This window comes from Sarcophilus harrisii, chromosome 1, assembly GCF_902635505.1.
Source record: "Sarcophilus harrisii chromosome 1, mSarHar1.11, whole genome shotgun sequence".
Classification (NCBI taxonomy): domain Eukaryota; kingdom Metazoa; phylum Chordata; class Mammalia; order Dasyuromorphia; family Dasyuridae; genus Sarcophilus; species Sarcophilus harrisii.
Genome location: NC_045426.1, coordinates 549734914 through 549879092, shown reverse-complemented (window position 1 = coordinate 549879092; position 144179 = coordinate 549734914). Strand labels below are relative to the sequence as shown.

Here is a 144179-nt window from a genome sequence, read left to right as displayed (position 1 = left end):
TTCTCTTCAGGCCCAGTACTCTATCAACCATACCATCTAAATGCCCATATAAACAAAGCAAGAACTTTCTTGCAAATTTTCCCATCTTCAAAAGCAATGAATAATTTGTCATTTGTAGATCAAAGGAACAAAACTGACAAAGGAAAAATCAGAAATAATGGAACTGATTTGTCAATAAATTCTGAAACATAAATTATTTTGAAAAGAATCTTCTATTTGATAGAAACTGCTGGGAAAATTGCAAAGCAATTCAGTTTAGATCTGTACCTTATTTTAGAACAACATTAAATTCTACAATAATTTTTAAAAATACAGGACCTTAATATAGAAGGTTATACCATAAAACGATTAGAAGAGAAATACATTCCCTGAAATACAAGGGACTATTCCAGCTTTACCAGCCAAAGGATAGAATCAATCATAAAAATAAAATCATTAATTTTCATTAGATAAAATTGAAAAGTTCCTACATAAACAAAATTAATGTACTTCTAATGTCTTCTTCTTTTGCTTTTTCAGAAGTGTTGGGAAGTAGGGAGGGAAAATATAAAATATGGTGGTCATTAGAATACTTCTATCAGCCACCAAACCATTACTGTACCAAGCCTTGGGATAGAAAACAATCCAGAACGGATAAATGAAAATACTGTGGGAATATTGACATGACTACAAGTTTTATTTCTAGACATGAAAATCCATAAGCATTATTATCATTAACCTTCTGGGTACTGACTACTGTGACTGATATGCTTTCTTTTCTTATATACTTTTTTTTTTATCCCCTACTTGCTACTCTCTGATATCTGGCTTTGTGATTGAATAGAGGTATTTCTCTCTTCCATTTCATTTTCCATTTAAAGTGCTCTAGTGTGATCTTGTGACAACTATAACTTCTTCCTAACCTTCATTAGATCATACAATTTTTGGGTAAGTTCTTGTTATTTTCATGTCTTTATTTAAGGCCAAGAAAATTAAATCCTATGAAGTCATCTTAATCATATTTTTTTACTCCATATAGTTTCTTTTCTAATTTGAAACTTTCAGTATGCTACAGTGATGAAAACAACATCTGTGTCCCTAACGTTGTCAGTTTCTTGTTTTGGACTTCAGAATCCCTTGAGATTATTTCTAGCTTCCTTTTGGAGGTATCACTTGATTCCACAAAATTCTCAATTATTGTTATCTAGATTTGAAAAGTTTGAGAGGTTTTTTGTCAGATAGTCCCTGATGTATTTTCCATGAAAATAGTTTCTCTCTCAATTGTTTATGTCTCTGAAGACATAACTATTTTAAAACTTCTTGTCAGATGTACCAACCACCATAACTTTCCAAACCAGGATATTGTACTTTACCAATTCTATGCTTTATCTTCTCTGTTAAAATGTGAACTCCCTGAAAGCAAGAACTACAGCTTTTAGCACTGTATTTGGTGCATAATAAGTATTTGATTCTTTTTTCATTCTTTCACTTATTATTTAATTCCTAGGGCTCCCTAGGTGATACCCCCTTTTTCTTTAATGAATTTAGTTCCCAGACTACAGTCATTCTGTTCAACCCAAAAAAATCATTGCCTTTTTTTTTTTTTTTTTTTTTTTTGCTGAGAGATTTCATATAGATATTGATGTTCCCTAAAATACCCAAAAACTCATTTCTTTTACTTATTCAGTTTTCATAATCGACTCCTCCATGCCAACTTTGTTACTTACAGAGATGGTCAAACTCATAATCTTGCTATACTCCCAAATGACTCAATTTCCTTTATTTGATCATAATCTTTTATCATTCTATCTTTCTCTATACCTTATGACCACTAGTATTAGTCTTATTTCTCATTGTGCTCTTCAAACTTTCTACCACTCAATGTTTCCTGGGGAAATATTTCCCTAGGAAACCAACTCTGATTACATTCTTGTCCCTTCCCAATTGAGTCCTTGATGGACCGATTCAACTCTACCCTTGAATCCTTTAATCTCTCATCATATTTGGCCAAATCTTAAGCCTGATTTATTATCATCAATTGTAGCCTGTGCTCTTATATACATGCTGAGAAAAAGAACTGCAGGAAGTCAGAAAACTCTACTGATTAGGTTCTTTACAAATATATATTTTCTAATTTTAGTTTGACTCTTACTGTAGCAATTCTTACACTTCCTAATCAATTCTCTATCCTATTTACCACACTAGTAGCTCCAAACCTACTCATATTTTCTTAAGTCTTCTATACATTCTCCTATTTCCACTCTTTTCAATAAAGACCACACATTATATACCTCACAGAAAAAAATGAAGGCATTTAATGAGTTGTCTTTTTTATCCCCATCTCACATTTCCCCAACCTCATACACTACAACAGTTCTTATGGTAAGGTGCCTCTTGTCCTTGCCAAGGCCAGCCCTTCTATGTATACCTTTGTTCCAATCATTTTTTATATTCCATCCAAAAATTGTTCCCACAATCATTCCTCTGTCCTAATCTTCAATTCCTCTCTTTCCTTTCCTACTGTCCACAAAAATGCCTGTTATCTTTATCCTTAAAAATTATAATTAATCTTATCTTCCTCATTATCATCGTGTATCTTTCCTCAGTTAAACCCATTGGGAAAAAATACTCACTGCCTCCATTTCCTCTTCTTTAGCCCTCTTCAAAACCCCCTATAATATATTTTCTGACCTTAACATTCAAATGACCTTCTAAACTTACCAATGTTTTCTTAATGTCAGATCTAATGTCTTTTCTCAGTCCTTAACCTTCTTGAAAGTGTCACTATTGAATATCTTCTAAAAATCCTCTTTTCTGTTTTTTTTGGTAATATTATTCTATCATATTTCTCCTCATTTCCATGTGATTGTTTATTTGTTTTTAGAGTCCTTTGCCTGTTACATCCATTTTACTGTTGGTGTATCTTTCATAGTTCTGTCATGAGCCCTCATTTCTTTATTTTCCATACTATCTCTTCCTAAACTCATGAATTTAGTTATCATCTCTATACTGATGATTTCTCCATTTATATATTCAGCACTAGTCTGTCTCCTGATCTTTAGTCCTGAATCACAGCTTCATGCCTGACATCTCAAATCGCATATTTCCTAGGCATCTCAAAGTCAGTAGACCCAAATCAGTATTCATATTCTGTCTTCAATCCATCCCTATCCAGATCAAATCTTTCTCTCCTGAAATTTCCTATTACTGTCAGGAGCATTATTATTAGCCTTCTAGTAACCCAAATTCACAACTTTAGTGTCAATTTCAATTTCTCATTGTTTCCTCATATAACCAATCAGTTGCTAATCCTTATCATTGCTATCTTCCCAACATTTGTCATATCTCTTTCCTTCCTCTGTTCACATAGCTACTACCCTAACACAAGTCCTTATCTTCTCTTATTTGGAATATTGCATTATATTTCTTAGTGGTTATATCCACTCCAATTCATCTTCCACATAGTTGCAAAATATCAAATCACCACCTATCAATAAACTCCAGTGGCTCCATTTTACTTCCAAGATCTAATATGAAGTCCAGTGTTTGGCTTCTAAAGCTCTTCACAGTATTGAACCTTCTGACTTTTTTTTTTTTAACTCTTTTCTTTTTATACTTTTCTCTACTTCTTGTACTTTATAATTTAGCTATTGGCTCTTCTTCTCTCTTCTTTGTGACATTCCACTGACTCTCCCCCATGTCTGGAAACCTTGCTTCTCAGAATCTCTGGCTTCCTTTTAAACTCAGCTTAAGTATCACTTCATGCTCAGTGCTTTTCACAGCCCCTGCCTGTCAGTGTCTTGATTTCTAAGATTACTTTTTAATATTCTCTATGTATCTTAGACATACCTATTTATTTACCCTAACAGAATATAAACACTTTGAGGACAGTAATTGTTTTTGCTTTTCTTCACTATATTCAGTACTTAGCATAAGGTATGGCACATTGTAAGCACTTATTATATTCTGATTGGCAGTAAATTCTTAGAATCCTAGTAGTCTCTATGGACTCTTTTCATTCTTTCACAGAATTTAGATTTATAGTTCTTTTCAAAGGATCTAACTCTACTCTCCAGGAAAGAAGCTAGAACCTATTATATATCCTGGACTAACATGACAGTTTTTAATGTGCCTTCTATTTCCCTTTTTCTTTTCTGTCACATTATTACATCTTCCAGTCTCTACAAGGATTTGGATTCTTTCTGGCTCTGAATCTTTATCCTGTTTATTTTTCTCTTAGAGCACTTCTTCCTTTCTTTATGTGTACACCTCATTTGTTCTGATAGAGTGGTCTTTAGCCCTTTCTCTTCTCCTCCAATGAACATAACTTGCATTTTATGACCCTGTGTTTGTCTGTGGCTGCACAGACATAATGCATTTTTGGTAAAATCCTTGACTGCCTCACTTATACTTCATACTCTCTAGAACAGAGACCCTCAAATCTGTTACTCTGCTGCTAAGGCTTACTGCTAATTGACATAGTAAAATGACTCTCTTCCTGAGAACTCCTAAATCAGTCTTTTTTATAGTTTGCCTCTCTTTTACCCCTCAGAATTTCTTCTGTTTTATCTCTTATTCTGGCACTATTTGTCAATATATGTAATTAGTAGATCCCTGTAATCAGTAATGCCATAATGCAATTGATCTTCTGCTGTTATCTGTGAGAATATCTTCAATAAAAGTTCTGGCTTTTTTCTCTTCTCACTGCTGGTAAGATATCAGATGTTAATAACTTGTGTCTTTCAATCTAGTTATAAAATCTTTATTTAGTTAAGCCTTTAATAAACATTTTCTTCATAAGTTGTAGGTAATTGATGCTATCTTCTTCTGTTTGTTTAACAGAGATCTTTATCATCCATTCATTCAGTGGGTGTTTATTGAGAGCATATTTCTAGGCAAGGAGTTTTTGCAGACATTCATAAAGAATCATTGATTCTGAGTTTTTTTTAACAAGGAATTATGTGTGGAGAATGAGGTGTTCAGTGCTGGATAGTTACTAGAGGATCATTAGTATGAAATAAAGGTAAAAGTCTTGACCTGAGGGGATAGTCTTGGAGCAATATGAGAGCTAGACTGAGGCTTGAGGTAGAGTATTATGAAATAGGTTACACCTGGAGTCCAGGACTCTGAAGCCACTAATTAGAGAGGTATCTGAAAGTGAAAAACAAAAACAAAGTAGAAGAGCCAAACTTGGAGTAAAAGACAGACACTAGATTTATCTCACTTTTATCAGAAAAACATGAGCCATGACTCTTCAGAGGAAATTGTTGAGTGGTGGGTAACACTTCAGTTCTTCTTTAGGGATATGTTTTGATATCTATAAATATTCAAAGTGATGACAAGAGTGCAAATTATCACAATCCTCAAGTTATCACAGATGATATCCTTATATGTTTATATGTTATATGCCCCAGTAAATTGTAGATGTTTCATCCATTCTTCCTTGTCTCTCACCTTCAATTTTCTGAACTATTGAATCCTTGACCACTATCTGAAAACATATTTCAATCTCTCATTATGTTAAATATCTTTACCTTGGTCATGTTTTAGCCTCAAGTTATTATTCTGTAACTCCCCTCTAACTAGTAAACTCTAAGAAAGAGTAATTTTTACACTCATTGCCTCTAACTCCTTTCAACTATTCACTTCTTAACCTTTTAAAATATTGTTTCCAAGCCTGCCACTGGACTAAATATACTTTTTCAAGGACCTTTGATGACATTTTAATTGCTAAATACAATTTTTTCCTCCCCTTAATCCTTATCCTAGGCAGTACAGTAAATGGCATTAAATATGTTGTCATGGTTTTCCCTAAATATATTCCTGTCCCAAATTAAACATTGGTATTGACTCTAAAAAGTTTATATACCATTCTCAAATCTCATTATGAGATCTGTAGCATGTTCTAGTAAGCAGACTGCTAGACTTGGAGAGAATCAAGAGAGCTGGGTGATAGTCCCAACATTGATACTGATGAGCTATGTGTGATGTTGTATAACTCACAATATTTCTGCTTCTCTGTTTCCTCATCTCAAAAATGAGGGTGTCAGGGTATATGTCTTTTGAGGTACTTTTCATGTCTAGCATTCTATGAATCCTCAGGCTAAAATGGTAGAAATAAGAAAGAAGTTAAGAAATATTAAAGGAAGAGAAGTTAAAGTAGGGGGATTTTTTTTCTTCTTCCCTAGGATTACTAATTGTTCTGATCTAGGTGGAGTAAATTGCTCCAAAGTATTCATGTATTATTTGATGCAGGAAGTATCAGAATCTCTATTTTAAGAGAATTTGGACTTGTGGTATAACATTCTGATAATATGTAAAGTCTGCAGGAAGAGACAGGTTGATCTTACCATCTTTGCCCTCTGGTAGAAAGAGGTAAGCAGAATTAAATGGGAGGAGAGAAAACATAGGGCCTAGATAACTAACCCTCCAATAAATGAATACTTTTAATTTTTAAATAGTTATTTCCTTTCTTTTGTCTGCATCTTTCATATGATTAAGGAATAGCTCTCAATATACTTTATTAAAGGCTATTAAATATGTAATAGACATAATCGATGTAATACTTTTTTTTGATCAATTGATCATTTATGTCTTTGAAGACTTCAAATGAAGGGAAACTTACAACTTCCAGAACTATAAATAAGTTTTGTTGTTGTTGTTGTTATTATTGCTCTTCCTTTGATAATGAGTCTAAATTTGCTTCTTGGTAATGTCTGCCCATGGATCTTAGTTCTGTCTTTTTACCAACCACAGAGGTTAATGAAGAGCTTTTGAATAACTTGTACTTTTTCATTTTCAGGAGCCTAAAGCAATAATAGTGAGTTCCTATGAGAATCTTACAACTTATCTAAGAGTTTGAAAGCACAGAATATTTGAGATCTTTGTGAAATTTATTTAATCTTAAAGATGGGAAGAATGAGCCAATAAAACCCAAGTAGGTAAGAGATACAGGATACAGTTGTGAATGAGGGAGAAAAAGAATGAGGTCAAGAAAATGAAAGCAAAAGGATGTGCTCTGGGTTTCTATGGGTAACTGGAGTTGACTGACCATAAGTTAACTTTTAAAAGTTCCTTCTCAGAAAGAAAGTTAACAGAACAGAACACAAGAAACTGGGTTTGTTGTCAAATGACTGAGCTGAGTCCTCCAGCATTTACTGGATATGGTATGATATTGGGCAAAAACTTCAGTTAATCAAATCAGTATTGATTTAATAATTATCTTGCCTTAAAGACTTAGCTGTGTGACTCTGTTCACTTAACCTGTTTACTTCAGTTTCCACCTTTGTAAAATGAACTGAAGGAAATGGGTCACAAAGAGTCAGAACTGAAACTACTAAATAACAATAATAAAGAATCGTCATGGGCAAGCCAGTATATTAAGTGCAGATTCAAAGAAATAAATATCATAGTCTCTACTTTAAGCAGCATGTTGTCTGGTAATACATACAGGATACAAACACACATATGGATTCAGTACTTCAATGCAAGGAATTCAAAAAGGAAGAAAACTAAGGAAGGAAGGTTTGACAGAGGGGATGACGCTTTGGATCACCATTTTGATTTCTATTTCTTGACAGTGATCCAACTGTCTGAATTTGTTCACCACTATCATTTCTATGTCTCAGTCTCAAGATAGCATAATGAAAAAAAAAAGAGCGTAATGATCATAACTTCTATCAAATAATAAATATAATTTATTATAATATTACATGATGTAATATGTATTGTAATATATGTATTAATATATTATATAAAATATTAAGTACCTAGTATTGTCAGAAATTGAGCTAAATTCTGCAAATATAAGAAGTAGCAAAAGATAGCCTCTGCCTTCAAAGAACATATAATCTGATAGGGTCCTAAGGCATTTCCTTTCTCTTCCAATTAGTTCTTTCCCTCTGAGCATCTCTTGCCACTGTATTCTGATGATTTTGGAGGAAGGAGTGAAGCTGATGACTTTATGCAGCTCTGCTTCACTTATATCCAATTCACATACAAATCAAGAAATTCTAATATCATTGGTCCTCTTCCAGAACACAGGATGAATAACAAACAACAATAACAGTTAATTGTCCCTTATCAAGCATGTAAGCTCCATTACTTTAGAGAATACTTGATGATATGATAATTATGGTCAAGCAATGAAAAAATACTTTAAAGAACCTAGATGGAGAAAACAGGGAAAATGAAGAAGAGTCAAATGACCAACATTACAAAGAAAATTAACTTTAGATCTTTAATGGATGATCAGATTAATGTGAATAGTCCCTTCATTGGTACAAATTGCATCCCACACATGGTTTTTCAACCTGCACATTTCTGGCTGCCATCATACTGTGAGTTCCTTGAGAGTATGAACTACTTACTTTTGCTGTTTTATATCTCCAGCACTTAACATAGTGCCTGGCACATGTTAGGTTCCTAATAAATACTAATTGTCTGATTGTCCATGACTTTCTACAAAGCTTCCAAAGAAGATGCATCCAAATTGCTGTAGAACTTCTTCTAGTTCTGGAATCCAGAAAGATACTAAGGTAAAATTCTGTGGTCCATGTAAAAAGTTATTTTGTATTTTGTGGATACTTTTGAAGAATTTATTCTCTAATGTCCAACATCCTTTAATCTATCTCAGTGATGTCAAATTTAAATAGAAATGGATTCCTGCAGGATGAATATTGCCTTGGAAAAACACAAATTAACATTATGTTATATTTTTATTTATTTTGTGAAATATTTGTCAAATACATTTTAATCTAGCTACACCACATGTGATTCAAAAAGCACAATGTCATCCAAAAACAGGAACATCTATAGAACCTTGTCATCTTTAAGGTATCTTTCTTCTACTAGGACTTAGAATAATAGATCCTTTATGATAATGGGAAACACATTTGTTGAGCATAAATTTCCCATTTATGGTCTCATTTGAGAACAATAATCAAAGGGATATTGAGCAATTGTTTCTGCCCCTTATATTTACCAAGTAATTTTGTATTGTCTTTAATTTTTTGCTTCTTCCTCAATTATTGATATGTAAGGATCTAATTAGTTTACAAGTGATTTTTTATTTTTCTAAATCACTTTAGAAATAGCCTTTACTGTTTTTTCACCTAGGTTTAAGCCAGGGAGCTGAGGAGTGTGAAGATATTTATTTGGGTAAATGTATGTAAGAGATATTTTCACCTCTTAATACTGACCTTCTGACATAGAACTGAAATTCCCTGGGGATAGGAACCAATTTTTAAAAGTTTAACTTTGAATTCCTGATATTTAATAGAGTATTTGGCAGGTGGGAGACACAACTAATATTTGTGAAATAACATTTCATTTTCCTTGTCTGGTTCTCATTTTAACCCAAAATTATAAGTTATAATTTAAAGTAAGTACAAAGAGGGGATTACAAAGATTTCCCTTTGAGAAGCCAATATAAACCTGGTCTCTAACTTCCATGTGATACAATTTGACATATACCAATCAACATGCATTTTCTACTTTATTTCTGCCTATCACAATTTCCTTTATCCTTTAAATGGATTATTCCCTTCTGTTTAAAAAGGGGTTGAGCACTTCTGAGTTGAGCAAAGTAAAACCTCCTCTGTAGTTACAGAGATTATGTGGATGAGGCAGACCATTGCTTAGAGTACTTTGAAATCCTATGTGATCAAAATTTAAAATGAACATGTTCCATGAAAATGGTAAGGTTTGGAGATGAATCTGATTTTTGAATTCAAGCTCTGCTATTTAGGATCCATGTAACTCTGGGTCAATTAACTTCTCTCAATTCCAGGTTCCTCATCTGGAAAATAAAGAGTTTGAAATAGTACTGGATAATATTAAAGGTTATTTCTAGCCCTAAACTTATGATCTTATAATTTTGTGAAAAGCATATGAATTCAAGCATATGCATTTGTACTTCATCACCTTGTTCCACTTTTGGAAAGAACTTGTTTATAACTCTGTGTTTATATATGCATACACAATACACATATACATATATTACATGCACATAAATATTTCATTGCTTTTTAGTCATTAGGTCTGACTCTTTATGATCCCTTTTGGGGTTTCTTGGTAAAGATACTGGAATAGTTTGCTATTTCCTTCTCCAGTTAATTTTACAGTGGAGGAACTGAAGTAAACAGTATTAAATGACTTGCATGGGGTCACACAACTAGTAAGAGTCTCATAAAGATGAGTCTTCTTTATTCCAAGTCTAGCTATATATATATACACACATATATATGTATATATACATATATATATAGTGCATGTGTATGTGTACATACAAAAATAGGCACATATACACATATATAATACATATATTCAGTTAATTTACATGTACAAAACACATTTATATATTATAAATATATAAAATTCAGTATTAAAATTTAAAATAAATATAGCAATACACATAAACAGTTCACAGATAATTATTTATACCCAAATGCTTCCTAACATTTCCATCATACCTAGTACTGTATGTGCCCAGTATCTGTCAAGTGGAAAATATTTAATAAATGCTTAATTTCTATCTTTCAGGTATTTTCTAAGCAGCAGAATGCAATCCAGAGTATAAGACATCAGGGTGTGAATGTTAGGATATATTTGGGCATAAATAATGAACCGTGAACTGTTTTTGTTCTTAAATCCCACTAATTATTGTTCTTGGAACACTTTATTTAAATACTTGATGGAGGAGAGACTGAGGTAACCCAACAGTAATTACTACTGTGGCAATTCTATGAGGCCCCACAAAGGTCTGAAATATGTAGAAAAACAAAGTGAAATTTGGTTCTGTTGGAATACTATCTACATTAGAACTCAATCATGTTATATGCTGTCAGGTATAATCAAAAAGAAAAAGAAAAAAAAAAAACGAAGGACAGAAGAAATCAAAAAAGATTACCTAGACAATAGATGTGATAAATGGGAACTTATCTAATTCATAATTTGTTGCTATCTTCTTTTTAATTTTAAAATTTAAATATTTGTTGACATCTTTTGTTTTTTCTTACCTTTATTTGAATGTACCTACACATCTCTCTTTTTCTCTCTTTTTCCTTCCCTTCCCTTCCTTCCTCTCTCTCTCTCTTTCTCTCCCTCCCCCCACATTATATGTATGTGTGTGTTTATTATCTCTCCTCCATTTAGAGATACATCCCTCATAACAGATAATAAAAGAGAAAGGGAAAATTTTTTCAGAAAAAAGCAACATTTCAACCAAGGTCAACATTTTGTATAATAATCTACTTCATAGCCCCTGACTTCTGCAAAGAAGAGATAGAAACACATTCTCATATGTCTTTTTGGAACCAGGCATAGTGATTTAATATTTTTATTTTAGTCCTGTGGAATACTTTGCTTTTTTACCAGCTGATGGGTTTTTTCTTTGTTTCCAGTTCTTTTCCTCTACAAAAATGCTGCTATAAATATTTTGCTACATATGGGATCTTTTTATCTTTGACCTTCTTGAGGGATATTCCCAGCAATGATATCTCTGGGTCAAATGGAGTGAAAATCTTAGTGACATTCTTGGCAGGATTCCAAATTGCTTTCTACAATATTTGGACCAATTCATAGGCTCATAGTTCTAATGTTTCCTCCATTCCTTAAATACTAACAATTCCATCTTTTGAAATCTTTATTAGTTTGCTGTGAGTTGTGAGATAAAACCTCAGAATTGTTTTGATCTGTATTTCTCCATTGTATTTTGGAGACTTCTTTCAGGTGGTTTTTAAGAGTCTACAAATCTTTTGTAACTCTTCATAACCTTTGTTTTCATATCCATTAGAAAATGGGTTTAATCTTAATTCATTTTATTAGGTTCCTTTATATCTTGAATAGCAAAATCTGTTGCTATTTTCACTAGAAAAAGAAAAAGGTAATTTTCTATCCCCTCTTGAATATTGCATAAATACCTCAATTTCAATTTATCTAAAACATAACTGATAGTTTTCCCCCTCTCCTTCCCCATTTATATCATCTGACAAATTCTCTACTTTTTGGCAATGCCATCACCCCTATAAATCAGGTCAATATAGTCTTGGAATCATCCTTGACTATTTTTTTCCTCCTTTTAATTCCCTACCACGTTAAATCATTATTCAAGTCTTATTGATTTTACTGCCACAGAATCTTTTACATCCAACCTCTTCTATCACTCAAATGACATCTATTCATTATAAGGACTTTGCAAAAAACAAACATAAAAAACCCAATTCAAATATTATGGAGCTACAATTAGAACTGTACAGGAGTTATCAGCAGGCACAATAAAAGACCACAAGTCCTAGAATAATATATTCTAGCAATCAAAAGAACTAGGACTGTAACCAAATATATCATATCCAGCAAAATCATTCATAATATTGAATGAAAAAACATGGACATTCAACAGACTTGCAGATTTTCAGGAATTTGTCTCAACCAAATGCAAACTTAATAGAAAATTTAACATATAAGAGCCAATATCAAAGACTAATTTCAAGGAACTCAATATGGACAGATTGTTTATGTGTGGTACATAGTAATGTATGCCATATGTTTAATTTTGACATCAGTAATTGGTTAGCTCAAAAGAAAGATTGGAGCAGAGTTGAGTATAATTTGATTAAAAAAGCAATATTGTGCAGAAAAAGGTAAAAATAGTAATTATATCATACAAATGAATTGCAGAAAAAGAAGCACCAATATAGAGGCATTAGAGGGGGGAGGAGAGCTTATAGTTCTGAAAACCTATGTACATTGTGAATGTGCGTGTGTGTCACGAAGGGTATAGTACCTTCTAAAATCTATAAAGAAAAGGGGGGAGGAAATAGGATAAGTGGGGTATAGAAGGATATGTAGAGTAATGGTAGTGTAGGATAAGGTATATAGATTAATGGGAATGGAATAAGAGGGAAGGGAAGGATGGAGGGAGAAAAGGAGGAAAGTACATATGCATGGGGGGAGGTTAAGAATTAGCAAGACAAATTAAGGAGCAGAATTAAAGTAGAAGAGAGACTGAGAGAAACGTGTTGCTCTCTGTGGAGAGGGTGGTTTAAAAGGAAAGATAATGAGTTCTGCTTTGGACATGTTGAGTTTAAGATATCTTTGTGCCACTCATTATTATGCAGCTCAGCAAAGAATCCTTGAACAAAATATGAAGTATATTTTGTAATGTGATAAAACTGGAAAAGTCTCTGGACAGATGCTGCCTTCATTCCCTATTTTTTTTTTTATTTTAATCAAGATATTTCACTTCTGTGGTCATCAGTTTTCTCCATTTCAAGAAAAGGCGGTTTTCAGTACACCCCTGTCAGATTGGCTAAAATGACAGAAAAGATAATAATAAATGTTGGAGGGGATGTGGGGAAACTGGGACATGGATATATTGTTGGTGGAGTTGTGAACGGATCCAACCATTCTGGAGAGCAATTTGGAACTATGCTCAAAAAGTTACCAAACTGTGCATACCCTTTGATCCAGCAGTGTTTCTACTGGGCCTATATTCCAAAGAGATCTTAATGGAGGGGGAAAGGGACCCACATGGGCATAAATGTTTGTGGCAGCCCTTTTCATAGTGGCAAGAAATTGGAAACTGAGTGGATGCCTATCAATTGGAGAATGGCTGAGTAAATTACTCATGGTATATAAATGCTATGGAATATTATTGTTCTATTAGAAATGATCAGCAGTATGATTTCAGAGAGACCTGGAGAGACTTACATGAGTTGATGCTGAGTGAAATGAGCAGAACCAGGAGATCATTATACATGGCAACAACAAGAAGATTATATAGTGGTCAGTTCTGATGGATGTGGCTCTCTTCAACAGTGAGATGATTCAAACCAATTCCAGTTGTTCAGTGATGAAGAGAGATGCCTGTAGGAACTGAGTGTGGACCACAACATAGCATTTCCACTCTTTCTGTTGTTGTTTGCTTGCATTTTGTTTTCTTTCTCAGTTTTTTTTTTCCTTCTTGATGTGATTTTTCTTGTGCAACAAGATAACTTGTAATGGGCTGAAGCTCTGGGTGCTAAATGCGGTCATCATAATAACTGTATAAATATATATGCATATATTGGATTTAACATATATTTTAACATATTTAACATGTATTGAACTACCTGTCATCTAGAGGAAGGGATGCAGGGAAAGAGGAGATAATTTTTTTTTCTTTTTTTCTTTTTTCTTTAATAGCCTTTTATTTACAGGATATATGCATGGGTATCTTTACAGCATTAACAATTGCCAAACCTCTTGTTCCAATTTTTCACCTCTTACCCCCCCACCCCCTCCCCCCTGATGGCAGGATGACCAGTAGATGTTAAGTACATTAAAATATAAATTAGATACACAATAAGTATACATGACCAAAACATTATTTTGCTGTACAAAAAGAATCAGACTCTGAAATATTGTACAATTAGCTTCTGAAGGAAATCAGAAATGCAGGTGGGCATAAATATAGGGATTGGGAGTTCAATGTAATGGTTTTTAGTCGTCTCCCAGAGTTCTTTCTCTGGGCATAGCTGGTTCAGTTCATTACTGCTCCATTGGAAATGATTTGGTTGATCTCGTTGCTGAGGATGGCCAGGTCCATCAGAACTGGCCATCATATAGTATTGTTGTTGAAGTATATAATGATCTCCTGGTCCTGCTCATTTCACTCAGCATCAGTTTGTGTAAGTCTCTCCAGACCTTTCTGAAATCATCCTGTTGGTCATTTCTTACAGAACAGTAATATTCCATAATATTCATATACCACAATTTATTCAGCCATTCTCCAACTGATGGACATCCATTCAGTTTCCGGTTTCTAGCCACTACAAAAAGGGCTGCCACAAACATTCGTGCACATACAGGTCCCTTTCCCTTCTTTATGATCTCTTTGGGATATAAGCCCAGTAGTAACACTGCTGGATCAAAGGGTATGCACAGTTTGATAACTTTTTGAGCATAGTTACAAACTACTCTCCAGAATGGTTGGATTCGTTCACAACTCCACCAACAATGCATCAATGTCCCAGTTTTCCCGCATCCAAGAGGGGATAATTTGGAACAGAAGGCATTGCAAGGGTCAATGTTGAAAAATTACTCATGCATAAGTTTTGTAAATAAAAAGCTTTAATTTAAAAAAAGAAAAAAATAAAGAAAATACCTATTAAAAAAAAAGAAAAGGCAGTTTTACTAAATGAGCTACCAGTTCTCTTCCTGACTCTATATTCCAGGAATCTCTGATGGCATGTACAGCTAATTATCATGAAAAGTCCTTCTTCTCTTCCTTTCCCTTCCCAAATTCCCAGAATATCCTCTTCTGAAAACACTTAACTTGGCTTAACTCACTGACATTGAGCACATATGTCTTCCCCCTAAGAAATGCTGAAGATAGACATTAAAGAGGTGACTGATTTGTGGGCTTTACAATGAGATCTAAGCAATGTGGAACAGAGTAAATCTAATTTGGCGCAGATATCTATTCATTTTGATCCAGGTGACTTACATATGGCATGACAACAAGGAAGGTAAATTCGTCGGCAGAGATTTTCAACTTGGAAAATGAAACTCCCACTTTGCTGAGAGTAAGGTCCGTGAGATCTAGGGCCAGGATTGAATCACTGAATGGCATGCCACCAGATAAGAATGCTTAACTTGGATGGCAGAGCAGAGCATCAGATATAAAGGCTTTTGGATGGCAGTAAGTGGAGCAAGTATTCTAGAACTTGGAACAACTGCAGACATCATTCAGCTCACACAATTGCCTAATGACTAACAATGTTAAGTACTGACAAAATTGGCTGGTAAAACTTTAATTCAGGCCAAGATCTTTTATAGGCTGAAAGTCAACTTCTGCTCAACTCTGAATGATGCTTGTAGGTTTTGAATGGTAGCAAGGAGAGTTTCTAGTTCTAACTCCAGCAGTTTCACCTACTAGTCCATTTATGATGTCATATAAAAATACATTTTGGATAAGGTCAGTATGTTCAAGCCATGTCATTACTCTGGTTTTCAGGTATTCGTGAAGAATAGCACTCCCGGTAGGAGGACTTGGCTAACCTTTTCGGGGCTGTTCATTCACCTTCAGTGTCCACCTGTGGCTCCAAGAAGCCATAGCTTTGCAGTGGCCACATACCAATAAACTGGCAAATAGGCTAGACCAGTTGAGGGTAGCCAACAGCCCTTGCATCTATTAGTGAGTCAGGGAGATGTCTGTCCCAAGCACACAGACTTTCCCTGGTGGGATGGATGGATGAGAACAATATTTTCAATAACCACAAAGGTGTCTGAAGCAGGTACTGTGAAGCACTTAGAGTTTGGATAGACATCAAAGATGCTTCCACCACATCCTGGGCCATCACCAGACAGCCTGACTTTTGTCTTTCCAGTGGCCTTCAATGATTTTGAAAGAGAGAATGAGACTGATAGTTTTGTGCAATTCTGCCTTACTTAATTCCAGTTCACATGCAAGTTAAGACATCTCTGTGCTGTCATTGGAGCTGAAGGACAAACAACAACAATCTAATGACTTTTACATTCCAAGCTAATAAAACGTCTTGAAGAGAAGTCATGAACTCCCTTAAGTGACTTTGTGACCTTTGAGCAAGTCTCTGGAATTCTCTGAGCCTGGAGGAGAAATTTTTACTTATCTCTGTCAGGTGAATATTGTAAGAATTATAAAGCACTGCCAGCTCCTCAAAATAAAGATGGTGAAATAATTATTACTACTAATGATAGTTATTAACTTCTGTCTCAGGTGAGTCACTTATACTTTACTGAGTGGATGACACTTCTTTATAAATGTTATTCCTTACTTACTTGGTCTCAGCCATTTAAGACAGCTAAATGCATGTTAATGGAGATTTCTTTAATATGCTAGTCCAGAACAAGATAAAAAAATTTTCCTGTTTTGTCTTTAAAAAACTTGAAAAATTAATGCCTTTAAGTTTTATTCCTGAGTTAGTACTTTGGTAAACAAATGATATTTTTTAAAAAATCTTTTGTGTTGCTGTTGCTGCAAAAGTAACATAGGCAATTGAATTAGTATTACTAGTTATGCCATTAAAACCCTTCAATATTCAAGGTAGCCACTAAACTTTCTGCTAGATCTTTGATATCATTGGTTTGAATACTCATTCTACCAACTTAATGTCAAGTCTTTCAGACTTTTGTCTCATGCAGTTCTTGTCTATATTTCCTCATAAATCTTTTATAGAAAATCCAGCCAATACAATAAAGGCTTTAATTTGGTTCTTTTAATACCAATGAAGAGTGGGGTTGAGCTATACATCTAAACACTCTTGCTATTTGCCCATTTCCTTTTCTGGTCATTTATTGTTATTGTTGAATCGTTTTTCCTGTGTCTGACTCTTTATGATCTCATTCAGGGTTTTCTTGACAAAGATATTGGAGTGGTTTGCCATTTCCCTCTTTAGCTCATTTTACAGAAGAAGAAACTGAGGCAAACAGAATTAAGTGATTTGGTCAGGCTCCCACAGCCAATAAGCATCTGAGGCCAGATTTGAACTCCAAAAGAGGAGTCTTTCTGAGTCTAGATCTGGAGCTGTATCTACTAAGCCCTCTAATTACCCTTTTCTAGTCATACATATCCTTAATAATATTTTCTATCATTTCAATATTAAATAGCAATGTTGGTAATATATTTACACTCACCATTTGTCTTTCCATTCCTTTTCCCCTATCTCTACTAGATCCTCACTGCTATGTATCAAATTCCCTGATTGACTTTATTTCACTATTCTTGGGATCTCCTTTAAACCTTTCCAGGAGCCACCTATATCATTCTGCACCCTAATCTCCTCAGCAAAGAGCCCTGACTCATTCTTTGCTGAAAATATTGAGAATGTCAATAAAAACTCTCTTTTCCATAAGCATCATTCTTTCCTCAGAAAAGTGATTCTACTCTCAGAATTTTAGGTAACCCTTATACTAACTATAAACAACTCCCCTACTTGTATTCTTGTTCCCATGTGCTTCTATCATTCCAGGAACTTGCTTCCTAGATAAGTCCCTCTGGTTGTTTTTTTGTTTTTTTTTAATATTTCAATCTTATCTCATTCAGATTCCCTCAATGCCTCCTACAAATACATCCAATCTGAAAAACATCTTCAATTGACTCTACAATTTCATAGATTCAGCTTATCTTTGTATATCTTTTCTTTTTTTCATAGCCATGTTTCTAGAAAAATAAAGTTGTCTATACTCTTTGCTTTCTTTTGTTCACTTCCAACTCACTTCATAATTCCTTACATACAATATGACTTTCTTCTCATTAATTGACTGAAAATGTTCTCTTGAGGTTATTAATGATCTCTCTCTTGTGGAGTTTTGTTTTTTTTCTTCCTATTTTTTTTATTGATCTGCTTTATTGATTATTCATATTTGAGGTGGGGGAGTCTTCTTAAATCACAAGGTATTTGCTCCCATCCCCTTATTTTCATCCTGTGGATTTCTATACATTTTAAATGCAATATTTATAGGGGTATGATTTTTTTCTCTGCTCAGATTAATCCTTTAGAAGGCCCAGAGTTATTTTGTATCCCTCTTTCAACTTTTAGCCTTGATATCTGTTCTCTAAACTAGTTCTTTGGGTAAGGTCTGTTGCCCATCAGAAATGGTCATTTGGGTTTTGCTGTGAGGAGGCTCATTGGCCACTTCATTTTTATTAGCCTCACTCTTCTGGATCCCATTACCCTTTCTGAAGTCTTTCTTCAAGCTCCTAAGCTAGCTTCATGGACATGAAGGATATAGAATGTTCTTCTTAACTCTGTTAAGGAAGCCATATCTTTACTTGTTTCTTTCCTAATTCTGGCCACTTGTTTCCTCATATACTATATCAATCATTACTTCATTTCTCATCTCCCTTTTCTACTTCATTGCCTCTAGGATCCATACTCCCTCACAGACTTTCTTTTTTTTTACTTCTTTGAACCTTACATTGTTATAATTGTTAGTCTCTCCTACCTTTTTACATTGAGTTTCCCTTGAAATACTGGCTCAGAATTTACTCCAAAAGTCTTGTGCTTAAAATTGTAGCAACCTGATAGATTGTGGGATTGCCCCTGACATTGCATGAATTGTGGGAACAGGTGAGAGAGGCTGAAAGCCACGGGAACACCTAGTGATAATAAGGTTCCTCTTGCCTTTAGTGTGGGCTCTCCCATCTCAAACTACAAAAGGATTAATGACAAAAGTCAAGTGCCCCAAATTGCAATAATCCTAAAATCTGTAGGCAGGGATGTGCTGGTATATGTTTAACACCTGGCTGTCCAAAAAAAGTACTTAGGACAAATTTTTAAGTTTAATATCCAATATTAACATTTTCCATATCATTCTCTTCAGTCTTACAATACAATAACAATGATACAATAACAAATACAATAACAATATGATAAACCAAACCCTGATTTGTAGCATTTGCAGATCTTCACAGGGTAACTGCTCACAATGAAGCTTTAGCAATTAGATCTTAGGCCTTTTCAATCTGATTCCAGCATATCCTTCATTGTATGGCTAATATGACATTTGGGATATGTGACTTGAGTCCTGAAGAAGAGAAAATGCCCAGAAATGATGGGGTTGGCAACTCAATTTTTCAGTATTTTTTTCCTGCAAAAAACTTTTGATATATTCTTATATTTATCTTCTTTCATTAATGATTGTTCTGTGTTTGGGAATTCTTATATTATTTGATTTATATTTGGAGGAGGTAAAAAGGAAAGTTGCCTCTGGGAAAATTCTCTTTCTACCAGTACTCCCAGGACCTGTCCAACTTCCAACCTGGTTACACACTTCTCCTCCATGTATATCCTATTTGCCCATTTTCTGTTCCTCATATAAAACATCCAATCATTTGCCTTTATATTTTGTACAAGCCACCTCTCATTCCTAGATTGATTGTCTTCCTCACTGCTGCTTCTTGGAACCTCCTTCTCCCTTTAAGACTTAACTCAATTGCCACTTCTGGATTCCTCCAGTTATTAGTGTACATATTCTATATTTACTTATAGGAAAAATATTCTATCAATGTAGCAGACTGTGATCTTCTCAAAAATGGGGAATGTGCTACTTTTTATATTTCCTTTCCCTAGCACAGTACTTGACATATAAGGAGCACTTAATACATCAATCAGTCAACAAGTGTTTATTAACTTTTTTTTTGTCCATGACAATACAAGTGGAAACTAATTCCTCACAAATACTTCCTTCTTTCCTTTCTAAATAATTAAAAAAGTCTAAAGATGAGAAGTTTGGGATACTTCCCTGATACAGTTCCATGGATATGCTGAAATTTTTATGCTGATGATGGTTCAGCTTTTCAAGATTATAAGTGTAATTGCTATAAGAAAGATTGAGGATTGAATGTGTTTTAAATGTGTATACACTTCAAATTTTACCTTGAAAGTATTTCCAAGTTGAAGATTCTGTGGTTTTCCATAGGAAAGTTCAAATGTGTTTCTGCCCAAAGTACCTCACAAAATCTTTTTATTAACCACAGCAGCTTTCTAGGTCTATTTCCTCCAGGAACTGATTGTGCAATTGCTTCACATTCCTCTAAGGAAAAATAACCACAACCAAACAGGTCAGTCACTGATATATTTAAAAATCAGAGGTTTTTTCCACTTAAGGAGATAGAAAAAGCAATATATGATGAAGAATAATATTTTTTATACTACAAGAAAGAAAGAAAAAAAGAAAGAAGGAAAAAAGGAAGGAAGGAAGGAAGGAAGGAAGGAAGGAAAGAAAGAAAGAAAGAAAGAAAGAAAGAAAGAAAGAAAGAAAGAAAGAAAGAAAGAAAGAAAGAAAGAAAGAAAGAAAGGAAGGAAGGAAGGAAGGAAGGAAGGAAGGAAGGAAGGAAGGAAGGAAGGAAGGAAGGAAGGAAGGAAGGAAGGAAAGAAGGAAAGAACAGGGGAAGAGGGAAGGAGAGATGGAGAGAGGGAGGAAGCAAAGAAAAATCTGGGTGGCACAATGTGTAGATTGTTAGACCTAGATTCAGGAAGCTTCATCTTTCTGAGTTTAAATCTGGCTTCAGACAGTTATGAGCTTTGTGACCCATGACTAGTAAATTAATCCTGCTTGCCTCAGTTTGTAAAATGAGTTGCCTCTGTAAAATAAGTTAGAAAATGAAATAGCAGACCACTACAATATATTTACCAAGGAAACCCCAAAGTCACAAAGAGTTGCATATGACTGAAAGCAACTCAACAACCAAACAACTTCTGGATTCCAGGATCAGTATTCTATCCACTATCCCACTAATAGACTTAAATAAAATCCAATTCTTCCAAGTTAGGAAAAAGTTCATTTTCTCACATACATAGCAAGAAAAATTCATAACTATACTCCATTTATTCATTTAATAAGAAGAGCCCTGGGTTGACAGGGTGAACTACTTATGTTACCCTTTAGTATGTCATTTTGTTTATCTCACTTTAATTTTGTCATCTATAAAACATAGATGGTAACATTGTGCATTCTCCTCCACAGAGTTGTTTTAAGGATAGATTTGTTACTGGATATAAAGGACTTTGTGATTTTTAAAAGATATATTCATGTAAATTATTATCAATTACAAATGATGACACCCAAAACTCTCTTCTCATCAATTTCGATTATGAACGAAGTTCTTCTGATATGAACGAAGTTCTAATCAATGAATATACAATAGAAATTAACTTTTCTTAAAACAAGATAAATTTACATATTATGGTAAATTTGTTCAGCAAAATTGAATCAGGTCCACTACTCCTGTCTTTTTAATCTTGTAATAAAGAGCAACATTAATATAATTTTCCTACCCATTGGGGATATTTGAATAAAAATGAGTATGTTAATTATATAAATTATATGCATGTAGGAGAATGAATGTCTTATTTTGTGACGACAAAAATCAGTTAATACACTAACATTTAAATTTCTCATATATCAATCAGTAGTCTATGGCTGGAAATACAAAGACAAAGATAAATGCAGCCCCTGCCCTTAGCAAGCTTACATTTTTTTGGAGGAAATAACAGATACATAAGTACTTATGTAAGGATATACAAAGTAAATGCAGAGTAATTTAGGAGAAAAAGATTTACAGAGTAATGGATAAGAAATGGCCTTACAGTCAAGAAATCCTGGGTCCAAGTACTGCCTGAGTTCAAATCTGGCCCCAGAAAAAGCACTTCCTGGCGATGTGACCCTGGGCAAGTCATTTAACTCCAACTGCCTTACCAAAAAGAAATAATAATAGGTGAGAGATAAGAGTTTGAGCTAGGGTGGTAGGGTAGGGTAGGAGATAGAATTTTTAAAATAGATTAGGCAATTGATTATGGAAGGGAGAATATGAATGACTCTAAGGTAGCAAGCATGGGCTACTAGGATAATGGGTCCTTTGAGCAAAATGGTAGAAGTTTGGAAGAAAGGTGGGTTTGGAGAAAAACAATGAGTTCTGTTTTGAAAATATTCCTATCAGACTCTAGTCCAATATCCAATAAGGTAATGAAGGCCTAGAGATAAAAGAGAGAGCAATAGATAGATAGATAGATAGATAGATGATAGATAGATAGATAGATAAATATGGGAATCATCAACTTACAAAAAATAATGCAACACATGTAAGTTGATGTTTGTCAATCAACCAATCAAAAAACATTTATTAAGTGTCTACTATGTGCCAGAAGTACACTAAGTACTTCAGAGTAAATTAATATATGTTTAAAAATTGTCACACCTTTTTACAATAATTAGCTCTTTTAAAGCTAGAGAGCAAGATAAAGATTTCTTATATAGTGATTCCCTCCTCTATAGTTTTTGGAAGTTTATTTTAGATAATTTTTATAGTGTAGAACACTGTAGTGTTCTCATTTTCTAAAATATGATTGTTCTCTGGGAGCAGATTTCTTGCAGGGCTTCTGGAGGCAGCCTTAGTTTCAGTTCAGAGTAATAACCACCGCAAATGCAGCCAGCTGTTAAAAGTTCAATCCTTTATTGTCTCCTTTCAAAATAACCAGGTTAGCTTTCTTAGAGGTCTATCTTCCTCCTTGGTTCCAAGAGCTCTTGCAGCTTGTCCTTTGCCTCTGCCAGCTTCTGCCTCCAGCTCTCTCTGAATCTCCAGTTCTCCTCAAGTGACTCCTTGCTACTCGTCCTTTTATATGCTCTTTTAGATGTGTGAACTCAAAGGTTGATTCCTCCTCCGAGAGTGGGATGAATCTCCCAGAGTTGTGAACTCTAATATGTGAGCTAGTGTGTGAACTCTCAAAGGTGTAAACTTAAGTACATAAGCATTGTTTCTATCGATTCCAGTGCGTTAACACTTTGTAAGGATTCTAACAAGTTCCATCACAAATAATTCTGGAATTCAGATCATCAATGTAGTTCTACCTTTACAATGGAATTTGCAGAAAGAATGGATCAGAAAAAAGACCCCATATACTCCTAAATATTTATAGTAGCACTTTTTCATAACAAAGAATTGGAAACAAAATAAATGCCCATTGATTGAGGAATGGCTAAATAAATTATAGTATGTGGGTGTACGATATGTAGATTGTACAGTTATGTAATGGAATCTATGTACATATGGAATGGAATACTATTGTGCTGTCAGAAATGATGACTGTGATGAAAACAAAGAAACATGAAGAAATCTATATGAGTGGAAGGTGAGGGAAGCAAGCAGATTCAGGAAAACAAGAAACACAATGATGACAACCACATAAATTAAAAAAGCACAATGACATACTAAAACATCAAAAGTAAGTGTAACAAAATTATAACGATAAAATGAAATTCACATGAAGAGATATGAGCAATGCCTCCAATGTACCTTTTCATGGAGACAGGAAGATGACAATTGTTAGAAAAAATATATGTTTATGGATTTTTTCAATGTGAAGAAAAGTTGAGCAGACTTTTTTCCCCTCCAAAAAACATTATTTTGTCATGAGATGGTAGAAAGAGAGGAATTTGTGAGTTACTATGGAGATGTAAAAATTGTGAAAAGGTATCAATAAAAAAATATAAAAAAAGAAAAGAAGGTAAGAATGGATGAGGTTGATACTAGGAGGTTCTAAGATACTAAGATTGAATATATAAGCCTTGGTCTATTTTTTGTTTTTGTTTTTTGGATTTTTTTTTTTTTTTTTTGCTGAGGTAATTGGGGTTAAGTTACTTGCCCAGGGTCACACAGCTAGGAAGTGTTAAGTGTCTGAGGCCAAATTTGAATTCAGGTCCTCCTGACTTCAGGGCTGGTGCTCTATCCACTGTGCCATCTAGCTACCCCTTGTTTTATTTGTTTTTGTTTTCTTGTTTTAAGATTTGATCTATTTCTTAAATTGCTTTAGTAATCATTTCTTAAAATGCTATTCTTAAAAGCCATTTTTTTTATTACTTCTTCAGTTTCTTATTTGTGCTCTTCTTCAAACTTTTTCCTCTTTGTTTTTGGAGTATTTGACTAAATAATAATGATGAGGGTGTTAGATTATTGTGGGTACTTTATCATTTTTGTTAATTATTATTTATGTAATTATGTTTATTATTAGTTTTGATTTTTTTTCTTTATAATGTAAGCATCTTGTGAGCATGTTTTGTTTCATTAGTTGTCATTACATTCCTGATGTCTAGCACAGTACCTGTGGGTACTTAATAGGTGATTAATAAATATTTGTGAATTGATCCTTCAATCAAAAATCAGCTTTTAGAGGGACATTGATTCAGAACCTTCTTAGGGCCACTGCTGATATTACTGTCCAAGTAAATATTCTCCTTTTAATGAAAAAAACTCAATTCACTTTTTCTAGATTCTCCTCTCATTTTCTATACATAAATCTTTTCATTTCCACAAACCTGAAAATAATGGTACAACATTAAACAGTTGGTTTCTTCTGAGCATAACCTTCTTTTCTCTTCTCTTCTATGCATGATCTGGAGCACAAACAATAACTGAGGAGTTAACTTGGGTGGGGATAAATTCTACTGCCATGGAGACTATTCTTACTGAGGCAGAAAAGGCCAAGAAAGGTTCACTAATAGAGCTTTCACTCAGACACTAACAATATGTTTTCCAGCCCTCTGCTCATACCCCCCACCAATTCCTCCTTTACTCTGTCATCCACACATGGGACTCTGGAGATCTCCTCCCTGTTTACTGAAAGGAGACAATTCCCAGTGAGGGAAGAGCTTGGGCTGTTCCAACATTCAATTCCATTGGAACAGAGCTCTCTCTCACATGATGGCTTCTCAGCCTTCTAAGGGAGATCTAAAATGAGCTGGCCAGGCACATTCCAGGGCTGGATTTGGCTTGGGTACATTTATTTCAGAGTGAGGAGAGAAGTCCGCTGTCAGTGCTTAACAAATAATAAATAATTCTAGAAATGAAAAAAAAACTTAATTCCACTCCAGATCTTTGTCATATGTTTGTATACTGCCAGATTTCTAACATGCTCCATGAGGTATATAGAGGCCCCTCAGAGCGTGTTCTGAAGTTAAAATAAATACTAGTACTTCTGGACACTGCCAGGAGAGTCCTTCTGCCTTCCTTCACTCTGACCCATAGTCTATACCTCCTGATAGAATGGTATTAAGGCAATAGGTGGGTCTATGAAGGACAGAAAGAAAAAGGAGGCTCACTCCTTCAGCTATGGGGAATATTTAAAGATTCTAGCAAAATTTTCTGAACAACTCATTTACTAGATTTCAGACTCAGTTTACTCATGTGAAAAATGGGAATGATAGTTGCATTTACCTCATAGGGTAATGAGGATCAAAACAGGTATGATCAATACGGCACTGACTCCAGCTCATAAATTCTGTGATATAATAAATATTGCATGCCTAGCCTGGACCACAAGGTGTCTACAGCTTCTAGCCTTAAGGACATCCAACACCCATAAAGATTGTGTCTGCTTCATGGTCACAATGTTAGTAAGGGTCAGAGGTAGGGTTTGAGCCTAAATCTTCCTTGCTCTAAATTCAATCAATCAATCAATATTTATTAAATCTTTACAATATATCAAGCACTGTGGTAAATGCTAAGGATATAAAAAGAGGCAAAAGACAGTTCCTATCCTCAGGGGAGTCGCGATCTAATGGGCAAGGCAATTATGTACAAACAAACTTTATATGAGATAATAAGGAAATAAGAAAAGGAAGATACTAGAATTAAGAGGGGTTGGGGAGACTTCCAGCAAAAAAAAAAAAAAAAAAAAAAACGGGATTTTATTTATAACTTGAAGGCAATAGAGAGGTCAGTAATCAAAGCTGAGGAAGGAGAACATTCCTGGCATGTGAGACAACCAGAGAGAATAAGAAGAGCCAAAAAGGGGAACGTCTTTTTGGTAAACATCCAGAAGGCCAGTATCACTGGATTGAAGAGTACATATTGGGAGAAAGGTATAAGGAGACTGGAAAGATGGTAAGTTGTGAAGGGCTTTGAAGGTCAAAGAAAGAATTTAAATTTGATTTTAGAGGTAGTAGAGAGCCACTGGAGTTTATTGAATAGGGAGGTGATATGATAGGTTTGTGGTTTAGGAAAATCCCTTTAGTGGCTTAATGGAAGGCAGCTTGCAGGAGGAAGAAAATTTCTGTAAGAGTCCAGATGTGAAAGTATGAGATGATGGGGGCTTGTACAGAGTTTCACTGTGTAGAAATAAACTTTTGGGTGAAACTTTAATTTCAGGGAGAAATGCTCAAAGGAACAACAGTGAGCTACGTTCGAGGAACAACCTTCTAAAAAAGCTTTAAGAGAAAGACAGGATAAGAGAATGAAATAGAAAAAATACAGTTAAAGGAAATAGAGTCACTCAAATTAAGATACTGGGAAAAAAAAGTCTACTCAGAGATTTAAAAGGATTTAGCTAAGTAGCACCCTCAATTCTCCACATCATCACTCTAATAGTTTGAACTAGAATACAGAAATCAAGGGCAGGGAAAAAAAGAGAGGGGGGGGAGGGGGAGAGAGAGAGAGAAAGAGAGAGAGAGTTGGGGAGGGAGAGAGAAGAGGGGAAGGGGAGAGGAAAGGAGAGAGGAAGATGGAGGGGGAGGAGGAGGGAGAGAGGAAGGGGAGGGGGGAAGGGGAGGGAGAGATGAAGGGGGAAGAGGAGGGAGAGAAGAAGAGGGAGAGGGGGAGAGGGAGAGGAATGGAGAAGGGGAAGGAAAGAGGGAGAAAAGAGGGAAGGGGAGAGGAGGAGAGGGAGAGAGAGAACACTCACACTACGTCTGGGTGGCAGAAGGGAGGGGTGACAAAAAAAAACAAACAAAACAGGAAAGTAGGTTCTACAGACTCCAGCTCTTTAAACTGTGGCTTAAGACCCCGTATAGGTTCTTATAAGTAAATGAGGAGATCACATAATTGTGAATTATTAGCAGTAAATTTTGATTTGTATATTTTTTTATATACCTATATACCCAGAATTCCATAAAAATTTCTCTGGCACAAAGGGATGACAAGTGGAAAAAATATTTAAGAAACCCTACTTATGTATTATAAAGGGCAATGGCAAGAGGAAGCACCTAGAAACCATCATAGGCTTAAAAGAGTTAGCCAAAGATCAGAGAATTTTAGTGAGCAGGAACCTTACTGTTAATCTAATATAGCTCAATCCTTATAAGAAAAAAACTCAAGGTAACAAACTTAGTTGCTTGAAAACCTCCACTGATGGATAAGGCTCTACCTCTCAAGGCAGTTCATTCTATTTTAGATCACTTTTAATTGTTAGGAAAATTTTTCTTGGGTCAGATCTAAATCTTCTTCTTCTTCACACCTTATACACATCACTCCTAATTCCACCTTCTGTTATCAGACTAAGTCTAACCTCTCTCTTAATGAACATATAAAAATACATGACAGTAGCTTTCATATCCCCTCTAAGGCATCAGTTCAGTGGCCTAAGTATCCCCAATACTACAAATGGCATGGATTCAAGGTTCTTCACCTATCTGGTCATCCTCCTCGATCACTATCTGGTTTATGAAAGTGTGTTCTAAATTGTGGTTCTCAAAATACTAAAACATATCCCTCTAACTAAAAACCATTACATTGAATTCCCAATCCCTATATTTATGCCCACCTGCATTTTTGATTTCCTTCACAAGCTAATTGTACAATATTTCAGAGTCTGATTCTTTTTATACAGCAAAATAATGTTTTGGTCATGTATACTTATTGTGTACCTAATTTATATTTTAATGTATTTAACATCTACTGGTCATCCTGCCATCTAGGGGAGGGGGTGGGGGGTAAGAGGTGAAAAATTGGAACAAGAGGTTTGGCAATTGTTAACGCTGTAAAGTTATCCATGCATATAACCTGTAAATAAAAGGCTATTAAATAAAAAAAAATAAAATAAAATAAATAAATAAAAAAATATATCTCTTTGCCTCATGGCACAGAAGCAGTATCTACTAGGGCAGAATATTATAAAAATAGTCACATGAGGTCACTGTATCAGATAGTTTGGGTTGCTTTTTTTTTTTTTTCTTCTTCACTTGGGAATGTTCCATTAACTCATCTATGTGATTTCAGATCTGACCTAAAACACTAGCTGTGTACATTAACACAGAGTTTAGATAGTCAGGCAGGCAATAAACATTTATTAAGTACTACCATGTAGGGATAGTGGAAATACAAATACCACCAAAAAGAGAGATAGATAGTTCCTGCTCTTGAGGAATTTACATTTTGATGGGGAAGCAACATATAATGAGGATATGCAAAATTGGGGGCATAAGTCTCCATTGGGCCATAATAATAAAGTTCAGAGAGTCAGAAGCACAGTCAAGATGGGAATGAAGTCCCTGGAAGAAACTCACAATGAGAAAAGGGGCCAGGATAAAAAGAATGCTGAATAATGGTAGCAAAGTCTGATAGGTCAAAAGTGTTGCATTGTTTAACACAGCATTTGGTATGTATTGGTTGATTAATAAATGATTGTTGACTTGATCAATCATCAAGCAGGCTGTTGTAATTGTAATATAAAGTGTAATCAATATATATAATACATATTATATGTTATGTATGTACATATAATGTATAATATAATTATATATAATGGAATAAATAATATAAATGTGGTGCTATATCCCCAAAATCACTACATAGTTCATGCTTTTTGACCTTGTGATACCACTAGACATATGCTTCAAAGGGATCAAAAATAGGGGAAAGGACTAATATGTACATATATTTATATATACATATGTTTTATAACATTACATATATTAGCAAAAATTGATAGAGTGCTTATTAATTGTAGTACAACTAAACACATTAATATAATATAATGGAATGGAATATTATTGTGCCATAACAAATAACAAAATGAAGTATCAGAGGAAACTGGGGAGACCAGTATGAACAGAAAAAGAGTGAAGTGAACAGAACTAGGAGAAAAATTTATACACTGATGACATTTTTTTTTTAAATGTGAAAGACTTTAGAACTCTGATCCATATAATGGCAAACCATCATTCCGAAGGACTGAAGGAAGTATGCTACCCACCGGAATGTTGAAGAAATAATAAATTTAATATGTAAAGTAATGTATTCTAGCACTTAGCCTATTGACAAACATATAGTCCAGGTGTCCTCAAACTTTTTAAATAGGGGGCCAGTTCACTGTCTCTCAGATTGTTGGAGAGCGGACTATAGTAAAAACAAAAACTTTGTTTTGTGGGTCTTTAAATAAAGAAACTTCATAGCCCTGGGTGAGGAGGATAATCATCCTCAGCTGCCGAGTCTAGCTAGAGGGCCATAGTTTGCAGACCCCTTAATAAGGCATTTAATAAATGTTGATTGATTTAGAATGAGATATGTATTTGGGGATGTGGCAAATATGCTAATTTTTGGTGACTGAATATTTGTTATGCGATTTCTATTTTTTCCTTCACTTTTTTTCTTTTCTGTTTTATTTCTATGTTTATTTCATTTCTATTTGTTTGTTTTGGCTGACTATGCATACTTAGAGCAGCTAGGTGGCAAAGTGAATAAAGGGCTGGGCCAGGAGTCAAGAGGACTAATCTTTATTAGTTCAGATGTGCCCTCACACATTTACTAGCTGTGTACATGTCCCTGTTTATGTATGTATATATGTATACATATATATTAGATAGTGCAGTGGATCGAGCATTGGACTTGGATAAGGAAAACTCATCTTTCTGAATCTGAATGTAGCCTTATTCACTTACTAACAGTGTGACTCTAGGCTACTTAAGTCAGTTTGCTTCAGTTTCTTCATCTGTCAAATGGGATAGAGAAGAAAATGGCAAACCACTTCAGAAAACCCCAAATGAAGTCATGAAGAGTGGGACTCAATTGAGCAACAAAATGCATATTTGTTTTGAGACATCTATTTTTATGCCTTTTGTTCTTGTTCCATTAGAGTGGAAAAAAACATAAAATGAATTCTCACTAAGTGGAAAAAGAATAAAAATGAAATTACTCTGCTGTAAAGACAATGACAAAAGATCAATAAAACAAAATGGCACTTAGATCTGAATACAATACTCAAGATATGGTCTGACTAGAACATAGTATTTCTGACTATTTCTGGAAATTATAAGCTTCTAGTTTGACTTCTCATCTTATAAATAAGGAATCTAAGGCTTAAAGAGGTGATATAGTTGGTCAAGGTTACTCTGGCAAAAGTAATAAGGTAGAAGTAGTGGTTTTAGTATTTTAACCAGATTTCTGACACCTAATCCTTCCATTGTACTGCTGTGAATTGACCAAAGCTTCTGTTAAGTCAAGAGAGTAATGTAAGTAAGTAATGAAATGTAAGTAAAATAAAGTGATTTACCTCACTTGTATATAGTGTGTATTTCCAAGGTCATTAGATAAGGCTGAGGAAAGTATGCCTCTGGAGAAAAAAGGAGAGACACATTTCAACTCAAGGACATTGAAATTGAAGGAACTCCCTTCATCCCCACTTCTCTATCCATTGTGCCCTAGTAATGATAACATCCTCTACATAAGTTCTTTCTTTTTGACCTCATTATGGGATAGAGGTAACTTTGCCTTCTCCAAAATGGGCAGGTTTGGTTCAGACCTGCCAGCAGTTAATTAGTCAATCTGTCAGTGAATAAGTCTTTGTTAAGCACTTACTTTGCACTAAGAATTATGCTAAGTACTGAGTATATAAAAAGAAAAATTGCTCTAAAAGAGCACACCTTCTAATGGGAAAGACAACATGAAAATTACTAGGTACCTGTCAACTATATACATTGTACTTTAAAGGTAATCTCAGAAGGAAGGCATTAACAGTTGGGGGGACAGGGTGGACCAAAAAAGTATTTCTGTCATTTGTATACTTGTTTAGCAAAATATTTAAGAGTTAAAAGTTTAGAACCAGAGCTGACTTCAGAAACCTTCTAGTCCAACCCTCTCCTTTTGCAAAAGAGGAGTAAAGTGATGTTGAAGGATTTAAGTGACTTTCTCAAGTTCTCACAAATGATCAGCAGCAAGGACAGGATTTTTATTCATTGTGGAGCCAATAATCTTTCTTATATACCATGATGATGTTGTGGTTCAGTTGCTTCTGTTGTGTCAGAATCTTTTAATCCCATTGAGGTTTTCTTGGCAAATACACTAACATGGTTTTGACATTTCCTTCCCCCATTCATTTCACAGATGAGGAAACTGAGGCAAATAATTAAGTGATTTGTCCAGGGTCACAAAGGTAAGCATCGGAGGTCAGATATGAACTCACATAGATGACCCTTCCTGACTCTTGGCCCAACACTTTATCCCAGTTGCCATTGTACCTTAGATTGATTATAGGGTAATTAATCTTTTAGCCCCAGCAATTTGGACCACTTCATTTTTTTGCCTTTTGTATCTAGCATATTTTGTATCAGCATCTAGGGAAGTAGAGAAGAAAGTCATTGTAAAAGTTAAGCAAGAAAAATCTCAGTAGCAACACACTTGAGAATAATCATCTGATTGGGGAATCTTCTTCAGGTGGAACTCTGTTTCTTCTGCCTTCCCTCCCCAGCCTTCTCTCCTACCACATAATCTCAGAGAAGGAAATCATAGGATGCCATAGTGGCAGGTTTGCTGGGTTTGACTATACTTTCCAAATCTATCAACTCAGATGAAATGTTGTTCAAGGTGGTTGACAAAAACTATCTTTCTTTCTTTATTCCTCTTCCTTGCTCCATTTTATGTCTACTTTATTTTCCCTGTCTGAAAAAGACAATGGTGTGTGTGTGTGTGTGTGTGTGTGTGTGTGTGCTTTTTGTTGCAAAGTAGTATCTTGGAATAAAACTGCTTCTGCGTTTGGGAAATATTCAGTGAAAATCTTTGATTGAAATAAACTAAATATTTCTATGACATTTACAATTAAACTTTCGTATCTGTTAAGACAAAAACAATACTCATGGCCCCGGCATTACTGGAAACCTGTGAAATGAACCCTCTTTTTGGGTCAGTGTTTACTACAACCCTGATTGTTTCAGAACGAAAACCTTAGGAAAGGAAATAAAAAGCATTTCACCATCCCCACCAACACTGCAATAACAGGAAACAAAAGTCCTATTTCTGTAGTTTGCCAGATAAGAAATGAATGGTAGATTATTTTTGAAAGCATGCTGCAAATACTATACTGTTTAAGGAATATCAGTTGTTCTTCAATTCATGGTCATAGATGGTTGGCTGAAAAATGTAGCTTCTATTTCTAGTAGGGAGAGCCATATACATTTGTCATTGTTCTAGAAAATGGGAAGTAATGACAGGTTGGAAAGGTGATGTTAACTCAGTATCTATTCCATCTTTGGCTCTTTGGTGTAGTCTTTCAGTCCCACCATGAGAGGAGTTCTGTAGGGAACTCTGACATTAAATGGTTGCTGAGGTTTTGACTTAGACTCAGAAGATGTGATTCTAGTAAATGGATGGTGAGGAATCTTTCTTTAGAAGGATACTCTCACAAAATGCTGCTTATGTACTCAGTATCCAACCCATGTGTTATAATAGGCTTGGGATGAGAAAACATCCCTTCTGCCATACTTTCCTGTGCATTTTTCCTTTTGTGTAGGAATTTTGATTATGATGCATGCTAATTGAGCATTAATTTTTTTCCTGAGGATCCCAGAATATTGCACAGGCACAATAGGCCCTCAGTTTATGCTGCTGGTGCAAAACAGACATTCATATCCACATGGAAATGAAATCAGCCAATAAACAGCTGATATTGTTCCAATAGCCTCAAAAGCCCATCCCTAAACACATATATTTTTGTTGTAGTGCTTGAGTTGTTTCAGTCATGTACAAATCTTTGTTGAACTCATTCAGGGTTTTCTTGGCAAAGGCAAGGTCAAAGGCAAAGTCAAATCCAGGATCATACAGCTAATAAGTGTCTAAAGCCAGATTTGAACTCACAAAGATGAGATGACTCCAGGCCCAGTGCCCTATCCACTGAGGCACCTGCATATACTCCTGAAATGTGTACCTCATAGATTAAATGGGAGCCTCTTTCAAAACTGCCAGAAGGCTATTGACGTAGTATGTTCCAGGAAATATTTGCTTAGCACATATTTTATAAGTCCTGTACTTACTTGTTGCATACTTTATAATATCCAAATGACCTATTACAAAGAACTTCCTAGAACTTTTCACGTCATTTGTAATGGCAAATATTATCTGCTAAGGCGTGTGCATGATTTATTGTAAAAAAAAACAAAAAAACCTTCAATAGCTTTGACAAAAGATTTGAAATCAGACACTAGAAAGTCAAGTGGTCCCTCAGTTGACAATTATATATTTAAACTCAGATACTCTAAAACTATCTATAAGTATACTTTGACAAAAATGGGGTCTATATATGAACGTTTTTTGACTGAATGCATCCTTAGTGCCTAAGTTTGGGGTTTCTAGGGTGATATAAGTCAAAAGGACAATTAACTTTGGACTTCTTTACTGACACACAATTGATGCCATCAATTATTTAATTTTTTTTCTGAGATTTATTAACATGTATTTTTTTCTAGGTAGAAAATGTCCTTGAAAATTTTTAATGACGAGTATGGGATTAACATTTATTGTTAACATTTATTGTATATAAAGTCTTTAGAAGTGAGTTAGAGTCATTAAAGTGAGAATAGCAAAGCCCTGTTGAAACTCCCGCTTTCGATAGTTTGCTTTCTCAAAATAGTAGTGTTTTTATTATTTATACATTGTTTAGAAACTAACTCTATGATATGTTTGCATTTGATTTTATGTGTATATATTATAATTAGATTTCATCTAAACCTGTGAATTAATCTGGGTAGGGAAATCCATTGGTTTATACTAGAAACTCTCCTGTAATTTGTTGTTTAGACATTTGATGGGGGCACTGAGAGGTTCAATGACATTTTTGTGGTCATATGGACAATGTGTACCAGAGGCAGTGCTTGAACCCATAGCTGCCTAATTCCAAGGCCAGCCCTCTAATCTCCTCTCTGACAAACTTCCTTTTCCTAGAAATTTTATAATGTGTAAATACAAGGTAATTGGAGTCTCTATGTTATATGGGATCTACATTTGAAGCCCAGAGCTATTATTTATTAGAAAATTGTCAATAGATCAGTTGTTTAATCTTTCAGCCTCAGTTCCTCAATGTGTAAAATGGAGAAGTAAAATTTGTACTACATAACTCCTGGGTCTGTTGTAGAGCTAAGTGATTTGTCACCTGGAAAGTGATATGTCATTGTGATTATTGGTATTAAATAGCAAACAAAAAGAAGATGGAGTTCTTCAGGGGCTATCTGCTCGAATGTATTCTTGAAGCACAAACATCTTAAAACATCTCTGAGGAGCCCAAGGAACTTCCAAAATCAGTGTTTTCCTTCATAGTCATCAGAACTGGTCCTATGTTAATGCCAAGGATAATTCCATTTGCCCCATGCCATCCAATATTTATAACTCATACTTTTGGGAACATTCTAAATGCATTTTAGAACCTATACACAAACATTATATGAAAACCAGTCCCTTTCTTAAAAATCACGAGCTTACTTCACCTCATTTTTAGTTCAGATCTACTTTAGATTATTTTCAAAAATCAAATCCATGATCCAATGACAAAGATTTATCAACCATTGAAGATATTCAAAAGAAAAAGATACATTTTCCATTTTTTTTGTTAAAACTTTTTAATTTCAAAACATATGTATAGATAATTTTCAACATTCATCTTTGCAAAACCCCAATTTTTCTCCTCCCTCCTCCCCCACTCCCTCCCCTAGATGGCAAGTAACCCAATATATGTGAAACATGTGCAATTCTTCTCTTTGTATTTTTACAATTATCATGCTGCACAAGAAAAAAACTGATCAAAAAGAAAAAAAAACAAGAAAGAAAAAAGAAAACAAAATGCAAGCAAACTACAACAAAAAAGTGAAAATACTATGTTGTGGTCCATACTCAGTCCCCATAGTCCTTTCTCGGAGTACAGATGGCTCTCTCCATCACATGATCATTGGAACTGTCTTGCTGTTGAAAAGAACCACATCCATCAGAATTGATTATCTTATAATCTTGCTTTTCCTGTGTACAATGTTCTTCTGATTTTATTTTTCAGAATCAGTTCATGCAGGTCTCTCCAGGCGTCTCTGAAATCATCCTGCTGATTGTTTCTTATAGAACAGCAATATTCCATAACATTCATATCTTGTAAATTAAAATAAATCCTGTAAGTTATCCTTCCATTGATTCCTTTCCACTACAAAAGGATTGCCACAAACATTTTTGCACAGATGAGTCCTTTTTCCCTTTTTTATGATCTCTTTGGGATACAGGCCCAGGAGAGACACTGCTGGATCAAAGGTTTAATAGTCCTTTGGGCATAGTTCCAAATTGCTCTCCAGAATGCCTGGACCAGTTCAGAACTGGTAACAATGTATTAGTGTCCCAGTTTTCCCTCATCCCCTTTCATCATTATCATTTCTTGCCATCTTAGCCAATCTGATACATTAGAGTTTCCTTCATTTGCATTTCTCTGATCAATGGTGATTTAGAGCATTTTTTATCTGATTAGAAATGGTTTTAATTTCTTCATCTTATAATTGAAAAGATACATTTTTCTAAAAGCAATTACCAAAGAGTGGTCCCAAAAATATTTACAGTAAAGGAAATACTGTTAAAAATCAGTGAATAAACAGCCCCAATTTAAAACTGTTAAGATCCTAGCTGACTTGTCCCTGTGATATTATAGTTTGGTAACCAAGTTAAACTATAGAGTTATAACTAGTTTAGAACAAATGCAATTTTTTTCTCTCTCTGGGAACAAACATTAAGATTTGTCTGTTTCCTCACTATGGTAAGTACCATGTCATGGTCTTGATTCATATGGCAATCCTTTCTCTGGCCACAACATTACTTGATATTGTGGAAAGGGGCTATGGATTGGGCATGGACCCACCAAATTTATAATCTTATTGGGCATTGAGGTGATATAGTGTTTAGAAAGCTGGACTTGGCATCAGAAGGCTCAGAGTTTAAATTCTGACTAAGATAGTACTAAAGTAAAAGTAATCTAGAATCTGCCCAGAAATATGTGTTTGAAGTCTGATTTCAGCATAACATCTCCCCCAATATGAAGGATCAAGCCCCAGATATTTTGTCTTTGAATATCCTTTGGCTGAGCCATAGCAATAGAAATTCCTAAAGATTAAGCACCCAAAGTCCCTGTGTCTCAAGCCGAGACACACAAATAAATGGAGTTATTTTTTTCTTACATTCATTTAAAATTTCTTGCTTGAAGATCTTATAACTTGTAAACCAAGCTTTTCATGACTACATAAAGCTTGGAAATATGTTCATAATGTTTTTTAAACCAAGCTCTATAAAACTATATGGAATGATATAAGCTTGGAGGTATGTCTGTGTTCTGAAGCATACTTGGCATTTTTGTTGTTCTGGACTTGCCATTTTATCTCTATAAGGGACTCCAATTGAGGAAATTCCCTTTAAGAGTACTAATAATTAGCTTTTATGCAGCTTTTGTATTTTTAGAGGATTGCCTAAAGTCTTGAGAAAGTTAAGTGACTTGCTGAGGGTCACACAGTCCATATATATCAGAAGCTGACTTTGAACGTGAAATACCTGGATCTAAGGCAGGCACCCTATTTAACATATTGCATACTGCCTGTCCCACCACTTGAAATGTTAACAACAGTGATCTGAATGGAAATAAAATATCACCAAGTCTTTTTTTTTTCTTTCTTTCCCTTTTAATGTTATATGAGTAGAGATGGTAAAAGGTTGGTGTGGTTTTAGGAAAAAAAATATCAAGAGCCAGCCTGTTGGTGATAAACCTGTAGTTTGTGAATCTGATTCTTTGAAAACTGACTATCATTATGACTATATTCAAAGCCATTCCAGCATGATGGAACCTCCCAAAGCTCATGCCTTTGAGAATCCAGGGTAACTTCCATGCCACAATGAGGCATGGGATTAGGAAAGTCACAAAATGTTTTGTGATAGTGTGGAAACAGTGCTAAATCTTTTTTTTTTTTAAATTTTTTAATTTTTTAATTTTTTTTTTTTTTTAATAGCCTTTTATTTACAGGATATATACATGGGTAACTTTACAGCATTAACAATTGCCAAACCTCTTGTTCCAATTTTTCACCTCTTACCCTCCCACCCCCCCTAGATGGCAGGATGACCAGTAGATGTTAAATATATTAAAATATAAATTAGATACACAATAAGTATACATGACCAAAACGAAACAGTGCTAAATCTATATTGGAATCCTAATTTTAATTAAATTTAATACATTTTAATAAGTTAAATTGGAATACTAATTTTAACACTTATGAGTTTATTGTGTCCAGCATTTCTGTGATATGATTTGAATAGCATTAAGAAGTTGCCTCTTTCAATATAACAAATAACATGAAACATCGTGAGAATTTATACATAATCCATAAATCCTATAAATAGTCCAAAAGAAAGTCCAAAAAGTCCAAAAGTCCATTTGTTCATGTGCTAGGAATCCAATAATTCCTGCAAGCTTTGACGTCCTGCGATAGTCTTATCAACAATTTTCCATTTCAAGGAATCCAATGATTCCTGCTGGTTTTCAAGTCCTACAACAGTCTTTATCAATAATTTTCCATCTCAAAGAATCCAATGATTTCTTCTGGTTTTCAAGAACTGAATCGGTCTCATCTTGCATTAGGGAATCCAATGATTCCTGATGGTTTTCAAATCCTGAAACAGTCTCATCTCAAAACTAAACAATAATAGAAAGGATGGCTTCCCCAAAGCCTTCTCTTTAATTTAACCCACAGGAGGCCCAAACAAGTATAGATACTTCTGAGGTATGCTTCTGAATGGGGCAAATCCTGGCCTAGAGAAATAGTCACCTCAGGTAAATGTTATAATAGATGAAACGAAATTCAGTTTTTTGTGAGTTTTTTTTTTTAAGTGAGCTTTCACCACTTTCAGCTATCAGTCATTTCTGAAAGCTCAAATAGAAGGTCATCTTCATCCTTTCCAAGATCAATTTCTGCTTCTAAGTTTCCTCCTGAGATCTCCCAGATCAGTTTCTCAAAATCATCTTCCACAGAAAGGCAGGGCTTTCCTGAAGAGGCAGAGCTGAGTCGGTGGCTTTTTGTTGCCTCTTGGGATGAAGAAGGACTTGATACTTCGGGTGGTGATGGATCAGAATCGGCTTGGCTTGGAAGCACATCAAGACTGTTTGGGGTTTTTTCTCTCTCATACACAGTGACTGGCTTGTCCTCAAAGAGAATTGGAACAGCAGCCACGGCGGCTTTCTTGCTTGGGTTTTCCTGAAGAATGCTGCTGGAACTGAGTGGCTGGAACTGAGCTTCAACGACATCAGGGTGGACTTCAGCTGCCTTGCGTTTCCTGGCCAATTTAGGGCTTGAAATGACTTTAACCATGGATGGCTTGAGATTTACCTTGGGCTTGGCCCAAGGCCTTTTTCCTAAGGGCTTTACTGAACATTTCACTTTCAGCATTGAATCCCCAATTCCTGAAGTTTCCACCTCTACTTGTTGGGCTTTTACTGGCATGCCCTTTGTCAGGTGGCGGGTGATTTCTGGCACAGGATTCAGTTCTGATTTCTCTGCCACTTGTGTATTACCAGGTGCTGCTTCTTCCTGAAGGGGTGTCAAAACGGCTTTCTCCTTTTGTAGTGTTTCCACTTCTTGCTGTTTCTGCATGCGCTGAACTTTCACGATATCCTTCTTGACTTGAACTTTGGAACAGCCGTCTCCTGTGGTCTCATCTGAAGGCTGTGAGGAAACCTCAACAGTCTCTATTAGAGTAACACCGATACGAGATGCGATGTCGGCTGCTTCACTAACTTTCTTCTCTTCTGTACTGGTTCTTTTGGCGATGCGGATCAGTCGTCTCCTCACTGGAGTAGTCTCGGGCTGTGCCTGGGAGTCGGTGCTGTTCCCAGCACTCTGTTGTACCCTCAGTGCCGTTTCTTGCTCGATCTCCTCCAGGATTTTCATGTGAACTTCCTGCATGGGCTTGGTTTTACTCGCAGGCTCTTCTAATTGTCCTTTGCTGGAAGTGGCAGGAGGCAAGATGATTGCTTTCTTAGACTCACTCTCTATTCCGAGTTTAACAGAAGGATTTTCTTTCTCAGCTTTCTGTCTCTCTTCCTCTAGCTGCCGGTGTTTTTTTTCAGCTAGGACCTCAGAAAATGTTTTGATTCGAAAAGCAGAAGGAGCAGAAGAAGCAGAAGAGCTCCTTATCCCTAAACTGGAATCTTCAGTCTTATGGGTTCCTTCATTCTTGATTTTGGTTTGCAAGTCTCCTTGTTTTTGTCTGGCTCTCTCAAGACGTATTTCTTCTAGTGTCTTCACATGGATCTCTCCACCTTTTGCAGATCTTTCTGTTGTCTTCATACTATTTAGATGAGCTGGCTTTCCTAATCTTTTCTTCAGAGACTTTGAAATTTGTACTTTCTTTAGTCTTTTGTCAGTATTAATTTCTGGAGACTCAATTTTCTTCCCAAGCCTTTGAGCAAGGCTTGGCTTCAGTGGAGGGTCATTGTCAACATCTGAGAACTTCCGCTTCCCTAGCCTTTCTGTAAGACTCCGTCGCACCAACGGCTCTTCTCCTTGTTTATTGGACAGGATCACTGTCCTCACCACAGTTCTGACATTCTCTTTCTCAGGACCTGGAATGGGCTGTGGTTGAAGTAAGTGAGCAGATGCTCCTGAAGAACTGGGAACGTTTTCCGAACTTTCCGCTTTCATCACACCTCTAAGCTGGGGGAAGGGGTTAGAGTAGACTGATAGTTTGTTCTGCTGCATCGAGAGCGGATTAGCTTTCACCTCTTCATCTGGTGACTCAGGGACAATGCGTAAAATAGTTTTGCTTGGAGGTAGGAACCGGCCTTCAACATAGCGTCCCCTGTTGTGATGAAATGCACAATTTAATTTTTGACATCCCATTGGCTGGTTTTCCCAGTAGCATGGAATCTCACTCCGCTTTTTCTCAATTTCCATGTGTCGGAACTTGCAGACTTGTCGAAAACAGCGGCCTTTCTGCCACAATGTGCAGACAGTCTCATTTCCTAAGGCAGCTTCACAGTGCCGGAAGGGGCACCTATCTCCCTTAGTACATGTAGAATAGAAAAAAAAGTAGCAGTCTTTTTGATTAGACATGCTGGCCAGATCCTTAGATCAAACGATGGGGCTTGAAAATAAGCCACTACTCTAGATGAGAACCAGGTTCCAATTTTCTCAATCTTCCACAAGCTGGTTTCTTGGGGAACTTCTGGAGGCAGTCTTCCTTTCAGTTCCGAGTAAAAATGCAGCCAGCTGTTAAAAGTTCAGATCCTCTTCCAAATAGCCCCGGAAGTTTTCTTAGAAGCCTATCTCCCTCCTTGATTCCAAGAGCTCCAAGTCTCAGTCTGTCTCAGTCTGTCTCAGTCGTGTCTCAGTCTCTCTCAGTCTCTCTCCAAATTCTGGGTTCTCAATATACCCAAATGACTGACTCCTGGCTGAGGTTGTCCTTTTATATGATCTTTTAGAGGTGTGAACTCAAAGAGAGAGTGGGATTGTGGGTTTCTGACTTGTCAATCTCTGAAGGCTAATGTGTAAACTAACCTGTGAACTCTTAAATGTGTAAACTCAAGTATATAAGTACATAAGTACATTTCTATCAATTCCCGTGAGTTAACATCTTGTTAACACCTTTTTAAAGGTGTAAACTCAAATACATAAGTACATAATAAGTACATTTCTATCAATTCCAGTGAGTTAACACCTGGCCCATAACATGGTAAGGCCACTGTGATTGTAACTATCTCCTAAATTCGTAGTTTAGAAGTAATCCTTAGTTCTTCCTTTTCCTTACTTTACTCAAATCTAGTAATTTGCTAACTCTTGTAATTCTTTCTCCATAATATCTCTTGCATACATTCCCTTTTATGCACTCCCATGGTTTCTACTTTAGTTCAAGCCTATACTTAGTTTGCTGTAACAACCTATTAATTGGTCTTCCTGTCTCCAGACTAACTTTCTAATCTATATTCCACACTGCCACCAAAATAATTATCAAAATATGTGTGTCTGATCATGCTACCCTGCTACTTAGCACAATGCTTAGTGTAATCCATTGCACATAGTAGGCTTGTAAGCATTTTTAATTGATTATTTTATTGATTGATACATAAAAATCTTTGATGATTCCTTACTGTCATTAGAAGAAAATGCCTCAGGCTGCTTTTAATACCTCCAAATTACATTTACAAACTTATTTTATACTATTCCTCTTCCTGAATTCTACATTCAAGCAAGATGGAATTATTAGTTGTTCCCCAAACCTGGTCTACCTTTGCCTTCATACATGCCATATTCCATATCTGATTGGGTTCCTTCCTCATTTGTACCTCTCAGAATTCTTGTTTTCCTGCAATACGTCACAGGGTAATATATTTAGATCTTCAAGGGCAATGGGAAGTCACTTAGTACACAAGTACCCTCTCATTTTGCAGATGAAAAAAGTGATGTCCAGAGAGATTACATGATTTACCCAATTCACCTCAAATGCTTAGGCATCTTCCCCCTACCTCTTAGTTCCTTAGGATTTCTCAGTTGTTAGTGTACTCTTTTTCTCTCCTCAACTGTTCCAAGGACACTTGACATGATTTCTTCCTAGATTCCTTCATTTCTTGCATTTATTTATTTATATATAGGTTCATATGTCCCCATTGTAGAATATAAGCACTTTGAGGCTAGGGTATTCATTTTTACACCATTCTCAAGCAAAATGCTTTGCATAGTATAAGTATAGTATAATACTTCTATATATATAAAACACATACATATATTATATAATATAATGCAAAGTATAATAAGAATTTGTTCAATGGAATTGCCATGAACTGAATAATGGCCTCTTTTATGATAATAGAAATTTAGGGCACTGAAACACTTAGAGTTAGTGGGGAGGGAGAGGAGATGAGGAAAGCCATGCTGAAGAAAGTGGAATCTGACCAGAGTTACACAGAGTAAGCTCTTTATGAAAATAACCCAAATAATTTTGACAAATATATACATATATACATAATACTTTAATCTTACATAGTTTAAGTATAACTGCTATTGAAATCCAAAGGAAATTTTTTCAACCAAAAAGTTAAATAACATGTCAATAAAACATGATATATTTGCTAAATCAGTTAGAACCAAACATATACAATAGACTAAGCCCAAGGACAGAAAACATTAAAGAGTGCTATTCAGTAAAATAGCCTGATCACAAAATGGAATTCAAATCACATCTCACAGAATAATGTTAAGTATGAAAACAGATTTGTGATCTCATTGATTTGGAAGTCACCTCTAAAGAGGTAGAGTGTAACCCATCCATGCCAGCCCACCCTGTGGGACTCATGTTCATAGCCTTCCATAAGGTCCCCATAGAAGGTCCACTGTATATGTTGAAAGTATTTCTCACTTTCTTTTAACATTGTGAAAATAATCAATGAAATCCTCTAGCTCTCTACCTAACATTTCTCATTATCTCCACATGAGCGGGAAATAAATTTGTACTTATCAAACATTTCCTTAATGACATGTTTTATTCCTGTTTTTTTCAACATTCCTTATTGGTTTATGTGTTCTATATTGTTTAAACCTACAATGTGTCTCTGTATAGTCTTCTGTATAATATCCATATGGCTCTTTGCCATATAGCAACATACAATGAACTATAAAACTATTAAAATACTTTGACCCATTGTATCCCATCAATGCTAATTGAAAGGATTCAAAAGAAATTTTCACATTAAAATTTTCCTATTGACATTGACAACAGCAAAAAACTAGAAACACCTTTGTGTTCAACAATTTGAGGAGGAATGAACACATTATATTATAATAAAATAAAGTATAATTACTTTATCATGAGGAATGATTAACATGAAGAATATAAATGATGACTTATATGAAGAGATATAGAACAAAGATATCAGACTACAAATACACAAACTTTCCATAAATATGTTAATAGTAATAATAATATTAGTATAATGGTAGCATTAATAATAGTAATAATTGGTATTGCCTTTTCATTTCTTCTACCCAAATTTATTATATGCTCCAGGACCAAGAAAGATGCTTGTTTGGGAAAAATAACACTACTACAAGTATTTTACTATTACTACTACTACCACCATGATCTCTATACTAGCTAACCTCTATATTAGTACTTTAAGATTTATAAAGTGCTTCATACATATTATATTATCTGATCCTCACAAAACCTCACTGACATGGATGGTGTTATTATTTCCATTTTATGGATTAAGAAATTCAGTATGAAAGAAATTCATTGACTTGCCCAACAATATATTGCTATAGTAAGTGCCTGACTTACTTGGTCTTCCTGATTACAAGTCCAATTCTCTATTCACTAAGTCATGCTGCCTTTGACTGTAGTGATTGCCATATATTTTCTCTCTTCTTCGTCAGGGCTGACAAGCTGAACTCTCAGTGAATACAAGAAGATACAGAAAAGGAAAAAGCTGTGGTGCAGCTTCTATGTCACTATATTAATAGAATGCTTCTTATTTTCTGCCTTTTGCTCTTAAGAGGTGATTTTTTCTCTACATTTCCAGGTATGGAATTAGGATACTTAGTGGCTTCTGGAGAAAACCTATGGTGGCCAATTGCTATATAATCTAGGAACAAATGAATTCTGAGTTTGGAACTATTGGATCACAGACACTATTATAGTCATATGCTAAGAAAGACTATTTATCAACTGGTCTTATGAGCACAAGGAGCAGAAACAGAGATTGTTGAAAAACTGCAGAGTATGTATGTGACTCTTCTATGGTATCTATGACTCCCAAGAAACTGTCTACTTGAGACAGAAATTATTCTGATGTCAGTGTTGCAATGTAATAGTCATATTGAGCTCAAAACCAGAGACACATCATCTAACAGAACAAGAGTGAGGTAAGACTACTCATTGCTATGACTCCTGCCAGACAGGTAAGAAGGTAAAGAGAATAATATACCTTCTGGTATTTTTGTTGTTTCTTCCTTGCTTGCAAAACCAACTTCAGCTGAGCCTTGATATGCAAAATGACATGTTTTCCTTCCTCACCTCTGATTCTTAGTTTTTTCTGGATTTTTTCAAGACTCAGATCATACTCCACCTTGTACAGGATGCCTTTTCTAGTGTCCCTAGCTGCTAGAACCATCCTCTCTGTGATTACATTCTAGCTACTCTGTAATATCCCTCAGGTAAGGCTCCCTGAAAAGTATTGTATTTCTTTAAAAGTTTATCTAAAAGTATTATATTTCTATAAGTTTTCTGTTATATTTGGTATGTACCTTATTATTTTATATGTGATCTTCTTGAACTTTTGCCTTTTTTACACTCATACTATTATGGTATGACCCTGCTCAACCCATAATAAGCTCTTTTAAAATGCTTCTTGATTGACTAATTGACGATCCTTTCCATACCTAAATTAATGGAAAGGTGTAAAGCTCCAGCATTCTCCCTCTGATGTACCAGAAGGAAAACTCAGAGGAAGTTGTTGGGAGTAAAGTTGAGGACATGATTGTTATGGGCCAGAACTTGAAACAAGGTGTTAATTCACTGGAATTGATAGAAACAAGGCTTGAGTTTACACCTTTGATAGGTGACACATTAGCTTACACATTAGCGTTCACAAGTCCGGGAGATTCACAAGTCAGGAAGATTCACAAGTCAGGAACCCAGTCTCGAAGAGCATATACAAGGACAAGCCTTAGTCAGGAGAACTGGAGATTCAGAGGGAGCTGGAGGCAGAAGCTGGAAGAAACAAAGGACAAGCTGCAAGAGCTCTTGGAACCAAGGAGAGAGAGAGAGAGAGAGAGAGAGAGAGAGAGAGAGCTCTAAGAAAGCTAACCGGGCTATTTTGAAGGAGACAATAAAGGATTGAACTTTTAACAGCTGGATGCATTTGAGGTGATTATTGATTTGAACTAAAAACTAAGGCTGCTTCCAAAAGCCCCCTGAGAAACCAGCTCCCAGAGAAACATATTTTAGAAAAGAAGAACACTACACATGACTGTGCAAAGTGCTCTCTGAAGATAGAAAGAACAGTTTCCTTTGAAATTTTGCTATGTTTAATAAATTGTTGCACTATACAAAATTGACTGTCCCTGTCAAATATAAATACATATAAATGATGGCTAAGATCAAGCTAGGAAATTTTCCAGACAACAGTATTGATATTGGAGCCATAGATTTTTTCCCCCTACTTTGTCTATTTCAAACAATATTTTATATCTGCTTTTAGGCTGGAATTCATTACCCTCTAAACAGCAAGGATTTTTCTCTTGCTCAGTTGTGAGAATCCTTGCAGCTTAGTAGGGATGCATAGTATGCACATCTTTTGGACAGCTCTTTGTCACAGAGAATGTAATGGCACCATAGGCACTGTTCCTCATATCTAGCACCATCCGGTGGGAAAGTAATGCATTACACTTCCTCACTTAACTAAATGTAAAGCAACACCCTTTTCTGGGGACTTTAAGGAAAGGGTATACAGTTGGTGTGTGCTGCTGCTTCTAATAAAGATCCTCACATCTCACATGGCATCAAGTGTGTACCTAACCAGCCACACTGTTGCATGAGAATAAATAATAATATTAGAAAAATCTGAAAAAAATACATAGAAGAGTTCAGAAAAGGAGTCAGAAGCAAATAGGTCCCTTTTCATTATTTTGCCAAAGTCAAAACATACTTAAAAAATTGTAAATGAAAGTGTAAAATTTCATATTTTGATTTTATTCTTGTGGGTGTTTGAATGGTCAGTTTTTGCTTTTTATTTAAAAAATAATTCAATATGCATAAAATAAATTTATTTTAAAATCTTTTCTTTTAATTTTATTAAAACTTTTTATTTTCAAAACATATGCATGGATAATTTTTCAACATGGACTCTTACAAAACCTTGTGTTCCAAATTTCCCCCTTTCCCCTACCCCTTCCCCTAGATGACAAATAATCCAATATATGTTATATATGTGCGGTTCCTCTATACATATCTCTACAATTATTGTGCTGCACAAGAAAAATCAGAATAAAGAGGGAAAAAATGAGAAAGAAAACAAAAACAAGCAAACAATAACGAAAAAGTGAAAATACTATGTTATGATCCACACTCAGTTTCCACAGTCCTCTCCCTGGGTGCAGATGACTCTCTTCATCACAAGATCATTGAAACTGGCCTTAATCATCTCATTGTTGAAAAGAGCCCATCAGAATTGATCATATAATTGTTGCTGTGTACAAAAATCTGGTTCTGCTCATTTCACTTAGCATCAGTTCCTATAAGTCTCTCTAAGCTTCTCTGAAATCATCCTGCTGATTGTATAACTTTATCTTTTAACAAGGAAAGAAAACTGAGACTACAGAATTATGAATGAGGAAATTTTAAGTTAGGAAAAGAAAACATTTAAACTTCAAGGCAATTCATTGACAGGTGCATTTAATAACTTACAAGAATTGAATCTCATAGGTATAAATACAATCCAAATAGAGCTTGCACTACTCACAAATATAATAGACGATTTTCTGTTGGAGATTTTCTTATTTGGTAAAAAAATTTTTTAATGGCAAGTGGCCCAGAATTTCAATTTGTCACTATTGAACATATCTTTTTAACATATGAGACTAAAAAATTTAGAATTAAGAAAAAAAGACTAAAGTGATTGAGGATGTCTTAAACATAATCTACCTGCAAAATATTTTGATAGAGAAAAAATTAGAAATGTGTTAAGTGGATTTTCCTTGAAGTCATAGGAGAAAAGGATCATAGATTCAGTGCTGCAAAGGGATTCAGAATTCATCCAAATCAACTCCCTAATTGATATCTAAAAAGATGAGACTCAGAAATTTTAACTAGCCCAGTGTTACACAGGAAGAAGTGAAAGGGCTAGAATTGTAACTCAAGAACTGAAGTTCAAGATGTAAGTTCACTGTTCATTTCAATTGTACCATGTTACCTCCCATATTTTTAATGAAAACTTTTTTTTAAAAAGACATGACAATTAAGTAAATGATTTTTGTACTTCCACAAACCCATCCTCCTGTTTTCTACCCCCAGTACTTCTAAAGGGCAGTCACATTTTTCATCCTTATGTATTTCTAAGTAGGAATGATTTGTCCAATTTAGCATAAATAACAAAATAATCCAGAGGAGAAACCAAAGAGATGCTTGAGTCCCAAATTGAATTCCATGTCAAAACAAATCATCTGATCATTTAACATGTTAATGTTGAAGCTAGTTCATCTGCTTTTTAAAATTATAGCTAATAGCCTAATTAGACTAGTTGGGACTTCTTTAACTGTGGATCAACCACTTACCAAAACTGTGCTAATATCAAAATATCATTTTTCATGTCCTACAGCTTTCTTTTCACTCCCATCATGGTACGAGATTTGATAGCTATCTCTTAATAGACATTTATATTCAGTTAAATAATCAAAAGTGAGTTATCTATCCCAGCCCTAAGCAGATCCATACAGATTCCTCTGTAGAAATTCTGTCTTCACCCTACAATTTGCCTCTGGCTGTTAAGACAGCCTTCATGTTAGATCCAAACAGGGGTTTTTGGGCATACTTATTTGCAATGACACGGTGGCAAGATAATTCCAAGTTATTGTCAGAAGGAACACTGATTACTAGAAAGAACATGAAAATTTGCCCTATAATCACTATTTGTCAGATTCTCTCAGCCAAAGAAGACCTGTGCCCCCAGGTATTTAGATAGTGAATCATAGTTTTGTGTTAAGGAGAATCCTTATCCTCCAATCCCCTCCCCTGCCCCTGCCAAAAAATAATAATAAGCCCTGGAATCTTATTAGATTTTTAAAAATTTGTGTTTTTGAAAGTGCATCTTGTTCTTGTAGTGTTCCTTAGGGAGTAGCCCAATGCCTACCTTTGACATACAACTGTCTTAAAAATACACACACACACACACACACACACACACACACATCAGGGATTTTTGCCATATTAACTATGTACCTAGGCATTTGGATCATAGATTTAGACCTGGGAGGGACCTTAAAGTCCCTTCAAACTTGTCCAAACCCTTCAATGTCTAGGCCAAGCTTTCTTAAACTTTTCCCACTCATGACCCTTTTTGCCCAGGAAATTTTCACATGACTCCGGGTATAAAGGCATATAAAATGGGGTAAACTGTTAGGATTCTTACAAAGTGATGTCAGTTGTCTAATTTTAGTATCGTGCTTAGCAATTCTCTAGTTCAGAGTTCACACCTTTCATACCTTTAGGAGTTCACAATCAGCGTTGGAGATTCACAAGTCAGGATTCATTCAGGAGATTTACAAGTCCGGAACCCACAATCCCAATCTCTCAGAGGAGGAGTCAACCTTTGAGTTCACACCTTTAAGAGATCCTATATAAGAAGCTCCTCAGCCAGGAGTCAGTTGAGAAGATTGAGAAGCCAGAGATTGCAGTCAGGTAGAATGAAGGATTTGGGAGCAGAGAGGCTGAAGCTGGCAGAGGCAAAGGACTACCAACAAGAGCTCTTGGAACCAAGGAGGGAGATAGGCCTCTAAGAAAACTAACCGGGCTATTTTGGAAGAGACAATAAAGGATTTGAACTTTTAACAGCTGCCTGCATATAAGGTGATTATTACACTGAACTGAAATTAGTTTCTAGGCTGCCTCCAGAAGCCCCAAAAGAAATCTGCTCCCACAGATAATGATTATATTTAAGAGAAGAGAACATTACAGTAAACAAATCAAACATTTTTTGATAATAAATCATAATTTCCTAACATATAGTTATGATGACCCATGTAGGGTCATGACTAGCAGTTAAAAAGCTGGAGTCTAGATGAGATCTACAGAAGAGAAGTGACTCCCAGTTCTACCAGAGTTGTTATGTAATAGAGCTGGGGTTGAAACCCACATTTTTTGACACTAAATATAATTATTTTTTAGTCTACACCACAGTGAGGCAGGTGTTAGAGCCCAGAGCCAGGCAAGAGAGGATAGTAGCTAGTAGCCAACTTAAAAAAAAAATACATACATATACCTTTTTTCATTTGCTTACTGCTGTTCTTTTCAAATAAAAATGCCTCCTTTGGCCCTGTTATTATAAAAGTAGTTTATAATAAGATCTTTTGGGAATGATTGTGAATTTATAGATCAAGATGTTAAAAAAAATGGGACAAAACTGTACTTTTGACCGAAAGATATAGATGCTCTTCTCTTTGCTAGGAGGAAGGAGCAGTAATTCTATGGCATGTGGGGGCTTGTGTTACACAACTCTTTCAAAAAAACAGCTCTACATTTTTTTGGGGACATGTTAAGTCATCTCATTTGATATTATAAATCGTACTAGCAATGTTATAGTTTGGGTGGAGGAGACACATTCATTCTAAGCCCCTATTTTGAGGTATTTAACATTATGGAAAATAAAAAAAGAGCACTTCAGGCAAATATTCTACATGCTTTTTCTATGACTAGAAGAAACTTTTATTTGGTAACTCTAGTCAAAGCCTCATGGAATATTTTAGAAATATCCACCTGAGTGGCAAGAAAATAGGTATCAAAAGAAATTGTACATATTGTGTGTGTGTGTGTGTGTGTGTGTGTGTGTGTGTGTGTTTGTGTTTTGGTAGCAACCAGATTTGGTGGCCTTTCTTTTCTTAATGTTTCTCTTCATAATAATCTCTTATATGAATTCCTATCTCCTTTGTCACATGCTAATTTTCTGAGTTTAACCTGGTTATTTTTCTGCCTCAGGCAATTGGAAATGTGCCTCTGGCACCGGAGGTCAGGAAAACTAGTCACAGCCAATTTGGGGAAGAATTCGCTAGGGATGTGTTCACCTGGTAGCTTCTTATTTTAACTATTTATCCTTTCTAAACTTAGTTTCTCCTGAAGAACTCAAATGCTGTTACTTCCTATAAATTTCACCTGTCTGGGACAAAGTCCCAGTTAACTTGCCCTTGGTACAACTTTCTTAATTTTATGAGGCAAAGTGATACAGTACAAAGATCACCTACCTTGAAATAAGATGTGAATTTCAATTTTGACTCTGATATTTATTAATTTTGCTAAATTGGATAAATCATTTCAACTATCTGTATCTTAATTTCCTCATCTGTAAAATAGGAACAATAATAATCTCAAAAATGGGGAAAAGTGCTTTTTAAATTAAACTGGTATTTAAATGTAAGCAACTTTCATCACCTAGGAAAGTTTCTTTAGTTAATAATTTAGTCATTAATAATTGTGGATTACTTAACTCATCATGTTAGTATCAAAAAATCAAAGATGATTCTTAAAATAATTTGCAATGAAAAAATCTTTTTTTTTTATTAGGTCAGGGGTTTTCAAATATCTATCCCTTTACATTCTTAAAAATATTGAGGATCCCAAGAACATTTGTTTATGTGAGTTATAGCCATCTATATTTGCTCTATTTGAAATTCAAATATATTATTAATATTAATCGCTGATAATAATAGCTAACATTTGCATAATACTTATTATGTGCCAGATATTAAATTTAATTGTTTTACAATTGCTATCTTATTTCAGCCTCACAGTAACTCTAGAAATAGGTGTTATTGTGATTCCCATTTCACATTTGAGGAAACTGAGGTTAACAGAGGTTAAGTAATTTACCCAGTGTCTCATAGTTATTAAGTGTCTCAGTGTGAATTTTAATTCAAATCTTCCTGATTTCAAGTCTGGTGGATAGCCTCTTCACATATGTTTCTGGACCACACTTTGAAAGCACCCAAAACAAACAAATTACAAATAAACAAACAAACAAAAAACAAACAAAAAAAAACCCTCACCTGACAAGTTAAACTAAGGCCAGAAATTTGCTGACTATAGAATCAGGGAAAGTAGAGTACCAACAAAGAGTTAATTCAGAAAGATTTTTTTTCTGCCGAGGTATTAGAAATCTACTGTTACTTTTTATTTCTATAATTACACATCAACACCCCAATTCAAAGGTCCTTGAAATAGAGCCACAAAGGGGATAGCCTGGGTGTGTCAGTAATACCTAAGGCAATATCTATGATTTGCCCTTCCTTTTCTTCTCAGGACAAAGGCCAATAATAAAGTTTGCCCTAGAGTATAGGCAGCCCTAGGAGTGCACACCCTATACATGTCCATGGTTCCTGACCCTGTAGTAAATACAGATGCTTGGTAGGCTCTGGTTATCTCATCTCAAGGCAATTCTACCCCAACATAGAGAGATTAGCTAGACTTCAACTGTATATGTAAGCCTGCAGTAATCTATCCTAGAGAGTCATTTACTGAATATCTCCATGGTACAGAAACCCATGAAAATATATCCATCCTGGAACTATGCTCAAAAAGTTATCAAACTGTGCATACCCTTTGATCCAGCAGTGTTACTACTGGGCTTATATCCCAAAGAGATTATAAAGAAGGGAAAGGGACCTGTATGTGCACGAATGTTTGTGGCAGCCCTCTTTGTAGTGGCTAGAAACTGGAAACTGAATGGATGTCCATCAGTTGGAGAATGGCTGAATAAATTGTGGTATATGAAAATTATGGAATATTACTGTTCTGTAAGAAATGACCAACAGGATGATTTCAGAAAGGCCTGGAGAGACTTACACGAACTGATGCTAAGTGAAATGAGCAGGACCAGGAGATCATTATATACTTCAACAACAATACTAGATGATGACCAGTCCTGATGGATCAGGCCATCCTCAGCAACGAGATCAACCAAATCATTTCTAATGGAGCAGTAATGAACTGAACTAGCTATACCCAGAAAAAGAACTCTGGGAGATGACTAAAACCATTACATTGAATTCCCAGTCCCTATATTTATGCACACCTGCATCTTTGATTTCCTTCACAAGCTAATTGTACAATAATTCAGAGTCTGATTCTTTTTGTACAGCAAAATAATGTTTTGGTCATGTATACTTATTGTGTATCTAAGTTATATTTTAATATATTTAACATCTACTGGTCATCCTGCCATTTAGGGAGGGGTGGGGGAGTTAAGAGGTGAAAAATTGGAACAAGAGGTTTGGCAATTGTTAATGCTGTAAAGTTACCCATGTATATATCCTGTAAATTAAAGGCTATTAAATAAAAAAAAAAAAAGAGAAAAAAAAAAAGAAAAGAAAAGAAAATATATCCATCCAAAATAAAATATTCTAAAGGAACAATTATTTTCTCATCTTTTTTTTTTTTTTTTTTAACAAAACAATGACAAATTATTCTGATGGCTTGCAACCTTCCATGGTTAATTGAGGAAGGGGAAGGAATTCAATCCTATGAAAGTCTTATCTATATCTTTCCAGAAACCCTCCATGGTTGTTCTACCCAATATATTAGAGGTCTTCTAAGTCTTGTAAATCTTTGTGAGTAGCAGAGCAGCTGTAGGGTTCAATGATTTTGGGAAAAAAAAAAAAGGAAAAAAAACACTAAAATGAACCAAAGAAAATATCCACTTCATTCCTGGCCCAACTCCAACACACTCCAATAAAGTATATATTCCAACACACATATACACAACCAAGAAAAAAAATATGCAGATCTTTAGGAAATTTGAGTTCAGTGAAAATCTTATGGACTCATGTGCTAGAATAGCCCTGTGGCCCTTTATATTTAGATTGGAAAAGTAACTTTTGTTATATTTCACCTGCAGTGGTATTCAAAAGCAGCAGTCAAATTTACTGGCTTCTATAACAATGAGATAACAGCTAACAGATTTGGCCCTCATTAATAACAAATATCACCTCAGAATACACAGATTAAATTTGTCTGAAACTACAATCTTCTGTCTTGATATCCATCATTCTTAATAAATGTATGGCATAACATTAATGGATATGAGAAACAATAAATGCTTATCTTGAAAAGTAAAGATCTAGCTCTTTGACTTCATTTTATTTCCTAAAGCAGTTACTTCCATAGTCAGTCCTACAGATTGTTATCCTATGCCTGTGTCTGATGATAAACTGTATTTACATGTTTGTGAAAATATTAAACACAGGAAAATGTGTGGTTTTTAGCATCAGAATGATTACTTTTAAACATGAGACTGAATTAATTTACTCTTGGGCTGTCTGTCTTTGAAAATATATATTCCTTTCCCAAGAGAAGCTTGGCTCAGGTGGGTATAATTAGAGGAGTTGGAATCCCTAAATAAGTCATAAGGAGGAATGCATAGGAAACAGAGCACTAAATTGTACTAAATGTGAACTTAGTTCCTTTCATCCAAAGATGTAAAAGGAATGGGGAAAGCATATCATGAGATTAAGTTTTTATTCTTGCTCTACTTTTGCGCACTCTCTCTCTCTCTCTCTCTCTCTCTCTCTTTTCTTTGTCTCTCTCTGCCTCTGTCTCTGTCTCTGTCTGTCTCTCTCTCTCTTTCTCTGTCTGTCTCTCTCTCTTTCTCTGTCTCTCTCTCTCTCTGTCTCTATCTCTGCCTCTATCTCTCTTCATGTCTCTCTCTCTCTCTCTCTCTCTCTCTCTCTCTCTCTCTCTCTCTCTCTCTCTCTCTCTCTCTGTGTCTCTTTATCTCTTTCTCTGTTTGTGTGTGTGTTTTTTCTCTGTCTTATCTATTTCTCTTGGTATGTCTTTGCCTGTCTGTCCCTGTGTGTCTCTCTCTTTCTCCCTCTCTCATTTATTTTCTCTTCTCGATTTTCCCTCTTCCTCTTCTTTCTCTCTCTTCCTCTCTCTCTTCTCTCTGTCTCTCTCTTTCTCCCTTCCATTCTTTCCCTCTTCTTTACTTCCTCTTCTACAGAATAATAAATGTACATGCTATCTCCAACCTAGCTATTCTTGTATTCTAACATTTCAGGTACTTTAATTTCAGGTAATTTTACATTAATGTGGTATGGGTATGACTATCGCAGAGAGAAATTATTAAGACAAAGCCAAGAACTTACTAAAATTAAGGAAAAATTGCTAAAACCTGCTATCACTTCCTCTCCATCCTCACAACAAACCAACCAAGCAAAACACAACAAATGCTCAATATTAGAAGCATTGGTTAAGGATTAGCAAACATTTGCTTTCCAGAATTGTTGTTATATGACCTTTGTTTTTTGAAGAGGACCAATAACATCAGGAGAGTGATTTTTGACTTTCAAGTGAATTAAAGTGAGGCAGGATTGTGTGAAGTTATCAGTTAAGGAGTTCATATACCAGCTCTTCCATATGTCAGATATATGACATTGACAATGTCTCTTAAACTCTGTGAATCCCAAATATTTTAATTTGTAAAATGAGATTTATTCAAGAACTTTTTATAAACCCTATATACTATTAGGGTGTGCTATTTCAAAACTGGATCAGTGATTTGACATGAAGGTCCATGGTCATAATGATTTATAAATGGCTTGAATTTCAGGGTATTGCTAATATATATATATATATATATATATATATATATATATATATACACACACATACACACACACACATATATGCTACCCCCATAGGTATTTTTGCAAGGAGGAGACTTTATAAAAGTGCTATGTAAATATGAGCTCTTATCTTAGAAGAGAGTATATAATCATTATCAGCTGTCTTGTATGTGCATGAATGAATGCCATAGAAATACACAGTCACTGATAAGTCTTGCTCACTATTCCCAGCGAGACTTGGGAGCATGATCAACAACATGATCAATCAATCCTAAACTGAAAATGACTCAGTAATTTTTACCAACATAGTACTCCTAGGTGTTGGCTGTAAGTTTCAGGTCTGCACTGTCTGGAAAAATAAATGTTTATTAATTGTAACTATAATTGTGACTATAATGACATAAATACATAGGTATTTATTGTTAGAATCCTTACAAAGTGTTAAGTCACTTATCTAATTTAGCATGGTATTTAGCAAGTTCTCTAACTCACTAATGTATTTAAGTACTCATTGGAGTTGACACTTTTGGGAGATTCACAAGTCAGGATTCAGTATGAGATTCACAAGTTCAGTGGAGGAGATTCACAAGTCAGGAACCCACAATCCCAGTCTCTCGGAGAGGAGTCAACCTTTGAGTTCACACCTCTAGAAGAGCATATAAAAGGCCGAGCCTCAGTGAGGAGTCATTTGGGGAGATTGAGAGCCAGGATTCAGAGAGAGCTGGAGGCTGAATCTGGCAGAGGCAAAGGACAAGCAACAAGAGCTCTCAGAACCAAGGAAAGCTTACTGGGCTATTTTGAAAGAGACAATAAAGGACTGTACTTTAACAGCTGGCTGCATTTGAGGTGATTATTACTCTGAACTGAAACTACAGCTGCCTCCAGAAGCCCCCCGAGAAACCTTCTCCCAGAGAACGATCATACTTTAGAAAAAAAGAACACTACAATTTATCATAACTTCCTCCACTTTTTTTGCTACCCTTAAGGCCTTTCTTGATATTTCCTACCATATAGTAGGAATAACTTAAGAAGAGTAGATGCTTCTTTACTTCAGGCCTGGAAAATAGCAGCTTCCTGGATTTAGGGAAACACAATTACATTCCTTGACCTTGCACAATGGTGATACTTGGTCCTATTTATGGTCTGATTTAACTTACTGCTTTTCCTGGGTGACTTGCTTTAAAGAGACTATCACAAAAAAAAGTCACTAAGTAACTATCATTTTCAGATTCATATTTTATTTCTCTAGGTTGGGCCATTTTTTGTATATATATGTGAACTTTTAGAAGTGAGGCACCATGCATATTAGTGTTGCTAGAGCCCAGGAGGCTTGAGGTACTATCAGTTATAAGATAACCATGCACACTCTATGCCTAAAAAAAGAGGAGTAAATCTTATTTAAGTAATTCAATTCAGTTAAATTTAATGAATATTCATTGAGTACCTACATTACTCAAGTCACTGTGGATGGGAGACAAGAAAAAAGTATATAGTCCTTGCATTCAAGGAGTATGCATTATGATTAATAATATCTTTATATGAAATCATTAGAAGGGAATATAATAAGATTGTATCTTAAAACAGATGGGGAAAAAGAAGTCAAAAAAGTCTTTGAAATAAATAAAAATTTTATACTAAGCCTTTAGCAGATTTGAAGTCAATGAAAGTCTCATAAATAGTTTAAGAGCTGGATATAGATAGAAGGCAATTTTAAGAGGGAAAATGCTTATTATTATTTGGGAAATGATCCATAGAAGCCTAATATTTGGAAAAGGATCTCAAGGATAATTCATTTAGGAAAAGAAAGAGATGAAATCCTATAACTCAGTGCTGGCTAAAATATACCTCTTGATGAGCATATTAATTTGATTCAAGATTTTTCTTCTTATGTTTCTTTTTCATAATATTCAATAGATATTTATGAAGCACCTATAAGTTAAGCCAGGTCAACAAGAACTTATTAAGTGCCTACCATGTTCCTGGTATCCAGCAAAGTATTGAAGATACAAAGAAAAGCAAAAGCAATCACTCCTTTTCATGGAGTGCACAATCTAATGGGGTTAACAACAGATAGACAACCATGTCTCTAAAATTAAGGAAAACTGGGAAAGACTTCTTGTAGAAAGTTTCAGGTGAAACTTGAAGCAAACTAGGAAAATGTGGAGTTAGAGATGAGAGGGAAGTTTGCTCTAGATAAGAGAAAAACTAATGAAAAAGTTTGGGATTGAGAGATAGAGTGTTTTATGTGAAGAACAGCAAGGATATCAGAGTCACTGGGTTATAGGCTTTTGGATTGGAATACAGTTTATAAAGACTGGAAATGTTGAAAGAAATCAGGTTAGGAAGACTTTAAAAGCCAAATGGAGTATTTAATTTTGGATCTTGGAAATATTAGGGAATCACTGGAATTGATTGAACAGAGCTGAGGCAGGGTATGATGTGAGTAGCCAAGTTACACTTGAATAATTAGATGAAAATTGAATTGGAGATGAGAAAGACAAGAGGCAGAGAGATCAACCACAAGGCTAGAGCAATAATCCAGGTAGGAGGTGATGAGGGCCTACATCAAGATGATGGCAGTGCCAGATGAGTAAAGGGGGCATATATGAGAGAGGTTGCACAGGTAGAATGTGAAAAGCATTATGCTTGTTGCTTACTACTGAGTAAAAGACTGAATAAATGCAAGACTATATAAGCTATTATTTCTCTCATTCTCCTTAGACTGCAAATATATACTTGATATTAAATAATTTGTGAATATTTAGAATCTAGATCTTAACTATGAATACCCCCACTGCACCCTTGCCAAGTGGCCCATTATCTCTTATCATTTAAACCACACAACTTAAATGCATTGATTCTTCAACCTTTTCCCAAATAGTTATTTTTAATCAAGGGTTCTTAACCTGGGATCTATGTATAGACTTAAAGAGGTCATTGAACTTCAATCAGAAAAAAAGTAATACCTTTATTTTCATTAGTATCTAGTTGAAATTTAGCATTTTCTACGATTATGAATATAGACAGCAAGCACAATATTTTGAGAAGTGGTTTCATGTTGCTATTGTTGAGTCATTTCAGTAATGTCTGACTCTTTATGACTTCATCTGGGTTTGTTGTTTTGTTTTGTTTTGTTTTGTTTTTTTGGACAAAGACAGTGAAATGGTTTGCCATTTCCTTCTTCAGCTCATTTTACAGATAAGGAAACAGGAAAACAGAGTTAAGTGACTTTCCAAGAATCACACCACTAGTAAGTGTCTGAGGTTGGATTTGAACTCACATTTTCCTTATTCCACAGCCTTTCTTACCATTGCACCACTTAACTGCCCCAAGGGGTCCTATAGGCTTCACTAAACTGGCAAAGATACTGAAAGATACACACAAAAGTTAAGAATCCATGGACTAGGTCTTAGAATTGTTTTGTCAGCTTCTAAATCCCCCCCCCCCGGCAACATACATACTCTACAATTTCAGTGTATTTTAATATTAATTTCTGGGATAATCCAATATGTGCCACTATTGTATACAAGAAAAGTATATATGACCACCAAGAATATATGACTCTAGTACAGACTGGGCCTTCAACTAATATGAACTTGTATGCCCAGACTACAATCATCGTGTCACAGCTTAGATATGAACAGTTCAAATTTAGCTTCAAAATCTAGGTGACTTAGTGTGTTTTTGACATCTAACAGTGAAAAAGAGGAGTTTAACCTTTTGAAATTGACTTCTAGGCTCTTTTCCCCTGTGAGATGATTTCATTTGGAAGACATTTGGAGTTTGCTAGAGGTTGTGGTTTTTATTTTTGCTGTTAAAGAAAGAAGAGTTATTTTGGGGAAATAATGGGGAGATGATAATGTCTTATTTTCTGAGGGTGCTTGGAGTAGAGGCCAGATACTTTGCACTGGAGAGTCTGGATAACCAGCAAATGACTGGGAAATTCTATATCTTCCTATACAATGCTCACCATACTCTTGGCAGAGAAATGTTATATTATGAAGAATAAAAGCTTAAAGGGAAGGAAATGTTTATCCAAAGATAGCCAAAATTTGGAGGATGAGGGAAATAACAATTTCATATCTATATTAGCTTGAATTTGTCTCTCCCTTTTATCATTAATCACTGCTTCAAGCAAAGTCAATGAAGGTGCTGGGGCACCATTTCTCTATGCGTCGACAAGACTTATCCATGCAGCTGACACTTCCGTGAAACTTATCTTCATTATGTGAATTCAAATAGAGATGCTGTTACAAATTGTGCTCTGGCAGGATGCTGAGGCACTGGGAACTGTTATTATAAATTAAGAAAACAAAACAAAGCAAAATTCCTGTAACTACGTGCAGAATAAGATTCTTTATCAATAGACTGAGAGGTATCTCTAACAATGTCAAATGAAAAATAAGCTATATTTCAGTCCCCAATGTTTAAAATTTGGTTTGTGATTATGCAAAGCTCATTGCACATAAAAAGGAACATAGTTTCTAAATTTATTTTTAATTTATGGAATAAAACTAGCATCTCCATAATATAGTACAACAAAAAAGTTGACTGCACATGAACCTGCAAACTTGCTACGTACAATTTGTAGCAAACTAATCATATAAATTTCCCCCTCCTTTTTCTTCCATCCCTGAACTCTAGAAATGGGTAGCATTAGGCACAAATATGTATGTAAAATATATGGATACATGTATGTGCATAAATATGTATATGAAAACATGTATATATAATTATTCTATACATATATCTATCAGTTCTTTTTCTGGATGCAGATAACTTCTTTCTAGTTTAAAAAACAACACATAAGCAGTGATCATGTATTGTTAATGTATTATTTCTATGATGGGAAAGGCTGTGGAATAAGGAAAATGTGAATTCAAATCCAACCTCAGACACTTACTAGTGGTGTGATCCTTGGCAAGTCACTTCAATGATATTTATTACTTCAAATATAAAACTTGGGACTCTAAGATGTTGTTAAAAATTGTAAAATGTCCATCTCTAAAGTCAGAGAACTTAGGTTCAAAGGCTTTAAAAGTAGAAAACTTGGGTTCATATCCAGCCTCCAATCCTTAATATGTTTGATCTTTGGCAAATTGCATAATTTCCATGGGCTTTAGTTTACTTATCTGAAAAATGAAAGGGACAGTTTCTGAGATCCCTTCTTGCTTTAGATTCATGAAACAGTTAAAGAAATTGTTTCTCTGGGAGTCATACTTCTACAGTTTTCAATCTGTATTACTCAATAAGAATACAGAACAAAGTCATCCCACTACAAAACCATATCCAAATATACTTCAGTTATTCTATCCTTCTATTCAAACTATGTTTCATTGACAGGAACAACCTTGTTATGAAAGGTGATTGTGATTAACCCCATATAACAACTGGTGAAACTGAGATACCTAGAAAGATCAAATATTGTGTCTTTATCTCGCCTATAGCCAACTCTGGAACAAATTCGCCTATTTTCAGATTTATGGTTCTGGTTAAATCTCTTCTTCTTTTGCCTTCTGTTTTAATTCCATTTCTCTATTTTGGCCACCCAAATAATAACAGAAATGTCAGTGCCTAAACATAAGCATCAAGAACAGCAAAGTAACAGAACAGTCACTTTGCGAAAGTTAGGAAGACGTTTCATTAAGACATTAAATCTGGCCTCAAAAATTTACTACCTGTGTAAGCCTGGACAAGTCATTTAATCTTGTTTGCCTCAGTTTCCTCATTTGTAAAATGAGCTGGAAGAGGAAATGAAAAAACACTTCAGTATCCTTGTTAAGAAAATCTCAAATGAAGTAAGGAAGAGTAGTATGCATTGAAAGCACTGAGTAACAACAATAAAAACATTCATGTTGGGATTCATAGTAAAAGGGTCATTACTTCAGTTGTGGAAGAGTGAATTTTCTTCTCATTGCCTTTGATGATGACTCTACACTTTATTTCAGGTGTTTTTGTTCGTTGTTAATCAGTCATTTTTCAATCATGTCTAACTCATCATAACCCCATTTGAGGTTTTCTTGGAAGACACTGGAGTAACCCAGTTTGCCATTTCCTTCTCTAGTTCAATTTACAGATGGGGAAACTGAGGCAAACTGGGTCAAGATAACATGCACAGTCACACAGCTAGTAAGTGTCTGAAATTACATTGTTTCAAATAGCTGACAAATTTATAAGATCAAGAAAAATTTCTCCTAAATGAGCCCCAGAATCTCAGGATTTGTTAAGTTTGATACTGTGCAGTTATAATTTTTAGGATCTTAATGTTTTGAGTCTACCTTGTGATGCCTCAGCAGTGAGGTGAAAGAGTTAGTCAAGATGAAAAAAGATTAAAAATGCTTTAGTCCCAGACCTCTTCCTAAAGTTATAATGATAAAGTATCTTGAAGCTGAATTCCATACTTTAAATTTAAACAGCTTCTACAATTTAGTCAATTTGGATATCTTCTATTATTTAGAATAATGTTTTCCAAAACTCCAGGCTAAGCTAAAATTTTAAAGTAATAATGTCATATAACTAATTCATTAAAAGGAATAGAATGTAAGAAATTATTAGTAGGCTAATTTCAGAAAAACCTAGAAAGATGGGTACAAATTGAGGCAAAGTGAAGTGAGTAGAAACAGGAAAACATTGTACATAGTATTAACAACATTGTATCATGATAAACTGACTAACTTAAATCTTGTCAGCCAACACAATTTAAAGTTCAAAGGACTCATGAAGGAAAAGTGCTAACTAGGTCCAGAACTCAAACAGATGAAGAAAATCAATTATCTACACAGAGGAACTTGCAAAATGTTTCAAACACCAGAGAAAATAATGACCTAAGAGTCAGAAGATCTGAATTCAAAACTCTTTCTTCTATTTCCTGCCTCTTGTTTATATAGCATTTTCAGATTTATAAGGTACTTTGTACATGCCATTTCATTTGCTTCTCACAATTACTCTGTAAGGCAGGTGATAGTACTACCACCCATAATCAAATGAGTAAGCTAAGAGTTAAAATACTTGCCTAGGGCCACACAGCTAATAACTATCTGAAGCAGCTGCAGATATTCAACCGTAAATTCAATACTCTATCCTCTAGATAACAAAGGGTAGACATCTCTCTCAAAACCTCAGTTTGCTCATTTTTTTAAATTAGGGGTTTAAATTTTAAGGTTTCTAAAATCCTTTCAAGCTCCAAATTTATGATCTCAAGCTGTTCCCAAACCCATACTTCTAATTGACAATCTGATAATCCTACATGTCTATAAATCATAGAAGATAAGAACCTTTGAAAAATCAAAATCACAATTCATTCAATGGCCAGTGGAGAAATTTATTTATTATGGGTACAACAAGTTGCATTACAATGCTAAAGATCACTTGCACATATGAAGTACTATAAAAAATAAATATAATCTTTATAATGTATAAACATAATCTCAAAAATAAGATTATTTTATTTAAACATAATCTCAAAAAGGATATTGGCTAGCCACATAGTAAGAAGGACAGTCATGGACACTTAAGCACTCATTCCATTTCTCTCAAGCACTCATGCTATGTTCCAACCAAATAGGTGTTTTTCCCACTGTTCGAATATCTATTCTCTCTTTCCCTCAATTCATCAATCACTATTTATTAAATAACTACTATATCCTATGTGTTATGTTAGATGCTAGGTATACAAAACCCAAAGTGAAAACCCTCAAGAAGTTTACAATTAAGCTTGGGGAGACAAGATATATACACAATAAATACAAGGAAGTATTTGGGTAGAAAGCAATAACATCTGAAAAAAAGGCTTCAAGTAAAAAGGTGACTACGTCTTGAAGAAAATTAACATTCTGAAAGATGGAGGTTAGAAGAGTGTATATTCTCAAGTACAGTAGTAGATTGTAAAGAGAATGAATGGTTTTTACTTCTTCATCAAAGACTGGAATCAAGGGGAGAGGTGTGTGGATATGATGTCAAGATTCTGTGATATACATAGAAAGGGAGAAGAGGAAGCTCACAGGAAATGATTTATAATATATCCTGGCTCTGAAAGAGTGGGTCAGTATGTGTATATGGGGTGGAGGGGAGGTTGGTTTAGCAGGAGAAGGGTGATGTAGAAAACCTGAAGAGGGAACAGAAAGCTTAAATAAGCTTATATGGAACATGGGATAGAATCAAAGACAGAATAGATCATTTTTTGTTTGTGAGCTTTTTTTATGGGGAGGAGGGAGGTTTAAAAACAATCACTCTCCAATCATTTTTATTTTTTATTTTTGGCAATGTTTTGAATTTGTATTTATACAAGTCCTGAGTGTGTCTTGGTAGGTTAACTCTCATATGCTTTATACATGTTGTAGTTATTTTGAAAGGAATTTCTCCATCATTTCTTCCTAGTTTATGTTAATACTGTATAGAAATGCTAAAAAATGGATAATGTCTCTACATAAGGAGCTGAGACTAGGCAACATGAATTTGAAGTGTATCCAATGAGCAAAGCTTCATACCTTTCTTTAGCTCCTTTTAGGAACTTGTATGTAGGAGCAAAGAAGATGGATGATGAGGGCAATTTAGATTGGGATTGGTCAGGTTTGAATGGGCAAAAATTAATCATGACAGGATTGGTCAATTCCACAGACATGAAAATAAATGAAAAGTAGAGAGCTTTGATTCTCATCACTGGTTATACAACCAGACTAAAATAATGACAACTGTAGGAAATGCCTTTCATAAACTTGAGACAGGGTAAGTCCTGATAGGTCCTGGAACAATTTAAGGCATAAAACAGTTAATAGAAAGTTGGAATCTCTGGTATCTACCAGCTTCTCCACCATGAAGGCTATTTATTATAGATAGCCTACTCTAATTGAAAATATTTGCATGTAAAATATGACTAGGTATGATAACATTCTAAATTTAACTTTGCTGACTATAGGAACCAATTTTGCTTAGAACTCATTTGCTTGCTATCTCCATAACTGATTTTTTAATGTAAAAAATAACCTTATCAAACTTGGTGGATTTAGGGTTCAAAGACACACAAAATCTGTCTTTCATAGATTATATTTTAATCTACTTTCTTATCTGCCAGCATAAATTAATCCATGGAAAATAGTGTCCTAACTGATTATAAGAGTATTGTCAGCTAGGTGGCATAACAAGCAGGAAATTTTTAAAACCTCAGGTGAAGTTACCTTGAAGTAAGGAGAGGAGAGGGCATCTTTCTATATCATTTATACTGGTACTATAACTCTGGAGCCACTAGAGTCTACCTTAAGGTTTTGGATAAGGACCAAAAAGGAATACTGGGCCCATGAAAACACAAACACATTTGCAGTGAACTTGGAATCCAAAAAGCTTGTCTCTGACACCAAAGAAGACAGAACAGAAGGAGGAAAAAATAGCAACAGACATAAAGACTTTATTTGGGTGATTTTAAGGGTAACTAAAAATACTCTCACCATGATGGACTCAAAAGGAAGAGTGTCACCTGGGCCCATTACTGCATTTCAACTGTGCCAAAGGTATGCTATGAGAAGTGGGGATTTTTTCCCCAGAGCTTTTTCTATGTTTTGTCTGCTAGGTAAGTCACTAAGATCATAGTTAAAAAAAACAAAAAAACAAAAAACTAATTCACTTCATTGCTTTCCACCTATGGGAGTGTATGGCCACATCCCACATTCAGAAGACAGCTATTTGGCCTTTCATATTCTTCTTAACTAGATTCATACAGGAGGCAAATTATCATGGGTAATTCATTTAAAAACTCAGAGACTCAGTTTCCTCAGCTATAAACAATAAACATAATAATATGCTTATTATAGAAAAGCAATTTCTAACCTGCAGAGGACCTGAAGATGGCATTTTTCTGAAAATAGTTCTACTGTAGACTTAGAAATAACTCAACTTTGGCATATTACTTACCCTTTCTTTGCTACAATGTCTTTTTCTGTAAAATGGAATTAAAATGTCTTTCTTACCCAATTTACAAGGTTTTTGTGAGAATAAAGTGAATACAAAGTATCTGAAGTAGCATCTCTTGTTCCATTACCAGATTATAAAATACTTAAGAGGAGGCATTCTATCTTGTATAAACTTACCCTCTGACCTTCCCCAACCCTTTTAGTATTTAGCCTAGTGCTCTACAAACAGCAGGTTTAGATAAATGTTGGTTGAAGTTGTTCTTGATCCAACAAAACTGAACACAAGTCTACACTCACCCAGGAAGATTTCCTTGAAAATTCTAGTTCATAGCAATCTTTTACTTTCTTCTCTGAAAAACAAAACAAATAACAACAATAAAACAACTATAGCTTAACAGGTGAAGGGAAGAAAAGAATCATTTATTAAGCACCAAATATGTGCCAGGAACAGTACTAAGTGCTCTACAGATATCTTGTATGATCTTCATAACAACCCAGTGAGGGAGGTGCTATTATAATTCCCATTTTACAATTGAGGAAACTGAGGCAGACAAAGCTTAAGTTATTTACTCAAGATCACACAGCTAGTAAGTGTCTGAGTCCAAGTTTGAACTCAGTTCTTTGTGAGTCCAGATACACACACATACACACAGACACATATATACATAAACATATATAAGCACATTTTTCATATATATCCATTCAAATATAAGCACATTTATATATAAATATAGCTAGCTAGCTAGCTAGATATAAATATATAAAAACAAACTAAATATATTTACATAGATATATATATATATGTAAATATATAGACATATGGATATATGTATCTATATGTAAATATATTTAGTTTATATTATCTTATTTGGATATTTTTAAGCATATACTGCCAAACTGGTCCATGGCACAGAAAAGATTAGGAGCCCCTGAATTAGACAATTATTATATATTAGTCATTACTAATGCATCTATCAATATACCTGTGTAGTAGTGGAATTAAGAAGATGAGGCTATCTTTGATTCTGAGTAGCTGTGTGATCATTAGTAAATCTCTTAAACACTCTAATGTATGATTTCCTCACTTGTTGGATGTGAACAAAACTACTTGGATAAAATGACTTCCTGCAAGATTTTTGTGAAGCTCAAATGAAATGATATTTGTAAATTAGCAGTTTAAAACTTTAAAATACAATATAAATGTTAATAATCATGATAATGATTATGTTTTCTCTCAATATTATATTAATATCCCTTCATCATAGAAAATATGTTCTTTATAGTCTCAGAACACCTAACTCAGTGCTGAATATGTAGTAGGTGCTCAGTAAACATGCATTTCTTATAGATATCCTCTATAAGTATGTTCTGGGAGACCATAATTGTTCTTTAGTTGAGAAAACATATAGTAGCCTAATGACTGACAGTTGTAGTGATCATACCTTTTGGACTTAATTTCCCAGAGATTGCTCCATCATCCCTTTAAGATTCTAGATGAACTCACCAGGGGTAGATCACCTCTTCTCTCATATTAACATAACTTTAACAAGTTGTGTTCACTCACTGCCAGTCACCAGTCACTGGCTTTACAAAAGGATATTTATTTGGAAGATTCAGTGAGAAGAAAAGTAGAAATATTCCTCCCTCCCTTGATACTTTGGGTTCAGTTTCTCCCCTATGTTACTTCAGTGCTTGAGGAGAGTAGATTCAGACTCAGCATCATTTCTACATTGCTTTTATTCTAATTAAGTTAACATCCAAATGAGTTAATTGAATAGTAGAGCTACCAAGAGAGAATAGCCAAAGATAATGACCAAAGCTTTGATTAGCTAATTTCTTTTGAAAATACTCCCAGTTTTGGCTATGCAATCAACTAAAAAGACTTTTAACTACATACTTAACAGACTAAAACCACTTGTAGAATTTTTATACAAACTCCAGAGTGTCTCCAAAGTACTTCTATTATATTTCTTCATCAGTTTCTTGAATGCAGGCTTCCAATGCTGTTCTACAATCAAAGGCATCTTATGTTTATCCTCCATTACCTTGTTAATGGCCACCATAACAGTGGAAATTCAATTGAATAACAGTTAAAAGATATGGATTCTAATTTCATCTATAGCTGTGTAACTTTATGCAAGTCACTAAGTTTTCTGAATATCAATTGCTTTGTATAAAACGTGGGGACAGTTTATTTTCTGCTGAGCAGGGTAAGTGTAAAAAGAATATGCACATGAAAAAATATATATTTTAATAATTATAACTTTTTATTGACAGAACCCATGCCTGGGTAATTTTTTACAACATTATCCCTTGTACTTACTTCTGTTCCGACTTTTCCCCTCCCTCCTTCCATCCCCTCAGCAAGCAGTCCTATACGTGTTAAATAGGTCACAGTATATCCTAGATACAATATATGTGTGTAGAACTGAACAGTTCTCTTGTTGCACAGAAAGAATTGGATTCAGAAGGTAAAAATAACCCGGGAAGAAAAACAAAAATGCAAACAGTTTACATTCATTTCCCAGTGTTCTTTCGTTGGGTGTAGCTGCTTCTGTCCATCATTGATCAATTGAAACTGAGTTAGATCTTCAATTTGTGGAAGAAACCCACTTCCATCAGAATACATCCTCATACGGTATCGTTGTTGAAGTATATAATGATCTCCTGGTTCTGCTCATTTCACTTAGCATCAGTTCATGTAAGTCTCTCCAAGCCTCTCTGTATTCATCCTGCTGGTCATTTCTTTCTTTCTTTTTTTTTTTTTTCAATTTTTTTTATTTAATAGCCTTTTATTTACAGGTTATATGTATGGGTAACTTTACAGCATTAACAATTGCCAAACCTCTTGTTCCAATTTTTCACCTCTTACCCCCACCTCTCCCCAGATGGCAGGATGACTAGTAGATGTTAAATATATTAAAATATAAATTAGATACACAATAAGTATACATGACCAAACTGTTATTTTGCTGTACAAAAAGAATCAAGACTCTGAAATATTGTACAATTAGCTTGTGAAGGAAATAAAAAATGCAGGTGTGCATAAATATAGGGATTGGGAATTCAATGTAATGGTTTTTAGTCATCTCCCAGAGTTCTTTCTCTAGGTATAGCTGGTTCAGTTCATTACTGCTCCATTGGAAATGATTTGGTTGATCTCCTTGCTGAGGATGGCCAGGTCCATCAGAACTGGTCATCATATAGTATTGTTGTTGAAGTATATAATGATCTCCTGGTCCTGCTCATTTCACTCAGCATCAGTTCGTGTAAGTCTCTCCAGGCCTTTCTGAAATCATCCTGTTGGTCATTTCTTACAGAACAATAATATTCCATAACATTCATATACCACAATTTACCCAACCATTCTCCAATTGATGGGCATCCATTCATTTTCCAGTTTCTAGCCACTACAAATGGGGCTACCACAAACATTTTGGCACATACAGGTCCCTTTTCCTTCTTTAGTATCTCTTTGGGATACAAGCCTAGTAGTAGCACTGCTAGATCAAAGGGTATGCACAGATTGATAACTTTTTAGGCATAATTCCAGATTGCTCTCCAGAATGGTTGGATTCGTTCACAACTCCACCAACAATGCATCAGTGTCCCAGTTTTCCTGCATCCCCTCCAACATTCATCATTATTTTTTCCTGTCATCTTAGCCAATCTGATAGGTGTATAGTGGTATCTCAGAGTTGTCTTAATTTGCATTTCTCTGATCAATAGTGATTTGGAACACTCTTTCATATGAGTGGAAATAGTTTCAATTTCATCATCTGAAAATTGTCTGTTCATATCCTTTGACCCACATGAAAATATTTTAAAAATTTTTTTATTTATTTCGTTAAATATTCCCAATTATATTTTTAAATTTATTAACATTATTTTTAAAATTTTGAAGTCCAAATTCTAGTTATCCCTCTTGTCCTTTTCTTATTCCTTGAGAAGACAAGGAATATAATATTCATCATGTGAAGTCATACAAAACATATTTCCATATTGGATCTGTTACAAAAGAAAACATATACACACAGCAATAAAACTAAAGAAAGTGAAAAAAAATTATGCCTCAATCTGCACTCAGAAGTCATTAATTCTCTCTCTAGAGGTGGGTAATATTTTTAGCATGGGTCCTTTAGAATGTCTTGAATCATTGTCTTGATCAGTGTAGCTAAATCTTTGTGAAAATACTTTGAAACATGTAAAGCATCGTATAAAACAGTGTTAAGATTATTGTTGATGAAATAGCATTCCACGTTTTACTTTGGGTTACTAAACATTTTGGAGCATGCTTCAAAGCATCTCTGAAATACTTTATGGTTTGGCAGTTGAATATTCTTTAGGTACATGCAGATGCATGTTCTCGGTCTCTTCTCTCCTCTTCTCCTTTCTTTTCTTTTCTCTATTTCTTTCATCTACTTTCTTCCTTATCTCTCCTCTTTCTCATCCTCCCAATCCCTCTCCACTCCTGTCCCCACCCTTATCCTCGTAGTATCCTTAACAATAAAATAAAATGGAGTTCTCCCCCAGATGAATTCTAGAACTCCAGAAAAGTGATGAAATGCCCTTTTGTTTTGAAACTCATTTTTTCTTTCTCATTTGGTCAAACTTTATTGTCTTGACTATCAAACACACACACACACACACACACACACACACACACACACACATTTATTCTGGCCTTTGGAAAAAAAAGATCTTTACTTTGGTTAAGGCTCTATAAAATATGGAAGTATTACAAATAAATATGTCCAGAGGCTATCATTTTGATTTGCTTTTGCATAAATCAAATATTTACGTTGAGCAAATATGTTCTTTCCAACAGAGGAATGTTTCCTAAAGTGTAATTTGGAGACTTCTGGAAATCTGCTACAGTTAATGCATAGATTTTCAGGTACAGATGTCTTGGTGTGGGAAACAAGGGAAAAAAAAAACTAAACATTGTTACATGATTTTACATGAAAAGCTAAACATGTCAATAGCCAAAAGGTAGGCTAAGAGACTAAAAAAATAAGATTTTCTGACATGGAAAGAATGGAAATAAAGTTACTTGTTGAAAAAAATGGGAAAAGATTGAAGTCTTAGAAATAATAATGGAAAGTGAATAATAAACACTGAAAGGAAATCTTTGATATTTACTCAAGTACTCAAAGAAATCTTTGTAAGAGAATACTGAAACTGTCAATGAACCTGACCAGATTACCTGATCTATGTAATTCTATTATCCAAAGATTAGTCTTCCAGTACTCTAGTGCTTCCAGATCATTGCCTAAAAATTAGAACTAAAAGGTAGACAGCATTTGAGCACTGATAATGTCTGCCACAAAGCACCTGCACCAATAATTTAGAGTATTACTGATTGACTTTTCCTTTAATTATTATTTGTTATTGTTTCAGTTATGTTTGATTCTTCATAATCTTGAGATACTGAAGTGGTTTGCCATTTCCTTCTCCAGTTCACCTTACAAATGAGCAAACCGAGACTAACAGAGTTAAATGACTAGTGTCTGAGGCTGGATTTGAACTCATGAGTTTCTGATTCTGGGACTGTTGTTCTATCCACTGGAACACCTAAGAATCTTCACTAAAGTATAGTTCTTAACAAATTCATTTATCTGATCTCCTAGATCACTGCTAGTAAAAAAAATAACAAAATTGAAAGATTAAATTATATTTTTCAATCATCAAATTGTGCAATATATTTGAAATCTCTTTCCATCCAAGAAATTTTTTCTTTAACCCATTTTTTCTTTAAAAATGTTTGGAATTTAAAGAAATAAACTTCATTTATCTGGAAAAAAATCACTTAAGTGGAATACCTCATTCTCCAATGATGCAGGATGAATGAGGAGTTATTGTACTTTCTCTGAAACTGAAAAGAGCAAATAAGTGAGTCCTTACATAGAGAATAAATTAAGGATTCTGTGTGTGTCCTTCCACCATGCCAGGCAGGAATGTTGGAACAATTTGTGATTAACAGTACAGAGATTATAAGAGAATCCTGGGATAAAGGGTGGGAGTGTGGAGAGCTGCTCCAGATTCTACTAATTGGGTACCTGGGAGAGAATATAAAGGACAAGTAGGGGCTTTTAGATAGCTAGGTTGCTAGCTATCTAAGTTTGACTTAAAGAATCTTATTGGAAAGAAGATATTAATATAATTATCAATTAATAGTAAATTTAAAATTACAAATCTTGAAATACAGGAACTGTCTGTTGATATTATCTGTCCATCTATTTTATCTTTATTTACCTTTTTTTTTCTTTATTTACTTATTCACTTATTTATTTATATTACCTATTAATTTGTATGTATTTGTTTATGTAGACCTAGGACCTAAATAACTCAAGGCCTCAGGGCAAAGCCCTCTACTTAGTAGATTTTAATCAATTTTTGTTGAATTTAATTGAATCTTCTCAATTATTTTTACTTTTGCCATTCAAATAGTGAAAATGGGAAGTTTTGAGGAAAAAAAATTGAACTAGTCACTTCTCCTTTGAAGGCCTCAATAGATTTGCAAGATTGAATAATTATCTCTAATTGATTTATCAGTCTGACTTTTTTTTTTTTGGTGGTTCTTCTGGAAATAGTATTTTATCCTGGATCTAGGGAAATAACATATGATATCCATTCCACTCATGTGTAATTTCTTCCTATACCATGGCCCTATTTTCTCTTATTATCTTTACTGTTGACTTTTCAGGTCCTTCTGCCTTAATTCCTCTCCTAGGTTATAAAGCACTTGATGTCTAGAACTATTTATTATCCATCTTTGTCTTCACTATAGGTTCTACATCTAACTCATCAAAGAGAAGGTTTGCACTCAATCATCACTAAAGAATTTATTTTTTTAGTAGATTTCAAAGATGCTCTCTTCTCTATGAACCTGTTTGGTTCTCCCACCTTTGGCTTGGGTGGGATGAGGAGTGATGAATAATACTGTAGCTCTTTGCCTCTTTATGGACATCGCATAGCATAGGGTTTGCCAGCTCATCTGTGTGGAATGAACTGACATAAGGGAATAGGCCCTTCCTCCATGCCTCATCACCACATTCCAAGGGCTGGCTTTTACCTCCATAAGTTTCCCTGAAGATTTATTTCTGAAGTTTTATCTTGTTGGGCTTGCCAAGTATTATTAATAAAATGCCCTCTTTTGCTGGCAGTATTGGTCAGTGATTAGTGAAGGCATTTGGGACATTATACTTTGGACAGAAAATTGCCAGCGTTTATTAATTCTTTGTTTCATGCCTATCATTTAAAGTACTCAAATCCAGGTGATTTTTTTTTTCTGTAAATAGACCTAGTTTAGAATGGTAAATGGAGTCCTTGATCAACTCAATTTAATGAAGCAAAAAGAAGAGACAATAATTTGGATCCCCTAATTCCACTTGCCTTTTAGTGGGAACTGGGGGGGATGAAGGAAAGAAGGGAGAAAAAAAATAGGAAAAGAAAGGAAAAGAAGAGGAGGAAGGGGAGGAAGAGACAACGGAGAAGGGAAGGAGGAAGAGGAAAGGAGAAAGAGAGAGAAGAGAGACACAGATAGAGAGAAGACAGAAACAAAGAGATATACAGAGACAGAGTTAGACAGAGACATAAAAAGAGACAAAGAGAAAGAATCTTGCCTAAAATTGCAGGGGTAGAAAGAGCTTGGAACAGAAGCCAGGTTCCCTATCAGGAGATCACAGTTGCCTCTAAAATTTGCACTATCAGAACAGGCAAAACACAAAAGAGAAACCCACTGCGGAGAGGAAATGTTTTCCCACAAAAGCAATTTCCTCCAATTTGTATTTCAGCAACAAATTTGTTTCCAGTTTCAGATACAGCTATTCAAAATGACTACTGAGACCTGATTACCATGGGACCTCACTCATTCTTAACTAACTGGGTTGTAAACATCCACTAGACTACAGCCTGTCTTCTTTACCCCATCCCTCAGATTAACTGTAGTTATTTTATGGAGAAAATTCTGGTTTCTGAAAGCTTGGCTATTATTCTGCCTCTTGGGGGGGGGGCAGAGTGTATTCTATTTTATGGGGAGTATTGCAAAGCGGGAACTGGGAGTGCTCAGATCCTTTCTTTCAATTCATCAATTCAGCATGAAGTGATTACACTGGGCAAGTATAGGGATACAAAGCAACAACAAAATGGTTCTTGTTCTCATAGTGCACACCTTCTACCCAGTTTTTTTCCTCTTCTTGTGTTTTTAATGTTATTCCAGTGATCCAAAAATTCTTCATTTCAAGAAGTTGAATCAATGATTTATATTAATTTAAAGTAAAACTTCTAAACTAAGTTCCTGAGCTATATGTTTCATGATGCTGCAATAATCATGGTTGCTTTAATTATTGAAACAAAGACTTAATTAAAATTCTAGTCTTCGTGGGACAATTAGATTTTGGCAAGGTATGGAACCTATATTGCCAATCTTCCTTTATCTGACTTTTCTCCCCACCCTTCAACTCTCCAATCCTATTCCAGGCATGTCATCAGCCTACTCTTTAGACTGTGGGTGGTTATTTACTTTTCAGTTTTGATGTCTAGGCAAAATTAATTTTGAAATTCCCTTCTCTGAGACTACAATTTTGTAGCACTTTACAGTGTTTTACAGTTAGGTAAAGGCAAATGTGAAAATAAAGCTTGAAACTACTGTGATTTCTTCATTTTGACCCCTCCCTAGCTGTTAGAAACCTCCCACCATTCCCACTCTCCCAAATATACAAGGACCAGACTCCTCTAAGAAATATCTTAGATTTCTTGACTGTCTTATTTCTCTTTCACTTCATCACATTCACTATTTCCTAGCAAGATGACTTTTTAAACAAAAAGATATGTTGACAAATTGATAGGAGAAGGCTAACATGAGGTCTAAATTTTGCGCCTAGGTAATGTATGCATATTAACAAGGGTAATCAAATTCTGTAACTAATTAATAATAGGACATTCAAAGTGATGGAGAATAGGAAGGGCCTTATAGCATCCTATAAATTGTCTTTATTTATCATTATATATTCAAAGATATTAGCGCATCTACCGACTTGGTGAGGGAGGGTGACCCCCATGGTTCTGTTCTCAGTTCTCTCCTAGTCTCTCTGAAGTTCTTATAGCCCTACAACCACTGCTACTGCTACTACGGCTACTACCACCACCAGTATAACTACTGCTACTACTCCTACTACATAGTATTTATATAGTATTCTGAAGTTGCAAAACATTTCACATGTCAATTTATTTAATCCTCAAAGCAACCCTATAATAGTTACTATCATCATCCCCATTTTATTGATAAGGAAGTAGCTGGGAGGAATTTAGACTTGGCCAGAGTCACATAAATAAGTGTCTGAAGTAAGATTTGAACTTTGGTCTTTTCAAATTAAGATTTACACCATGTCACCAAACTGCCTATAGTAGTCTATTCCTAGATCAACTAATTAGTACCTTAAACACAACGTGTCTTAATCTGAACTGAATATCTTCTCTTGAAAACATTTCCTTTCTCCTAACTTCATCATTCTCCCAATCAACCTGGCTCAAAACTTTAAATCACTTTTATCTTTTCACTATACTTCAATTGATCTATAGTTTATTAAGTTCTGTAAAGCCTACCTCTGCAATATCTCTCTTTTCATTCCCAGTATTACTGCCTTAGTTGAGGACTTAATTACCTTTTTTCTGGACTGTCATTTTCTTAATTCTATTCTTTCTGGGGAACAACTTAGAGTACTGGACTTGGAGTCAGGGAGACCTGACTTCAAATCTGACTCCAGATACTTACTAGTTGGATGATCCTAGGAAAGTCCCTTAACCCTGTCTGACTCAGTTCCTGCCTTAAAAAATGAACTGGAGGAAAAATGGCAAATCACTTTAGTATCTCTACCAAGAGAATGCCAAATGGGATCACAAAGAGTCAGACACAACTAAAAAAAAAAACCAAAAACAACAACAAACAGAATACTTTCTAGGAAAATTCTGTGTCATCATATTTGATCTATTGTAAAAATTTTTTACATTGTCCACCTTGTCTCCATTTCCCACTTCTCAATAATCCATCCTTCACTCTACTACCAAATATTATTCCTAATGCAAAAGATTTTGTTTTCCCACTAAATAACCTGCCATAATAGCTCCATATTACCTATTAAGTAAAATCAAATTCATTAACTTTTTCTTATAATAGCTTTTTATTTTTCAAAATACATGCAAAGATAGTTTTTAACATTCACCTTTGCAAAACCTAGTGTTCCATATTTTTCTTCTTCCCCACATACTCCTTCCTTAGACAGCAAGTGATCCAGTATAGATTAGACATGTGTAATTCTTCTAAAATTATTTCCACATTTACCATGCTTCACAAGAAAAATGAGAGAAAAAGCAAGCAAACAGACAACTATAAAAAAATGAAAATACCATATTGTGATTCACATTCACTCTCTATAGTCCTTTCTCTGGATGCAGATGGCTCTCTCCATTACAAGTCTATTGGAATTGGCTTGAATCACCTCATTGTTGAAAAGAAATTCATTAACTTTTTACTCAAGGACTTGGCAGTTAAGTTCAAATTATTTTTACCAGCCTTTACCTTACTTCCCTCCATATCCATAGCCTATTGGAGAAGCTGATAGTATGATTATTTTAGTAGAAAATATGCTGTACTTGGTAGGGAAGTATGTTCTTCTTCTGGGTCTATCTTATCTTGGGATTCTTGTTCCATCTTCCTAGAACTTCCTTAAGTCTCTTCTGCTATAAAATGACAGTTTTAAATGAGATGATTTCTGAAGTCCATTCTGGTTCTGAATCAATGTTCTTGATCTTTCCTTGCCTTCCCTTACTTTTTCTGAGTATATGCATGTATCATCCCTTGTCCCAGGAAAGAATTTTCACAAGAAAACAGGGTTTTCTTGTTTTAAGATCCAGCTCAGAAAGTATTTCTTCCACAGAACCTTTCTTGCTTCTTGCTTCTCCTAAGCTAAAAGTAAGGAAATTCCTCATATCATTCAGAAGCCTCATATCTCTCTGCCTTGATCTCTTCTAAGAACTTTGTCTCATTTTAACTTATAATATAGTTCTCACTCTGATGCTATATCATGGTGCAGAAATGCCTCTGGGGTATCAAAAATCTCACTAATGGAGTTCAAGCTTTGACACATTCCATCAAGCTAGAAAAACTTTTAAGTTTGAAGTTTTCAATCAATCAATAAACATTAATTAATTGCTTTTGTGTACTAGGCACAATGCTAAACATTGTGGATGCTAAGGAGTACTCATAATACTAACCAAAACAGATTGATTATTCTAAAAGAAACTGCCCAAAACATAGTCTTAGATGAGATCCCTGGGCAGAATGATTCCATTCTGGATGGATCCCATACCAGCAAAGAGAGTGGATATAATCATGGGAGAAGTAAGGATTACCAAGGTAAGAATAGCAAGTGTTATTAATTATTATCTCTATTGCTATCAGTCATTAATCACTTGCTGGTGGTTAGGGTGAAGGCAGCGACATTGTAGCTCCCATGGAGTTAGAATTGTCCCAAGTAGGCTTTCAGTGAAACATTAGTTTAGGAAAGGAATCTAAAATGGGTGAAGGGTTGTATTCATTAAAAATAAATTTTATTTAATTCAGTGAAGTGGTGCTTCATTCTCAGACAAAAAGAATATGTTCGTGGTGTAAACTCATTACTTCTTCAGTTGCATGGTTACCACTCACTCAAGTAAATCAACACTTCTCTGTTGCCTCAATTCTCCTTAGTAGGCTACAAATAAGCTGGCCTTCTGACTGCTAACAAATAATAATAGTTAAAATAATAATCATGATAATTTTTCCTTTTATTTAATCTCAATGAATTTCAAATATCTGTTGAGCTCTTAGTTTTCTTCCAGTGCACAAGTCCCCACCCCACCCCTTTTTAAAGGGGACTTTATTGTGTAACCATCAGCTGTTAGAATATTTTCTATTTCCTCTCCAAAAAATGAAAGGAGATAATATGCCAAACTGATTACAAGAGGACTTATAAGGATGTGGGTTGATTGCACTTAATGAATATCCTTTTTTTGAATGAATTTACTGCAAAACGAAACTCTGTATTTGGATGGCACATTTGACAATGCTTTTCTTGGAGGTATCTTCCTTCTCTGTCAAATTCATGTTCAGTAGTTATCCATAAGAATTCCAGGTCTAGTAAATTTCAATAAAAGGAGCAACTTTTTTGGTGAGGTGGGAGAATAGTGTACGTCAGAATTAATTCTTCAGGAAACTCCCCTTTAAGAGAAACTGAACACTCTTATCCACTGACAGCAATGGAGATATGTGTCAGAGGCCATCCTTCTAATATATTGTTCAGAAGTAAATAAGTTTCATAGAAGATCAGAGATGGAGAACCCAATTGCCTCTGGAATTTTTCCCTTTTAAAGTAAGTACCTCCCATTGTTTCTTATATCACAATAATCCTGAGAGTTAGACAAGTGAGTAATTATTTGAAACAATCATGAAACATGTGGAAATAATGAGAGCTTACAGACAGCTGCATTGCCTGTGACAAGTGAGCTTCATTGGTAGTAATAATATCTTTGTCTGGTAGGCACTTTCCCATTAAGAACCAGATAGAGATGGTTATTCTGTTCTACAGCCTATCAGAGATGAATTTTACTGTTAACGTTCAGTTAGTGTGAATGTCTTTTCTCTTAAAGAGTTAGTGTGAGATAATGGAAAGGCCACTGATTTAGAGAAAGGGGTCTGGTTGTACAAAGAGCTCTGGACATTAAACTGGGACACCTGTGGTTGAAGTTCCAGTTTGGGTAATTCTGGTTTTAGGGTTGTGAGTACAGGAAAAGTATGAATTTGGTAGGTTTTCCATGTGCTTAGTAGCCCGTGTATCAGGCATATTGATCTTACAGGAAAAAGAGTGTTGCTATGACTACTTGCCTGTAAGGAATATTCTCATTTGTCTAAGATTCAAAAGTATTCAAGAGATTCAATATTCAAAGCCTAAGAGTATGATAGACTATATTCCAAAATGATTAAAATGAGAAAATCTTTTATCTCTGCTTCCTAGTCCTCATTTCTATCTTCCCCCTTCTCATTCAATTATTATACCAGCAATCAGCTAAAGCTAAATATATTTTATCATAGAATGATAATAAATAAGATGCTTGCAAAAGAACCACAAAGTGGGGTTCCCACTTGAGTGACTTTCCAATGTCCTTTTCACTTTCCCATATAGCAAAAAGATTATAGGAAAGAACTGTGTCTGGTACTCCCTTTTTAGGAGTTGAGGAATTAAAAAGCAGAAAATAGAAAACAAAGAAATGTGGGAATGGAATTTGTCCTCCCTTGATCTCAGTAGCTGATTCTCTTCTAATAAACTGGTAGTCGAGGCATCTTGGAATCCATCTCAACTCCAGATCTGACAGCACTGACTCCCATTTCCTCTATAGTTAGGTGGAATCTTTATTGGTATCTGGATCTCTTTGGAAGCTGGCCCCTAACACAGACAATTTCAGTGATGCAAACTGATGAAGTGTTGACCTTGGCAAAAGTTCTGATTTTCCTTGCCTGACATGGCCAATAGATTTATGGCTTTGTCTCTTGCCTTTTTCTCTGTTCTGTCTTTTCTCTTGCATCCTAAGCCCATGGTTAAGAATTCGTTTCAAGGGAAAAAGAAGGAAATTATGAGATCTAAGGAAATGTACATCTAAGTACAATTACCTACCTTCTCTATTGATTCAATGATATATTTCCCTTAATCAAGATTTCCAGAAGACATCTCTGGCAGGAATACCTTCTATATAAGGACATAGGATTGGAGAATTGGAAGAGACGTTTTGAAACTATTTACTTCCTTTTCCAGATGAGAACACTGAGTCCAGGAGGGGTAGTGACTTGTCTAAGAATATGTGTGGTATATTAGAGAGAGAGAGAGAGAGAGAGAGAGAGAGAGAGAGAAGATTCAAGTCCTTTGTCTCCTAATCCAATTCTAATTATGTAACCAAAAATAAGTCATTTTAATATTTATTGACTAACTGAGAGTTTTAGTTATTTATTTGTAAAATGAGGAGGTTTAGAATAGATTATCTCTGTATTGGCACAGTGAATAGAGGAGTGAGAAAGGAAGTCAGAAAAACTAATCTTCCAGAGTTTAGTTCTGGCCTCAGACATTTATTACCAGTGGGACCCAAGACAAATCATTTAATCTTGTTTGCCTCAGTTTCCTTATCTATAAAATAAGCTGGAGAAGAAACTGGCAAACTACTCCAGGATCTTTGCCAAAGAAAATCCCAAATTGGGTCACAGAGTCAGAATGTAAAAATGACTGAACAATAATAACATCACTGAAGCTCCTTCTACCTCTAGTTCCTATCATGTAATGATCTGGCCTGGAGTTTCAATTCTAGTTCTATCACATAATAGGTGTGTAACCTCAAATAAGCCCTTTAACCTCTCTGAGCTTTGGTCTTCATTAATCAACCAACTGATAGATCAAAAGGAACTTAAGTGCCTTCAATGTGCCGGGCACTAACCTGGGAAAGTGACAACCAAGATAAAAGTGAAATAATCCATAAAATAGTGATATAGAGAAAAATCCCTTGTAAATGTTAAAGCATCATAAAATAGGATAATTGTTTTAATAATTGTTTTTATTATTGTTTTCTGAATTTAGAACCAATATACCTTTGTCTTCAAAAGAGGTAACCGCTAAACTTTGCTATAAGGTATTTAGGAGTCAGTATCTTTTTTGTAAAGGTCCCTTTGCTGAAAGATCATATCGTCAGCTCATTTTCTACTTGTGTAAAGCCATTTTGTAGAACTATCCCCTGAATTTCAAGGAAAACATTGACAGCTGAGATAGGGAGTACAATAACAAGGCCAATGAACATCATTCTTCAAGTAACCCTATAAAATTTTTAAATGTTTCAACCTTCAAGTAATTTTTTTTTTTTTTTTTTTTTTTTTTACTGAGGCAATTGGGATTAAGTGACTTGTCCAGGGTCACACAGCTAGGAATTGTCAAGTGTCTGAGACCAGATTTGAACTCAGGTCCTCCTGACTTCAGGGATGGTGCTCTATAAGTAATTCTTTAGAGAAAAGTTTAACCTGTTTCCATTGGTAGGGCTTTCTGAAATTTCAGTTGAGCTTTGGTCCCAAGTCCAGATTATTTATAGATGCATTAGAAACATTCTGATACCAATTTTGTATTATCTTCTTTTCTGATCCGATTTGAGAAGGTATGTCATACTTAAACATTGCAAAGTTTGAGGGTTTTTTGTTGTTGTTATTGACTATATACATTAAAGGCTCTGGTACATTTAATTCCAAATATTTGCATTTGGGGACATATTTTTTGAATCATCCTTTTCTCTCATACCTTATTTTCTATTTTCTATGGAAAGAAAACATAAAAATATAACTCCTTATCTTAACCTTGCTACCTGTGTTAAAAGTTATGTAGTGATTCAGAAATAAATGAATGGGATTTTTTTCAAGTTGAATTGTACATATTATATATTATTAAATTTTATATACTTCAAGGTAGGTAGGCTTTAGCAGTGGGGAGCCAATGGCATTTCTAGACAAGCTAGAGTTATTTTGTAAAGTGAATGTCAGAATGGGGATCATTGAACTGGAACACATTTCTGACACCCTCAGATGTCTTAATCAGAATATACATTCTTGAGAGTTGTAACATCCATTCTTCTTTGATTTTTTGTGGCTCTCTAAAATGCTGGGGAAGCTTGGTTTTGACTACAAGGACATCATACCTTCCCCAGGAAAAACTCATCATCTGAAATCTAATCATCATTGAGATTATTTCACCTTTGATTATTAGTACTTTCTCAGCACCTTTAGCTGCTCTTTTCTTCTCACTAGAGAGCTGGAAGGTAGATCTGTGAATCTCTCCCAAAACCTCCCTTTAGAAAGGGCTCAGACTTTTCAAATTAACTTCATTTTTCATTAGCTCTTCTGCTGGTTTCTATATTATTCTTGACACCTGTGCTGGGTATTCTTGGGTAGTAACTTCACCTTTTGTTTCAGATTCCTTTAGTATATTGCTTTCTCCATTACACTGTATACTCTGTGAGGGCCAGGACAGCCATTATTTTTGTTATTTCTGACAGTGAGCACTCAATAAATGTTTATTGATTGTGGATGTCTGTGCCAGTATTCCTTGACCAAATTTATTTTTCTAGTCTATTTATAGCCTCAATGATAAGTAAAAAAGAGATGAGTACCACACAGGTTCAAGGGAAATCAACTTTTAAAAATGAGTGCTTTCACTTGCCTGTCATAAATTCTATATCTAAGACATATTACATGTCTACTACCCTAATTCAGAGCCTCATATATTAAAAGTAGAAACCTGAAAACATTTATGATAGATTCAATTCTCACCTTCTGTCAATGTAAGAATAAGAATAACACTATTTTTACCTAAGGGGATTTCACCCATGCATTCCCTCTACCATCTAACTGATGAAGTTAATAGGATCTTTGCCTCAGTGAGAACAGCAGACTTGTGCCTAGAGGGTATATAAGTCTATGGTATGCTCTGACAGCTCCTGCTGGCTCCTTCTCACACAGGGTTACTTGCACTGAGTTTCTTACTCCAGAGATTGAGTTCTTCCTGCAAGGAATAAAAAGATAATCTCTAGTTGTTATTATTGTTATGTTACTATAGTTATAATTAATACTGCTGGTGCTGCCAATAATTACTTTCTGTACCAAGGATTGTAGTATATAATTGCAGCTCAGGAATTCAAGACTTTAAGGTCAATTCATTTAAATCTCTTGAGGGCATTCTGCTATAACTGTTCCATAGATTAATATATAGAAGCTGAAGAAATAGGTACATGAACCACCAAAACAATTTCCTCACCAAAAAGGGAAGGATTTTGTTTCCTTAAATCTAAATTAACTAAAGCTAATTCACATAGTTTGGCTTATTACTGGTCTTAATTAATTTTTAAAGTGGACAAATTTTGGTCATGTTGATCAAATATAAACAGCTAGACCAGCAACATGATGCAATGGTAGGAGTATTGAACTAAAGGCAGTAAAGTTGAAATCTCTCTCCTTACAGCTCTGCTCCTTACAGATCATACGATGTTGGGCAAGTCAAGTTTTTTTGTTTTTGTTGTTGGGGACTCAGTTTCCTCATATGAAAAATTATTGGGTTGGATTCAATGGCTTCAAAGACCTTTTTCATCTCTAAGGCTATGGTGAAGTATCTTAAATTATGAAAAATCATGAATATAAAAGTGGAGTAAAATATGGATTTTAGGCAATCTCTAGACCTGTACCAATCTTGCATTCATCAGGTACTGTCCTCAACGCTCTTTCTGGAGTTGGAGATGGAAAGAAAGTAAAAATGACAAAAATGAAAAATGGCAATAATTGGAATAGAGGAGAAATATATTAAAGACATTTTTGTAGGATGGTGGAATTGTAATATCCTTTCTGGTAAGTGAATTTTAACTATACCTCAAAAGTCACTAACTTGCACATACCCGTAGATACAGTGATAGTGCTAGGCTAGTAATATTCCAAAGAGATAAAAGAAAAAGGGAAATGACTCATATTTCAAAATTTTTATTGTAGATAAAAACACCTGGAAATAAAGGGGTTTCCTTTATTTGGGGTTAGGTGAACAAATTGTTGAATATGAAAGTAATGAAATATTATTGTACTTAATTGATCAAAAGGATAGGCTCAAAAGAAAAAAACCTAAAAGGAATTGTACGGAATGATATAGAATGAAATGAACAGAGCCAGGTGGATTTATCCAATGCCTATAACATGGTAAACAAAAACAACTTTCAAAGATCCAAGAATTCTAGTCAATTCAATGACTAACCACTATTCCAGAAACTTGATATGAAGTATGTTTCCTAGCTCTAGAAAGGAACATGATGGCTCATATGTACATGATGTTTTCCAGTATAGACAGTATATAAAATTGATTTGCTTGATTATGTTTGTTATGAACAAGGGATAGGGAATAGTTTTTAGGAAAGAGTATAGGAATGGGACTGGGAGCAAAGAGGAGAAAGACTAGTGATTATAATAGAAATGAAAAGAAAAGATAAAGCCACTATTGAAGCATCTTTTTAAAGCACAAGAACAAAAACAGAAGACACTTCACAGAAAAGTGAAACAATTTGGGAACTAACATAATAAATTTGTTACATATTTTAAAAATTATACATATTGAAATTCATGATTTCAAATGCAATCCTTTTTTCTGATTTTTTTTTTTTTTGGTAAAAGGAAATGTTCTTATCTGTTGATGTTTGTCAAATTCAGAAAAAACTATTTTAAAATTATTTAAACAAAAAGGGAGGAAGGAAAGAGGAGAGGAAGGAGGGAAGGAGGGAAGCTAGTGGAAGAGAAGGAATAAGGAAAGAAGGAAGGAAGGAAGGAAGGAACAGAAAGAAAAGAGAGAAATATTCCATAGTGAGAGGAACAAACAAATCTGACTCTTGGAAGTCAGAAAGTCAAATTTCTAGTCTTAACTCTGAAACAAATCTGAAACAAATGAACCTCTCTGGACCTCAGTTTCCTCACACACAGAATTCCATCATGGGGAAGAATAAGATAAGACAAGATTCTAAAATGTTTTCTAGCTTTAATATTCAAAGGTACTATAATTCAATCATTGCCATTCAACATCCTAGTAGGAAATTTCTTTAAATGAATGAGACAGAGTTAAAATGATTTTGAAATGTCCACTATTTTAGTCCTGAAATCCTAAAAAATCTTTTAGGGTTTGGTTTGTTTGTTTTTAAGAGGGTTAAAAACAAAACTATTTTCAGAGCAATCAGAGAGTCAATGAAGGGATGGGTAGAATGGTCATAACAGATGAGATCTTATTTGTTTCTATTTTCTCATCCAAGGAGAATGATCTTTGGACTGGGAAGCCAGACTGGAACCAAAACCAAAACAAACAAAAACATGAAAGGGAGAGAACAGAAATTCAAGATAAATGAGGAGATGATCAGATAGGTAATCACCAGATTCAATCAAAACATTGAAAAAAAATGAGTCAATGGGACTTCTTTGGCACTACAATTGATCCTCAAAAGATTTTGAAGAATTTGAGAGGTACTTCAGAGCTGGAGAAGAGAAATGTTCTAATTTTCTCAAAAGGGAAGTGGAAATTATAAACTTTTAAACTGGACTTTCAAGGGCTGGCATGAGAGCATCTAAAGATGCATATTGAAATGCATCCTCAGGAACAGGCTTCCTCAGTAATATGGTTTTCTTTTTTTGATGAAGTAATTATACTAGTGGATCAAGGGACTCTTACAGATAGAGAATACTTAATTTGTTTTTAGCAAAATTTTGAGAAATTCTATAATGCTTTGCTTGTAGTCAAGATAGACAGATAAAGGCTAGATGGAAGTAGAGTTAATTGTATTTGAAATGGATGAAATGACTATCCTGAAAGAATAGTTAATTAATGAATTTATGTCATCTTGGAGATGGGTCTCTAAGGAAGCATAACTAGGATCTGGCCTTTGTCCTGTGGTTTTAAATTTGTTTTGCCAGATCTAAATCTACGATTTAGATGAGGGATTCATTTGCCTGCTTGACAAATTTTCAGATGACATTAAGCTTTGAGTGCTAACAAACATGTTAGATGACAAAATCAAGATCCAAAGAAGATCTTGATTTGAAAAAGCTGAATGATGTAACACTTGCATTAATTACAACAACAAAAATATTCACAAATACAGAATAGAAGAGTCATGGCCAGAAAAAAAAAAAACAGTAAGTAAAGTAAAAAGCAAAAATCTGGGGATTTTAGTGAATTACATCCTTATTGTAAGCCAGCAGTGTGATATGGCCACCAAAAAAATGTTAGGCTAACAGTTTTCATGTAGAGTATCATAGAGTTCAAAGAAGGAGACAAGACTTTTGCTTACTCTTCCTTGAAGTACTGTTTGCTTTAGGTTCAAAGCATCATTTTTAGGAAAAGTTATAGGTAAGCTAGAATATATCTGTTCTAAATAGTTACAAGGGTCCTCAAACTTTTTAAATAGGGGGCAAGTTCACTGTCCCTCAGACTGTTGGAGGGCCGGACTATAGTAAAAACAAAAATTTTGTTTTGTGGGCCTTTAAATAAAGAAACTTCATATCCTCTGGGTGAGGGGGATAAACGTCCTCAGCTGCCACATTTGGCCTGTGGCCAGTAGTTTAAGGACCCCTACTTGCAAAAAGGATTGAAAAATATGTTAAATAAGAATAGGTTAAAAGAACTGGGGTTATTTAGTCTGGGTAAGGGTTAGAAATGATATGATGATTTTCTTTAAAAGAGTTGTCATGAGGAAAATGGATAAGATTTGGTCTACTTGGCTCCTGAGAAGAGAATTAGAAGTGATGAGTAGAAGTTCCACAGAAGTGAATTTGGGCTTGAAGTCAGGAAAAAATGAAAACAACTTTCCAGTAGTGAAAATTTCCCAATTGCAATATTGGCTGTTGGGGGCAGGAATATATTTTTCTTAGCTGGAGATCTTTAGAGAGTAGCTCAATGATCAATTTTGGGGTACATTTTAGAATGGATTTTTATGGGGGAATGGTTTCAACTAGATGCCCTGAGGTCCCTGACAGTTCAGATAGTCTTAATTTTTTTCAAATTACAAAACTGAATATTTATCTGAAATGTCCTTTTCAATTTAATTTGTCATACTTAGAATGACAGCAACTAGTGGGAGGTATTTCTTCTGAACAAGGGCAATAGAAGTTTCAAAAGCAACATGGAACAAGTACATTGAATGAGAACTGATAAGGGTAGAAGTCTTGATATGTTCACCTTGTCATCATAATGCTAGGATTATGTAAGGTAGGAAAGGATTAGGAATACTAGCCTATTGGCATGAACTTCTAGAGAGGTAAGGAAAGAGTAGTTGAAGTATGAGGTTTCTACCACTAAGGAAATTCTCTTTATAGGTTCAAATAGTATAGATTGACCGTGTGTGATGGCCTGAGTCTCACTGATGGACTGGCCTATCTGATAAAGATGGTTTTCTAGGAATCAGTCAAGAAATTATTGTACACCAGACACGAGAAATAACATTGACACATTTGGAATTTAAGATCCAGATGCAAAATTGTTTCCCACATCTGGGAAGTTGTATCTGGATATTATGTAGATATCACCTGCTGTCATGTATTCAATTCAAGCCACCTTTCATACTTATTTCTATTCGCTTCACTCAAGAAGGCAATTTGGATATTGAAATCCCAAACAAAAAATGCCTATTAGTTTTTCTCATGATGACCCACATGTCCACCACACAGTGGAATTCTACAGTGTTCTTGTTGCTAAGGAAACCAATTGTCACATGAATTATCCCCGATTAGTAACTGCATTAACTGTCATTGTAAGGACTCCTCTGTCCTCTGGGTTGCTCTCAGTAATACAAGATCCACTATATTAAAAAAAAAAGATTTTTAGGTATAATGCATTGTTGATTTGCCAACACATTTTTTTCTTTTTCAATTATGTCCAAAGATGGATTTTACTCTCCATTACATATTCAACATGCAGAAAGAAAAGCAAGAAACTGAAATGAAATAAAACCTGTAACATATCACACTGAAGGGTGGCAGATGCTATTTGACTTTTATGATAAGATTTCAAGATTAAAAAGAGCAGTTAGTAAGTGAAATGAGCAGAACCAGGAGATCATTATACATGGCAACGAGACTATATGATGATCAATTCTGATGAACATGGCTCACTTCAACAATGAGATGATTCAAACCAGTTCCAAATGTTCAGTAATGAAGAGAGCCATCTACACCCAGAGAGAGGTCTGTGGGAACTAAGTGTGGACCACAATATACCATTTTCACTCTTTCTGTTATTGTTTGTTTTGCTTTCCTTCTCAGACTTTTTTTTAATTTCTAGATCTGATTTTTCTTGTGCAGCAAGATAAATATAAATATGTATACATATATTGCATTGAATGTATGTTTTAACATATTTAACATGTATTGGACTACCTGCCATCTAGGGGAGGAAGGTAGGGAGAAGAAGGGGAAAATTTGGAACAGAAGATTTTGCAGGGGTCAGTGTTGAAAAATTACCCATGCTTATGTTTTGTAAATAAAAAGATACAATAAAAATGAAAAAACAAAAAAAAAAATGAACTGGAGAAGGAAATATAAACCACTCCCATATCTTTGCCAAGTTTTACTTTATGAATTTTACTGCTTATTAAAAGCTAAATAAATGGACTTGGGTGGAAAGGGGTTGCTTTTTTAATGATCCATGAAAGAGTATATAATTCTACATACAAAAAATCAAAACCTTATCTTTCAATAAACTGTGTATAAATTAACTAAGAGAGAGAGAGAGAGAGAGAGAGAGAGAGAGAGAGAGAGAGCAGCTGCTAGATGGCATAGAAGTCAGGCCTAGAGTCAGGAAAACCTGAATTCAAATTTGTTTTCAGACACTTACTAGCTATGTGACCCTGGACAAGTCACTTAACTCCATTTGCCTTAGTTTCCTCTAAACTGAAGAAGGAAATGGCAAAACTTTAGTATCTCTGCAAGAAAACTCCAAATGGGGTCATGAAGACTGGATTTAATGTCTTAATGTAGGTTTTACCCTGAAAAATACAACTCTCTTTTTCAACACACTACTGATATCCTCCTGATTTCTCTTTTAAATAATCAAGTGATTAGTATTAACTACACAAAAAGGCTTCCTCAGGTAGGACCTCTTTGACTTCCAAGAAGAACAACCTTACACTTCTGTGAACTTGCAACACTGAGCGGCAGTTGCATTCTCTGACTTCTTCCCTCTTGCCTCCAATTTATTTCATTCCCAATCCACAAGGGACACCTACATCAGCAAAGGCTACTTTGCAACTCCTTCAAGTGTTATGTATGATTCACAGTTGTGAAGGCTCTGGGAGAATTGACCTGCCCTTTCACTTAGGCATGGTCCTTAATAATCTTGGTGAGAGAAGATGTGGGCAGTGGAAATGAGAAATCATGAATCCATTTTGCTTTCTCTTTTTTGTCACACCTCCTCAATTTTATTTACATATTTAGCATTGAAATTCTCTGTCTTATTCTCACTTTTTAATTTTTTTGTTGGAAAGGTTCCCCATTAATTTCTGGTGATTCTGATATTCTAGGCAACCTCATCATATAATTGTGGCATTTTCAATGTTCCTGACACATTCTCAACTTTACAAAGTTTTCCTAAACATTCAGAATCCCAAGAATTTTTGGCCCATTGGAGTTTACAAAATCCATGTGAGGAGGAATAATTACCATCTCTATTTTCCAAAACTGTGGTTTAGTGGGTGAACCAGATAAATATTGAGTTATATGAAGCCCAGAAATTCTATTTTCTGGGGTTTTTTTGTTCTTATTTCACAGAAACCCACAGGATGACAGGAACATTAATCAGTAGAACAATCAATGAATCAATAAGAATTTAAGTGCCTGTTATGCATTAGGAGTTAATGATGCAATCAAAACTGAATCAACCTCTATCCTCAAGGAGTTTATATTCTATGGAATGAGACAACTTGTACTATATACATATTTGCAAAATTATTTAAAACAATTACAAGATAATTTTGAGGCTCTATAGGCTGGGAGCATCAGGGAAGGTCTCAAATATTGAAACATATTTAAAGAATACAGATACTCTGTATTCTAAGAGATGGAGATGAAGTAAAAGTACTTTCCAATCATATGGTTTCTTTGTTTCAGGTAACCAGTAAAGACAACAATTTGCCAGAATTCTTCCTCAGAATGTTTATTATCAATAAATATCTGAGACATCAGAGCAAGGGAATAGGGGAATAAGATTGAATTTCATGTTTGAAGAACAACAAAAAGCCTAATTCAGCTGTATTATGGAGTGCAAAGACATACAATAACCCTAGGAAAGTTGAATGCTGCCAGGTTGAAATAGCTTTACCTGACAGGCTGAAAGTGACCTGAGAGGTCATTTATTATTCTAATCTCTTCCATTTGTCAGATGAGAAAACTCAGGTATGTGAAGACTACTTGCCAAAAGAATGAAGTGTTCAGGAAGGACTAATATTTCTGGTGTGAAGGCTCATTCAATGAGCCCTTTTCAGGGCTGCTCATCTACCTTTGATGTTCACCTATTACCCAGCTCTCACCTGTGGTTCCAAGAAGTTACAGCATGTGCAGCAGCCATACCCCAGCAAACTATCTGGACAGATGGGCTTAACCTGGTTAAAGGTAACCAACAAGCCTCAAACTTCTGTTTTTAGGGGAATGTCTACCCTAAGCATGTGAAGATTTGCCCCAGCAGAATGGGCAGATAAGCGCAATTTATTCCAAAAATCATGAGGTTGGCTGAAGCAAATGCTTAGATACTGAAAACACTAAATCATCTACTGTATTCGGGTCCATCACCAGCAGTGACTTTTGTCTTACCACTGAATTTTAATGACTCTGCAAGAGAGAATGAGGCTTATGACTTTTTCCAACTTTACCTCACTAAAATCAAATTCACTTGCAAGTTAATCCATGATATCATCAGCCCTCTTTGGGAAAAAAAAGAAAAGGACAAACAACAAGTTGTAGTATCACAGGTGTTGGGGATATAAAATGTACTCCTAGAGATACCCTCTGACCCTCTTACTTCCATTTAAGGAGGGAGCTCAGCTCTAAATATCTCGTTTCTCACCTGGCTTCTATACTCTGGGATAGCTCTGATTTCTCCACCATGCCTCCCATTCTTGGGGTTCCTCTCTTTTCCCACTTCATTTTAGCTATTTTTAGCTCCATTTAAATGTGGTTTTCTCTCTTTATATTTATAAGTTCCTTGGGTTCAGAGGAAGTATGCCTTTTCTCATATTTGTATCTGTAGCATTTAGTCCATTACCCGGCACATAATAGGTGCTTAATAAATGTTTTTACTAACTGACTAGTGTGTTTCCTGTCATTGAAAAATCTTCAAGTAAAGGCTAAACCAACACTTTTTAGGTGTACCAAAGTGGATATGGCATCCACTTTCCATCCATGGTTTGGATTAGCTGGCTGCTAAAGTCCTTTTCAATTCTGAAATTCAGTTTAATAATTCCCTAACATTCTATTTTCCTTTGTTTTTAGAAATTTGTTTGTTTATTTCTGGTCACTTTTTAGCCTCACTTGTGGTGTTACAAAATGAGAGGCAGTTATACACCCTGACTATGACACATGTAATTCCTATCATTCATAACCATGCTCAGCAATCTGATACTTCAAATATCTGTCACTAACAACAAAGACATCTAGGTAAGATGATGGGGCTAGATCAGCTCACAATATATTGATGATAGGTCAGCAGTAACATCTTATTAGTAGGAAACGCAACATCATAATTCACTCATTTGTGAAAGCAGAGTACCAAGCATCCCTTAACTCCTTTCAATATTAAACATTGGGATAGGTCACATACTGAGCTGGGGGGAGGGGAGGAGAAGAGTCGAGTTTGGAACTCACATCAGGGGGCCCTAAGAATCTTGTTCATATGGTGGGGTGCAATATATGCAGCACCATTTTTGAAGACTGACATGTAAAACTTGACAGAGACATTCCTTTGCAGTAAAATAAACACACTTCTCCTCTCTCAGATAAGGTGTTGTAATTTTTTGATTAATCCATATGGTTTCTCCCCTTCATAGGAAACCAGTAAAGACAACAATTTGCCAGATCTCTTCCTCAGAATTTTCATTATCAATAAATGCCTGTGATATCAGCTGGGATTTTGAGCCCACACATCCGGCTTATATCTTAATTGCAATAACTTCTTGTCGAAAACAACCAATGTAGTGATATATGAGGTAAAAAAAAAAATGTATTTCTTTTTCCTTCTCCATCTACTCCTGTCAGCCCACACATACTTGCAAGCCCCTTTCCCTCCTCTTCCCATCCCCCCAACCTCACAGAGCCCGGAAAGTCTTTCAGCATTCCTGAAAAGTTACATAAGACACCAGAAGCAGATAACATTGTATGTTTTGAGTTAAAAATGCAGAATGTTTATGCCTCTATACAGAGAAGAATGAAAGAATGTCCTTTTCAGGAACCATATCTGAAATAGCTGGAAAGCTAACAAGTGCTTCCCTTGGAGTAAAAATTATCCAAGAGAAGTTAGGAATACTCTCTCTGTCTCTATAGAGTAGCCAGTTTTTTGTCACTTTTCATTTAAGATGAATTGTAAAAATTTAACAGTAATACCTAGGGTTTTTAGATTTACCAAGAATTGTAAATAAAAATAACTAGCATTTCTATAGAACTTTAGGATTTGCAAAATGTTTAATAGATATTACCTCATATTATCCTTACAACTCTCCTGGGAAGTGGGTGTTTTTTACTAGCTTCATTTTCCTAAATTCTCAATTCTCATTTAGATGAAGAAATGAAGCAGATAGAGGTTAAATGACTGAGGTCACTCAGCTAGTAAGTGTCTGAGATCAAGTATGAATTCAGGTCTTTCTCACTCCAACTCTTTTGATCTATCCACTCATTGTGCCACATTATCTCATTTGATTTTCTCAACAACCCTGCTCTTATTAATATTTTTATTTTACCAATGAGGATCATTGATCTGGGACTGGAAGGGATTTGAGTTCATTTAGTTCAGCCTGAGAACAGGTAGATAAGTTGTTCAGTCATGCAAATAGTAAGTGTGAGGGTTAGAATTTGAATCCAGGGCCTGCCAACAGTTCTCTTTCCATTAAAGGAATCTGAAAATTCTTAGTTCAAAGAGCTAAGAAAGGATGCTATGAATACAGTTGCCACAGATGATGTACCAGCCCCAAACAGTTCATCTGAGGCCACTTGACCTGGCCTTAACTCAGAAAAACTGTGTGGCTAATGGCAGGCCCACAGGTGACTAAAACTCTCTAAGGGAGCTTAAGGTCATGTTAACACTGCCTTATTTCCAGGAAGCCTCTGGGTCACCCGTATTGCCTGTAAGAAGCTGGAACATTCAGCTAGGGTACAGAGCAGGGTATTTGTTTGGTACAGGATGCAGTATCCTTTTCTCTGGTGTGTCAGAGATGTGAACTAGGATTTGTCCCCACCTACAAAGTAAATATTAAAAAAAAACTTTTAAAGAGAACAGAGAGAACATCTTCTCAGTAGTCTCACTATATAAAAACAGAGAAACAAGGTGAAGAAGAAATTTGTTGGCAATTTAGTTTATTATTTCTGCAGTGAGAGGAAAGCCCAGAAAGAGTTAAGGTCATTTGGGGAAGGCGGCACAAAAAAATAAGTGTTGAAGGGAAACTTGAAAGACCTGCTTAGGCAGGGGAGATTTCCTTCCTTGTCTTTATGTCCTGTATTCTTTACTGACACCTATCTATGATGCTTCTGTTTTTAGGTAAAATTCTCATCACAGTATTGATAATAAAATGGAGATTTAAGCAATTTTCTTTCTTTGACCATCTTCTCCCAAACACATAACTCTTAATTTTAAAAATGAGCTTTGTTGACAAACAAACATCATTTTTTAAAAAAATCCCCTCAGTCCCACCCCTCCAAAAATATACTATCAAGCTGAGCAATGATAGAGTTCAATGATAACTGAACATTTTATACCCATAGCATCCTCCTTATTACTTTATCCCCCCACCTCTACCCTGAATCTCTACCCCAGACACACAGAGCTTCCTGAAAGGAAAATACTGCTTTTTTATGTCTTTTCCAGGGCCATAACTAAGCATTACAATTCATCCCCCAACATGCACACAAACCCCTTTTAAAACACTGTTCAGTATCTCCCTTTATTGTATCTTTAGTTCTATTAAATTGTATCACTGTGATATTATTAGTCAGGCAGGACACTTACTTAGAGTGCTGTCAGCAGGGCATTTTACCAGGCATTTTGTGCAGAGTACAAAAGAAACAGAAGACTTGGACCCAACCTGTGGGGAATTTGCAATCCATTTGAGGACAAAGAACTCACAGGTGAAGACATTGACTTCAACATGAGGTCATTGGGATATATTCTTTTCTCTTCAGCCATTTTGTGGCTTTGGGGAGTGTTGAAAATTGCTTTCTAGATCTATTTATTTCTCCTACTGAGTCTCTCAACAACAAGTCCAGCAATATATGGTGAAATACTTTTTTGTCTTCCTACTCAGGGTCCAACTAATCTCTCTTTCTACTCCCTTCTCTGAACTATGGAAGTTGGTTTGCACCAGAGTTTTTTTTTTTAAAAAAAAAAAGGCATTTGAGTTTGCATGTGTTAAGTTCTCTTCTCATTAGTACTAATACTCCACTCGTCAGGATAGAATTAAATAGATACTAAGGTATGTTCATTTTCTCAACTCACTTATCCATGTAACTTTTCTCTGTACTCAACAAATTAAGAATTTCATTTACTGAATCTTCTTTTTTTTTTTTTGTTTTTGTTTTTGGTTTTGGTTTTTTTTGGTTTTTGCTGAAGCAATTAGAGTTAAGTGACTTGCCCAGGGTCACACAGCTAGGAAGTATTGCATATCTGAGGCCAAATTTGAACAGGCCATCTTGACTTCAGGGCTGGTGCTCTATCTATCAAATAGCTGCCCCTTTACTGAAACTTCAAAGAATTTTCATTTACTGATTCACTGGAGGATCAATTTGTATAATAGTTTGAGTCTAGATATAGAAGAGGAGATATAGTTTTCAGTATTCACCAGAACAATTGCAAGCAATCTATTTAACAGGTCATAAATAAAACCCTTCAACATAGTGTTAATTTTCTATTGTCAAATTCCATCCTCCAATCCAAGGGAACAATTTCAAATAATATTTAACTCAGTTTGTGATAAAGATGAGCAAGTCATGAAATGAAACCAGTGTAGTTAGTTCATTTGAGTCAAATAAGAGTGTTATCAGTTTCCTTGCACATGTGTTGCTATTCAGTTATGTGCAATTCTTTGAGACTCTATATAAGGTTTTTTGTTTTTTTTGTGTGTGTGTCTTTTTTGTTCGTTTTTGCAAAGATACTAGAATGATTTGTCATTTCCTTCTTCAATGGGTAAAGGTAAATTAGGTTAAATGACTTGCCCAAGATCATACAGTTAGTATCTGAGGCCATATTTGAACCCAAACCTTCCTAACTCTAGACCAAGCAGTCTACACACTAAGCCATCTAGCTGCCTCCTTCCTTGCACATAATAGGTACTTAATGCCTAAATGGTATTAAATGTATGTTTATTGGACCAGATTAGATTGAATTAAACTATATTATTTTGTCTTGGAGAGGTAAAATTATTTTACCTATTTCAAATCTAAATAATGGAAAAACAAACAATCAGCATATTGGGGGAGTATGTTTTGCATTCTGGTTTCATTAAATAAGACCAAACCCTATCATATATTAGTCATTTATTCACCTCTTCCCAGGAACTTTTTAGTATAATTTATGCCAATAGAATCTCTAATCTACAATACCAATAGAAATCAATGTCCAGAATGCTGATGATTATGAATAGTGTCCTAATTACAGAGGAAGAAGAAGGAGGAGAAGGTGGAGGAGAAAGAGAAGGAGAAAGAGAAGGGGAAAAGGAGAGGAGGGCACTGATGAACCAGAATAAAAAGATTTTCATAGCTTTATCTTTTCTTAATCTGGCTTAAAGTCTATAGTATATCTTACTGTATTTTGTTCCATGCATGCTAAATATAATATCAACACATGGTATTCCCCAAGTTGGATAGAAAAGTTTACTGTAAGGACAATGCAATTTAGAGAGTGTTGAATACACAACTACACTAGCAGTGTTCAATCAACAAACATTTATTAAGTACTTGCCATGTGCCCAAAACTCTGTAATTCCCAGAGGATACAAATGTAAAGATCAGATGGACCTTTCTACCAAGGACCTGCCATCAGGCTTGTGAGACACAATATATTTACAGATAAATGAATATATGGGACAACTAGGCCTTGGATGGAACATTGGGCTTAGAATCAGGAGACTCATCTTCACCAGTTCAGGTCTGGCCTCAGATGTGTACCAACAGTATGATCTTGGGCAAGTCACTTAATCTCATTTGCCTTAGTATCCTCATTTGTAAAAGGAATTGAAGAAGGAAATGATGAACCACCCTAGTATCTTTCCCAATAAAAACTTCAAATGAGGTCTTGAAAAGTCAGATAAAACTGAAAAACAACCTGACAACAATAATAACAACAAGTGAATTTAAAGTATATGCAAAATAATTGTGAAATGATTTAGGCTGGGGAGCCTGGCAACTAATACATAAAAGCTACATCTCCATCATTCATTCAACATTCAATCAACATTTATTGGGTATAGAGATTGTAAAAGGTATTAAAGGAAATTCATTCATTCATTCATCCAATCTTTTTTTTTATTTGTGCATTTGTTCAGTTATTTGTTTTAGTCAGGACTTATGATTTCATGTATTATAAAAATGTCTCCACTCATATAGCATCTCATTTGTAATTTAGTCTTAACTAGATGGCTGGGACTTCCTAGGGTGTGCTGGAGCCAGCTCTGACTAGTTTAGAGAATTTATTTTTAAATTTTTAGCTTGAGTCTTTACCTCTCAGAAATATTATTGCTACAAATCAGGGCCTGATTTATTATTTTGTTAATTATCTATATTAAGAAATAGTTAAAATGCAGATTAAATTTAAAAATCTGTACATTCCTTCCCCTACTCCCCAACTATTAAACATCAGCATCTCGATATATTGCTCCATAACCTCAGCAGATGTGTAATAGAAGGCCCAGGGGAGGAAGACATCCTCAGCCTGGAAGTCTAGTAAGCTAATAATAAAAGAATAATTGATATTTATGTAGAACTTTAAGATTTTCAGAGTGTTTCACATCTATTATCTCATTCGAATCTTACAATATCCCTGCCTAATAAAATGGCATTAAACTATATTAAATAATATTATTAAATGATAATAATATTAAAACATTGAATTGCCTGGGGTATTGGGGGGTTAAGTGACTTTCCTCACTTTCCATGGTATACAAGAGAAGCAGGATTCAAACCCAGATTTTCCTCATTCTGTTAGTTGCTGTACGATGTTGTTTTTGTCAGGGAAAATAGAAATATTTGTAAAAAGACCTCTCTACTGTCCCTGCATTGTTTATCTTCTACTGGTAGTAGTGATACAAAGAACTACAATATGAAACTGAACATCAATCAATGTACATTTATAAAGCATTTAATATATGTCAAACATCGTGAGAGAGAGAGAGAGAGAGAGAGAGCGAGAGAGCGAGAGAGAGAGAGAGAGAGAGAGAGAGAGAGAGAGAGAGAGTCTGGTCTCAAGGAGCTTACAGTCTATGGGGAAGACAGTATGTAAAAAAATATAGACAAAGTAAACTATATGCAACATAAATAGGGAATAATTAACAGAAAGAAGGTACTAGAATTAAGAGGGATTAGGGGAAAGCTTCCTTAAATATGGGAGATTTTAGTTGGAACTTGAAGGAAACCAATGAGTCAGCCAGTAGACAGAGCAAAGGAGGGAGAGCATTCTAAACTTGGGGGATAGCTAGGGAGATTGCCTATAATCAAGAATTGGGGTGCTTTTTGTGAGACAGCCAGAAGATCAGTGCCACTAAATCTAACAGTATGTGTTAGGGCAAAAGGGCGCTAGATTATGAAGGATATTTAATGCCAACAGAGTAATGCATATTTGCTTTTGGAGGCAATAGGAAGCCACATATTAAATGCCATCTATGGCATAAAATCACATTATTGACTGGGTTTATTAAGAAAACTTCTTTAGAACACAAGCAACAAGACACCTGAAAGTAAAAAAAAAAATAGAAGGTATATGCCAGGGCATAAAATCACCTCAGTTACTGAAGGAGAGAACTCAGTACAAGGCCCCTGGTATTAGCAGTGCCCCACATATCCTGCTCCCAGTTCCCTACAGTCATCATTAAGATGAACAATCAGTATGGAGAATTGGCTCACCTTCCTTTTGATACCAACCACTGACTATAATGGATACACAAGTTCAAGAATCTCCTAGAATGACAGGTATTCCTCAAACTATTGAATCTGCTTATTTTCCAACTCCCAAAACTACCATCCAATGTCTACTTACATACAGAAGAAGGAAGTCACTCCTAAGAATCACCATGGGAGGTGTTTCCGTGAAAACATTTAACTATTGTATAGGGTCATTTTAAGAATGGACTCTATTAGTCTTATTTCACTCTCTACCCAACCATGAACTTTCTCTCTGAAATTCTGGGAACAGTTCTACAAAATGCTCTCACATGGGTAGAAAATGAGCTGAGGAAATCTCTTTCCTCATCTTTTTTCATCTTTCAGAAAAGGGATCCTTACCAAAAAAAAAAAAAAAAAATGCTATTTCCAGAAAAGAAACACTGACCCCTGAGGAAAATTTAACTGATGCCTCTTCTGAAGACAAAAGATTATTGACTCTAGAATCAGAGGAGCTGGGCTCAACACCCATCCTTAATATTTACTAGGTATGTAATGATCCTGTGTGGGCTCTAGTTTCCTCATTTATAAAAATGAAAGAGTTACACTATAACCTCTTAGGTCCCTTACATTTCCAAATCAGTGGTCTTACAATAGGTTATTTCACTGGCCTTCTTTGAGTAAGAACATACTGAGATCTATTGAAAACCCTAGCTTAAAAAGGCCAGTTTTTCCCCACTGCATTCAGGGTCATTTCCAGTCATCCTGTTCTATATCTGGCCACTGGACCCAGAAGACTCTGGAAGGAAAAGTGAGACAGGTGACCTTGCACTCTCCCTCAATCAAATCCTATTCACTTGCATGTCATGGCATCATCATGATCCTCCCCAAGAATGAAGGACAAACTACAAAAGCAACAATTAACAACTGCCCCATCACAAAAATCTGGAATAGAGTGGCCAAACAACCATATGATGAAGGTGTCATCTTAAAGAAGATGTTTATGATCTGCTCTGTCACTATTCCCTAAAGATCGTAGGACCTCTCAATTGAGCTTGTAAATAAATTATCTTGTGAGGTGCTATATATTTCCTATTAGAATATGAGCTCTTTGAGAACATGGCCATGTTTATTTCTCCTCAAGCCCTTGACATAATGATTAGCATATGCTGAATGCTTAATAAATGCTTTTTCTTTTATTTTATCATTCAATCTTGAGTGGGGGAGGGATGGAGGAAGGTAGAGGAAGTCTAGGTATAGGTAACATTATGAACAAAAGAAAGGCACAGAGACAGGTTTTAGAATGATGCTTGGAGTGTATGGAGGAGAATCAAGATAAGACTGGAAAAACAAGGTAAAGGACTTGAAATGGCTGAACTTGTTTGGACTTTATTCAATATTAAGTTTATACAAAGATCCATTGGGCAATTTTGTGCAGAGGAGTGACATAAACACATCCATACAAATGAACAATTAATGTTTGGCAAAGGTTCAAAGGATAGCTTGGAGGAGGAGAGAGTGAAGGTGGTAAAAGTGCTTAGATAGTTGTTGTAGGAACAGAGAAATAGGGACTAATGAGGTCAATAATACAAGGATAAGTGATGATGAGGTTGATACTGTCAATCTATCAATCAAAAAACATTTATTAAGTACCTATGCTATGTGACAGGCACTGCTAAGCTGGGTACTGGATGTGATACTAGAGTGGCAATAATAATAATAATAGAGATGAAACCTAAAATATTTGATGATTGATTGGCTGTTGGAGAAAAGGGAGAGGAAAGAGTCAACACTGGTACCTGATGAATGAGGGAAACAATGATAAAAATAGAAAAAGAAGAAGGAAGACCAGGTTTTAGGGGATAGAACTTAAGTAAATATTTTACACTTTGAGTTTCAGGCGCTGGTAGAAGAGCTAAATGGAGTTACTCTGTATGGAGTTTGCCTTCCATCTTGATAGAGAAATGGAAACCAGCCTGGTATGGGGGAAAGAATGCTGGATTTGGGATATCAGATGATTTGGGTTATCTTTTTTTCTCTACCATGTAATTTTTTACACTAACTCACACGGGTAAGCTCCTTAATATTTTTAAGATTTATTTCCCTCATATATGCAATGAGGTTGTGGATAAACTAGATAACCCTTAAAATCCTTTTTAACAAGTGTCTCTTAGGAGAAGTAAGGGAAAAGTATGAAGAAAGACAAAGTAGTCAACAGTTTTAGATGTTGTAAGAGCTCTACAAGCATGAGGACTGAGAAATTGGATTTCCCATAAGGATGTTACCTTTGGGGGAGCAGTTTTATTTGTTTATTTAATTAAAATGAAATAGATATAAAGAAAAGAAGTTTCCAATGTCACTATAAAATAGGAATGCAATAATATTATATATAAGATGTTAGCAAAGAATTTGCAACAAGATATTAAAATTATTTACTATAAACAAATTATATCAGGAATTCAAGAATGGCTCAGCATTAGAAAAATGATAAACAATGAATATTATCAAAAGAAAATAGTAAAATCAACAGTATATCAACATATGGAAAAAGGCTTTCACTAAATACATTTGTATATATTTATATAAAAGCATATCATACATTTATAGGTATATATACTCACATAGTTGGGTATATGTGTATGTACATCACAGAAATAAAGAAACCTTTCATCATAGATCAAGAGTATCTATATAAAAATACTAACAGACTTTTAAAAATAAAGGACAAAAATTGGAACCTTTTGTAAGTTTCCACTTACTCAGTAGAGTATATATTTGGTACTTAATAGTACCAAATTGGTTCTAAGAGTGCATATATTTGGTATTTAATATTTTCTGAGTCTCTCTTAATCCATCTTTTTATGGCATTACAAATAGTACCAACAAGGCAAGGCATTGTTTTAGATTAGGGAGATAATGGTGGTTTTAAAAATAAAATTTTAAATTTAAATTAATTAATTTAATTAATTAAATATATTTTAATTTTAATTTAAAATTTAAAAAAAACTAATTTTTAAATACCAACAAGGGGCAGCTAGTTGGTACAGTGGATAGAGCACCAGCCCCTGAAGTCAGGAGGATCTGAGTTCAAATGTGACCTCAGACACTTAGCACTTCCTAGCTATGTGCCCCTGGGCAAGTCACTTAACTCCAACTGCCTCAGCAAAAATAAATAAATAAAATAATAAATAAACAAATAAATAGTGTCAACTTTAAGGAAATCAGGCTACTTCAAAAAGAATGTTTTGGAGGCCATAGATCTGAAAGCTCATAAAACTTTGTTTCTTAGTACTGCATTTGACTAGTCATGATTATAACAAGTCACATATGTAAAGGCGAGTTGGTAATTCAGCAAATAGATTTCTGGGCTTATAGACAAGATAGACTAGTTTGAATCTCCCCTTAGGCATTTCCTTAGCTGTGTGATCCTAAGCAAGTCTTTTCATAATCTCATCAGTTTCCTCATCTGAGAAATAGTAAGAATAGTAGTACATGTCTCACAGGATTATTTTAAAGATCAAATGGGAATAGCTAAATGATGTAGTGGGTAGAGCACTGGCCCTGGAGTCAGGAGAACCTGAGGTCAGATGGCTATAGACACTTAATACTAATAATTCTAAGAAAGTCACTTAATCATCAAAAAAAAAAAAATGATCAAATGACATTGTATGTGTACAATGCTTTACCAATTATATGTTACTTATTATTTTAGAATTTATGTGGCACTTAATGGTTAGGCTCATGTAATCTCAAGTAGAAATGGACTTTACCACTACACCATGAGTTTCAGGATAACTAGATTATCCCAACTAATATTTTCTTCTGTTATGGCAATGGGAAAATAAGTTAACCCCTCTCAGTCTGTTTCTTATGGGATCTAATATATCTACCTCTTAGAAAAACAACACCTACTAAATACTTATTTATTGATTTATTAAATAAAAGAATCAAATGAGATCATACATATAAAGAACTTTATAAACTGTACAATTCTTTATAAAATTTAAGCTATTATTATTATTGTTAGTTCTGTTCCACCAGAACTTTTACAAGCTCCAGCTCCTCGAGTAATGATCCTCCACCTGTCTTTTGAAATCTCCCATGAAAAGGAATTCACTCTCCATCCAAGTTACTTTTTTAACTGTCCAAAAATTGAACAGTTCTATAATAGCTTTTTTCTTTTTTTTTTATATTCCTCCACCCCTGTAAATGGAGATATGCCTTTCTGTTCATACATTATCTCATCTGATCTTTACAATGATTCTCTGAACCAGGTTGTACAACATATGAAAGCGATAATCCAAGTGGGTGGTATACTAAGGTGGTGACAGTAGAAATTGAGAAGGGAAATCCATGTGAGAGATGTCAACAAGATGGAATCAACAGAATGTGATAACTGATTTGATATGAAAGATAGTGGAGAGCAAAGGCTCCAAGATAAAATCCCAAGTTTTCAAACAAAGGAGTTTTTGTGAGTGATGACTTCATAGACAAATGGAGTAGAGAGGAATGCTGTGAGACAAGTCCTAAAGTAATTGTGAAAGTTGGGAGAGTGACTTGGAGCTCAATAAATGACAACAATCATGGACTTGAAAGAGATAAAGTAGGGAAGGTCGAGGTATACTCTTGAGATGGCCATGGAATGCAGGCAGAATAAGCCAAGGTAGGAGTGGCCACCCATGGAGAAGTCAACAAGGAATGTGGTGGGCCCAAAAGAGAATTAGTCTCTGTTCATCAGAAAAGGTGGAGCTAGTATTGGTTGGAAAGTTGATGTTGCAAGGAAGTTTACTGAGAAGAGGGTGGGAGTAGTCAAGAGCTCAGTAAAAGAGGTGAGGAGATGGGCAAACCAGATTAGAGTAGGTCTGGAGATAGGACTGAATAGAACCTAGGGTGAGGGTTTGGGAAATGGAAATAGGAGTTTGTCGCCTGTAACTAATACTGTAATATAGAATGACCATGATTTGGAAACCTACCATAGTACCTTGGGAGATAGGGAGATCAGTACACCATGCTCTACTGGCAAAATTTAATAACAGAAGATTTGAAGAGTTAGCCCACCAGTGTTCAAAACAGTCATGTTTTGTAGTCTCCATTGTCATCTTGTCCTCAGGTATCTAGACTATAAAGTCCTTGAGGGCAGGGGTGGTCCTTTCTAATTCTTTGGATTTCCCGAGGGCATCAAGGACATCATGTGTCATGTAACTATTTAGTAATATCTGTCTTGAACTGATTTAAATAGGGGAGAAAAGGAGCCAAATAAGTGTCATGTTTTTGTTTAGAATTCAAATTAAAAATGGATTCAATTGAATGTGTCTTTCCTTGGCTAGAAGCTCTACGTGTCAAAGACACAGTGAAGAATGTAGAGCCTTGTGGATGCGTAAACGAAACTAAAGGAAAACTGAAACTTTTGCTCACTATCGACATAGTTTATGAGATGGGAAGCACGTATCTTGTTGAGAGCCATTCAGTGTATAGGAATGGAGTCTGGACTGGACAAGCTCAGATACGCAAGGTTTCCTTCTGGTGGGTAACATACCGCCAAAGACTGATGGCATTCCAACTGTTCAGTTGGCCAGAGGCAAAGATTATTAACCCGTTTCCATCCTACTTTTGTTATTGGCTTAATGACCAGGAGAGATTTCACTGTTTAATATTTAAACAAATGTTTTCATGTCAAGACAATGAACTACTGTTAGGACAGACTAGAGGTTGATTAATATTCCATCTCATCCTGGCATGCCATTCCTGCCAGATTATATGCTAAATGTTGATTCCTACATTTCTTAAGGAAAAGTAAGCACTTCAGAGACATGGACTTGTGAAATTTTCCTTGATTGTATAGGATACGTAGCAGATGTACATGGTCTCTTTCACTCAATGAACAACTCCCTTTCATTTTAACTTCCCAAATAGACCAGAACAGAGCATTGAAGGTAATTCTCTTAAGCAAAAGATGCCAATTCATTGCACTTCTCTTTAATGAGCTTTAACTATTTTCCAGCTGAGGTTTTTCATAACTCAATTTTGTTCCATCAAAGGCAGTTGAGTGTAAGTCTAACTGAATTTCAGAATTTCCCATTAGTGATGACTAGTAGTAGATTTTGGTGATGGCACAATAGATAGAAAGCAGGTCCTAGAGTCAGGAAAACTCATCTTCCCAAGGCCAAATCTGGTGACCCTGAATAAGTCACTTAATCCTGTTTCCTTCAGTTTCTGAATCTGCAAATGAGCTGGAAAAGACAATGGTAAACTTTACCAATCTCTTTATTAAGGAAAAAAAAAAAAAACAAATGGAATCAAAGAGAGACAGACACAACTGAAAACAACTGAACAACTACAACAAATATGGCCACTTGTATATTACTTGGTATTAAAACCAAATTCCTTACGAGAGAAGGCATTTGCTCTTTGTGTAACTGGATGTGGAAGCAAAAATTGTATAGATGTTCCTGGAAGATGACCTCTGAATGTCTGAATCCCAGTGGCAACAAGTTCAGCTACTTAGAACCTATGTGATCTTTCAAGCATGTGCAAAATTGGATTGGATATCTTTGAGAAATCTGTTTAGTGGTTATGACCTCATTCTTCCTGGAGAATTCTCTGTCATGAGCTTGGATGTCTAACAGACAAACCTAGATGTCAGCAGTAGTATCCAAAAGCTCAAGGTAGGCTTTTTTCAATGTGCATAGCAAGAGGAAATCATTCCCCCTTAGATTTATTCTGTTTTCACATGCAACTCTCCAGGAGTACAGAAGTCCCAAGATGGAAGCTAGCAATAAGGGGATCAGTATAAGCCATCTCCAGCTGCCAAAAAGAAAAGGCTGGTTTGAATTTTTGAGGAAAGAACTTGGATGACCCTCATTTTATTTAAATTTATTTTTCTTATTCCTTTGGAGTACTTGTTTTCTCTAATAATACCTTACATGCATCTCAAATGAAAAAAAAATATCTATAAAAATGTATTTAAATGAAGGTGCTAAGAGAAAATACTTCTTCTATTTAATTTTAATAACATGATGTTTCTTTCTGCAGGAAAAATTATTCTAATGACTAAGAATTAACAAGATATACATTCTGAAACATTTTTTTTTCTCATAATAGGAGCTGAGTGGTACTGAACTATATAAAGGTCTTTTGTAAATCTTTGTTCCAGATTACTTTCTTAGACTTATCCTCAAACTCTGTTTTCCCACTCCCACATTGGGCTTTGTTCAGGCAATCGCTCACGTTTTGAATGTTCTACTTTAAGCCTGTCTGTTTCTTAGAATTCTTAACTGCTTTCAAGGCTTAGCTTATGTTATCTAATAAGAAGTGTTTCCTGATCCCCGAGTTGTTAGCACTCTTTGCCTCTTCTAAGTATATTGTGAGTATTTACCAGTGTTGATCATAGTAGATATAATTTGTATTGAATTGATTATGAGCCAATGCACAATGATTCTTATAGGCATTCACAAATATATTTTCATGTCAGTAATCTGGATCATTTGTACTATATAAAGATACTGACTTATATGAAGGAAAAAACCTCATGCTTGACTTGGAGTAAAGAAGCCCTCAGTTCAAATCCCATGTCACACCTTTATTGGTTTTGTGACTCTGGGCAAGTTATATGGTTTTCCACAACTTAGTTTCTATATCTGTAAAACAGGGGTAGCACCTTCCTTCTAGTATTCTCAAGAGAATTAAATGAGGTCATATTTGTAAAGTACTTTGCAAATCTTAAAGTGCTCTGTAAAAAGTAACTATGCAGACTAGATTTGGGGTCAGGATGACTCATCATCCTGAGTTCAAATTCAGCCTCAGATATTTACTAGCTGTGTGGCACTGAGCATGTCCCTTGATTTTCTCTTCTGTAAAATGGGATGGAGAAGGAAATGGCAAACTAACTTAATATCTTTGCAAAGAAAATCCCAAATGGGGTCATTAAAAAGTCAGAAATGATTGAAAAAGGACTAAACAAATTATTATTAGGAGTAGTATTTTGGTTATCATAATCATTCATACTTTATTTTATTATTTCCTAAAATGACAGCAGCTCACATTTATCAGATGAGTTAATAATTGTATAGCATATAGCATAGCACCTGACATAGAGTGTTATATAAATTTTAGCTATTTGTTATTAATATTAGTGATTGAATTGTTTGATCCTCATAAGCACCTTGTTAACCTTATTATCATTTTTTTGTTTTATAGCTGATAAATAGATCAGAGAATCTAAACCACTTGTACAAACAAGTAAATGACAGAAGACATTCATGCTCAGATCTTGTAGCAGCATCAAAGAAACCCCCAAACCACATGGGAGATGACATTGACACCAGTCCTAAGATACAACTGGGAGACACGGCCATTAGATCTTATGCAAAAGAGGTTTCTTACAATGTACATGGCAATGAACCCTTGCCAGGGCATGGATTTTTCAAAAAAAATTTTCCTTGTGAGTCTGTGGGAAATTGTATTTGTTTGCCTATAGAGGTAGAGAGGGGGGTGAGAATGATCTTCTCACATTATTTTTCCCTTTTATTTTTTTTTCCCTGCTCAATACTTCTTTGCAATTTGCTTTATTTTTCCTTCTTTTTGAGTAGACACTGGATGAAGACTTATATCACATTTTCCCCCTATATTGAACCCAAGTAATGTCTTCCTTGATTAGGAAACCTGTTATGTTTCTATAAACATTTAATGACCAATGTATCCAAGTTTAAGGAGTTACAGAATTCAATATAAATCACGAAGCATTTATTAAACAATTACTAAGTACAACAGGTGCTATGAAGACAAAGAAAAAAAATGAAGCCATGTAAAGCTTCAAGAAGATTAAAAAGGGAGTTCATTGCAGCCATGAACACTTTGACTCCTACAGACGCTTGAAGGAGGGAGACAGAAGATCAAATTAGATAAGCATCAGATAATCTAGTTTGTCTGGAATATAGAGTGTATATATAAAGGGGAATAAGTAATGTAATGTGAAACTGGCAAGGTTGATTCTAGCCAGATTATTTATGGCCTTAAATGCTAAATTATTTTCCAAGCAGTGAATACACTACTGAGTGGCTCATAGTTAAAGTCACAGACTTGGAGTGAAATGCCTGGGTTCTTTTCTTGGACATCTTTATGCAAAACCACCCATGCTTCAGTCTCTCTCTGTGTCTGTCTCTCTATCTCTCTGTCTCTCTCAGTTTCTGTCTCTCTCTGTTCCTGTCTCTGTCTCTCTCTTTCACCACCTTCACTCCTCAGAACAGTAACTCTTACTCCCACCCTTCAGATACTGGTTTCAGATCATGAGGCTTTACTTTGGTCAGATCACAGGCCTCTTACTTAACATTTCCCTACTTTGCTTTTTATTCTTAGCTCTGAGTTTCATAATCAAATGAATATTGCCATACGGCAACTAGGTGATGCAATGGATAGAGTGGTAGACCTGGAGTAAGGAAAACTCATCTTCTTGAGTTCAAGGCTATCCTCAGACACTAGTTGTGTGACCCTGGACCAGTTACTTAATACTATTTGCCTAAGTCTCCTCATCTCTCAAATAAGCTTGAGAAGGAAATGGTAAACCATTCTAGCATCTTTGTCAAGAAAAATCCAAATGAGCTCTTGTAGAATCAGGCATGACTGAGAAATGACTGAAGAACAACAATGAACATTATCAATGATATCATTTCTGGAAATGACATGTCAACCAAATATGCTATGGGCCACCATTCCCCTATATGTTTTGATCACTACTATTAGAATATACGTTCCTTAAGGGTAGCTACTATATTGCTTACTTATATCTATATCCACAGTGTTTAGCACTTATCAGATACATAATAAGCACTTAATAAGTGCATTTTCATTCTTTCATTCATCTACTAAATATACAAAGTTAGATCAACCTAAAACTTAGGTTGCTTTTGACTCACTTTCCTAACTTCCCCCAAAACACATGTTTTCTATTAAGTAACAATGGGCTAGATATATCATAATACCTTTTGAAGCTAATGCCCTATAATAAAATTTATTATGTTCACAAAATGAGATCTTAATTTGACTGCTAAGTTAAGGAAACATTGTAAAAATCTCTGGAAAGTTGTGGAAGTTTTAATTCCCGAAGCAAAAATGTTGCATATATACTCAGTTCAGTTCAAATTCTTAAAAAAAAATTATCAAACATTTACAATGTAATAGGTACTGCTAAGTAATAGGGATCTGAAGGTGAAAAGTTGATAGATTTTCCCCTTATGGAACTAATAATCATGTATGATTCAATGTACAATGTAATGGGGCAGAGGAGATAGCTCAACAAAATGTTTTATGAAAATGGAAAAAGACATTATTTTCAGGGGAAGAGATCATGAAAGATTACATGGAGGAGCTGATCACTTAGCCAAGCCTTGAAGTTAAAGATGCTTTCAATAAGCAAAAAGTAGGAAGGTTGTGAAAAGTTTACTGAATTTGCAATCAAGAGACCTGATTTTGATTCCTTATTCTGAGCTATTGTTTAACCTCTTTGTGGTTCCATTTTCTCATTTGGGAAATGGACTTAAAAATACTTCCCCACCAACAATTCCAGTAGACTGGAAAGTGCCATTCATATCCAGACAGAGAACAATGGAGACTGAATGTAGATCAAAGCATAGTATTTTCACCTTTTGTTGTTGTCTGCTTGTGTTTTTTTTTTTTTTTTCATTCTTGAGTTTTTCCCTTTTGAGCTCTCTCTCTCTCTCTTTGTCGTTCTCTTTCTCTCTCTCTCTCTCTCTCTCTCTCTCTCTCTCTCTCTCTCTCTCTCTCTTTCTCTCTCTCTTTCTCTTTCTCTCATGCAACATGGAGAATACAGAAAAATGTTTAGAAGAATTGCACATATTTAATCTATATTTGATTGTTTGCTGTCTTCAGGAAGGGGAAGGAGAGAGAAAAAAATTTGGAAGACAAGTTTTACAAAGGTGAATGCTGAAAACTATCTTTGTGTATATTTGGGAAAATAAAAAAAAACTATCAAAACTTTTAAAAAAGAATAAAAAGAGAAAGAAAAAAACTTCACCACCTTTCTTATGGAGTTGTTATGAGGATGGTGTTGTAATTAAGTGACACAACAAGTAGAATGTAGTACTTGAAGTCAGGAAGATATGATTTTGAATCAAATGTTCACTAAGTGTGAGACCTGAACATGTCCTTTAATCACAGTTTCCTTACCTGTAAAATGGGGTAATAATAGCCCTTACATCACAAGGTTGTTCTGAGGATCAAGTGTGTTAATGTGAGTAAAGAGTTTTCCAAACCTTAAAACACTATATAAATTGTGTTGTGATTGTTGTTCAGTTGTATTAGACATGGCTGACTCTTTATGATCCTGTTTGGACTTCCCTTGGCAAAAACACTAGGGTAGTTTGCCATTTCCTTCTCCAGCTCATTTGACAAATAAAGAAACTGAAGCAAACAGAATTAAGTGATTTGTCCATGTCCACACAGATACTAAGAGTCAGAGGCCAGATTTGAACTTATACATACTAACTTTTATTATTCTTGTTATTATGATGATAATATAGATAAAAGTTGCTCTTATGGGGAATAGTCAGCACAAGTATAGAGATAGGACATTGTAAGACAAAGTCAAAGAACAGTTTAAGTCTCATATGTAAAGCGATGTAGTATGAAATAAGGCTGGAGAGAAAAGTTGTCACCACACTCCTGAAGGGCCTTCAATGTTCATTAATCAATAAGCATTCATAAAATAATTTTTATGTGCCGTGCACTGGGGATATAATGGCAAAGTGAAAGTTTCTTCTTTCAAGAGACTTACATTCTATTGTGGGAAGCCACATATGCATATAGAAATAGTTACAGAATAAATATAAGAAACTTTGTGGATGAATGATGCAAATAGCATTTCTCACCTATATGAAATCTCTCATTACAGAAACTCTAAATTCCATCCTCCATTACTCAATATTTCTTTATTTCCTCACTCATGTTTTTTCATTTCATCTTCATTTTCATAATACTGAAAATACTTTAGTTGGAAAAGATCACAAGAGCTGAGTCTCAAATAGACCAAAAGTTTCCAAAAGGTGCAGATATGAAGGCAAGCATTCCAGGTATGGAGAATGGTTATAGGCAATAGGAAATCAATAACATTTTATCATTAGGGAAATGATGAGGTCACATATGTGCATTAGAAAGTTTATTTTAGTATTTATATGAAATATGGCTCAGAGGGAAGAAGATGCTACTTCAAAAGTTCAAGAGCTGAGAGCATTTGTATGTGAGTTCAAAGTAAGGAAAAGGTACAACAGGTACCTCCTGTTTTTGAATCCTCCACCAGCTGCCATAATGATTTTCCTAAAGCATAAGTCTGACTATAATAACTCTTTCCTCAATAAACTTCAGTAGCTCCCTATCACCCCAGGAACAAAAATAAAATCTTTTGTTTGACTTTCAAAACCCTTCACAACCTGGACCCCTTCCTATTTTTCCAATTTTCTTACACTTTACTCCTCTCCATATGCCCTGTGATCTGGTGATTCTGTCCTCCTTAGCATTTCTCACATATGACTCTCGATTTCTTGATTCCATGCCCTTGGACTGGATCCTGAAAGTTTCCCTTCTTGCTTCTAACTCCTAGTTTCTTTTATTTCTTACTAGACTCAAATAAAATTCTGGCTTCTGCAAGAGGCCCTTCTTGTCCATTTTCTGTCTTCCCAACCCCACTTTCACATGCCTTTCTTATGAGATTGTTCTTCCTTGTACGTGTCTGATTATATGCTTGTTGTTTCCTCCATTAGAATGAGATGTCCAGGTAATTACATACAACAGGCAACTGGAGATGCATATCTGAAATTTAGGGGAGAGACTGGAAGTGGATATATACCTGAGGAAGACATCTACCCAGATGAAAATGATAGAGTAGATTAGCTGCTGGATCTCAAGAGATGGAGGAAGTGTAAAAGATGTGGAGAAAGAAATAGACAGATACACAGACTGAGAGACAGACAGAGATAGAGACAGAGACATGGAAAAAGAGGGAGAAAGGTAGGAGCAGAGAGCAGAAGGGAAACAAGTGGGAATACAAACAAGAACACAAATGGATGCGTTAATCTTAATTTAGATATGGGTCACCTCAACTAATGAAAATGAAGATGAAATGAAAGAACATGAGTGAGGAAATAAAGACATATTGAGTAATGGAGGATGGAATTTAGAGTTTCTGTAATGAGAGATTTCATATAGGTGAGAAATAAGATCCTCACCTGATTCAATTTTGAAATTTTAAGAAAAATTTGATAGTGGCTTTTGACTCCATAGATAGATCCTAAGTATCATATTATTGTCAAGAAAGGAAGTCTCTGACTACCATTAAAAATAACACAGTTAGTTTCAACTGGCAAGAGCAAAAGGATCTCCCAGTTATTGACTTGCCTGGAAGGAACTGCTCTCTAATGAGTAGCTGTTTTCATTAAATATTATGTGGAGCTGAATCATTCTTTTGAATTTTATGAGACACAAACATAACGCGATGTGCTTTTCCTGAGGAGAAGCTGTTTGTATGATATGTAACCGGTCCCCAGTGAATATCTATGAATCAGAGATATTTGTACAGATTTGCACACAGCTTTGTCCGCAATCCTGAAAGGAGATTAAAGCAAATTTAAATACTCCCTCTCCATCCATCTGTTTTCTACTTCTTTATGGTTACATTCATAGTCCCTATAATTTTCTTAACCAAAATCCCTCTCTTTAACTACCTTGTCTTGTGACCCTTGTTAGAATATAAGTCCTTAAGGTCAAAGGCTATCCTAACTTTTGTATTTTTATTCCTTGTGTTTAGTACAATGCTTGGTACATAGTAATTACTTAATACATTTTTCCTTCCTTCCTTCCTTCCTTCCTTCCTTCCTTCCTTCCTTCCTTCCTTCCTGCTATCTTTCCTTTCCTCCTTCCTTTATTTTACTTTTTCTTTTTTCTCTTCTATTCTTCTCTGCTTCTTCTTTCATTCCTTCCTTCTTTCCTTTCCTCCTTCTTACTTTCTTTCCTTCCTTCTTACTTTCTTTCCTTCCTTCCATTATTCCTTCTTCCCTCCTCTTGTTTCCTTCTCTTTATAGAAATGAACTTTGAATAAGGAGTTCACAAGTTCAAATTCCATTTCTGACACATTGAATGATTTTGGGCAAGCATTCCAATTCTCTGAGCCTCAGTTCCCTTATTTGCAGAATAGATGTGGTAATCCTTGCAATGCCTGTCCCTATAGGATTATTGTGAGGATTAAATAAGATACTATAAATAGAGAACTATATAAATGATTGACTATATTATACAGATATTATACAGAATTCTCATTTTACTAAATTCAGAAGAGAAAATACTGAGAAAGAAGTTTTAGGGATGTGGAACAGATAAAATAAGAAACTTTTTCATCATCTATTCTAAGCGGAAATTGAGTTACACTACACAATCCAATTAAGGGTTTAAGTTAACCATAAGGAAATAAAAATTTATAAAAATGTTATAAGCTAGACCTAAAATTTGGCTATCAATTGGTGGCATCATCTCTGATAGCATTTTATGAACAAAATGAATTACATCTGGATGGGCAGTAGATCATTTCATTTTTTGGCTTTGTCCCTAGCACAGCAATTACCAAAAAAAGAACTGGGACACCATCCTACCTCACTCCACCTCAAGCCCTGAAATGACCTAATATTTTATCTTGGAATGTACAGCTGTGCTTCCAAAAATTCTGAATATGCACTGGTGCAGCGATGATGTAATTCTATTTTCATTGGATGTGTTGGCCCCACATGTGCACTCACAAAAGCTCCATTGTTATATGCAGACTCAATCCTATGCCAGTGCAAACAGCATCTTAGTATTTACTGATTCCTGAAGGATATTCTTTGTGTCATTTCTAAAAAGTCTCAGACATTAACGAGAGAGAGAGAGAGAGAGAGAGAGAGAGAGATGGGAGGGAAATGCTACCTGGATTTATAATGAAGAGGGAAGTTATACAGATAACTATTCTTTAATAAGAATTTTTCTCCATGTTACTCCTGATTTAGGTGGTCCCAATTTTAAATAAATTATATTTGTTAAAAATCTGTATTTTAAAGCAGATAAATTGGTAGATAATTCTTTGTTTTGCACATTATGTCAAGCTAGAAAACACCTTAGTGATTGTGGTAACCCAAATACCTTATTTTATAGAATAGAATACTGAAGTCCAAAGAGTCAAGAGGCAAATATTGGGAAATATAGGTGATACATAACCAAAAACTACCAATAAAAAATAATAAGCCTTCTTTCTACATTTCAAAGGATCTGTATTTCATGTATAGTGGTAAGTATCTATTCATAGATTAGTCTTAATCTACATATGTATAGAAGGTATCCTAAATGAAGGTCTGAAAAGGAAACAGGAAGACTTTTACAAATTATATTCTAGAACTGACAGTATCTTTACATTTATTATACAACAAAATCTACATAAAAGATATCCTCAAGAAATCTCTCCTGGGCTTAATGGTCTCAGGCCATAAGAATTTTACTTTCTTAAGGCCTATTCAATTTTCAGTTCTGTGAAGCTTTCTTTTCTCACCCCAGCCTGAAATTTGTGTACTCCATTGGTAATGAAGAATTGCACTCAAACAAGAACAGTTTAGAAGATGTTATTTTTCTCTGCAGTACTTATTATTATATATTATATGTATTGTATACACTATATGTAATATATTATGTATAACATAATGCACAGTATATAATATATGTATGTTGTATATGCATATATTATTATATTAGAATTATAAATATACAGTTTAGTACATAGAGCACTAGATTTGAAGTCAGGAGACTTAGGTTTCAATCCAGGTTCTGACAATTACTGTGTGATTTTAGCAAGAACTTCACTTTATTGGAACTCAATTTTCTTTTCTATCAAATGAAAATAACATTTTTTCCCTCTCACAGGACTGTTGTAAGGAAAGTTATTTGTACACACTGCTTTTGTTGAATAATTTTCATTCATGTCTGACTTTCTGGGATCCCATTTGGGGTTTTCTTGGTAAAACCACTAGAATGGTTTGTCATTTCCTTCTCTAACTCATTTAATAAAGGAAGAAACTGAGACAAAGGAGTTTAAGTAACTTGATTGAATCCATACAGTTAGGAAGTGATGAGGCCATATTTGAACACATGAAGATGAGTTTTCCTAACTCCTGGATCCTTGCTCTATCTAGTGCGCCATCTAACTGCCCTTTATGTATCCTAAAGCCTTCTAAAACTATGAATTATCTTATGTACCCACACCTCTCCAACTGGATTATAAAGTTCTTGAACACAGAGAATTAGTAATTCTTCTATCTCTTCTATTCTCCTATGCTTTTTGTCTACTACATAGATGAAAAAAATGCTCACTACTAGATAAACAGAGTTTAAAGAAAAATAGGAAATAACCTACCATGGTAATATTAAAACTATGGAAGAAGAGATTTCCCCTAATTGACTAGAGTTTTTCTTTTTTGGTCACCTTTGTATTTAATGATGTGCCTAACATAACATAAGTACTTAATAAGCTTGTTGACTTAACTCACTTTAAGGTTGGGGTTAGGGTTGGGAATGGAAATGGGAAGAATCAGGACAGAGAGAATAGATACCAAAGCATGGACTGTGTGCTTTCTACACTATAAGGAATGGGAAGTTGTGCTCACATAATTAGGAAAGTAGAGGATGTGATTTAACTTACAATATAAACAAGTGTGTGATATAAGCCTCTTTTTATATTGGAATTGGAGAGGGAAGTATCTTCAAATACCAAGTTTTAGAACAACCAAAGACATGCTTTGGAAAAAAAGAAACTCATCCTCCAAACTATTCTTGTTTGAGTGTAATTCTCCTTTACCAATGGCATACTCAAGCCTGAGCATGAAGCCATATGATCTCTGAGCATCAGATCACTCTTCTATATAATGGATATATAAATGCTTGTAGTATTTTGTCCAGGGGTTGCTTGAATTAATGAGACAAAGTATTAAAAGACCTTCATATAAATTAAAAAAAAAAAGACCTTCATAAAGTTTAAAGTGCTCTATAAATGTCAACTATTATCATGATCATGATCATGATTATTATTTCTAAGGTTCCTTTCAGGTCTAACACTTTAGGATTCTCTGGTTTTATGGTCAAATTCAAGAAGCATTCATCTATGTTTCTTGACCCTCAGAAATCTAAATTGAATAATGTAAGTTCCTATAGGTTGAGTACAAATATTTATTTTTTTCTTTGCACCCATAGAGCCTAATATAGTAGGTACACACAGTGGGTGTTTAATAAATATTTGTTGCATTGGGTTACAGTAGGAAAAAATTTGATAAGAATCTGAGAGTTGTCTTGCTATTGAAGTTTTCTCTCCTTTCTCCCTCTCCAGTTGTTTAAGTGCATATGTGTGTTGTTGCTGGTGCATAAAATTCCTTGTATAAAATTCCTTCCATAAAATTCTATTCTATCACTAAATTATATTTTCATTTTCATTCTGTAACAGTGCATTTTTGCTTAAGTTTAATCCTAGACATTGTCTGAAAACTAACAACAAATATTGTCTTCTAGAGACAAGAGGGAAAGTGTCATAAGAACATTTAAAGGAAAGAAGAAAGATTATTTCATTCTAGACTGCTTAACATGTATCCTTTTCCCATATAAATGTCATTACATTTTTATTGCTTGGTCAAGATGCTCTGATATTTCTGGAACTTCAAAAAGTTTGAACATCCTTGCTTTAGAAGTTAAAACATGAAAGGCAGTGTGAATTACAGGAAAAGACACTGGCCTTAGAACCTGGTAACTTGCCTCCTCTTCCAACCCACCTCCCAGCATCTCCACAGTGGAGTAACTTAAAACATTTGTTGAATTGAATGAAATCAAGTAAATATAATTTTGTACTCATCACTAGTTGGAGTGAAACTTAATTAATTCACTAAACTGCCACTTGAGATAGAGAGAATGGTTAGTTCCAGTAATTAAAGGAAATAATGGTAGATTTGGGATCAGAACAGCTACCATTGAATTCTAGTTCTGTTACTTATTGTGTGATCTTGGACAACACATAGAATGTCTTTAACTCATTTTTCTCATCTATGAAATGAGAAGATTGGACCTGATTACCTCAAAAGGTACTTTCAGGTTTAAATCCATGATTCTATGATCATGTCTATTGCTTATTCTTTTAGTCATTTCCTTTACCACTCCTGCACAGTCATGCACAAAAATGGTAGAAATCAGGTAGCCCATCATAAGCTCATTTATAATAATTCCTTTCCGATTCCTTTGGAACCTATTTCCCTTACAAATTTGTTCAATTTGCAGAATTCTCTATATGCAATGCTTTGCAGTCCAGCTTAAAGTAAAGTTTATTCAAGAGTGAACAGAATAACCTGACTGGAAATGTTTTTAAACACAAAGAACTGTGATCTCTGGCCCAGGCACGTGGGGCCATGGGGAAATTCAAACTCTTGGCAGAATTACTGTATTTTCCACCAACGAATTATTGCAGGAAAGCAGTTCATGAAGTCAAGACATATATTACTGGGCAGGGAATACCATCAGAAGCAAAAACAAACATCAAGAGAAAAGAAGTATTTTACCTCCCCAAACCCTCCCCCCATCTCACCTCGAAGATGTTGACCACTGGAAGCTGTTTCAATAATGATATCTCAAACTGATGACAAGGTTTTCTCAAACCATCCTTGCCATCCTATTTTTTAAATATTTATTTCCTGAGATTGACAGTCAGAAGACCAATGAAAAATAAAAAAAAAATAAAATAAAAAAAGGAAAGTCCTTGATACAAGGCAGGATATGACTGAATGTTGTCCCATAGAGTTAATACTTTCCTGCTACACAAATGTCTCAGGTCTGCTTCCATGAGTTTAAAGTTCTAACTGTAGAGGAGGCATTTACTGTAGGATTGTAAGCAAAAGGACTATATAATGTATTTTAAGATGTTTTGTTGTACTGAAATGGAAGAATCTGGGAAGTTTTAATCATAGGAATGATTTCATTGACTCAGGGAAGGAATACTCACTGATCTACTCACTGAATCTTGATTATTGTAAATACTGTAACTCTAACATTAGCAAGATTATAGAATGACATGGTTAAATATAGAAATGCACAAATTTTCCATCAGTTGATGTCTGATAACTGTATTCCACCAATAAGGCTTCATTTAATGCTATCCAATCTAATAAACATTTATACACATACACACATATGTATCTAATGTTAAAAAACTTGGAGTCATGAAGAATTGAGATTCACACACTTCCTAGCTATGAGACTTTGGTCAAGTAACTAATAACTTTGTCTGCTTTAGTTTCCTCATCTATAAAAAGGGAATAACAATAGTACCTACTTCCTCAAGTTAGTTGTGAGGACAAAATGAGACATTATTTGTAAAGTGTTTTGCAATCCATAAATACTTAAGATATAAGGATTAAACCACAACTTCAATCAATCAATAAAATCAATTAAGCACCTATTGTTTACCAGATATTGTGCTATTTATGAAGCTCCTATTATCCCCCTTTTACCTTAAGATTTTGTTCCTGTTAAAATACAAAACAAAAAACCCAGTGCCAGTCACAATTTATACTATCCAATTCTATTGTCTTAGGTTCTAGTCCAATTCTGCCACTTAATGATTTGGTCAAGAAGAATTAACCAAAAAAGCTCAAGTGATCTTAGGCTGCTTTGATAAAAACATAGGGTCTAGATGAAGATTGTGATCATTTTGCTTTTCTCTGCCCTTATACCATGTCTTGGATATTGTATCCAATTCGAGCTTCAAATTTTATGTAGGGATTGACACATTGTAATGCATACACATAAATATATAATTTAGTGATAGATAGTGATGACCATAATGCTGGGGATACCAAAAACCTACATTTGTTTGTAGTTGTTCGTCCTTTGTTCTTGAAGAAGACCAATGACATCAGCAAGGTGATGACTCGCAAGTGGATTAGATTTAAGTGAGGCAGAACTATATAGTCATCTCTATCAAGAACCATTCTCTCCTCCAGGGTCATCTGAGGTCAGTGGCAAGTCCAGTGGTCAGGACATGGCCCCACATCGGAGTCCTATGAGGATCTATTGAAAGAAGTAGGCAAATTTAGCCTTGAGGAGTGAAAACTAGTTAGGAGATGAGGTGAATACATGATAATTAAGATTAAGCATTTGAGTGTCTTTTGTGTAGAAGAGGGCAGTACAGGACCTGAAGTCAGGAATACTCATTTTCCTAAATTTAAATCTGGCCTCACACACTTACTGGTTGTGTGACCCTAGGCAAACCACTTATCCTTTTCCCTCAGTTTCCACAAATCTCAAAGGAACTAAAGAAGGAAATGGCAAACCACTCCAACATCTTTGCCAAGAAAATCTGAAATGGGGTCACCCAAATGGAGACATGACTGAAAAAGCTGAACAATTGCATGTAAAGAAGAGATCACACTTGTTCTGTTTGATTCTAAAAGGCAAAACTTGTAGTAATAGGTGGACATGTAGAGAAGCAGATTTTAGATTGTACTAAAAAATGCTAAGAACTCAAGTTATCCAAAGTGGAATATGCTACCTCATTTATTAGGAAGTCCCTTCTCTCACTGTATCTTCTCCACATTACTGAGGAAGTTGGATGAACATTAATTGAAGAGATGATTCTTCTTCAGGTACAGGTTAGATTGGAGAGACTTAATTCCTTTTCCACTCTGAGAATCCATGATTTTGTGATTTTGATGAGCCTCAGTTTCCTAAACTGTCAAAAGGATGATAGAATGAGATGATTTCTAAAGTTTCTTTTAGTTCCTGAAAGATTCAAAGCAGGGGGTCAGGATGACAGAGAAATGAAGATTCTGGATATCAGAGAGGAAAGGAGGGACATTCTTTAAAAGAAATCAGTTGACAGAGAGATCTAAGGTACACTTTGTCTATTATGTCACTTAGATGCTTCATGAAAAATAAAGACTAAAGACCTGGGTTCAAGTTCTCCCTAATTGTTTGATTGGAGCAAGTCATTTAACCCCTCAATAACTTCAGCAGCCTTCTAAGTCCACTATGTTGCAGAGAAAGCAATGACTTGTATTGTGTAGAGACAATTTTGTCATGTAGAAGTTCCCTATGTGTCTGGTCTACTTTCAGACTCTAGACTCTAATTAAAAAACTACATTTTTCTATCCAGATCTTCTGCAACCTGTGACCATCATAAGTTATACCAAAACATATGAATGGAAAGTCAGTTTCCCAGATATTTTGGTCCACCAATGCCAAACATCTGGATTTTTTCATCCTTCCAAATACTAATATTGCATTTTTCTCCCTGTAGCCATAGGAGGCCAACTGAGAGCTTGCCAGAACATTTTTCCTTTCTTTACTAGGTTTGCACTTGTATTTCTTAAGTCACAACAGCAGAAAACAAAGCTATCTTGGCTGCAAGACACAAAGGCTTGCTCTTATTAGATTTTAAATAGCTGTTTGTTTAATGAATGAGCATCTAAAGAATTGTGTTATTACTCTGCAAAAAACCAATAGCCTTTCTTGCAAATAGTGTTAGACTCTAACTTATAAGCTGACTAAAAGTTTTCAAGTCTGGCCCAATTAGAAGTAGGATAATAAAAAAGAAAACTTTCTTTGGTCAAGATTTAGTTTTAGAGAATTTACTCTTAGTGAGGACTCGGAGAGGTTAGACATGAAAATATGAATGAATGACGCATCTTTGAATGGGTGTGTGTAAATGCATACATGTGTATATCTGGGTACTGCGTATATATTGTACACACATGTGTGAGCCACTATGTTAATATTTGCATACATTGACTTTTGGATATTTTTGTATAAATCACACAGACTCCTAGGGAGCTGGTTCCAAAAGTACTTGGGATCTAGGGGAAAATACTTTACATTGATATGTTAACACAAATTTTATTCTAGATGTCACAATTCCCTAAATGCTTAAAGAGCATGATGGGAATATCATTGGAAATATAATTTTGGAAATTCCTTATTAGAAGACAGGGACATAGTAAAGATGATTTAAATTTCTCATTTCACTATGGGATGCTTTCCAACATTTCTGTAAAGGTCAACCCAAAAGTTCTAAGGTATGTTCCTGGTAGTTTAGGACTATTAAAAATTACCACATATGTGAACACACGTGCCTATTTGTGTTACACCTCATCCTCTATCTTGAACTGGTTATCTAATTTAGGTTTCATTTTGGTATACTTTGACATATGCTGGATGTATAATTCAAGAGATTTTTCTTGTCTTTTTCTCCTTCATCAATAAATATTATTAGAATATATTTGTTATCACTCTTTAGCTTTGGTTTTCATTTTATTTTCAAACAATGCAAATTTGTCAACTGTGGCCTTAAGCCTTGGATTATCTGTTTTCTTACAATTCCAAATCAACTGATAATTCTTCTCTGAGACCTAGAAGGTGTTTGTTCTGGTACATTCAACTCAATAGAGCTTAAAATTTGTGAGAACTACCTTTAAAAATGGACATATTTACTTTGTCTTTTATTAACAATGGCTTTATTTCTCTATTGTATGACAAGCATTGGTTATGGCTAATTGTTTCAACAGTAGTTTCATGTTGAAGTTTATAAACACAGATTATTATAACAGTTATGGCAAATATTTAGATAGGGCCTTAAAGTTTGCAAAGTATTTATAAAGAGAATCTCATTTGATCCTTACCGTATAAAGCATTCTCATTTTTAGATGAGGAAAGTAGTACTTAGAAAGTTAAGTAACTTGCCCAGGAGGTCATCTTTTGTAATACACCACATTCATTTCAAACATTCTAAGTCAAAACCTGGAAGGTCATAGTCATACAGTCAGTCAACAAGCATTTATTAAACATTTACTATGTGCCAATTAATACTGGCATATTTCTTTTTTTCTTCAATCTCTCTGAGGCCCCAGTTACCCATAATTGTAGAAATCTTGAAGGATGGCATAGGAAAAGAAGCAAAGGGGGAGGAGGGTATTATCTGAATGTCTCAGCTAATGATGGACCTTACACTCCATGTTCTAGGTTTGGCAAGTTCTATTTCCTGACACAGGGAAAATGCTTTAGGGAATCTAAAAACCCTTTAGGTATTTAGAGTTACAATTTCTATTTTTAAAAAATTCCATAAGCATCTGTCCATTTTATTTAATAGACGTAAATGCTTTCTGGGAAGCTATATTGAATGTGGTGTAGTCATTCATTTCCTTTCTCCTCTTAGTCAATTAAAAGCTTTTCAGCTATTATTCCCATTTAAATTTTATCATTTTCTTTTTTTTTCTTCACATAGTAACTTATTCTACTCTTGGCCTTTTGAAGTTTTTATTTGTTTAAAAACATGTATGTATTTCTTGAGAGTTATTTTTATTTAATTTTCTGGTATACTTAATTTACATTTTTCCTTAAGTGAACTTTGCCAAAAAACAAACAAGAAGACAAACCATAAAGTCTTGAACTTATGTAGGACATTTTTATATGTTTTATTGAGGTCAATGTATTTTCATGTTATGATGTGTGCTGTAGAAGTCATAGCTGAGAACCAATGTACATATCAGCTGAGTGAAATAAGGATTTCTATATAGTCTATTTGCAAGTGCTAATTTAGTTTCCTTTGTTCATCCTTCAAATCACCAATTCCAATAACTGAGCTTCTTAAAGTTATATAGTAGCTCAAGAAGCTAGAATTTTTAATCCAGTGTAAATTAATTTTTCCAAAAGTCATTATTAATGGATACATTTTCATATGGCAATGATTTCTTAAATATTAACAGGAGATAATAATCTTTCCTCATCTCCTATACCAAATTCTCTATAGAATACATCCATAGGAGTCTATTGAGAAAAGGATTTAAGGTTGGTATTTTCATTGAAAGTATGAAGTAGTTGATAAAATTGACATTCTCCCTGGGACAAAAAGAATAAAAAGCTTTGCCTCATGTTCTTAACCAGAGAAAGAGAACAAAGTGACCTGTTCACTGCCCACCAGACACCATCTCTGGATATTAACAATGGCTCTGGAGGAAGAAAGATCCAGGAAGTTTTTCTAAGGAGAAAAACCACAAAATCTAAGAATGAAAAGAGCCTAGCATACTTGACAAATTCTTTAAGTGACTCATCAGACAAATATGCAAGAAATTCCAAGATTTCACCAGATGGTTGGTTTGGTGTTAGTCTTGATTCTTCAGCACCCAAGTGGAGGTAAGTCATTTTTTTCCTTTTATGATGCCATTTAATTTGGCCTTCTCTGCAGTAAGCACGTGTGAGAGATGAATGCTAGTAGACCTGTGGAAATTGACTTTTGAAATAATGCTTACTCAAACCCTGTTAAATCTATCAAGAATTTCAAGGGTCAAGTCATTTTTTTTTTTTTTCTGGCCCCATGTGCATGAGAGAAGAGGGAGGAAGAGACAGTGTCACAACTCTGCCTATAATAATAGAAATACTTCTAAGCTCCTAGTTGGATTTCAGCTTGAAATATCATATTTGGTAAAATCCAGAGATTTGTTGAAATTGAGGTATTACCCATCCATGCTCCTAAATGCATAAGATTCTCATTGTCTATACTGCTCATGGGAAATTATCAACTGCCTTGTGATGATTATTGTATTTTATCTATTTAACATATTGTTCTATAACACTCTAATTCTGTATATGGTCATTATGCCTTGTCTCCCAACTAGACTGTAAGCCCTTTGGGCAAACACATTGTGTCTTATATCTGTAGTCTTAAAATATTTATTGATTCTTTTCCCTATTTTTGAGTTTCTATACTTTAACCCAACCTCTACAAGTAATATTCCAAAAGCCTAGGTATAATCATTTCATACCCTGTTCAAAAGGCCCTAGCAGATTCCTATTGCCTCAAGGATAAAATATTAACTTCTGCTTGCCATTCAAAGTTCTTCAGGATTTGATTCTCAATACCTCATCAGTCTTACTATCTATTACTCCCCTTCCTTCATATTATGTTCATCTAAACTGATTTACTTGTTGTTCCTCATACTTGACACTCCTTCAAGTCTTTGTGCTTTTTACCTGATTTATTCCTCATCCTTGGAATGTTCTCACTTTTCTTCTCTACTTAAGAATTCTCTTTCTTTAGAGCTCAGCTCAAGGTCTGTCACCCATGTTAGACTTATCCTAATCCTCCCCGCAACTACAATACCTTTAAAGTGAGGAGGTTAGACTAAATCTCTTAAGATCCATTCTAAATCTTTGATCCTTGGAACAAATATTTACTGTCTCCTGTGTAAGGAGTGATATTAGGTCATTTCAAATTACTATGAAGTCATCAGAACAAGTATTTGGGAATAACTTGTCCTAGATGTTCTAGTGTCTTTAGAAATGAAATTCATGCTACTACCTGGGAATGAAATAAATGGCAATCTTGTACAAATACATACTTATATGTGTATCGGTGTATATGCACATATATAATACACACATATTGTGTGTTGTGTGTGAGGTGTATGTGTGTGTGTGTACATGTGGGGATGTATTATTGTATGTGTGCATGTGTGTATATTTATGTGTATATATGTCTATATGTATATACACACATGCACGCACATACACATACACATCCAACAGTCATTTCAAACTTAAAAAAAACTTATTATGGAAGTGCGTGTGTGTATGTGTGTCTGTGTGTATATAAAACAATATTATTCTATTGTTTTTCAGTTGTGTCTGAGTCTTCATGACACCATTTGAGGTTTTTATTGTTGTTGTTGGTAAAGATACTGAAATGGTTTGCTCTTTCCTTCTCCAGCTTATTTTACATGTAGTAGGCACTTAATAAATGTGTACTTTTTATTGTATGCATGTCTATATGTATACATGTGTGTACATATGTGTGTATTACATATGTGCATATACACCAATGCACATATAAGTATGTATTTGTACAAGATTGCCATTTATTTCGTTCCCAGGTAGTAGCATGAATTTCATTTCTAAAGACACTAGAACATCTAGGACAAGTTATTCCCCAATAACATGTGTATCTAAGATGACACATGGTCCACTTATCAATGGACCTCTGGCCACCTTCCACCATCTCCTTTATGTATTACTTTCCTAGGTTCCTGCCACTCTTAAAAGTTAAAATATTCCCATGGACCCCAGCTTCCCCCCAAATTCAAGAGCATACATTTTTACATCTTCTTCCTCTTGTCCCTAATCAATCCATTCATGAAGGTGATCACATTTATACCTTACCAACAGAGGTTGGGAATTATAGATGACATTAAAATGTTACTGATCCCTGGAATATCCAGAGTGATTGTTTTGCAACTAATTAATTAAATTCAGGGTTCACTAAAACTGAGGTTCCTGCAAAGTTCAAGGTAAATTGTATTTTAACTCATATTTCAACTATGAAAATGAAGCTACTTAGTCCTTAAAAGAACCCTCCCTATAAATTAGGTTAAGTTCCACAAGTATATATTAAGTTCCAGTCAAGAACTATTTTGTAGTGAGCATAATTGTCTCCTCGTTTATCTGTGTGTATGTTTGAATTTTTCTATAACAGGTTCCATTAAAAGAAGATTTTGTTTGAAAGCTTATTTATTTATATCATGCATAGCCATATGTTTTGCAACCAATCTTTGGAGGCATTATTTTAATTAATGATGGGTGGATACCTTTCCAGTTTTAGAACTGAATCTAAAACTAAAATGTTTAGGTCACTATATTTTGTACTTCCAGTTTTTGACCGGAGCCAAAAGTTCATGACAGAACTAATCCTTGTGGAATTTTCAAATTAAAATCTGCAGCCTCAAGAAGTTTGCATAACTGTTAGCTAAATACTAGATATTCTTCTACTTCCATGGATCCACGTGGATGAAGGAAAAATAAACTATTCTGGCTCATAAGAACCCAGTTCTATTCAACTCTTCCTATATAAGGATGAAAGGCGTGCAGTGCCTGCAGAAACAAGACAGTGTATATCTTACATATTAATTTCCATGTGTCTTTAACATTAGGGGATTTTAATGGAGTCCTGCATGTTTGTTCCAGCTCCTTGGAACTGCTCTCCTGGGGTTGGTAATATGGGGAAATCTGTCAGAAAAGATTATCTTTACTGAGGGGCTTCCATCTCTGGTTTATAAAATATTTGACAGGAAAACAAACCTAATGAGTGAAACTTGCTGGTTGATTACCTGAATTTATGGAAAATCCATAGATACTCATTGTAAATATTGGTTGTAGATACTAGTTGTGAAGAATTTTGACTCTGATAAATCAAAAAGAGGGAATCCCAACTGATCTAATATGATTTTCCTTTGTTTAAAATCCATTGATATCTCTGTTCCTATTCTTTCTTAAGGATAACACAAGGATCAGAAGAACCCTAGATCCTTTTATCTATGGCATCGCCTATGGGGCTGAACACTTATGATATGATCCCATAAGGATATATCAGCTCTGAAGAACTTATGTTATGGGATAAAAAAGGGTTTATGAGTGGGGAAGGGCTTTACAGAGATGACTGACAACTATTATACAGAAAGAATGTGTTTGTCCTAGAAACGACTTTCAAAGTTCCCTTTGGTATTGACTTCTCATAAATTTACCAACTAATCAACAAGCATTTTAAAATAATTCCTATGTGCTAAGCACTGAGCTCCTCACTAGAGATACAGAAAAAGCAGCAAATATGATTTCTACCCTCAAGAAACTAACTTTCTAACAAGGAAGAATACTTTTGATGAAATCATGAGATCATAGACACAGAAGGCATCCTGTCCAATGTTATCATTTTATATATAAGGAAATTGAGGCCTAGGGAGGTTAAGTTCATTGCCCAAAATCATATAGGTACTAAGTGTCAGAGGTAAGATTTGAACCCAGGCCTAACACTCTTTCTCCTATACTACACAACTCCTTTAATACCTCTGTGTCTTTTAAAGTGAGGTTACTAATTCATTACACTTTCTTTCCTCATGAAAAGGTTAGGAACATTCATAATAACCATACTCTCTTCAGTAGTTTCAAATTTGGCGCCGATTTCTCCAATCATTCAGAGACAATTTTCTCTTTTACTCTTCATCTAATAAGGAAAGCTGAGATGTCCCACCTTCTAAAAAAACTTTACTTTATATCCCCCAGTCTGCAGGTCACAGAATCAGAGCTTAGAGGACAGAGGAGAAAATATTTATATTCATTTGGGGAAGACAGTGGTATGTACTTCCAACCACTAGGGAGACTTTCACTCATGCTTATGGGACAACAACTGGATGTTAGTATATCTGATATTGTATTATTTTTTCACAAAATCATAGAGTTTGGGCTTGAAGGAATTTCCAAAATCACCTAATCCAACATTCTCCTTTTTACAAATGAGGAAACTGAGATCAAAGCTGGCTAGATGACTTTACTAAAGGTTACTGAAATAGTTAAGTGCCAGAGTAGCATTTGAACCAAGGTTCCTTGTCTCCAGAGTATTTATTTAATTTTGGGGAAATGAAATACTTCTTTTGAAACAACTATCTTCTTCCCTCTCCTGTCTTCTTAATGGACTCCCTACTTTTTTACTTTCCTTTTCTTTTCCTCTCTTTTATTCTCTTCCTTCTTTTTCTTCTTGCTTTCCACTCTGATGGTGAAAAGGTTTTCAGGAATTATTTCACCCCAGGGCCTAAATATTTGATGAAAAACTGAATTCTCCAAAGATGAAATCCATTGACATCTTTCAAAGTTAGTGAGCTGGTTTCTCTGGCATTGTCCTGTGGGACTGACGCAGGTCCTTCGCTGCAGGGGATCACCTGCTGCTCTGAGCGATGGGCCAGAAAGCTCTGATTTAATCTGACAGGCATCTTCATTGATTCTAAGGAATTCAAGCCTGGTATTTTACCCCTCCAGTGCTAAGTATGACTCTCTTTGAAACTGTGGAGTACTCTAATGTGAAGACCATAGCCACCAAAAGGAAGAAACAGAGTCAGTTGAGCTCTTAGCAGAAGGAAGACTTGTTTCTCTACTTTAGAAACTAATAAATAGAAGGATTTTAAAATATCTCAAACATGTGCCACCCTCAAAAACCCATAAAAACTCCCACACAAAGGACAACTTCAAGATTACCTTGTTATACTATCTTCCTAAGATCAAGAGTACTGTAGATACAATGAGCAATTATGTCTACCAGCATATTTGGGGTCCTGTGAAAATCTTTAAAGTTTCTGCAGGAAAAACTCATTTGTAAGAGACAGAGCGAAATGATTACAATTGATTCCTTTGGTATTTCACTAGAAATTCTGGTCCATAAACCCAGGCTGGTACTCCCTCAGATAACTTGATTTTCTGTGTTACCTTCTCTAGGAATCTAAATAATGTCTTCTCTTTAAGATTATCTAACTCATTGTTGATTAACAATTTAATTCAGAGATGATTGATTTGCTGAGTAATCAGACATAATGCATACAGGATCCATGTATCTTGGTTCTCCTCTATTGTTAGTCATAATGCTATAAAGATTGGATTGTAAGTAACCTCAAAGACTATCTAGTCAATCTCCTTATAGATAAGGAAACTGATGCCCAGGGAGTAACTTGCCCAGATCACTCTGGTAGAATCATTTAGCAATAATATTTAGGTATTCTTGTTCTAAATCACACACACACACACACACACACACACACACACACACCAAAGATGAATTTGAATATTTGAATATGGGTATGCTAATTCCACAACCAGTGTTTCTTTACTGCTTTCTACCATGACAGCTCTTCAAGAAACATTTGCTGACATCGTGTTGCCTAGCATTTATTAAGCACCAGTAATATTCCATAGTATATAAAAGCTAATATAGTACAAAGAAAGACAAAGATAAAAACTTCATCCCTGCTATCCAAGAGTTCAAAATATAATGGGATTATGAATTGATTAAAATTCTCTCAATCTTATGCTGAAATTTTAAAGCCTGAAACTTCAATCATTAAAAATAATTTATTTAAATAGCATATTATAGGATCCTACTAATCTTCTTAGGGATACAATAGTAGCAATAGCTACTTCATAGTATATGTGAATCCTTTAGTAAATCTTCAAGAGGTTTATTAAAGGCTTCACATACAAGATCTCATATGATTCTTACCATAGCTCTTTGAAATATAATTTTGGTATGATTATTATATATTATGCATATAATATATATGTTTATTATATACCATTTTGTATATAGGTATGATTATTCCCATTTTCTGCACAAGGCACTAGATAATGACTTCCTTCTGAGTCCACAGCTATTAAGTATCTCTATTTAATCCAAATATTTTGTCCCAGACCACTCCAAACTGCTGGTCAAGCACCCTTTGCCCTATAACAAACTGCCTTATGAATGAAAAACAAAAACAGAACTAAAATTGGGAGGTGTAATGACTGAATAAAAATGTTGCCAGTCAGCAGATGGACCAATACCAGAATCCATTCTTTTGGGATTTGATTCTAGTACAGATCACACCCTATCCCAATTAAGCAAAAAGCAAGAGAAGCATTTATCAGCTTTTGAAGAGCCACCCAGAAATATCTGACAACCCTGAACAAGGCACCCATGGGAGAAAGGTAGGCAAGGTATGAAGTTTGAAGACCCCTCCTAGCCACAAGAGCATGCCTGGGCATCTTGCCGTGTGCTCATTCCCCGGGCAACTCAGAACATAATATTTTCCTGTTTTCTGTCCTAGAGAGGCTTCGAGTTGGGGCTACACCCGAGCTAAGCACCCTAGCACTGTTGATTTTCAAGGATTCAACAGGTCCAGACCCATAGGCTTCATGATTTTCAGAGCCATCGCCCAGGCCTGATTCAGTTAGGACCTGATCCAATTCATCATTTAGCAATAATATTTAGTTATTCTTGTTCTAAATCACACACACACACACACACACACACACACACACACACACAATACACACAATAATTTAGGGCCATTGGGTGCCATATGGGCTTCCCAGACAAAAAAATCAATTTATCCAGCATAATTCCATAGAACAAACTTTATCACCTATGCCACAGCATAGACCCTTCAGATGGCTAATTTTAATGTAAGTGACCAAGTGATTGAAGAATGAATCACTAGCATTGTTTGCTCACATTCAAACAAAATGAGTAATGACTAAAGCCTTCAGGAGAAGAATGGCTGATGATTCCCCAGAGGTTTCATAATTCTTCCATAGTCATTAGTTTCAGTGTCTCTATTTCAAGGCCTTGTGTGTGCCCTTCTGGCAAATCCTACACTGACAAGAACTGTCTTGGGACACCCCCTTTGACTCATGAAATCATTCTTGATACCTTCCTCATACTTCCAGAGCTGACTTTCCTTTTAGAGTAGTAAGGCATGGGAATCTTTTTCTTTCTAAGTTCTTTGAAATTTCTTTCCTATAGGGCACATACTTTAGACACTGATTGGCATCTTTCTTCTGCCAGTAAAAGGACCTAGCATGCCACTGTCTCCTGGGGTTCTTGGCATTTTCGCTTCATCAACTAGTTTCTTCTTATTATTCAGAATCAGAATCCCTATTGTCACTTCTCCTATTTTTCTGAAAGATGAAATGAATAACAAAGCAAATAGAGTCTATATTGTTGTTTCTTAATAGAGAAGCAGTATGGACCTATGGACCAATGGACCAATGTAATTGTTTCATCTTCAACAGTAATAGCATAAAATGATCTACTCTAAGGATTCATTGTGACTTGGAGGTAATTTTGGCATCTCAAAACTAACCTAGAAGTTCACAAGTTAGTTTTCTTAAGTAAAAAACAAAAACAAAACAACAACAACAACAAAAACTCAAGGATGTTCTCAAGAATGGATTGTAGGTGCTATCAGGTCTCTGAGCTTAGTACAGGGAGTGTTAACATTGGTATCTATAAGTGATGAAGTCTGATTATGACAGCCCATTGGATTAAAGAAAATATTCAAAATGACTCATAGATCTATGTGCTTTCTTCTACCTTTGTGGCAAAATGAAGAGTAATAAGAAAGAGACAGAGCATGACATAATTTTTAGACTTTGTATAAGACTGTCTTGGTGATATTGATATGACATGCATATCCAACAACTCCCAAGTTAGCATAATGCCAGAAGAACTATAAATCTATATAAATATGTAAATATTTACTATAGACAAAACTAGAAAATATAAGGAATTTTTATCTAAATTGAAGAGTGGCTCACATATACTTCTTGGAAAAGTCAAGAAAGGAGATGACTTAATCATGTATCCCAAAGCAATAAGAAGCATTATTTCATGAATCATTACTTTGCAGTGTTCATTATGAACATATTCCAACTTACATTCCAGTGTTTGTCATGGGGAATGAGCAGGTAAAGAAAGCCTATAAACAACTGGACAACATGATCTAAATAAAATCAATATATGCCTTGCTATTTAGTGACTTCAATGCAAAGTTGGAAGAAGAAGAAGAAGAAGAAGAAGAAGAAGAAGAAGAAGAAGAAGAAGAAGAAGAAGAAGAAGAAGAAGAAGAAGAAGAAGAAGAAGAAGAAGAAGAAGAAGAAGAAGAAGAAGAAGAGAAGGAGGAGAAGGAGGAGGAGGAGGAGGAAGAGGAGGAGGGGGGGAGGAGGAGGAGGAGGAGGAGAGAATAAAAAAATGAAAGAGACCATTTAGACATGTAGTACACTCCAGGAATATCACACTTAATGCTTGGTGCTTCAAAGGGCTAGACATGGCAAATACTATGCAACATAACAAAAATATTGAAGTCAGTTCTATTTTAAATGGGTAGGAAACAACTGGTTACTTATATAATAAAAAAATTTCTTATCAAGTGTCTGTGGGGAGTTATTTTACCAATTAATTTGAGCAAAAGTCAAAATAAGACACAAGTTGAATAAAAGGATAAAAATGAGTCTATTTTCAAGTTATCTTAATCAAATTAGATATATTGAAACTGAAAGGAGGAAAAAGAAAGAGGAAAATATAACAATTAGCATTTATATAGTACTTTAAGGTTTATAAAATTCTTGACTTAAAATTTCCTCATTTGTTCTTCATAACAACTTTGTAAAGTTGCTTTTTCAATCTGAATATTTACAGATGAAGAAAATGAGGCTAGCAGAAGTCTCAGGGTTCACATAGCTAGTAAATACATACTCTGGTCCAACATTAACTCAAACTTGTCCTGTGAATCAGGTTCAGTATTGGAAGACAAGGGGATACTCAGAAACCAAAAGAATGCAGTGAAATGAACTTCACTTAGAATAAGGTGAATTCCTCATTTATACATTAAAACAGTATTCCTGACTACCTCATTCACCATCATAAGACCAGGTCAGAAGAGTATCCTCATAAGAATGGAGAGACTCCATGTAGGCAGGACTATTTATATCCCTAGAGTTTTCAAAGTTAAACATAGCTATTTATATTTTACCTTAGAATTAATGTGGGGTAGCTAGTTACAGTGGATAGAGATGCTAGATCTGCAAAGTCTCAACTTCATGGGTTCAAATCTGGCCTCAGACACTTACTAACCCTGTTTGCCTCTTTCCTCATCTATAAAACAATCTGGACAAAGAAATGGCAGACAATTCCATAATCTTTTCCAAGAAAACCCTTATTGGGGTCATGAAGATTAGACACAACTGAACAATAACATCCCTATGAATATAAATTCCTTTGGGGATAGAATTGTTTTCATTTTTTTCTTGATATCTCTAAGGTCCAGTATATTTATTGTCATGTAGTAGGTATTAAGTTTAAGTTAAATTGAACTGAACTCTCCTGAATTTAATTTTTCACTCTAAATGCAGCACTCTATCTACCATGTAATTCTAACTCTCTTTGCTTTTTCTCTTAAAGCCAAAGTGAAACTGAGTGAACACTTGACAGTGATATTTGGGAGAGAATTCAATGCTATAGTTATTAGGACCAATGATAAACAATGATAAGAACTTTAATTATATTTTTGTTAAATTTATTCTATATTCTTCAACAACTTTTGCACACCTTAGGTCTAGAAAATCTCCTTCTGTGGTAAAATGACTAAAAACAAAATATGCTATATGAATATAATGAGTTACAATTATTTGTTTAAAATGACAAATACATTGAATTCTGATAGATAGTAGAAAATTCTCATGACTTGATTCAGTGAAAAGAGATTCAAGAGAGGGAGGGGGCACAAACTGAATAAATTAAAAGCAGACAAGTCCTTTATTGTCCTAGAAAAAAGTAAATATGTTTCTTCCTCATAACTGAAATATTTGGTGGACAATTAGGGTGGAGTGTTGTATACATAATTGAATGTGATTATAAAAATTGATATTATAATTTCTTAATTTTTTTCTTTATTAACAAGAGGGTTCAATCAAAGAATAAAGAATGATTTCCATCCAGAATTGACCAGTTGGCAAAAGACAACAAAAATTACATTTTGAAGAAAGAAGACAATTTCTACTTTTCCATTTCTTAAAAACCATTTCAATCATTGTTTTGTATCTTCTGTCTTAGTGTTAAAATGCCCCATCAAAGCTGATTTTGTGAAATCTGTGCATGAAATAGTTTTTTTTTAAATGTTATAGAAAGATCAAAGGGAAGAGAGGTAGGAGGATCATGGGAATTAGATTTAGAAGAGACTTCACAGATTATCTGATCTAATCTCTTCATGTTATATCTGAGGAAACTATTACAGACAGATGTCAATGGACTTATCCAAGGTCACAACAAAAATGGCAATACTAGAGACTCCTTCTTTTGAGGTTTTCACATTTCTAATACTTAACATAATGTCTATCATGTTGGAGGATTTCAATAAATGTTTGTTGATCGATTGAACTAGAACTAGTACTCAGTTTCCTGATTCTTTGAGTCTATGTTCTTTAAACTTTTCTAATCTAATTGTTAACCTTATTAAGAAGGCTCTTTTATAGAGAATTCTTTCATTCTACAGGCTCCTAAATTTAAAAAAGCCTATGGTATTTGAGAGATATTGAATCCAGGACAATTTGCATTAGGAATTCTGGACAATTTCTATTTTTTTAGTGTGCAATGTCATGGAATTACTAGGTCTATCTGTTTGTATTAGACTGAAAAAAGGGGAAAACCTACCTATGTCTTCTCAGGCAAGCCCTGCCTTAGGTTAAGAACTTTAACCAATTTTTTTTTTCAAAAACACATTAAAAAAAAAAAAGACTTTTATCCCCTCCTCCTTGGAGAGGAGTGTTAGTGTTGGGTAGGAAAGTTTGATAACAAGTGATGTAATTTGTAAACAGTGGAAAATTTCTGCTTCTGAATGAGTTGAATGGGTCCTTGTTGTATGAAAACTGATAATTCATCCCTCACTTTCTAAATTAGGAAAAATGCTATTCTGGGGCTGAGTTTACTTGAAGAGGCCTTTGTTCGTCACTGAGCCTGAATCAGCCTTTGGGAGAGGATGATGTCCTCACATTCAATTAGTAAATATAACTGACAACAAGGAACTCCACAACCACATTTTGTTGTGGGCAGAATTTCACACCAGAAAATCAACTCTACAGATTCACTGAATCCAGCAACTGAATTGCTCTGGTTATTGAGTTTGGAGGATGCCCGTAGGAAAAGTAATATGACCTGAGGAGTCTGAAAACTTACTCAAAAATTTGTCCATGTTATCTAGTTTTCAGATTGTCTTAAGGAAGTTTTTTTATGCTAGAATATTCAGAGATCTGCAAGAAGCAGCAAAATTTATATTCTAAAAATATGGAAAACTTAAGCTAAAGGTATTCTTAAGTTTGAAGAGTAAGTGAATGACTAAAGTAAAGTATACACTAGCAAAATACAAGCTATTAGCATGTCAGAGTAAGATCCATATCTGATTTTAGGATATACTGTGTACAAAGTATTTTGAGAAGGACCCTGATATAATTTAGTCAGTGACTCACATGGAGTTATGTGACCAGGGATAAGGCATATAACCAGAGATGGGCTGGTAAATGTTTAGTAACTGGGTGTCTGGGGGAAAGAAGGAAGAGGAAAAAGAAAGAGGAAGAGAAGGAGAAAGAGAAGAAGAAAGAAGCCTGACGCATCTTAAAGTTTAATTTCCTTTATTAATATTTTATCCTTTGCTTTCTTAGTTCTAGAGAATCAACAGAACAATAAATCAAGCCCTGATTTTTAAAATTTGCTTATTTCTGAGGAGTAAAATGAAACAATTGACTCTCTGGATTTGGTAGAAGCTGGTAGGAGCTGGCTCCAGTACAACCCTGTTTACCTTGCAAAGCCTTGGTCTCCTTATCAGTGAAATGCAGAAAATAACACTTGTATTACTTATCTCACAAGGCTGTTGTGAGAAATATGCTTTACAATCCTGAATGAGGCAGTATGTAATAGAGAAAAGTATGGAATTTGGAGCCAGGAAAACTTAGGTTTGAATTCCATGACTGAGTGGGAATGGTTGTCACACTAGTAATGTGATCCTGGCCAAGTCACCTTCTTCTATTAATCCCAGCTTCCTGATCTGTAAAATGAGAGGGCTAGATTGCATGAATTCAAAGGTCTCCTCCAGCTCCCTATGATCTATCTATATGCTTCTTTGTTAATAAAAGCTATTATAATTATGCCATAGTCGAATGATCAGTGAACTTGAAATCAGAAGAACAGGCTTCTGGTACCTATTTAAACTTGCTATATGATTTTGAGCAAATCACCCTGAATTGTTTTATCTGTAAAATAAAAATAATAACATCTATCCTATAAATTTGACAAGGCAATGGTCAGGAGGATCATTTACAATCATAGATGTAAAAATATCCTTAAGAGGTACAGATAAGTTATTATTAATATAAATCTTAGTAGCTTTTTTATGTGAGGGGAGGGGCAGTCAGGAAGAATTGAGTCTGTCAAGTACTGGTTTTACAACCCTGGCCAATCTATTTAACCTCCCATTGCCCCAGGGATCTCTCTAAAGCTATACATTGCAAATAAGATCAGCATCTGATATCTGCACTGATAAAGGAAATTTATCTGTGTGTATATATAGTAGATATACATGTGCATACATGAATATATAGACATGTGCATTTACATATATATGCACCCATGACACAGTAGATAGAGTGCTGGGCCTGGAGTCAGAAACGCTCATCTTCCTGAATTCAAATCTGGCCTCAGACACCTTCTATTTGTGTGACCTTGAGCAAGTCACCTAAACCTATTTGCCTCAGTTTTGTCATCTGTCAGTTGACTGTGCCAGAAAATACCATATGGGGGTCAGGAAGGGTCAGACATAATCAAACACAATAACAACAGCAATACCACCCATATGCACATCCAAATACATAAAGGTAGACAGACAGTAAGTAGATAAATATTAGATAATCTTATGACTTGCCTGTAAAAGCAAATATTCTTGTTCTTCTTAAATTTCCAAAAGAAAGACATCACTAATAAGACTAATTTCTCATAGCCAACATGTTTAGGAAATTCTTTGTTCTATCCAAACTAAACCTTCCTAATTTTGTTCCTTTCCTATGTTAAAAACAGCACCTAGTTATATCTTCTCCATTAAAATTTTTGACATTTGCTTGAAGGCCATTATACAGATATAATTTAGAGCTTAGAACTAGGAAGAATAAAAATATTACCTTATTTCTTTAAAATAATAGTCATTTAGCATTTGAAGGTTTTCAAAGTACCTTACATACATGATTTTACTTTATTTCCACATGAAGAAGAAACACGTTATTATTGTTATCATTATCCCCAATTTATAGATGAGAAAACCGAGGGAGTAAAAACTTGTCCAGAGTCACAGTGCTAATAAGTATTTGAAGCAGCATTCAAAATCACATACTGCTAACTTTGAGTTTAACCCAACTGAACTATACTGGCCAATACTGTTCTGAAGACTCAAATTCACACAATAAAAATACATTTAGACAATTACAAGGTGACAAGATTTTCTAGTTTTCCTTTCACTAAAGGGCTTTAAAATGATTCTTTCCTTGTCACTGTCTGAAGTGCTATAGGTAGTTGACCAATATATTTTCCTTATGGTCAGAGAAAGATGTAAATCACCTACAAAAGTATATTGAAACTTGTTTCTGCATGAATCCAAGATTCAGAATCTGTACAAGACCCTAGACTAGGGACCAGACATATAGGCCAGGAATGGGAAGCAAACAAAGAATAAGACTCCAGAACAGTCTTAGAGACTGCCAGTCTCTAAGTATAGAGGTATAGAGAATTGCCAAAAATCCAAAAGAACATCAGAATCCCATATAATAAGACTCAAAAAGGGCCCAAATCCAGAAGGTGGACAGACACAAGCATACCATACTTCTGTGAGTTTATTACTCATCTAGAAACTAAAAACCAAAATTAGCTTATATATAAACAAAAATTCACTAAACTTAAAAATCTAATTTTACAAAGCATTGTCAGTATCCAAAGAATCCAGACTCATGGCTGTGTGTTGTTTATTTTACTAGGCAGGGTGTACTGTGTTGTATTGTTTGTGCAGTATGAATTCTGCTGGAGCAACATTGTATGTCTGTTGTCCCCCAGGGACCATCATGAAAAGGAGATGTTTTATCTCCCTTCTGCCTATGCCAGTAAGTGAATTTTATAAAATAAATAAAATATTTGGGGACAAGTCCAGCCCAGAAGACATGCATGTTCCTCCCTTTGGCTTTAGAGGAAGTTACTCATGCTTATCCAAGGACAGGATTTGGTTTCCAAGTTCACTGTACTACAGCAAATATGGCAAATGAGTATCACTAGACATTTTCATTCAACAGGGTGAGATGAATCACAGCATATCAGTTCAACTTTGGGGAAAGATTAACTTTTCAAAAAGCCAAATCTTAGTTTTGTTTATTAATTCAATAGTTTTCTTACTTTCAATTTTATTAATGTCCCCTTTGATTTTCAGAATTTGAAATTTGGTATTTTATTGGGGGGTTTAATTTGCTCTTTTTCTAGCTTTTTTAGTTACATGCCCAATTCATTGATTTTTTTCTCTATTCTATTCAAGTGAGCATCTAGAGGCATAAAATTTCCCCTAAGAATTGCTTTGGCTGCATCCCATATATTTTGGTATGTTGTCTCATTATTGTCATGGTCAATTGAATTATCAATTGTTTCTATGATTTATTTGTTCACTCATTGTTTAGAATTAGTTTATTTAGTTTCCAATTAATTTTTGGTAAGGCTAACTTTTCTACAGAGGTAAGCAGCAAAGTGGAAAGATTTCAATGTGAAATTGCACTGTTTTTGGAATCAAGATCTAGCTTCAAATCTTGATTAAATAATGTTAATTTTGTGATTTTGATCATTAAAATTCATTTCACTTGAAAACTAAGACAGCAAACTCCTCAAGTCATTTAATCTCTTCAAGAACAACAATCTGATCTTGGACAAGTTACTTAACATCTCCGTGCCTCAGTTTCCTTATTTATAAAATCAGCAGGTTGAATTCAATTTCCTCTAAGGTCTAATCCAATTCAAAATTTATAATCCTATTAGTGAATAGATGCAAAATAAAAATCGGATGCTTTGAAATTTGTAAAATCAAAAATGTACATATATGATCTGATTTGTAAAATTATGAAATTATTTTAAATTTTAATGACAATTTATGTTACTAATATTTAGATGATATACTATGATGTAAAATATTTTTCTTGCTCTTGACATATAATTTCATAGGTATAGGCAACTTCCTATGGAAAAATTGCTTCTACTAATGCAGATTGGCAGCTGATAATCCATGGTCCTAGAGTATATAAAAAGTCAAAGAAAGATCAAATGACTTGCCTAGTGTGACACAGGCAGTATATGCAAGTGAGTGTCCACTCTGTTCCAAATCTGTCTATCTATTATGTCAATACTTTTTCCTTATTTAACGTATTGAAATTGAGTATTGAAAAAAAATGTTGATCTTATAGACATTACCTCACTTCCCAAAGATATGTCTTCATACTGTCTCTTCTCAGTTAATTCATAATCAGTTGTCTATAAGAAGGAGACAAAATATTGTAAGAATTTAGTAACATGAAATAGATTTCACCACAACCCACAACAAGCAATGGAAAAGAACAAATGTAGACAGAAAAATGGAGTTTTAATTATACTACAGCTCCAAGTGAATGACTTTCTATTCACCTGGAATTCTTTGCCAAAAGCTGGTTGCACCAGCCCATGGTCTGCCTCTCCCTCTCTTCCTCTGCCAGATACTTCCAATTTTTCCCTCAAGCTGCTGAGTCTTTAGAACAAAGCTTCCAGCTCTGTTGCTGTTGCTGCAGATTCTGGAGAGTCCTCCCTTCAGCCCTTTAAATGAAATAATGAAAGGGAAATCTGATAGAAGACAAGACCTATGCTGAGGGAGAAATTTGCTTTTCATAAGTACGTCAAGACTGTCTATCTTATTTATTTGTTTATTGTTTATTTATTATTTTGTATTATTGGCTGCTTTATCAGGTTATGGAGCCATAAAGCATATCAACCATGGAACAAATACTTTGGCTTCAAATCAGAAGACCTGATTTAAATTCTTGAATGTGTCACATTATCAGGGCAGATAAATTTCAACTTTCTGGACCTCAATTTCCCCATCTGTAAAACAAGGATTGACATACTATATGTCTCATGGTTTTTTTGTGTGTGTATGTGCATGCATGTGTGTTTGCAAACTATAAAGTGCTCTAATGGTACAGTGGATAGATGGATAGAGTTCTAGACCTGGAATCTTGAAAGATCTGAGTTAAAATCTAGCCTCTGTTACTTACTAGCTGTGTGTCCCTAGGTAAGCCATTTGACTTCTTTCTGCCTCAGTTTACTTAACTGTGAAATGGGGATCATAGTGGCAATCTACCTGTCAGAGTTGTCATCAAATGAGATAATATTTATAAAGCATTTAGCACAAAGACTGGCATATAGTAAGCTTATAATAAACATGTTTCTTCCTTTGCTTCCTTCCTATAGAAATAAACTATTATTGGAATAGCAAGAACTTTATACAAATCCTAACTCTGCAACATATTAGCTATGTGACCTTGAATAAATAATTTCATTGCTTTGGACCTCAGTTTCCTCTGATGCAAAATGTCAATAATGCCTATCCATGCTCATTAATTCTTGTGTTTGTTGTGAGAATTGGGTAAAATAATAGATATTAAAGCTATTCATATTCATAAAATTATATATAAATAGTTTAAAAATAAGTTTTCTTGATGCCTTTTATTTTTAAGTCACTATTCTTTCTGGATAGATCACTGTTCAGTCATGTCTGACTACACTACCCTATATATCATATCCTGCTAGCACTATCCATAGGCTCTTGTTGGCAAAGATAGTGGAGTGGTTTCCATTTCTTTTTTCAGAATTAAGGAACATTTAACAGAGGTGAAATGTCTTGCCCAGTGTTACACAGCTAGTTAGTATCTGAAACAGAATTTGAATTAAGGTCTCAGTGGCTTTATCCACTGAGTCATTTGGCTAGCTCTAGATATATCCTTCTCTCCAAATAAATATACTCTTGTAATATATAAAAAGTTAAGCAATAGTGACCCAGAAATAGTGATTGCTTTGAACAATGTATGTAACACTCTACAATGATGGTCCCGCACCTTTGTGCTGGAGGGTGGGAGAGGGAAACCTTCCCCATCTACTCTCTAGGCCAGTAACAACCTACAAAGCTAGTAATGCTTTACCCATGATAGACCTTATTGCATTAGAATATTGATTCAGTTGTTTAGGGACCAATAAAAACAATGAGGCTCATCACTAGAGGCTTGACAACTAGCTTAGGAATTTTTTTGATCAAAGTAGTTCACTAACCCCATTGCCAAACTGCAAAAGATACCATCATCAATATTGATAGATGGTATACCCAAAGAGTTGAAAACCTATATCCCTATTATTAGGATTATTCTTAGTGACAATGAAGTCTCTATGTCAGTCTAGTATATAAGAAAATTGAATTTGTGACTGGAGTAAGTCATTGTTTCAGATTATTTCTAGATAGTAGAGGGAAAATATCCATAAAATAGTGAAATTTGAAATCCAAAAATAAACAGAAACAGAAAATCTACAATTTCAGAAAATCCTCTGCCCTTGAGCACATCAATAACTACAGGCTTATGAAAACACAAGCATGCAATGGAGACTTTAATCTTTATTCTTGTCAATATTTCATTTTTGAGAGTCTTCCTTCAACTGAAACAGAACACTGTTGTCATCAATGTGTTCCATGGTCTGGGGTGGGGAGGGGAGAGCGGTATTTAATTTTGAGTAGTTTCTTATACAGGTGAATTTATCTATCACGCTATAGGGGTAAACTCCTAGAAGCATTCATTTCAACAAGGGCATTTGAGTCCAGGAAATGGAACATGAGTCTTTAATCAAGATTCAGAAACTATGATCTAGAAATGGGAAATTACTTTTCTGATTTTATCTTTAAGATAGATTTATTTTTTTCTAGAGTATAGAACTTCCAGCATGTTTCACAAATAAGCTTGTCTCCCATTGCCAAGTCAATTCATGTGTGGTTATTGAGAAGTATGAAACCTATGATGTTGATTGGGAAATGATACAAAGAGTATTATAAAGTATCATAGAGTAAGCATGGAGTAATTTGTATAAAGTCACAGATACTTTGTAGAAAAGCTGAGGAAATAACTTAAAATTTGTGCTATATCCACTCACTGCTGATCTTTTCTGATTTAGTATATGAAGCTGATATGAAAAAAGGTGTATATACTGGTGTGTGTGTGTGTGTGTGTGTGTGTGTATGTGTGTTTAAACTTTTTCTAGCTGTCAGAAGAATGCTTGACAGATGTCTATTGAGAAGTCTTGCATCCAGGTCATTGTCTTTTCAAAAAAATAAAAAGTAAAAAAATCCTTGAAACTGTAATGGCGAGTGACTTTATCAGAAGTCTTCCCTCTGCTGTTTACAAGTGCCATGGTTACAGAACCTGCTAGACTGATGATATTCACATGCAGGAAACAATGCAAGGAAAACAGGATTTGCACGGCTCCGACTGCACTGCCCCAAGAATTCCAGGAAGTGATTGTACTTTATGAAACCGTCTGTGCCCTGCTAGATTGTCTATAGCTTTTAAGGTCAAGTCCTATCATACTGCGTTTGAAATGCCCTTTGTAATAAAGCCTAGTGTTTATGAAGCCTAGTACACGCTGTATTGTTTACCCGGAGAGTTGGTTAAAAGGTGCTATATTTCAATCTGTTTTGCAAGATGGCACGGGAAATCGATCACAGGCTTTACTGACATGGGCTTGGGCTCCATTCAAGGAATGACCACCGTTCCTCATGAGACATTGTGCATGGAGATAGTCACGGAGCCCCCGAGGCACTGGGCACGAGACCTAGATGAAAGCACAGTAGATCAATCTTAGGGCACTCTCTGTTTGTATCATGAACTTCCCATATTTCCTGTCATAACCAAGCTGACTCCTTACAAGGGGAGAGATACTGGGCATACAGTAACTGCTCATTCCAAGAGTATGGAAAGGAAGGTGGAAAGTGGCGGGGGGAGAGAGACTCTTAGACTGGCGTGAGACAACAATACTATTTACCTATTAGTAAGAGAGTTGGAAGGCAGCCACACATTCCAGGGCCTCCCTTTGTGATTCCTTGATTTCGACACTTGGTGATTACCAGTGCTGACTGGTGCCACGGTGCTTTCTGAAACTGAGAGCTGAAAATGGTGTAGTCTGCCCAAATTTAGAGAAAGTCAGTGCTGGGACCCTGCCTAGAAACACAGAGCAAGGGAACAAGATTCCTGCTCTGGGTCTAGCCGTGGCTTGGCTGCCCGATATTATCCTTCCAGCTACTTCTGTCATTGAGTGTAATTTCTGTCTGTAGTCACATTGAGTGTGGAGTGATGCAAATGGTACAGTGGAAACACAGAACTTGAGTGACAAAATTAGAGAACTTTGGTTGAAAATCCACCTTTGATTAGCTGTGTGATTTCAGTCAAATGAATGAATGAATGAAGGAGCATTATATATTTTAAGTCCTGTGGACACAGAGGAAAAAAAAAATGAGTGTTGCATGGCACAGTAGATAGACTAATAGTCTAGAAGTCAAGAAGATCTGATTTCAAATTATACTATAGGCATGTGTTAGTACCTGGAGCTTAGTCTGCCAATCTGTAAAATAGGGTTTTTAAAAGCATCTACCTCCCCATTATCTTAAGAGGATAAAAAATGAAGTGGTTTATATGTAAAGCACTTTTTCAAGCTTTGAAGCCCCATATAAATTCCAACTAATATTAATGTCTCTGGAACTCAGTTTCCTTTTCTATAAAGTCAATGGAATAGAGACTTATGAGACCCCTCCAGCTCTAAATCTTTGGACTTGGGGCTGACAGGAGTCTGAGAAAATTTTTAATTGAACTTCCTCATTTTACAGAGCAAGATATTGTAAACTAAAAAAGTGGAATGATTTGCTCTAAATGAAATGGTAAGAAATAACTAAATCAGGATTTGAATCTATGCCCTCATCCAAATCCAATGGCCTTTTCACTTTCTCACTGACTCTCAAGGCCACTGAAACAAATGGACCAGCTGTGCCTCAGTCTCATCATTGAAAGGCAATGCTTTTAAATAACTAAGTCCTACTTTGATATATGTTGGCAAAACTTCAGGGACTGATGTCTACCCAAAGAACTCCTCATATTTTTCATATGTATACTCCCAAAGTGATGCTTTTATAAAGTTTGAACCAAACTGACATTTTCTAAAACGTAAAATGAATAAATTTTTCTAGAAGGATGTTAATGTCAGGAAAAGAAATTTAATCAATCCTATTAATCTCTTTCCCTGGTAGTTTGCAGAGTGGGGGAAGTGTTAATACAATTCCCCCAATGGCAATAAAAGGAACAAAAGTAGTCATACGTTTTCTACACAATCTTTGCTGGCTGCTTTCTTTTTATGCACCCAGGAGCTGACTCCTAAATGTCAAACATACAAAGTTATTTTTGGTGAGAGGGACTTAAAATTATAATAATGAATAACAACAACAATAAATCACAATTTTGTTCTTTTGTAAAACCTAACTCTATTTCTTAGATCATGTAAAAACTAGAAAACATTCCAATGCCTTCAGACCATGCTGACAAAGATGTTTTCCTCTATTGAAAAAAAAAAAAAAACTGTTCTATGTTTTTCTTCCTGCTTAATGCTGTGGCTCTATCAGTGACACAGAGCTTCCCAAGGAGGTGACTTGGCCGATAAAGTGGGGGGGGGGGGAGGAATGATAAACAAAACTTGCAGAAAGGATCATGTTGGAATACAAAGAGTAATGAATTTTTCAGGAGATCAGGAGAACTAGATTTTAATCACTACTCTCAATTATAAGCTAGATGATCTTACAAAAGTCACTTTTTTTCTTGAAACCTCTAGCCCCATGCCCTAATCTAACATTTATTATCAAAGATTCGTTTATTGAAGCCCTTCTTATACCTTGTATTACTGGAAAGGAGCTTAGATAACATTTATCTCCCATAAGAAAACAGAAGCCCAAACAAGTTAAATGATGTCTTGGCAGTCCTAAAAGTAGTAAGTAGAAAAGTTATAATTCAGATTTATGTTATCTGGCTAAATATACTGCCATATCCATAATGCTCTGCTGCCCTTTGCTATTAGCCACCCCAAAAATATAATACTCTTTTTTTTTGTAATTTAAAAAATATTTACATTTTAATACAAAATGAGAAGAAGAAAAAAAATTTCCATGTACATAGCAGACCATGAGAGAATTCTAGATGAGAAAATATATTTCCATTTCAAGAAAACCTATACAATAAATACTATACATTTTTTCAAAGCTACCCAACTTTTCTTTGCTTCCTTATTGGTTTTCTTCTGTCCTTTGCTGTGTATTTTTTACTTTATTTCCCCCCTCCCTCTTTACCCTAAAGAAGGCTACAATTAAATATGGATATATATATATGTGTATGTATATATACATACACATATATATGAATATATACATATATACAAATATGCATTCACAGACATGTAAGACCATGTTATGTTTATTTCCTCCTATCATTTGTTTTTTTGAAGATGGATAACATTTTTCTTTCATAAGTCCAATTCTTTCCACATTTTTCTAAATCAACCTACACCACAATATTCCTTTCTAAACTCAAATGGCATCTTCCTTCATGGAATCTTTGATGTTAATTTGGGTATTTATAATGGTCAGAATGACTTAGGAGCTCAAAGTTGTTCTTAATGCTGTTACTGCATACAATGTTGTCTTAGTTCTGCTATTTCATTCTTTATTATTTTGTGAAGGTCTTTCCATGTTTTTCTAAAATCATTGAGTTCATAATTTCTTATAGCAGAGTAATAATATTCTGTCCTGAACATATACCATAATTTGTTTAGCCATTTCCCAATTGACAGGCATCCCCACAATATCCAGTTCTTTGCCACCATAAAGAGAGCTGCTATAAATATTTCAGAATATGTAGGTTCTTTTCCATTTTCACTAATCATCTTGGGAAACAAGGTAATAGGCAGCTTAATAAACTTTGTGCATAATTCCAAACGTCTCTACAAAATGGTTGGATTAGCTCACAGATCCACCAACAATGAATTAAGGTCCCAATCTTTCCATATTCCCTCTAACATTTGTCATTTTTCCCTTCTATCATTTTAGCCAATCTGATAGGTATAAAATGATATCTCAAGGTTGCAATATTCTTTGAAGAGGAGGGAAGGAAAACTATCTTTTAAAAACAGAAAAAAAAAAGTACTGTTAAAGGGAAGAGAATGGAGGAGAAAGGGAGAGATACAAGTTCTGAGAAGGAATCACTCTTAAAAATTGAAAAGGGCTAAAAGATTCCTAATATATAGACAATAAGGGCATGCTTTTTATTTAGCCTGTATGTATCTTAGATTTATTTTTCTGTGTGCTGCTTCCATCCCCCAAAAGAATACAAATTCCTTAAGGAAAGGTATAACTTTTTCCCCCTTTTGTCCTTGTAGCTTCAGCACTTCATACAATATCATTCACATGGTAGAAATATACCCTTGTTGAATTGAATTGAAGTTATGGTTGTCAACTGGCTAATATTTAATTAGATTGTTGTTCTAACATAGAATCTTATGGCTTTTGACATGTGGCACAGTAGAAAGAAACTAGACAGGTTCAAATTCCAAATTTGCTAGTTAAAACAATCTAAGGTTGAAAAAACTGAGTCAAAGAGATGTTAAGTGACTTGTCTAACATCACACAGTTATTCAGTATCTAAGTCAAGATTTGAATCTTCCTGCTTCCAGGCCCAGTGGCCTATCCACCATACCACCAGTTGCCTTTAAGTCATTTAAACACATACTATGTTCACGTCTTTAAAAAAAATGATGTAATTTAATTTCTATGTAATTTAGTATCCTCATCTATAATATGATGCAGTTGGACCAGATAACTTCTGCTGTCCCTTCTAGCTTTAAATTTATTATCCCATAGGAACTTTAATCTCAGCTAAATAAAAGTCATTCATTC

The 144179-nt window shown here is 35.0% G+C and overlaps 1 long non-coding RNA gene and 1 pseudogene across 1 annotated transcript; one reads left to right on the top strand and one right to left on the bottom strand.

Annotated features, from left to right (window-relative positions):
* The first annotated feature begins 23658 nt into the window (after positions 1–23658).
* On the top strand, positions 23659–105346 carry LOC116420641. The gene is made up of 3 exons (XR_004231019.1): positions 23659–23723; positions 82077–82218; positions 104869–105346. It is a non-coding gene; the product is annotated as an uncharacterized LOC116420641 (long non-coding RNA).
* Positions 38373–40602, bottom strand: LOC116420640 (annotated as a pseudogene).
* Positions 105347–144179: the final 38833 nt, after the last annotated feature.